Source organism: Erythrolamprus reginae, chromosome 2 (assembly GCF_031021105.1).
Source record: "Erythrolamprus reginae isolate rEryReg1 chromosome 2, rEryReg1.hap1, whole genome shotgun sequence".
In the NCBI taxonomy this organism is placed as follows: Eukaryota; Metazoa; Chordata; class Lepidosauria; order Squamata; family Dipsadidae; genus Erythrolamprus; species Erythrolamprus reginae.
In genome coordinates, this window is record NC_091951.1 from 18,160,520 (window position 1) to 18,304,698 (window position 144,179).

Consider the following 144,179-nt stretch of genomic DNA (forward strand, 5'->3'; position numbering starts at 1 on the left):
GGTTTTTCCAGCCCAATAATGTCATATGTCATCACCAAACTTTCATCGACCTTTAATAAATATTTTTTTAAAATAAACTTTAATAAATAAACAAGGTGAGTGATAATCTAAATGGTTGCTAGGGGAATGGGAAATTGTAATTTAGGGGTTTAAAGTGTTAAGGAAAGGCTTGTGATACTGTTCATAGCTAAAAATAGTGTATTTACTTCCGCATCTCTACTTTGCGGAAATTCAACTTTCACGGGCGGTCTCGGAACACATCCCCCGTGAAAATCGAGGGAACACTGTACTTCGTGTTCTATCATTTCCTTTATGCAGTTCCTAATCGTTCCAAAATTTTCTTGCCACTGGACATGCCAACCATTGCAGTTCAATAATAGATTATGGGAATGCTTGGGATTTAACTTGATTTCACCAAAATAGTAGAAAATCATTTCCTTATCTGATGACAAGGAACCAAGCTAAGTGATAGCTGGATAGTATGATAACTATGTCAAACTGGTGCAAAAGTTGTGATAAATCAATGGCTTACCATACTATCTGTAGAAGGCCTGAGGTTTATGAAAACTTGGGAGGATGATTTCATGAGTGAGCAGATGAAGCAACAAAGCATTCTTTTGAGATGTTCAGAGCCATCGTATGTTCACCATCTGGACGGAAGTGGAAGAAGGAGTTGCCACACTGGCACAGCTTGAATGGCCAACGTGACAAGTTTGTTGTTTGGGGGCAAGGCATGTGAACTTTCAAATGGAATGAGAAGCTCAGATTTGGGTTCCCCAGTGCAAGTGCCAGAAATAAATTGGAACTTTGAGGAATGACTTGACTTGGACTTTGATTTAAATTTGGATGTTACCTGGAACCTTGACAAACTAATTGGATGAAAAACTCATGAATTTAACCTTTCTCATAAAACTTGGTAGTTATGAACAGTGTTCCCTCTAAGCTGAGTTATGTGCTGTAGCGCGGGAGATTTAAAAGCTCAGCCCTGAAGATTGCAATTCTAGCACAAAGGACCGACCTCTCCACTAGAATTGGCAAACTGTTGCTGAGATTTTAAAATCCCGTGCTACAGCACACAGTAAAGGGGGAAAGGCGGGAAAGAAAGGGGTCAATTGCTGGTCCGCTTTGCTTCCAGCCCCTTTAACCCTTTCTCCTTCCGGCTAGGATAGGTAAGCTCCTTACCATGGGGGTTGGTGGTGGTTGGGGATCTGCCGGACTACCGCCAGCCCAATGTCCGTCTGCGGGGGTGTGCACAGCGGGGTGGATCCGCCAGCCCTGCCAGCCCGATGTCCATCCGCAGATCCGCCAGGATGGAGTGGGCAGATCCGCCGGACCGACGATGTCCGTCGCTGGGGAGAGGGCAGATCCACCGGCCCCACCAGCCTGATGTCCATCCGCGAGGATGGGGGTGGATATGCCAGATTGACGATGTCTGTCTGTGAAGGGGAGAGTGGATCCGCCAGCCCCGGCAGCCCAATGTCCATCCGCGGGGGTGGGGGGAAGATCCGGTGGACTGACAATATCCGTCAATGGGGGCGGGCGCCGACCAGGGGCTGCCAAAAGGCAAGCGGCCTAATGGCACGCCCTGCCACCGAGCTTTTGCCCTCTGTGTGTGGGGGCGCCGATGCCGAACGCAGTCCATCCGTGATTTATTTATTTATTTATTTATTTATTTCATTTATTTATTTATTTATTTATTACTTAGATTTGTATGCCGCCCCTCTCCGAAGACTCCCTGATGAAGGGTGCATGGCAGGCACAGGCAGTCCCAGGAGAGAAAGAGGGAGGGAGAGAAAGAAAGAAAGAGTGAGAGATAAAAAGGATAGATAGAAAGAGGGAGCGAGAGAAAGGAAAGAGAGAAAGGGAGGGAGGGAAAGAGAAAGAGAGAAAGAGAAAGAGGGAATGAAGGAGGAAGAGAAAGAAAGTGAGAGATAGAAAGGATAGAGAGAAAGAGGGAGGGAGAGAAAGGAAAGAAAGGGAGGGAGAGAAAGGAAAGAGCTGAAAGAGGAAGGAGGATAGAGAAAGGAGGGGGAGCGAATTATGGATGTCAGAACTTGCGCACGCGTGATAACGTGCGCCCACACATTTATTTATCTATCTATTTATCTATCTATTTATCTATTTATCTATTTATTTATCTATCTATCTATCTATCTATCTATTTATTTATTTAGACTTCTATGCCGCCCAGTCCTGAAGGGACTGCCACTCAGATACTATACTTTTCCGCCCACATCGGGAAAAAATTAGAGGGAACACTGGTTATGAATATTAGTCTTTGGTCATTTATTTTTCTATATTATCATTAACACTAAAGTTGGCAAAGTATGATTTTTGTCTAAGATTTGTACCAATTTTTAGACCTAGTTAACCCTTTTCTAAAAATATATAAACATCTAAAATGTCGTGTCCCCCCAAAATGATTTCCCAATAGAGGTGTATGAGTAAAGTCAAGTAGAAAAAGGTCTGACTTTTACTAACAACATCTATAATGTTTTCTATAAGAACTGCAGAAATGTTCTGAAAAAGAATGCCGAAGCTTGATTAGAATATTTCTTGAGTAAGGCATTTGATAAAGTAGATCACAACCCACTACTTGAAAAGATAGTCTCAAGTTCTCCTTCAAATCTATAAAAGTAACATTATACTATATTAATCACAAACCACGCATACAGAAATATCTTTAAAAACATAGCTATCATTTTGAAAAAAATATCAGTGTTTAATGTCAAAATATATCTACTGCCAGTTTCTTGATAAATTATTTTCTAAGCAACTAGATTGATGAAATATATTGCCCATTTGTAGCACAAGGTGTCAGGTTGAAGCCATCATTTTAAGTTGGAGACTTTGGCCTACCAGGAGTAAAATACTACTGTGAGAATTGGGGAGGGGCGGTTGCATGAGAGAGAAAATTACTAGCCATAACAAATTGTGGCATGAATACCAGCGACCGTTCAGGTCCCACAGAGTCAGCCTTCTCCAAGTCCCATCAATTAGACAATGTTACCTGGCTGGGCCGAAGGGAAGAGCCTTCTCTGTGGGGGCTCTGGCCCTCTGGAACCAGCTCTCCCCAGAGATTTGTACTGCCCCCACTCTCCTCGCCTTCCGCAAGAACTTGAAGACCCACTTGCACCGTTCCCCGAAAGCTGTGCATGTGTGTGCGCGGGCGCCCCAAAATACCCCCCACACGCACCCTTTTTCACGGCTGCGCACTCCCCATCCCCCTGCCAGCCCATGGGGGGCGGGGGCGGTGAGGCACCGGCAGCAAAAGGGAAGGGAACCGCGGCCGTCCCTGCCTCCCCACGGTGCCTCCGGCCCCCTCGGCCTTTCGGCGCTGCCCCCCGCCTGCTCGATCCGCCCCCTCTGCTCCTCCGCCACCTCCTGCCTTTCGGTGTGGCTCCTCCCGCACCCAGAATGCATGCCCTGCCCGTCTCACCTTTGCCGAGACCACTTTCGTCCCAGGCTCTCAGCAAGGGGGTTGCAGGAGAGGCGGGGCAGGCGTTCTCTCAGCGGAGGCCGGCGAAGGTGATATTCAATGTCAGGAGTGTGGGGGCGGTTGCGTGCACTCCCTATCCCTCTGCTAGCCTGCTTGGAATATTCAAAATAAGAAAAACCTTCGCCAGCGAAGGCTTTTCTTATTTTGAATGTTCCGGGCGGGCTGGCAAAGGGATGGGGAGCATGCGCAACCGCCCGCGTGCCCCCGACATTGAATATCACCTTCACCAGCCTCCGCTGAGAAGAACGGAGAGAGAACGAGAGTGAGTGAGAGCAACAGACAGCAAGATAGAGAGAAAGGGAGAAAGGGAGAGAGAGAGAGAGAGAGAGAAAGGGGGGAGAGAAATAGATAGCAAGAGAGAGAGAGAACAAGAGAGAGAAAGGGTGTCAGAAAGAGAGAAGTGACTCTTGATTTAAAGCATATGATAAAAGCACTTAAATAATAACAGAGAAAAAAAAACCAGCCCTCACCTGTTTTTATTAATAGTTATGTTTTTGGTTTTGCTGGTTGATTTAGTTTTAATAGTAATGGATTTTGGTTTTTTTAATTATTAATTTCTTTTAATAAAAAAGAAGGGATTTTTTCTTATTTATTTATTTATTTATTTGTTTATTTATTTATTCTATGCCGCCCAGTCCCAAAGGGACTGTCGCTCAAACACTATACTTTTTCGCCCACACCGAAAAAAAATTAGAGGGTACATTGCCCACTTGTGCCAATAGGCCTGGGGCCATTAGATATTAACCCCTGGTTGATGAATGGAGTGTTTGTTTGATTGTATGAATGAGAGTGGTTGGTTTTTAAGAAACAGGGATTTTAGACTAGTTAGTTTAATTTTAAAGTTGGATTAGGATATTTAATTGTTCCTTTATATGTTGTAAGCCACCCTGAGTCCTTGGAGAGGGGCGGCATATCAATCAATCAATCAATCAATCAATCAATCAATCAATCAAACAAACAAACAAACAAACAAATAAATAAATAAATAAATAAATAAATAAATATTCTCCCAGAGATTCAAGGTCATCTTTTGTTCAGCACCAGCCAGAAACAGAGGGGAGGATCATGGACATTGAGAGAACTGGAGTGATCCACCTGATGAACTTCTGGGTGGGACAACCTGGGTGGGGAACTGTAGGAAACGTTAGTGTTGGGATGACTACAGTTTGTATCCAACGTGGCTCTGTTAATAAATTGGAACTTGGAAGAAGGCCAAGGTTGGACTCTGATTTATTTCTTGGATGTTTATTGATTGATTGATTGGATTTATATGCCGCCTGTAATAACTCTCAAAAATAGGTTGAATCAGAAAGCAAGGTTTTATTTCTCTAACAGGACAAGGAAGTTCAATGCAGTCAAATAGCAATTGTGTATTGAGAGAGCTATATAATGACAGTTCCCAGTATTTATACAATTTAGCCCAAGCAACAGGGCAGCTTTTCAAGGATACATTTTTAGCGCCAAAAAGAAGACAGCCAATCAACATGTAATAAACAAATCTGAACTTTTGACTTTTACCCTGTAACTGGGTAGGTAACCGGGCAAATATGTAACACCGACGCTCTCGGGGCGGCTCACAACATATATAAAAAACAAATAGAGTGATCCCTCTATTATCGCGAGGGTTCCGTTCCAAGACCCCTCGCGATAATCGATTTTTCGCGATGCAGGATTGCGGAAGTAAAAACACCATCTGCGCATGCGCGCCCTTTTTTCTATGGCCGCGCATGCGTAGATGGTGGAGTTTGCGTTCCCCGCCGCCCACGCAAAGGGGAAACCCCGATTCGGCTCCTCGCTGCTGCTGCGCTACCGAGCAGATCAGCTGCTGGGCGGCCGAAGGAACCTTCCCTGGGTCTTCCCCGTCTTGCTGGCGGGCGGGCGAGCGGCGGGCATCAGCGAGGAGCCGGGGTTTCCCCTTTGCGTGGGCGGCTGGGAAGACCCAGGTTGGGGGTTCGGGGGGGTGCTGGGAAGCCCCCCAGGCCGGCTGCGACCTTTTAAAACAGCCACGCCGCTTCCCAGCTGAGTCCTGAAGCCAAACGCGGAAGTTCACCTTTGGCGTTTGGCTTCAGGACTCAGTTGGGAAGCAGCGCGGCTGTTTTACAAGGTCGCAGCCGGCCTGGGAAGCTTCCCAGCACCCCCCCGAACCTGGGTTGGGTGTTCGGGGGGGTGCTGGGAAGCCCCCCAGGCCGACTGCGCCCTTTTAAAACAGCCGCGCCGCTTCCCAGCTGAGTCCTGAAGCCAAACGCGGTAGTTCGCCTTTGCTGTTTGGCTTCAGGACTCAGCTGGGAAGCGGTGCGGCTGTTTTAAAAGGTCGCAGCCGGCCTGGGGGGCTTCCCAGCACCCCCCCGAACCTGGGTTGGGGGTTCGGGGGGGGTGCTGGGAAGCCCCCCAGGCCGGCTGCGACCTTTTAAAACAGCCGCGCCGCTTCCCAGCTGACTCCCGAAGCCAAACCCGGAAGTGGTTTTTTTATTATTAATATTTTTTTTAAAATCGCGATATAGCGTTTCGCGAAGATCGAGATCGCGAAACTCGAGGGATCGCTGTAGTGGTACATCTAATCCAATTAATGTAATTTAAAATCCTAAAAATCCTAAAATAATTTAAACTCATTGGGATGTTGACACAAGGAGGTTGAGAGGATTCCCCTCTTTCTCTTATGAATTCCTTTTTTAAAGGAACTTAGCTTTTTAGTTTCTTGTTAGGACTTTATACCTGCCATGGCTGCAGTTTTGGAGCACCCAATGTCCTGTAGGATTCCCCCCATCTCCTCCAAGATCTGGCGGAATATGCAGCCTTCAAGACATGGACCAGAGCCACAAAGACAAAGTAAAGAGACTCACTGTCCCTTTCCCCTTGGGTCTTCACTAGAATTTTTGGTATGCATCTTCTCCGCCCTTTGACAGAAAATCCAAGCTTTGAAAAAGAACAGTGAAAATGCTGAGGTTCATACTTTCTATCAAAAATACGATAGACTTCAAAATCACCATGATCTGTCTTCATACTTTGCAGAAAATTAAAGTTCCAAATACTGTGAATGTATTTGATCAGTCCATGATGATACATGAAACATTTTCCCAAAGTTGTGATGACCCAGACTTTCCCTCCAATGGATCCTTGTGAATCGTGAATCGCTACTTGGAAAGAATAAAATGTGTGGTACGCAATAATATATTCTACAAAGTGAACAAAGACATTGAGTTGTTTCCACTTAGAACTGGCTTCCCTGAGTGGTATTAATCGATGATAACTGAGTGTAAATAGTTGTGTTATAACAACACAAATTCCATTCCTAACAACCAAAGGGGTAAAATTAATCAGGAAATCCTCTCCTTCCTCTGTGGCTGGAGCAAGGAGACCAATCAAGGTCCATCTGAAATGCAGAAGCAGTTGGACAATTGCTAGGTACTGAAACCCTTCTTTGGGGAGCATCTGGTAGAAAAAAGGGAATTTGCTGTTATCACTCAGAGTTTTGGAAGAAACTCTAGGCCTCATCTGAAAAAGAAACGAAGATTTCTGGGTTATATTTATATTTGGGGTCAGATCAAGTACAAAACATGAGCTTTTAATAAATCTAACTTCTGACTTATTAAATCTATGTTGGTTTTAATAAACATATTAGAATAGGGATAGGGATCTATAACACATTCACTAACACTCCACTTACTTTACTAGATAAAGAGATACACAAACCTGTGCAACTTTGTAGGTGCCTACTAATGTCGACACCTGGATAGAGATCGCCCTGTCAGCTACATCAAGAATAGCCAAAAGGTTATCCTTCCTTCCACAGCTGTAGTTGGGAATATTGGCTTTCCCAGTAGACAGTATGTCCAGCAAGGCATCTGAAGTGCCAAAGGTAGTCAAAGAGTTGTCATGGATGTTGTAGCCAAGTGTGAGATTTCCCAGAAGCAGGCTATCCTTGTTGATCTTTTGAGTGATGAAAACAAAGGGTTTTATTCCTGGACTTCCATAATGTAGTCTAATATATTTTTAAAAATGTTACAGTTAATATCAGCATGAATCAGCATAAACAGGAAAAATTAGAACAGGAATTAAAACAAATAGAAAAAGAATTACAACTAAATCCAAAAAATTATAAAACTACGGAGAAAAAATATCAAATTAGATATGCAATTTATTTATTAGATTTGTATTTATTAATCTCTTACATCAGGAAGAAATGGAAGATAAAATTAGAACAGCCAAGCAAGTATATTTCGAAAAAGCTAATAAACCAGGCAGATGGCTGGCGCACAAATTAAGAAAACAAAAAGAAAGGAAAACTATAGACAGATTGGAAGATGAACAAGGTATCATAAAATATGACAAAGAAGAAAAGAAAAGGATAGCAGTGCAATGCTATAAGAAATTATACGCATATGAAGAAGTAAAAAAGGAAGAAATAGAAAAATATATTGAATCATCACATATGAAACTATTAACGGAAGAGCAACAACAAGAATTAAATAGACCAATTACTTTAGTTGAATTACAGGTAGCGATAAAACAACAGAAAAATAATAAAGCAACTGGTATAGATGGTATACCAGCTGTATTGTACAAACAAGAAATAAAAATATTAGAAAACAATATGTTGGAAATTTACAATCAGATAGCCCAAGAAGCAAAGATACCCCAAACATGGTCAGAAGCATTAATATCACTTATACCCAAAACAGAAACAGAAAAAGAAAACAATTCATAATTATAGACCCATATCTCTATTGAACACAGACTATAAAATATTTATTACAAGGATCAAAAAAATTTTGAATCTATTAATACATCGAGACCAAAATGGTTTTCTCCCCAAGAGACAAATTAGAGATAATTTGACAATAATAATAGACACGTTACAATACTATGAAGAGCATCCTGAGAAACAGATGACTCTGGTTTTCCTTGATGCTCAGAAGGCTTTCGATAATGTCAATTGGAAATTTATGATAACACAACTTGAAACGATGAAATTTGGTCAAAACTTTATAAAATTAATAAATACAATATATTCTAAGCAAAATGCCAGAATTATAATTAATGGTGAACAGACAGAAAAATTTGAAATTGAGAAAGGAGTTAGGCAGGGATGTCCTATTTCTCCACTTCTATTTATATTATAGAATATGAAAAATGCAATCTGTATATACTGTTATTTCTTTTGGTTATCAATATCTTTTTTTATTGTTATTATTTTCTTAGCCACTTTCATACACTCCTACTTGATTAATTTAATTTCATACAAATTTTATTTTAAAAATCACTGTATGTGTATCATATTTAATCTATTATATCAAAAAAGGGAAAAAGGTATTGCTATTGTTGTATTTTAATTTGAACTTTTATTTCTTCTTTTAAACCAATCATAAAAATAATTCCATGTTTTATAGTAATCGGAGTCTTCCCTGTTTTTTAATTTAAGAGTTAAAGCATCAGATTCTGCACAATCCAGAATTAGTTTAAGTATTAATGCATCTTCAGGATGATTGGGTTGCTTCCAGCATTGGGCTATTGCCCTTCTAGTTGCGGTCAATATATGTATTATTCAGTAATATTTATTTTTATCTATTTTTTGATCAATAATTCCAAGGAGGAACGCTTCAGGTCTTCTATTTACTTTAATTTGTAACATATCCGTTATCCATTTTTGTATTTTGATCCAGAGATTTTTAATTATTGGGCAGGTCCACCAAATATGATAATAAGTCCCCATTTTTTCCTTACATCTTCAACACTGTGGATTTATCCCATTATACATTTGTGATAGTCTTGCCGGAGGGAGGTGCCATCTATAGTACATTTTTTACAGGTTTTCTCTAAATGCTGTTGACTTTGTCAATTTATAATTTTTAGTCCAAATTATTTCCCATTTGTCTAAGTTTACACTGTAACCAAAAAAATCTTTTTTCTCCTCTATATCAGATTGTTTTTCTCCCATGTTTTTCTTCTGGGGCGGGGCTTGGTCGGAGCGGAGCTGGAGGGTGAGCCGCTGCTCTCCCAGCACGACTTTTTCTGTCTTTTTGTTTAAAATCAGATGCCCATCCTGGAGAGAAGGGTATCGTAAGGGATGGTTATGCTGTGCCCGGTGAGAGGACTGCAATCCCTCATCGGAACAAGCCTTTAGACTGCCAGGACCAGACAGAGAAGAAGCCAGCGTTTGCTGGCCCATAGACATGGCCACCTCATGGACAGCGAGGAAGAAAGAGAAAAGAGAATGGTGAACATCGGTATCTATGTTAAAAATTTCTTTCTCTTTGGAGACTTCTTGTATGCTTCTAATAACATTAAAATCTTGGAAGACAGAGAAGCTCGAATTTAAACAAGTGGCGATTAAGAGGCTTGAGCAACAATATAAATAAAGTCGGGCATTTGGTGATCGGAGATCGGAGGTCAGAGGCTGGTGAGATCGGAGCTTGGTGAGACAGCAAATGACGACATACCAGATGACTGCAGTTTTGGGAGGGAGCAAAAAAGAGAAGATTTATTAATTTAGAGGTGGATGTGTGAACTATACTTATAAGTGGAAGTGAAACTGTGACTTCTAGGATTCTAGCGTGTGGATCTTTAGAGCGGATATTACATTTTGATGATTTAAGCTTTATTCAAGGATACGGAGAAAGAGAAGACAGGAATAGTCGCCATAATAACTACGTCATTTAAATACATTTACTGTGTTCGCTCTTCGACAGACTTCTCATTTGAGCCCTTCAAAAGGCATAAGAAGAAAACGTATGGTACTGTACGAATAATATTATTATTGTTTCAGGTATTACTATATTAAACTTTGCTTTAAACCTTTGAACATTGAATAAACAACGTGGAATCTACTGGAATATACTGAACTGAGATAGAAACTTAATTTAAGAAACAACAACTGAAAATCAAAAACTAAAAAGTAATATAAATTGGCTGCGATTGGGACATAAAAATAGAAGATTTGATTGAAATATAAATATTTGGATTGGATTGAACTATAAACATATGGACTTGAATATTATTATTATTATTATTAATAACATCACTACCCAATGAATTGATGTCAACATATCTTTGATTTTTATTATGTATTTGCTCTTGGAAAAATTAATTGTATATAATATTGTTTAATAATATGAGATTAAGGAATTAATTAATGAATTGAAGGTTATTATTTAAGATATTCTATCTCTACACTTTCTTTTCCCATTCTCATGTATGTATATATGTATGTATGTATGTATGTATGTATGTATGTATGTATGTATGTATAAGAAAAACTAGAAAAGAAAAACTAGACAATTTCCTCACACATCTCAATAGCCTACACCCCAAAATACAATTTACTATGGAAACAGAAGCCAATGATCAACTTCCCTTCCTGGATGTCCTAATCTATAAAAAACCCAATGGCACCCTAGGACACACCATCTACAAAAAGAAAACCCACACCAACCATTATTTAAATGCACACTCCCACCACCACCCCGCACAGATCACCTCAGTAGCCAAAACTCTCATCACCAGAACCAAACGCCTAGCTGACCATGAGCACTTAAAAACAGAATTGAACAAACTCAAAGATGTATTAATTTCTAATGGATTCGAAAGAAAAGCAATTACAAACCTAATAAAAAAAGAGACATCCCCCAAAAATCAAGACCAAGAACAGGATAATGGCACCACCCTCCTCCCTTACATCAAAGGCACCACAGACAAAATTAGTAAAATTCTACACAAACATAATATCAAACCTTCATTTGTCACTAACCAAAAAATATCAAACATCCTAAGAAACCCAAAAGATAAAATCCAATTCGAAAACCAAGGAATCTATGAAATCCCTTGCAAAACATGTGCAGCCACATACATTGGACAAACTAATCGAAGAGTGAGTGCACGTGTTGCAGAACATAAGAATGCAGTCAAAAAAGAAGAAAAACTAAATTACTTTCCAAAACAGAAAATGTATGCAGAATAATAATTATGGAAGCCATAGAGATAGAAAGGCACCCCCTCAGCATGAACAGACGAGATGACACGTCCCGCCTGCCAGAGATTTGGAAACCAGCCTTAAACAAAAAAACATATCATCATCATCACCATGTCAATCCTTCAACTAAATGTGATTCCACCAACCAATCAAATCATTAAAACATAGTCACACAATCTATTTGGTACATTCAAACCAAATCTCCACCCCCAACATTATATATAAGGAACAAATGGCAGTTGCAAACATTCCATATTTACAGCAGCACGAAGCTTAAAACTTCAGCCTGATGATGGTGAATGTGATTTCACCGAAACGTCACATAGACACTCAAAACATTACACGGGGCAAAACCCGAACTCAGAACAATCTACACACACACACACACACACACACACACACACACACACACACACATATATATATATATATATATATATATATATATATATATATATATAGAGAGAGAGAGAGAGAGAGAGATAATTATTATATTAACCACAATTACATAATATAAATAATACAAATATTGAATATAAGATATATATAAATATATGATATAGATATTAAATATAGGTTATAATATATATTATATATAGAAAGTAATTACAAGTATTGATATTGGTTAAGCTTTTTTTTGTTCTGTCTTTTTCTTTTCTCTCTCCTTTTTCTCCTACATACATATATGTTTTTTGTGATGGGTAGATCTGCTATTAATTAACAAATTGTTTGAGTAAGATATATATATATTCATTCATTAATTGTTGAAATTTTATATAGATTTGAAATTTGTACTTTATTACTATAGTTGTATGTATAGATAGACTGGGTTTGGCAGATAGTAGCTAAGAAGTGATCGAATATTGAATAACAGAGTGATACATATAAGAAAAGATAAAGGTTAAAAATTTCTAATGGCAACTCAACAAACCATAACTAAATCAATGAAGAGAAGTAATTTAACCCTGTCATCACCTGTAGTACAGAAATCTTCCTCAGCCTCTGATATCACTACTACAGAGGACAAAGAACAGACCCTCTTTTTACAAAGCTTACAAAATTCTTTAGATAAAATACAAGAGTTTATGATTAAGCAGCAAGAAGCCTCAAGTAAAACTCAAGAAACAATTTTGAAAAATCATTTAGAGACACAAAAAAAATTCGAAGAAGTTTATGAGAATTTTGCTAAAATTAATACTATAATAGAGGGAGTCAAAAAAACAGTGGATAAGCAGGAAATTAAAATACAAAAGGTTGAAGAAACAACAGAGGCTAACAAATTAAGATTAAATAAAAATGAGGAAGAATTTAAAAGGGTAAATAAGGATCTGGAAGCAGCTATTGCCCAGCTGGAGTTTGAAAAAGCTTCTTTCTATTTAAGATTACAAAATGTCCCATAAGAGAAAGGAGAAAACTTATTTGCAATGGCCATTGAAATCTTTGCAGAGGAATTAAAAATAGATGAAAATGAATTAATTAGACATGTAGATGAGGTGTACCGGGTGCAGACTAACTATGCACGATGGCACCAGCTCCCCAGGGAGATTCATATCAGATTTACTAAAAAAACTTTAAGGGATGAAATATATAGAAACACTAGAGGAGTATTATCATATAAAGGGAAAGTGTTAAAGCAGATTCCAAAAAGAATCATGGAAAAAAGAAGGACTTCCATTATTTTATGACTAAATTAATAAAGAATGAAATACAGTTTAGGTGGTTTGTGCCCGAAGGGGTAATGGTCACTTGGAAAGGGAAAAAAATTACCGTTGAAACTTTAGATCAAGCAGATCAATTTATTACAGAACACTTAAAAAAAGAAGGGGAAAGTAGTATTGAATTAGATACAACAAGCCAGAAAGAGGGAGAAATAGAAGAAGAGAGAGTAGATAAACCAAAAAAAGGAAAAGAGGAAAGAACGGGAAATCACAGAGAATGAAGAAGCAGTAAAAGAACGAAATAACTAATATAGAATGGATAAAGAGATCAAATTATTTTCTGTGAATTCCCCCCCAAAAAGAGGACAAGTATTTGGAAAATTAATAAAGCAAAATGTAGATATTGTGTGTCTTCAAGAAGTCCACATTAAAAAAGGGATAAAAAGGTTTTGAAAACCCGAAATTGGGAAGATTATTTACATCTTTAGCAGAGGGGGAAAAAAGAGGGATTGCGGTCTATATAAAAAATTGGTTAAACCCCATAATAATTGATAGAGATGAAGAAGGAAGAATACTTATTATAGAAATTGAAATTAAACCAAAGAAAATAATATTAATTGTGATATATGCACCTAATAATGATCAAAAAACCTTTTATAAAAAATTGTACCAAAAAATAATAAAAATTGAGAAAAGAAATATTTGTATGGTTGGAGAATTTAATGTAATAGCAGATTTTGAAAAAGATTATAGGGGAACAGAAAAGAATAAAAAGAAAAAAGAATTACCAGATGAACTTAAGGATATCATAGAAGAATTTAAATTAAAGGATATATGGATAGAAATGCATAAAGATGAACATAAATATACTTATTATTCGAACCCACATAAATCATGGTCTAGATTGGATATGATATGGATGGACGTAGAGCTTCAAAAAGAGATAACAGCAGCTGATATTGAACCAAATTTTGGGGCAGATCATAATCCAATAAGCGTTACAATTAAAGGGAACCAGATCAGGAAAAATAGATGGCAACAATGTATAAATAAAGAACTAGATATATTTTTAGAAAAAAATTGGAATAGTGATACATCGACACAAAATATATGGGATATAACAAAATCCTTTGTTAGAGGGGTAACAATAGCATATATGAGCAAAAAAAATAAAAATAAACAAATGAAGGAAAACCAAAAGGAACTAGAAAAATTAGAAACTGAGTGGTTAAAAGATTCAGAAAATGTGGAAATAAAAGAAAAAAGGGAATTAATTAAACATAAGATAAATCTGATAGTACAGGAGGAGATTGCCCAAAAAATTAAATCTGTGAAACAGAATTATTTTGAACACGCGAATAAGCCAGGAAGGTGGCTAGCATATAAAATAAAAAAGCAAACTGAAAAGAAATATATTCAACAATTAGAAATTTACAACTTTCATTAGTAGGAAGAATTAATTCAATAAAAATGAGTGTCCTACTTCTATTTCAAACAATCCCTATAAATCCAGGCAAAGATTTCTTTAAAGAACTCGACAAAATAGTATTAAATTATATATGGTTAGATAAAAAACTAAGAATTAAATTAAAGGCACTACAAGATGTGAAAGAAAGAGGAGGCTGGGATTACCATATTTTAAATTATATTATTATGCAACATCATTAGCGTGGATCAAAGAATAGATTATGTTAGAGAATAAACATATACTGACCATAGAAGGTCATGATCTATTTATTTATTTATTTATTTATTTATTTATTTACTTATTTATTGGTTTTGTATGCCGCCCCTCTCCGTGGACTCGGGGCGGCTAACAACATTAATGAAAACAGCATGGAACAGCCCAATACTAAAACAACTAAAAAAAACTTATAATAAAACCAAACATACATACAAACATACAATGCATAAATTGTAAGGCCTAGGGGGAAAGAATATCTCAGTTCCCCCATGCCTGACGGCATAGATGGGTTTTAAGGAGCTTACAAAAGGTGAGGAGGGGGGGCAATTCTAATCTCTGGGGGGGAGTTGGTTCTAGAGGGCCACGGCCATCACAGAGAAGGCTCTTCTCCTGGGTCCCGCAAAATGAGATTGTTTAGTTGACGGGACCCGGAGAAGGCCCACTCTGTGGGACCTAACTGGTCGCAGCAGAAGGCGGTCCCAGAGATAATCTGGTCCGGTGCCATGAAGGGCTTTATAGGTCATAACCAACATTTTGAATTGTGACCAGAAATTGATCGGCAACCAATGCATAGAAACATAGAAACATAGAAGTCTGACGGCAGAAAAAGACCTCATGGTCCATCTAGTCTGCCCTTATACTATTTTCTGTATTTTATCTTAGGATGGATATATGTTTATCCCAGGCATGTTTAAATTCAGTTATTGTGGATTTATCTACCACGTCTGCTGGAAGTTTGTTCCAAGGATCTACTACTCTTTCAGTAAAATAATATTTTCTCATGTTGCTTTTGGTCTTTCCCCCAACTAACTTCAGATTGTGTCCCCTTGTTCTTGTGTTCACTTTCCTATTAAAAACACTTCCCTCCTGGACCTTATTTAACCCTTTAATATATTTAAATGTTTCGATCATGTCCCCCTTTTCCTTCTGTCCTCCAGACTATACAGATTGAGTTCATTAAGTTTTTCCTGATACGTTTTATGCTTAAGACCTTCCACCATTCTTGTAGCCCGTCTTTGGACCCGTTCAATTTTGTCAATATCTTTTTGTAGGTGAGGTCTCCAGAACTGAACACAGTATTCCAAATGTGGTCTCACCAGCATTCTATATAGTGGGATCATAATCTCCCTCTTCCTGCTTGTTATACCTCTAGCTATGCAGCCAAGCATCCTACTTGCTTTCCCTACCGCCTGACTGCACTGTTCACCCATTTTGAGACTGTCAGAAATCACTACCCCTAAATCCTTTTCTTTTGAAGTATTTGCCAACACAGAACTGCCAATACAATACTCAGATTGAGGATTCCTTTTCCCCAAGTGCATTATTTTACATTTGGAAACATTAAACTGCAGTTTCCATTGCTTTGACCATTTATCTAGTAAAGCTAAATCATTTACCATATTACAGACACCTCCAGGAATATCAACCCTATTGCACACTTTAGAGTCATCGGCAAATAGGCAAACCTTCCCTACCAAACCTTTCCCTATGTCACTCACAAAGAGTGAGGAGTGTTGGTGTAACATGGGCATATTTGGGGAAGCCCATGATTGTTCTCGCAGCTGCATTCTGCACGATCTGAAGTTTCTGACAACTTTTCAAAGATAGCCCCAGGTAGAGCGCATTACAGTAGTCAAGCCTCGAAGTGATGAGGGCATGAGTGACTGTGAGCAGTGACTCACGGTCCAGATAGGGCTGCAACTGGTGCACCAGGCGAACTTGGGCAAAGCCCCCCCCCTCGCCATAGCTGAAAGATGTTTCTCTAATGTGAGCTGTGGATCGAGGAGGACGCCCAAGTTGCGGACTCTCTCTGAGGGGGTCAATGACTCCCCCCCAGGGTGATGGATGGACAGATAGAATTGTCTTTGGGAGGCTAAATCCACAGCAACTCCGTCTTATCAGGGTTGAGTTTTAGTCTGTTGACACCCATCCAGACCCCAACAGCCTTCGGGCACTGGCACATCACTTCCACTGCTTCGTTGACTGGACATGGGGTGCAGATGTACAACTGGGTATCATCCACATACTGATGATACCTCACCCCATGCCCTTGGATGATCTTGCCCAGCCATTTCATGTAGATATTAAATAGCAGAGGGGAGAGGACTGACCCCTGAGGCACTCCACAAGTGAGAAGCCTAGAAGTCAACCACTGACCCCCCACTAACACCGACTGTGACCGACCGGAGAAGTAGGAGGAGAACCACTGAAGGACAGTGCCTCCCACTCCCAATCCCTCCAGTCGGTGCAGAAGGATACCATGGTCGATAGTATCGAAAGCCGCTGAGAGGTCAAAAAGCACCAGGACAAATGATAAACCCCTGTCCCGGGTGCACCAGAGATCATCCATCAACGTGACCAACGCAGTTCCCATGCTGTAGCCGGGCCTGAATCCTGACTACTGAGGGACTAGATAATCGGCTTCTTCCAAGGACCGCTGGAGCTGGAGCGCCACCACCTTCTCAACAACCTTCCCAAAAAGGGAAAGTTGGAGACTGGTCGGTAGTTGTTAAGAATGGCTGGGTCCAGGAAAGGCTTCTTGAGGAGGGGGCGCACAAGTGCCTCCTTGTAGGGAGCCGAAAAGGACCCCCTCCCAAAGATGCGTTGACAATCTCCTGGACCCAGCTCCGTGTCACCTCCCTGCTGGCCAAGACCAGCCAGGAGGGACATGGATCCAGTAAGCAGGTGGCGGAACTCACAGCTCCAATGGCCTTGTCAACTTCATCAGGTGTCACCAGATCAAACTCTTCCCAGACAGATGTACAAGTACGGGCCCCAGTCACCTCGACTGACTCATTGTCAGTCGACTCTGTTATCCAATTGGAGTCGAGGTTCGCCCGGATCCGAGTGATTTTATCAGCAAAAAACATGTTAAAATCCTCGGCACTGCTCTGAAAGGGCTCCCCAACTCCCCCCTGGTTAAGAAGGGAGCGGCTCACCCTAAGCAGAGCGGCCGGGCGGGATATCGCTGATGCAATCAAGGCGGCATGATACACAAATCTTGCCGCCTTGAGCGCCACTTTGTAAGTCTTAATATGAGCTCTTACAAGTGTTCGATTGGATTCGGAATTACTCTTCCTCCATCGCTTCTCCAGACGTCTCTTCTGGTGTTTCAACTCCCGGAGCTCCTCATTGAACCATGGAGCTCTACGGGGTTTAGTGCTGCGGAGATGTCGCAACGACGCAATCCAGTCAAGGGCCTCAACTACAGCCTTGTTCCAGGCCTCTGCAAGAGACTCTGCCAAAATGTGGACGAGTGCATCTGGAATAACCCCAAGCGCCTTATGAAAGCCCTCTGGATCCATCAGGCGTCTGGTGCGGAACAACCTAATCGGTTCCGCCTTCCTGCGGAGGTGGATTGGAGTCCGACCATGACAAAGGCAACACTTCTAAGCCCCTTAGTCTCAGACCATTACTCAGTTGCTCAGAGAGGAATACCATGTCAGGTGTGTGCCCCCCCTCATGAGTCGGACCCTGTACTATTTGGGTCAGGTCCATGGCTGTCATGGTGGCCATGAACTCCTGTGCCAGTCCAGAGGCTTCACCAAGTGACGGCAGGTTAAAGTCCCCCAAGACAATAAGTCTGGGGAACCCCACCACCAACCTGGCTACCTCCTCAAGTAGTACAGGCAGAGCTTGTGACACGCAGCTGGGAGGCAGGTACGTGAGAAACAAGCCCACCTGAACCCCTAAGTCCAACTTCACCAGGAGGGACTCGCAACCCGCAATCTCTGCAGCAACGAGTCTACGCAGGCAGAGGCTCTCCCTGGCTATAATAGCCACTCCTCCCCCCCCTTCCCTGGGGTCGAGGCTAATGCCATATCTGAAACCCGGCTGGGAAAATTTCAGAGAGAGGAACTCCTCCCTCCGGGCCCAGCCAGGTTTCAGTTACACATGCCAGGTCGGCCTCCTTATCCAAGATCAAATCCCGATGAGGAGAGCTTTATTTACCACTGACCTGGCATTAAGTAGTAGCAGCTTGAGCCCAGGGCCAGAATTACACTCGTCACCAGTGTTCTGCACTGAGCTCATGGAGCTGGAACAAGGGATCGTTATTAAGCAGCGATCCCTCTTTCCCCTGGAATGGCTAGCTCCGTGGCTCCTACCATATCTGCCTCTCCCCAGCAACACCGGAATATTCTGACCCTCTGCCACCCCAGAGATAGCTGCCTTCCCCCCTCCTGCCTCTCCAGCATCAGGTAGGCCAACTATATCATTTACATTTAAGAAGCCAAGGTGGCGCAGCAGGTAGAGTGCTGTACTGCAGGCCACTGAAGCTGACTGTAGATCTGAAGGTCAGCGGTTCAAATGTCATCACCGGCTCAAGGTTGACTCAGCCTTCCATCCTTCCGAGGTGGGTAAAATGAGGACCCGGATTGTGGGGGCAATATTGCTGGCTCTGTTAAAAAGTGCTATTGCTAACATGTTGTAAGCCACCCTGAGTCTAAGGAGAAGGGCGGCATAAAAATTGAATAAATAAATAAATAAATAAATAAATAAATAAATAAATACACCATTCCCATTCACCTCACCCAGATTATAACCCCACCCATCCCATCCATACCAATCATTCATTCCATACATACTACACCCACCCCAATTATCAAGCATTTTAAAAGACCCCCCCAGTAATTTAATTAAAATATAGATTAATTAATAATTAAGAACACTAATAATTAAAACACTAATAAAATAAATAAAAATAAAAAATATAGAATATACAAAATATAGGTAAAAGTGCAGTAGTTCAGTTCATTAAAATAGATCAAGTCAACAGCAAGTAGCAAAAGTGCCAGGCTCTCAGATGGTAGAGCCAAAGGTTGTTCAGAGTCTAGGATCATTCAATATCCCTCCCCATCCCAGAGAAAGGGGGGGTGTCAATGTCCAGGGTATACTGATTATTAATTACCCTTATTATTTACTATTATTATTATTATTATTAGGCTGGCATGCCTATCTCTGGTATGAAAGAGATAAAACACATAAATATTTTAAAAAGCATATCTTAAGAAATTCTCTTATCCAAACATGGAAGAAAATTAAAAAAACAACAATATACCAAGATACCAGAGTGGGTCTCGCCAATAGAACTAACATACCATCCAAGTTTAATCAGACCCCAAAATACAATTAGATACAAAGAACTACTGGATCAACAAACAAATATAAAAACAAAGGAAGAATTAGAACAAAATGGCAAAATTATAGATTGGTGTACATATTTACAATTAAAAGACGCATACCAAAAGGATAAAAGGGAATATGGTTTCCAAGTGGGAAGAGGCGATTTGGATATGACACTCCTAAAAGACAATGAAAAATTAATTGGCAAAATATATAAATATCTGATTCGGTATGAAACAGAAGTGGAAATTGTAAAAGAAAATATGATCAGTTGGTGGATAAATTTTGGTTACACAATTGAATTAGAAAAATGGGGAAAATTGGACTTCCGTGTGGCTGCAGCCGCATCGGGAGGCTGGTGGCAGAGCTCCGTCCCAGGCCTCCATTTTTTGCTTGGTGGTCGCAACCCAGCGGTATGATCGGACCCGTAGAGTCCGATCAAGAACAGGGGGTCTCACTGCACCGGAGGGGGTTTTCGCCGCCACCCCCAGGTACAGGATTGCCCTGCAGCGCCAGGCAAAAAGATCCGAGGCTGGATTCTCCGATCCTCGGCCATAGCGGTGTCTCCACAAAATCGGAAGAAAGGAAAAAAGCTGGAGAAGTCACAAAAAGTTGAGAATAAAAAGAATAGAGAGAGCGAACTACAAAGGTAAAGTGAATATTACTCCCACGAACGCAAATGTGAATTTATTTAATTAAATTAAGGCGAAGAAAAACAGAGAAAGTAAAAGTGAAATTCCTGCTAACGTGAGTGGAACTAAAAAGTTTGAACGGCCTCAGCTCACGAGACGGCAAAGGAAAAAAACCCCGGAAACGTAACATTCTGACTATGCAAATTTTATTCCTGGAAGGTTTCATAATATAATAGAACCGAGGGGATAACAACTACCTAAATTAAATATAAACTTGGAGCCTATTGCATCTTTTTTTTCCTCATTATTGTTTATTACTTACTTTGGGAGTGAAATGTGTTTAATGCCTTTGTAGTCGTGAAAGTAGTAAAACAACATGCAAGATGGAGGATTAGTATTTTAAAAGAGCTAAAGTGACGACGTTGGATTTGGATTGTTTCATTTTTTAACCTTTTCTATTTTAATACCTGTTGTTCTTCAGTTTGGATTATAATTTACTTTTTCCTCTTTTTTTCCTCTTTTTTTATATTTTGGACTGCTCTGTTTGACTGTTTGGACTTTGCATATTAAAATTCATCTGCCTTTTTTTTTTTACTTGGAACTTTACCTGAACTTAACCTGAACTGTTTGGACTTTATTTGGATTCAATGGACATTATAATTACCTTACTGGATTAAGATTTATTTATTTATTTTACTCTTTTTCTTTTTCCCCTTTTCTAGTTTGGATATAACAAAGACACTCTGACCTTTTTTAAAAAACATTGGATTTATAACACTTAATGAAATTTAAATATTGATTCACTTTTAACCTATTGGACTTGTTTACTTCAATCTTGAGAAGAATAAACTAAGAATTTTTTTTCTTTTTGGGGGGACATTACTGAGAATTGCTTAAGTATCTCTTTTTTCATTTTAATTCTTTCTTAAATTTTTTACTGTATTATATATAAATGAATTGTTAACTCCTTCCCCTTTCCTCCCCCCTGTTTGACCATCCCTGGTCCCTCTCACCTTAGTCTCCATATTTTATTGTTTAGGATTCTCTAGGATTTCTTCCTAAAGATAGATAACAATTGCTTTAAGGATAGATAATACTTATAGATTTAAAATAAGTGTATGAAATTAGCATTTTTCTGTGATTTTCTTTTTCTTTTTTTTCTTTTTACTTCCTTCTTCCCTTCTAATGAATTTTAAAATGTATGTAGAGAATTGATTCTTTTGCTATATATTTACTTATAGCTTTATACTGTTTATCTGCATTGTATTGAATTGTATTGATAGTATTGATATATTTGACTATACTAATTAATTAAACTTTTAGCCTTTTTTTCACCCTTTCTTTCCTTACCTTGATCTTCTCTCCCTTTCTTAACCTTTGTTTACTATTTCCCCATTTTAACAACTAATAGCATTTACTAACTATTTTGAGTCTTTTAAAAAAAATTATAATAATATTGTCTTTAAAATTTATTATACTTATATTTTCTCTCCCTCTCTTTCCTTTAATTTCTAACTTGATTTTTCCATCTTCCCCTATCCTGCTCTTTTTCTTTTTTTCTTTTTTTTTCTTTCTTTCTTTTTTTTCTTCTTCTTAAGTCTATTAAATTGATGCCATTTTGGAAACAGTTAAATCTTACAGGTTTTAGAAGAGCCAGAAAAGCGACTAATATGTCTACCACATTTACTATTATAAAAACTTCAAAAAAACAGTCTACAACTCCAACAGCCACACCACAAAGCTCTCCATTACCATCCCTCCTACCGCAGAGAACAATAACAAGCATGCTGAGTAAGGAAAAGGAAAAAGAAAAGGAGGTGGAGAAAACCTTGGTCCAGCCCACTTTGCAAACTATACCAGATACACTGGCTGCGCTGCAGATATCTATAAACGCCAACAGAGATGCCGCACGTGAAGAAGCTCAAAAACACTACGAAGGTATAAAAGCAGAAATGAAAGATCTGAAGGGTAGTGTACAAGCAATAGATGGGAAAATTGAAGTGATGCAGAAAACCTTAAAAGAAAATGAACAGTGGATGAAAAAGACAGAAGAAAAGATGGAAAAAATTGAAAAGAGACTGGACCAACTCAAGGACTACATTGCCATAGAGAACAGAAATTTCAATGAAGCTATTACCAACTTAGAATTGCAGAGAGCCTCACATGGGTTGAGGTTCCAAAATATACACGAAGATAAAGATGAAAACCTGGGATCAAAAATGGCAGAAATAATTGGTGAGATCATGCAGATGGACCCACAAGAAGTAATTAAGGAGACTGATGAAATTTACAGGGTCCAAACTAACTATGCCAGAAAAAACAACCTCCCAAGAGCAGTCCACATTAAATTTATCAGAAAAACCATAAGAGACGACATTTTAAATTGGTCAAGAGATGAAAGCTTAAAACACAAAGACAAAGGGGTCATAATATTAAAACAAGTACTGAGAAGATTACGAGAAAGTAGAAGAGAGTAATACTTTTTAACAAAAAATTTAATTAAAGAAAAAATAATCTTCCGTTGGCTGGTTCCAGAAGGTGTCTCCTTTTTTGGGCAAAGAGCCAGAATAACACTAGAGTCAGTTGAAGAAGCTAGAAATTTCTACGAACAATCTGGACTGTACACACAAGATCCATCCTACAAAGCGATTGGAGGAGGAGGAGAGGAGCGTGGGGTGACATCCTCGGGGGAGGAAGCAATTTAAGATACAAAAGCACAGCAACAACAACAACAATCGCAACCACAACAACAACTGATACTAAGTACTAAACTTCGAGAACCCAGAGAAATGAAAAAATACTATAAATAAAAATGAACTCACATGTTAAGATTTTTTCCGTAAATGTAAATGGATTGAATCACCCAAGAAAAAGAAAACAGATATTTTCCAAACTTAAAAAACAAAAAGAGCAAATTATGATTTCACAAGAAGTCCACATTAAAAACTCTAACCGAGAGCTATTATGTAATTCAAAATTAGGTAATTTGTTTACTAGTTTGGCAGAAAAAAAAAGGAGAGGGATGGCTGTTTATATTGATGAAATGATTGCGGTTAAACAACTTTATAGTGATAAAGAAGGTAGAATTTTAATTTTGAAAATAAACTTAGAAACAGAACCTCTCATCATTATATCAATTTATGCTCCAAATGAAAATCAAAAATTATTCTATAAAGAACTACGTGAGAAAATATTAGAGTTATCTATTGAAAATATGATGATAATTGGAGATTTTAATGCGATAGCTAATAGTCAAATGGATTATTCAGGTAGGAAGAAAGGAGGTGGAGAAAACCTTGGTCCAGCCCACTTTGCAAACTATACCAGATACACTGGCTGCGCTGCAGATATCTATAAACGCCAACAGAGATGCCTCACGTGAAGAAGCTCAAAAACACTACGAAGGTATAAAAGCAGAAATGAAAGATCTGAAGGGTAGTGTACAAGCAATAGATGGGAAAATTGAAGTGATGCAGAAAACCTTAAAAGAAAATGAACAGTGGATGAAAAAGACAGAAGAAAAGATGGAAAAAATTGAAAAGAGACTGGACCAACTCAAGGACTACATTGCCATAGAGAACAGAAATTTCAATGAAGCTATTACCAACTTAGAATTGCAGAGAGCCTCACATGGGTTGAGGTTCCAAAATATACACGAAGATAAAGATGAAAACGTGGGATCAAAAATGGCAGAAATAATTGGTGAGATCATGCAGATGGACCCACAAGAAGTAATTAAGGAGACTGATGAAATTTACAGGGTCCAAACTAACTATGCCAGAAAAAACAACCTCCCAAGAGAAGTCCACATTAAATTTATCAGAAAAACCATAAGAGACGACATTTTAAATTGGTCAAGAGATGAAAGCTTAAAACACAAAGACAAAGGGGTCATAATATTAAAACAAGTACTGAGAAGATTACGAGAAAGTAGAAGAGAGTAATACTTTTTAACAAAAAATTTAATTAAAGAAAAAATAATCTTCCGTTGGCTGGTTCCAGAAGGTGTCTCCTTTTTTGGGCAAAGAGCCAGAATAACACTAGAGTCAGTTGAAGAAGCTAGAAATTTCTACGAACAATCTGGACTGTACACACAAGATCCATCCTACAAAGCGATTGGAGGAGGAGGAGAGGAGCGTGGGGTGACATCCTCGGGGGAGGAAGCAATTTAAGATACAAAAGCACAGCAACAACAACAACAATCGCAACCACAACAACAACTGATACTAAGTACTAAACTTCGACAACCCAGAGAAATGAAAAAATACTATAAATAAAAATGAACTCACATGTTAAGATTTTTTCCGTAAATGTAAATGGATTGAATCACCCAAGAAAAAGAAAACAGATATTTTCCAAACTTAAAAAACAAAAAGAGCAAATTATGATTTCACAAGAAGTCCACATTAAAAACTCTAACCGAGAGCTATTATGTAATTCAAAATTAGGTAATTTGTTTACTAGTTTGGCAGAAAAAAAAAGGAGAGGGATGGCTGTTTATATTGATGAAACGATTGCGGTTAAACAACTTTATAGTGATAAAGAAGGTAGAATTTTAATTTTGAAAATAAACTTAGAAACAGGACCTCTCATCATTATATCAATTTATGCTCCAAATGAAAATCAAAAATTATTCTATAAAGAACTACGTGAGAAAATATTAGAGTTATCTATTGAAAATATGATGATAATTGGAGATTTTAATGCGATAGCTAATAGTCAAATGGATTATTCAGGTAGGAAGAAAGATAAGAAAAAGAAAACAATTTTACCTAAAACATTTTGGCAACTGACCTCAGAATTAACACTGCAGGATATATGGCGAGAACGCCACCCTGCAGAAAAACAATACACTTTTTATTCAAATCCACACAAAGTCTGGACAAGAATAGACATGGCATGGACTTCAACCCAGATTTCCGATTATGTTTCCAATATTGAAATTGAAACAAATAATTGGGCAAATCACAATCCACTGACAATTATTTGGAAGGGAAATAAAAAACCGAGATATTGTAGAATGAACAGAAATATTCTGCGAGATCCCCAATACAAAGACTGGATAGAAAAAGAACTAAAATTTTTTTTTGATTTACACCACAATGCAGACACTTCAATACAAAATTTATGGGATACAACTAAAGCATATATACTGGGTCTGACAATATCCAATACAGCAAGAAAGAATAAAGAGAAAAAATGTCAACTTCAAAAGTTAGAGGCAGAACTAAAAACATTAGAAACACCATCACAAAGTAGTCTGGATGAGACTAAGAATAAAAAGAAGAGGGATTTAATCAAACACCAAAAAAACTTAATTGAACAAGAACAGTTAGCAGAAAAAATCAAACAGGCCACACAAGAGTATCTCAAACACGCTAATAAACCAGGGCGTTGGTTAGCATTTAAATTAAGAAATCAAAAAGAGGCAAGAACAATAAGAAAATTAGCAGATAATAAAGGTATTCTTAGACATAAGATTGAGGAAAAGAAGGATATAGTATTAGAATTTTATAAAAACTTATGTCAAAAAGAAGATATAGATAAAGCCTTTGATTTTTTAAATTCAACATATCTACCTATTTTAACAGAAGACCAACAACAAAAGCTTAATAGCCCTTTTACTATGGTAGAACTACAGTATGCAATTAAAAGTCAAAAAAATAACAAAGCTATGGGACCTGATGCTATATATATTATCAAGCTGCAACCCTAACTTGGACTAAGGAATGGCTTACTTTAAAAAATAGAAGATTATTGAACTTAGAAGGACATGACTTAATGTTGGGATGACATGCCTTTATATGGTACGAAAAATACAAAACACATTCTTATTTTAAAACACATATAATAAGGAAGGCACTTATAGAAGTTTGGAGTGATATAAAGAAAGATCACTTTTTAGTATTGCCTGAATGGATATCCCCGATTGAAGTTATAAGCCTCCCAAGCCTGTTGCAAGAAGGCAAGATTTGGAAATACAAAGACTTAGTAGACAACCAATGGAATTTAAAAACAAAGCAGGACTTGCTAGATGTGGGTATTGTCATTGATTGGTGGCAATATACACAAATTACATCTAGGTTCTATAAAGATAAAAACACATACATTCTTAGAAAAGACAATAATATTTTAGGCAAATTATTAACAACTAACCAAAGAAAACTGATTGGAAAAACATATAAATATTTAATTAATTGTAAAAATATAGAATGGATATTAAAGGACAATATGATTAGTTGGTGTAGAAACTTAAATAAAGAGATACATTTAAATACTTGGGAAAAAGTATGGACATATAATTGGAAAATAACAAAGTCAACTTCTTTCAAAGAAAACCAGATTAAGATGTTTTATAGATGGCACTTACCACCAAGCAGAATCTCAAAAATGTTTCCAACCAATTCACCTAATTGTTGGAAGTGTAAAACAGAAATTGGTACTTATTATCACATATGGTGGACATGCCCAAAAGCAAAAGAATACTGGAACTTAATAGAAAAATGGATGAGAGAAATAACACAGCAGGAAATCAAGAAAACCCCAGAGTTTTTTTTATTGGGTATATCCAATAAATATAAAAAAGACTTATATTACTTAATGGTCCATATATTGGCAGCAGCTAGGATAGCCTTTGCGCAAAAATGGAAAGACACTGAGATTCCAAAAGAAACAGATATTCTTAAGAAAATTTTAGATTGTGCTGAGCTAGATATGATGATGAGAAGGTTAAACAATCAAGAAGAATCAGAATTTTATGATGTTTGGCAGAAGGTTTATATTTGGTGGGAAATAAAGAAAAAGAAATAAAAGTATTATTTTGAATATTTGAAGTTAGTAGACAAACCGTAAATAGCTAGCGACTATTTACAATATATATTATACATAACATAAATATTAAATTCCTTTTTTTCTCTCTCTCTCTCTATTCTCTTGAAAACTTTTATATAGATGTTTACAAATTTTTACTTATCTCTATATTCATTATATCAAGATTGACATTTATGCATACCATATAGATGATGTTGTATAACAAAATGACTTTAATTTTCTCTTTTTTTCCCTCTTATTACAATGATGACTTCTATTTTGAGCGGAGCGATTGTAGCTCCACTAAATGTTACATGTGGTGTTTGTTATGCGTGTCTTTCTTTTGAAAATCAATAAAATATTTTTAAAAATATTTTTAAAAATAAGAAAAATGGGGAAAATTATGGATTAATAATTGGCAGATGACAAAATTGACTGCATTCAAGGAAAACCAACTAAAAAAGTTTTACAGGTGGCATTTATCACTGGAAAGACTTTCAAAAATGTTTCCAAAAGTTTGGCCATTATGCTGGAAATGCAAAAAAGAAAAAGGCACATTCTATTATCAATGGTGGACCTGTTTACAGGCAAAAAAACTACTGGAATAAGATAACAGATTCACTAAAAGAAATAACAAAGGAAGAATTTGGGGAAAAAAACAGAATTATATTTATTAGGCATTTTCAATTAAAAAATGAAAAAAGAAGTAAGATACTTAGCCATTCACATTCTAACAGCAGCTAGGATAGTATATGCCCAGCATTGGAAAACAGATAAAACACCAGAAGAAAGTACAATAATCAAAAAAATACTAGACTGTGCAGAGATGGATAGAATGTCAAAAAAATTAGAGGGAAAAGAAGACTCAGATTGCTATAAGATATGGGGAAATTTTTACGATTGGTTAAAGAAAAGAACAGTGGAGAAATAATTAAAATTCAACCAAAGCAACTCGTCAAATAAAAGAATATTCAATGACAAGGGAAAATTCTCTGATCGAACATTCAAAAAAGAAGTGGGGAAACTTTTGTTTCCCAAATGTTGTATTTCTATGTTTTGTTTTTTTATTATTATATGTGATACTTACTGTATTGTTTCCCTTTTTTGTTGTTGTTGTTGGTGTTTTTTTTGTCTACTTGTTATTTGGTTTATTTATCTATGTTAAAAAACAAATAAAATAATAATAAAAAATAATATCAGCATGAATAGCAATAATTAATATATTTTACCATTTTCATTCTCTTTCTAAATACATCACTATTGAATCTGAAACAAATAACAAATGCTCCTCTAAATCCAGAGGTAAATGATAGTCATCAAACAACATTTAATACAACATTGTCTGCTGCAATGTCTTACCTGTCAATGACTTTTTCAGTTTCAACCTCAATAATAATTGAGCAAACAATCGATACAAACTCAAGGTAAACCGCTCCAAACTCAATTGCAGAAAATACGACTTTAGCAACAGAGTGGTCAACACCTGGAATGCTCTACCAGACTCCATTGTTACATCCTCAAACCCTCACAGGTTCAATCTTGCATTGTCTACTGTAGACCTGACCCCATTCCTAAGAGGTCTGTAAAGGGGGTGTGCATAATAGCACCCCCATGCCTACCATCCCTGTCCTACTGTCCCCATTTATTTGGATTCATTTCCTTCGTTCATGTTCATATTCATACCTGCTACCTTGTACATGTTTGACAAACCAATAAAACAAATAAATAAAATAATATTTGTGAATATTGAGAAAATGGGATGGAGAAAGTTCTTCAACAGGGTCAAGAATCACAAAAATCCATTATTTATAGCAGCACTAATTTTTATCAGTCCAGTACCCAATTTGCAAAATAATTCAACCCTTAAAGTAAAGCCATCATATTTTGAGATGGATATTTCATAACTGACCCAGAAATGCCATTCTAAAAACAAGTCATGCTCTAATTCTATAAGCATCAGGCATTTAATAACATTGAGCATTAATTTTTTTAAAAATGAAAATGTGCTGGTCAGGGGAAACTACAACAATCAGTAAACAAAAATCAGTATTCAAGTCATGAATTCAGGAAAGAGAAAAATGGACCTTTTTCAGGTGTTTCTATGCGGATCTCTGCATTTGTGTTTTGTCCAAAAAATAAAACAAAAGAGGGAACACAGGTAAATCAGAACCATTCAAGAAATTAGGTAGTTCCTGCAATTTAGGAATAAGTGGAATATGAGGATGAAGGTGTTAGAACTGCAGATGGAGGGAATACAACTACATTACAGTGAATGACTTACAGGGTAAACGTGTGAGGAGCCTTTTTGAAAGTGTAGGTTTCATGATCTTTTACTGATTTACTGAGGATTACACCAATGAGATGGTCTCCTGGCCTGTAGAAGCTCCATGGTCTGTTTCTACTCTGCTGGTCCAAATTCATTGTGCACTTCATTCTACGTTTCCCAGAGACTATCTGGGATATCGGCAGCATCAAAAGCAGAAGCAGGACGTCCATAATTCATAGGCAGAATGGACCCCCTTCCTATATCTGAAAAAGAGTTAGAAGAATGAAAAGCACACCATTCAAATGGAATCTCCAGTGTCTTTCCTTATCCAGTCGGAGACAAACTGAGCTTCATCTGGAAAGGAGAGGAGGTGCCTGCAAAAGCATAGCCCCTGCTGTCTTAAATCTCTTGCAAACCATTCAGGATGAATCGATGATGCAAGATCTGATGCAAGATCCCTTCCATGTTGCCTCTGGCTGATGTTTACATCAAAGGCATCCCTGAGGGAGAAACAGCAGCAGAGATCTCAAAGTCTGGGATCGTGATAATTATTATGAGTGATAATTTGTCCCCTGGAACTTCTGAGCGTCTTCCAGAATTGCCTGCACAAAGGGACAGGTAGAGAAAAGAATGTTTAATGTCACATAAAGATCGTTGGGGATCCTTTTCTACCATGGTTGTCATCCTTCTTGCCAGGACATGACCAGGAATTAATGCTGCATGAAGATACTTCAATATTCATAAATTTAATTTCTGCTGTCCTCCATTGTGATATTATCATTATCATTATTAGTAGTAGCAGTAGTAGTAGCAATGTTAGTTGTTGTACTAGTAGTAATAGTATTAGAATTATTATTGTTGTTTTTTATTAGTAGTAGTAGTATTATTTATTTATTTATTAAATTTGTATGCCGCCCATCTCCGTAGACTCGAGGCGGCTCACAGCAGTGATAGAAACAATTTATTTATTTATTTATTTATTTATTATTTATTTTTAATTTTTTTATTTAGATTTGTATGCCGCCCCTCTCCGCAGACTCGGGGCGGCTCACAACAAAGCAAAAAAAACAATTTACAACAAATCTAAATTTCTACTAAAAACATTTTGAAACCCCATTTTCTAAACACACATTCATAAATTGTATATGCCCAGGGGAGATGTCTCAGTTCCCCCATGCCTGACGACACAGGTGGGTCTTAAGGAGCTTACGAAAGGCAAGGAGAGTAGGGGCAGTTCTAATCTCCGGGGGGAGTTGGTTCCATAGGGTCGGGGCCGCCACAGAGAAGGCTCTTCCCCTGGGGTGTCACCAGATCAAACTTTTCCCAGACAGATGTACAAGTACAGGCCCCAGTCACCTCGACTGACTCATAGTCAGTCGACTCTGTTATCCAATTGGAGTCGAGGTCTGCCCGGATCCGAGTGATTTTATCAGCAAAAAAGTGTTAAAATCCTCGGCTCTGCTCTGTAAGGGCTCCCCAACTCCCCCCTGGTTAAGAAGGGAGCGGGTCACCCTAAACAGAGCGGCCGGGCGGGATACCACTGATGCAATCAAGGTGGCATGATACGCACATCTTGCCGCCTTGAGCGCCACTTTGTAAGTCTTAATATGAGCTCTTACAAGTGTTCGATCGGAATCGGACTTACTCTTCCTCCATCGCTTCTCCAGATGTCTCTTCTGGTGTTTCAACTCCCAGAGCTCCTCGTTGAACCATGGAGCTCTATGGGGTCTCGTGCCGTGGAGAGGTCGCAACGGCGCAATCCAGTTAAGGGCCTCCGCTGCAGCCTTGTTCCAGGCCTCAGCAAGAAACTCTACCAAACTGTGGACGAGTGCATCTGGAATAACCCCAAGCGCCCTCTGAAAGCCCTCTGGATCCACCAGGCGTCTGGGGCGGAACAACCTAATCGGTTTCGCCTTCCTGCTGAGGAGGATTGGAGTCCGACCATGACAAAGGCAACACTTCTACGTCCCTTAGTCTCAGACCATTACTCAGTTGCTCAGAGAGGAATACCATGTCGGGTGCGTGTCCCCCCTCGTGAGCCATGAACTCCTGTGCCAGTCCAGAGGCTTCGCCAAGTGATGGCAGGTTAAAGTCCCCCAAGACAATAAGTATGGGGAAACCCACCACCAACCTGGCTACCTACTCGAGTAGCACAGGCAGAGCTTGTGACACACATCTGGGAGGCAGGTACGTGAGTAACAAGCCCACCTGAACCCCTAAGTCCAACTTAACCAGGAGGGACTTGCAACCCGCAATCTCTGGAGCAATGAGTCCACATAGGCAAAGGCACTCCCTGGCTATAATAGCCACTCCTCCCTCCCTTCCCTGGGGTCGAGGTTGATGCCATATCTGAAACCCAGCTGGGCAAATTTCAGAGAGAGGAACTCCTCCCTCTGGGCCCAGCCAGGTTTCAGTAATACATGCCAGGTATTATCATTATCGTTATTATTAATTGTATCACAGGGGCCAGTTGTTTCGCCAGATTTGTCATTAGTTACTAGTCGAGTCCCACACAGAGATCTAAGACGTTGCAATATATTTTCAAAGAATATGTGCTGAACCGAGCAGTGCGGCTTTCTGTGTTTGATGGTGATTTTGTCAATTTTAAGGTGTTTTAAATGTAATTCCAGTGCTTTTGTGAGAGCACCCAGTGTTCCAATCACCACTGGAATTACCACTGCTGGTCTGTTGTTGTTATTGACAGCTGTAGAAGATCACCTGGAACTATGGAGCTTGGTGTTGGTCTAGGACTAAGTTATTGGCATTTTAGTGCCGCCTATCTTTTAACACCAAGGCAGCAATCTGTACCCTTGAACCCAGCCTAAAGTTAATAGTTAGTCATCTTTGGGATTTTCTTTTCCACGAGATTCCCATACATTAGTCCTAAATTTGGATTACTAGCTTTTGTTTGTTTGGACAGGGAGCCTCTTCTCACAGCCACCTCATCACCTCAAGGCTTGATTACTGCAACGGACTCTACATGGGTCTACCCTTGAAGAACGTTCAGAGACTTCAATTAGTCCAGAAATCAACTCCGTGAGCTGTTGTGGATTTACCCAGATACACCCACATAACTCCATCACTCTGAGAGCTGCACTGGCTTCTGAGTGGTCTCCGAACGCAATTTAAGGTCTTGGTTATTACCCATCCAGCCCTACATGGCTTAAGACCAGATTACTTATGGGACTCTCTTCTGCCTCACATCTCTTTTTTTTTTAAAATTTTATATAATTTTTTTATTAATTTTCATAAAATAAACAGACACACATACAAACACTAAACATAAAGTGGGGGTGTATTTCCCCCGCTTCTTTTGAAAGTGTACATTCAAGTACAGAAAAAGAATACATAATTGAATATATGTTAAATGTTAAAAGGTTTAGTAAATTTGAGTTAAGGTTTTACAAATCTTGAATACAATATGAATATTAGGTAAAATTAGTATAACATAGTCATCAAAAAAAATACCTTTAATGTAATCTTAATTACTATAGTAAAATGCCATATTCATCAAACAAAACATTTAAACTAATTTCAACTATTATACATATATAGACCAAAGTTCTTAATATGTTGCTTATACTTATACTTATACATAAACTACTATGTCATAATCATCAAAAAATGCATTTAAACTAGTATTAATATTGTTATCACCTAGGTAAAAACAAATACAAAAAGTTAACTAGAAATAAATGTGTACTGTATATCTTATTTTTTCTTATCTATCCATTTATAAACATTGTTCCATGTTTCATAAAATTTAGTATCTTCTTGATCATTTAATCTTCTTGTCATCATGTCCATTTCAGCGCAATCTAGTATTTTAGCTATAACTTCTTCTTCCTTGGGGATTTCCTCCCCTTTCCAATTTTGCGCATATATTATTCTAGCCGCAGTTAATATGTGTATGATTAAGTAAAGAATTTCTTTCTTGTAGGTCTGATTGGTAACTCCTAATAAGTAAAATTCCGGGGTATTATCTATATCTTGCTTTATTATTTCTTTTAATATTTTCTCAATCATCTTCCAATATATTTTAGCTTTACCACATGTCCACCATTGATGGTAATAGGTTCCTATATCCTTCTTACATTTCCAGCATAATGGGGATGTTTTGGGAAACATTTTTGCTATCCTATTTGGTGGGAGATGCCATCTGTAGAACATTTTGATTTGATTTTCTTTTAATGAAACTGATTTGGTCATTTTCCAGTTATTAATCCAAACTTTCTCCCATGTATCTATGTCTATTTCCTTGCCAATATTTCTACACCATCTTATCATAGTATCTTTTAAAGTCAACTCTATATTTTTATGAGCGGTGAGAAATTTATATATTTTCCCTATCATTTTTATTGGATTGGTAGTAATTAGATTGCTTAGGGGATTCTTACTTTTATTAAAAATATAAAGAGTTTTATCCTTCTGGTATCTAGATCGAATCTGAGCATAATGCCACCAGTCTATTATTATCCCTTCTTCTTGTAATTTAATCCTAGATTTTAGCTTCATCTGGTCATTTAGTAATTCTTTATATCTATAAGTTATTTTCTTGTCTTTTATGGACTTTGGATGTGTTATTGCTTCTAGGGGAGCTAGCCATTCTGGGATATTTAAAAAGTGATTTTTCTTTATGTCTTTCCAGACTTCTAGTAGATACTTCCTTTTTTTTCCCTTTTTTTCCCTTAAATTTATAATATTTTAATTAATTGGATTATGTATTGGATTGTCTTTTTCACTTGTTGTGAGCCGCCCCGAGTTTTCGGAGAGGGGCGGCATACCAATCCAAATAATAAAAAATAAATAAATAAAATAAATAAATGTATGCCTTTTAAAATATGAATGATTTTTTTCCTTATCGTACCATACAAATGTGTGCCATCCAAGCATAAGATCATGTCCTTCTAAGTTTAATATTCTTTTGTTCTCTAGAGTTATCCACTCTCTAAGCCATGTTAATGCGGCAGCCTGATAATATAATTTCCAATTTGGAAGGCCAAATCCTCCTCTTTCTTTGATATCTTCTAAGCAGTTCATTTTTATCCTTGCTTTTTTCCCTTGCCATATGAATTTTTTAACTAGGTTTGTTAAAGTTTTAAAAAAGATTCCCCCTGGATTTATTGGAATTACCTGGAAGAGAAATAAAACCTTGGGTAGAATATTCATCTTAATTGTTGCAATTCTTCCTAAAAATGATATTTTCAGATTATTCCACATTGCTAAATCTTTTTTAATTTCTGTTAGTAATTTTGTATAATTATCATTTTTTAATGTTATTGTTTTCGCTGTTAAATTTATTCCTAAGTATTTTGCTTTTTTTACAGTCTTTATTCCAGAGATGCTTTCTAATTTAGTTTCTTGTGTTTTGTTCATATTTTTAGTCAGAAAATGTGTTTTGCTTTTATTTATCTTTAAACCTGCTACCTTTCCATATTGTTCAATAGCTTGCAATAAAGTAGGAACTGTTGTTATCGGTTCTTCAATTATAAACGTTAAGTCATCTGCAAAGGCTTGGACTTTATAAGTTTCATCTCCTACAGTTAAACCTTTTATTTTAGAATCCGCTCTTATTTTAATTAATAGAGTTTCAAGAATCATGATAAATAACAATGGTGATATAGGGCAACCTTGACGAACTCCCTTATTTATATCAAGTGTTGGTAATTGGAGGATACCACATCGGGATCTCTTCGGCAGCGCTCTGCCTTGGGATCCTTTCTACCCCCTCCGAAGGTCGCATTTGCGATCGGATCGGGCCCGGATGGCCCGATCCCAGAACAGGGGGCTCCCCTCTGCCCGAGGAGCCGTCGCCAAGACTCCGGAGGCAGCGGTTCGCCCCGCAGCTTCGGAGACAGGAGAACCGTTCCTCTTCCCATAAGAGGATCGGCCAGCGCTTTCTCCCCTCACCCAGCGCGAAGGGAAAAAAAGCCTAAGAAGTGAAAGTACTAAATCAATTTGACTGAAAAAGGATACAGCAGAGAAAGGACCTAAGGTAAAAAACCCCTTTTTGTTTCGTGTTTAAAAGCAGAAGACTCGATCGTGAAAGTTCTAAGTGAAAGTTCTTTTTTTTCAATAAGGCGAAGGTGAAAGTTTTTTCCTGTTTGGATTCATCCGCAAATAACAGCCGGATTTAACTTTTTCACTTTCATTTTTTCCATCTTGAACTTGAACTTTGGAATTTAAAAAATAATTTTTTTACTTTATGGATTAACAAAATAACTCAAATTTGATATGACTATTTAGAAAATTTAAATTGCTAAAGGAAATTAGTAGTGATGACTAGAATTTGTTTTTGATAGATTGCTAAAAACATAGTGTTCCGGGCTTAAATTCTGAAAGCGGGGGAACACACTCTTGCTGCCTTTTTTTTCCATCTTGTTGGTTTTTTTCACAACAATGAAATAACCCAATAACCACAAAATAAATGGAAAATAGAAGGGACTGAAACCTTTCCTTTGGACTATTTACTCCTGGATTAACCTATTTGGATTACTTGCTGAGCCTCTTTGGATTATTTGCCGACTCCTTTTGGATTATTTGCTGAGAACTCTTTAACATCTGCCTTGCTGCACGAAATTTAACCTGTCTCCATCTTGGGATTTGTTTCTTTGCTCCTGCCTTGAACTTGGAAAATAAACTGACTTCATTTCAAATACAAGAAAACTACTAATTTGTCTTTCCCTTTGAACCTGAAAGCGAAATTAAACATAACTTTATCCTTTGAGACCTGGACTTACATCCTTATTCTCTAGCAAAACTACAGGACCTATAAGAAGAACATAAGTATATAATATTGATATTGTGTTTCTTGAATAATTATTCCTTTCTTCTTGATCTCTCCCTGACTCTTTTTTTTTCTTTTCTCTTCTTCTGTGCACTGCTAGTTCTAAAAGAAACCTGATTTGAAACATATGCATTGTTAACAAACCTTGGTCCCCTGCTCTATTTTAATTAGCTGAATTAAAATATTACCTCCTTTTTGTTTTTTTTATTTCCCCTAAAACAATTTCTCCCACTCCTTTTATTAATTTTATTAATTTTCTCCTCTTTATTCTCTCCCTCTTCTTTTTCCTTTTCATAAATTTTCTTTTTCATGCTCTCTTTTATTTTTTATGAATAGCTAATATTTTTCCTTTCTTTTATTTACTTTGTCCTCCTACTAGATTACTCATTTCTAACTCTTACTTTTTACTTATTTTTTTTTTAAAAAAAGTTTTACACCTGCTCTTTTTGACATTGCATATTTAGAGTTTTAAAAATCACAATAATTCTGTTGGTAATTGTTGGTAATTGAATTATATTTTAAGGGAAATTTAAGGGAAATTGTCAAAAATAGTCTGACAGATTTGGAATTTATAGGAATTCTTCTCCTTTTACTACATACAATTGGAAATTAACTTAAACCAATTTAAATTTAAATTTTAAAGAGTGGATTCAAATTAGACAATGTCAAATACTTCAACCTTTGTCAAAACGGTCAAAAAACAAACTACAGCAACAATTCCCTCTCCACAAGGGTCACCGCACCCTTCTCCGTCGCACCAGGTGTTAACCATGTCTACAAAGGACAAAGACAAAGAAAAAACAATGCAGTCTGATTTTGCAACACTACAAGAAACTTTGAATACTTTGAAGGACTTTATGTTTAAATCTCAAGAGGAAGCCACCCAACAAAGAGAGGCCATAAAAGAGGATGCAACACAGCAAAGAGAAGCTATAAAAGCAGACCTGGCGGAATTTAAAATGGAGATGGCCCAACTGAAAGTTGATATGGGTGAGATGAAAGACCAGATAAAGGAGATTCAACAAACATTACAAGAAAGTGATGACCGAGTCAAAAAAGTCGAAGAGAAATCTGACAAAAATGAAAAAAGAATGGACTACCTTGAAGGGAGAGCTGATGCAAGATACAGAAGATATGATGAATCAATCACTCAGTTGGAGATGCAACGAGCTTCGTATGGACTTCGATTTCAGAATATAAAAGAGGAAAAAGATGAAGATTTAAAAATGACTATGGCTGAAACTATTGGAGGAATACTCCAAGAGGATCCCACAGCGCTACTGAAAGAAATCGATGAAGTATACAGAATCTCAAACAGCTACATCCGTCGTCATAACCTCCCAAGAGAGATACACATTAAATTCACAAGAAAAGCTCTGCGAGATGACATACTTCACTGGTCAAGAAATGCCAAACTCCAACATCAAGGAGCTGAAATAAAAATACTAAAACAAGTTCCAAAAAGTGTCAGAGAAAGCAGAAGAGACTACCACTTTCTAACCCGAATTCTGATCAAAGAAAATATAACCTACCGCTGGCTTATCCCACAAGGCCTTTCTCTGACATGGCGCTCTACAAGATACAAATTGGAAAATGTAGAACAAGCTATGTACTTTTTTGAAAACAGTGGCATCAGCCGCCTGGACCATGCAAACCAGCAACAAGTGGTTGAACAACAGCTAGTTCAACAACAACCAGGGGAAAAACTAACAACTCAGCAAGAAGAAGATCTGGGGGCCACTGCTCAGGTAATAGAGCAGGACCAAGGTGCCAGAAGAGTTCAACCTCAGCGAGAAACCAAAAAACCTATTAAATGACAACAAGCAAAGATTTAAAAATCTTTTCTGTAAACGTCAATGGACTTAATGAACCAAGGAAAAGGAAACAAATCTTTTCTAAAATTAGAAATCAAAATGCTCAAATTACAATATTACAAGAAGTGCATATTAAAAAAAATAACCAAAAATTACTGCTGAATCCAAAAATTGGAAAAATGTATGCTGCATTAGCAGATAAAAAAAAAAGAGGTGTAGTGATGTATGTTGAGAACTCTATAAATTCCAAACAAATATTTAAGGATAATGAGGGTAGAATATTGATTGTACAAGTTGATATTGAACCTAGACCTTTAGCTGTTGTTTCTATTTATGCCCCTAATGAAGATCAAATGACATTTTATAAAAATTTGCATCAAACAATAATAGACCTAGCTATTGAAAATGTATTAATAATAGGTGATTTTAATGCTATCGCGAATAGACAATTAGACCACTCGGGGGGGGGGGAGGTAACAATAAAAGGAAAAGAAACAAAAAGACAAGAAGGAATTTGCTACCTAGTACTTTTCAAAAAATGAAAGGGGAATTATTGTTAAATGATATTTGGAGGGAAAGATACCCCCATAAGAGACAATATACTTTTTACTCTAACCCCCACAAAATATGGACAAGAATAGACATGGTATGGGCACCAAAAACGGTTGCAGAACAAATAAGAGATGTAGAGATAGATGCTAATACGTGGGCCGATCACAATCCAATAGTGGTTTCTATGAGAATGAATAACAAACAGAATAATTGGCGGATGAATAGAAATATATTGAATGATAAGAAATATAAGGATTGGATCGAAAAGGAATTAAAAATATTTTTTGAAATCAACAAAACTTCAGAAACTACACCACAGAACTTATGGGATACAGCTAAAGCTTATATAAGAGGATTAACAATATCTTATATTGCAAAATATAACAAGGAAAATAAATTAAAGTACACACAATTAATAAATGAATTGAAACAATTAGAATTCTTATCACAGCAACACATTAAGAACAGAGACTTAAAAACAGAAATAAATGTAATTAAACATAAAATTAGAATTATAGAACAAAACCAAATAACTGAAAAAATTAAAAGAGCAAAGCAACACTATTTTGAACATGCAAATAAACCAGGCAGATGGTTAGCATATAAACTTAGAAAACAGCGCCAATCAAAATTAATTAAAAAACTAGAAGACAAAATGGTATAATAAAATATGATACAGAAGGAAAGGCAGACATTGTGTATAATTTTTATAAAGATCTATATGCCAAAGATAATGTTAGTGAAGATGAAGTCTTTAACTATTTACAAGCTTCAAAATTACCACAAATAACAGAAGACCAACAGGCCACCATGGATGGACCAATAACAATGGAAGAACTCCTAACAACAATTAAAAAACAGAAAAGCAACAAGGCCACAGGCCCAGACGCCATACCGGCAGAATGGTACAAGATAGAAAATGAAACAATAAGAAGCCACATGTTAGAAACCTTCAATCTATGTAGACTTGAGGGTAAAATTCCCAAATCTTGGTCAGAATCACTGACAACTTTAATACACAAACAGGGCACAGACCCAGAAAAAATTAAAAACTATAGGCCCATATCATTATTAAATGTAGACTATAAGATATTTATCGCCATTTATGCAGACAGACTCAAAAGAGTTATAAATGGAATAATACACCAAGACCAAAATGGGTTTCTACCAGGGAGACAAATTAAAAACAATCTTAGAACAGTAATAAATACATTAGAGTATTATGAACAATATCCAGGTAAGACAGCATCTTTAACGTTTCTAGACGCTCAAAAGGCCTTTGATAACGTCAATTGGATATTCATAAAAATGCAATTAAATAAAATGAGATTTGGCCCAAAATTTGTTAACTTAATAGATACTATATATTCAAAACAAACAACTAACATAATATTGAACAACAATCTGCCTCACATCTCTCAGTGACCAATTAGATCCCACAGAGTTGGCCTCCTCCGGGTCCCGTCAGCCATGCAATGCTAATTGGTGGGACCACAGGGAACAGCCTTCTCTGTGGTAGCTCCAGTCCTCTGGATTCAACTCCCCCCCAGAGATTGGCATTGCTCTCACCCTTCTGGCCTTCCAAAATAACATTAAAAACATGGCTTTGCCGGCAGGCCTGGGACCACTGAAGAATAACAATATTCTCCAGCCAGTAGTAAATGATTGATGAATAGTGTCGGCCAGTCGGGAGACACAAAAGGAGCTGGGGAATCCCACGAAGAGTTTCCGGGGGCGGAGCTTTGACATCACGTGTACCGGCAGGTTGCTAAGGACGCCAAGGTGATCACTGCTGCACCATGAAGCAACTTCTGGAGGGAGGGTCTCTCCCAGAGGCCCAGCACATGGTCCTGAAGAGGCGTCTCTCCTGTGTGGGGTCTGGAGGGGGGGCTCTTTCGCTTTGGGCTCTTGGTGGGGCGGGAGAAGGTTTCATCTCTCCAGGAGCCACTGCTTGAACAGGGACTTGTGAATTTAAGCAGGGCAGCAAATGCAGGGGAACAGGGGCCTTCAAAGAGGGGTTTCCAGCCTTTCAGCCACTCTCTGCCCCCCCACCACTTTGCACCCCCATCCATCCTTCCATCCTGCACTGCTCCGTCAGAACTGGGGAAGCTTCTGGGATGAGAAGGGAAACGTTTTCATGGGGAAAACAACCAAGAACATCCAGTTTCCCATTGGAAAACATCTTAGGGACAACCATAACCCTGGAAGATGGAGGCTCTCCATAGAGATCCCTGCCTCCACTTTCCCCTTTTGATATCTCACCAGACCCAGCCTGGACTCAAAAGAACTTAAGGGGGCATTTAGTCCACCCTTCCAGGCAAGAAGTCCCTCCCCCAGACTCTGCTTCAGGGAATCTATTTAGGGGGACAAAAAAAAAGGCCTTTAAAGAAATTGAGGGGGGATGGAGATTGGTGAGGTTTTAGGGTATCCAGGGAAGGAGGGAGTCAAATGAGGCCAGGATTATGGGTGTAGGTATCCTTATTGTGACCCCCTCCACAGATCCCCACTCCAAAGTATAGAGAAGCATGGATATGACTTTCCTTGCAGCCCAGAGAGTTCATGGGGGTCTCTTACCTTCTATCATATTTCCTACTATTTTTGGGAGGCGAGGCAAAGAGACCCCACTGGGATTCAACGTTCCCTCCAAGAGCATCAGAGGGACTGCTGAACCAATTGAGCATCTGCCTGCCTTTTTCCACTCGGGGAAGGTGGAGGAGGTCCCTCAGGAAGCCCCACCCCTTGCCCTCATTGCCCTCCCCACACAGACCCCAGGTTGGATCCCACTGGAACAGTTCCCCATCTGTCCTCTAGGGGGAAACTTGTGGTAGCCTCTTTGGACAAGTTTCCTGCCCCTCCTCTGAGAAGCATGGATCCCTCCTATAGTAGCTACTGGGAAGCATGGGCCCTGGCTTCCCTGATGACCTTCCTCCTCCTTTGCGAAGCCCATTTCCTGATCCAGGGGAGGTCCAAATGCCACTTCCTCAACTCACATCGACTGCTCAGTCTGGCACAATCTGGCTGCCATCTTGTCTGTTTTGAGCACCCAAACCATCACCTGAAAAAGGCCATCTTGATTATTTTAAACAATACTTTTATTAAGGATTATATGCACAGAAAGAAAGTTAGTACAAATATTTTTGTGTGAAAATATGAAAGACAATGAACAAAGGAGGAAAAAAATCCTTCCCAAAATATAATAGGAAAAAGAAAACTCTCCCTCTTCATCCTCACCCAGAAAACTCAAAAACAAAACTTTTATCGATAAACCATCAGATTCATTCCATCCTTCGCCCCATTTTTTCCTAGGTTTTTCGTTCTTTCATCAACACAGTATAGTTAAAATTAAGAAAAATATTAGGTTTCCTGACTTACGACTGAAGGAACTTTAGACCAGGAATCCATTCCAAGTTCTGGTCATAAGTCAAGGACTTCTTGTACTCTACAAAATATTATATCTACTCCCCAGACACTTATAACCCTTTTGTGTAATCACTGCAATAAATTTATAATGTGGTTTTGGGAGCAAAATATTATCACTCCCAACATTTACACCCTTTTGCCCCATTGTGTACATTGTCTATTTTCTGAGGTTCTTTTGTTACAGTAGGAAAAACATTTTACTCACACCAAATAATTGTAGGATTTCCCTTCTGTCACTGTGTGAAGCTCCTGGTAAACATTAAGATATAGCTGCCATAGCATATTAGGATAGGATTACACTATATCTGGACTTCTAAAGTAAATGCCTTATACTCTCCAATTCCATAAGCCAGGACAGTTCTGTACGTAGGTCACATAAGTGAGTCTGCATTTCTGGTGAAATCTGCTTAAGGAAGTGACTGGCCACAAAATGATTCAGAACTCTCCTCAGATAACAAGAATGTGTCAACAGGAAAAGAACTGTGTGATCAAAAGACGCAATTTACATTGCCTGGGGTAAACTGTGATAAAAGACCTTGCTTTGTGGTAAACAGGAGATAGCTGTGTTAAACAACAAAAGGTCCCAGGAAATTGGCCATGAGAGACATTTGCTTAGTAGAAACTAGTTACGTGCCATATGGAGATGGGAAAGACTCTGAACTTGTGTCATCTTTTAGAGTTACATTATTGGATGTTTGTATATCATTTGACATGTATGTGTAATCATTCCCATTTGCATATTCCCCCAATAAAAGGAGGTGCACAGCTGAATACTGTGTCATTTCACCCAGAGAGAGATGTGTCCAAGTCTTCTTTCTAAGATTTGCGTTCGTGAGTGATCCCCCCATGGCTGGGTTGCTCTAAGTCCCTCTGAAGACATCGTTCCCCTCAGGGACTTTGCAGCACCCTCAAGTTGTGGAGAATGTGGGCAATTTCATCCTGTTACCTCGATGTGACGAAGCCTTCGTCACGTGCCTGAGACCCCCATTGCTTACCTGCGCACTTGTCATCCATCGGTAGGAGCGAGCGATTTTTTCTAAGTATGGGGGCAAATTTGTCCAAGGAGCAGGTCGCTCATGTAAAGGAACTTGGACAAATTCTCAGAGATTTTAAAACTCAATTAACAAAAAACTTTCTTTTCCCTACTAAACGCGAGTTACGCCAACTCTTAACTTATATTTGGAAACATTGTCCCTCTTATCCTCCTCATGGCTCGATAAAGCCTGCCATTTGGATTAAGATAGGTGCTTATCTTCAACAGGAGCCTCGTGCTCCTGCATCAATTCTTTTAACTTGGAAGGCTGTTCTTGCTGACCTTCGTTTTCACAATTCTGATTCTCTCTCTCCCTCTGACTTTTCTACCACCCGTTCCGCCGAATCTTTGGCACCACCCCCGTCTTATCCCCTCTCCCTCACTGATCCCTACCCTCCTCAACTTATGCCCCCCCTGACCCCATGCCTATGCCCTCTCAGGATTTTCCTGCTCCCATACCTACACCCTCTCAGAATATTTCCACTCCCGCTTCTGCTTATTTTACCTCCCCTCTTTGCTCAGATCTTTCTTCCAGCAGCGCGGTTGCACAGGGGCTTGCCTCCACCCTCACTGACCCATCTCTTTCTCCAGAGGATCTTGAGACCATTTCCCAATTTCCTGTTGATTTTGGGGGAAATGCCCCGAATAATAGGGCTATCTCCTATACGGTTTTGTGGAACTTGAAAGAATCTATCACTGAATATGGCCTTAGCTCTTATTATTATCAGACTGTTTTTAAAAATCTTACCTCAACCTATAACCTTCTTCCCACTGATTGGAAGATGATTGCAGAGGCATGTCTGACATCTACTCAATTTGTGATCTGGAAATCTCTCTATTAATTGATTTGAAAGATGCTTTCTTTTCTATTCCGTTGCAACCCCAAGATCGTTTACTGTTTGCTTTCACTCTCCCTGTTTTCAATAATAGCTGTCCTACTTCTCCCTATCAGTGGAAAGTTTTGCCTCAAGGAATGTTAAACAGCCCTACTATGTGTCAATATGTGGTGCATTTACTGTTGGAGCCCTTCCGCCGCTCCCATGAAAACGTTCTTTTGTATCACTACATGGATGGTATTTTGCTTGCTGCTGATATGCCTCACCCATCGTTTCAACAGATTCTGCTCCTTCTCATTGAACATTTAATCACTAATGGTATGACCATAGCTACCGAGAAAGTCCAACAAGCGGAACCCTTTTACTATCTAGATCATAAACTTTCTTAGTCTCGTTCTTCCCCTGTTAGTCCCTCCTTGTCTTTACCCTCCCCTACCACCCTAGTACAGCTCCAACAGTATTTGGGATCGCTGAATTGGGCTCGCCCTTACATGGGATTCACAACCTCTCAGCTGACCCCCCTTTTTTCTGCCCTGGCGGGGGCTTCCTCCCCCTCACATCTTATTCACCTCACCCCTGAGCAATTGGACACGCTGGCTGAGGTCAATCGTGCACTGCGTATTAAGTGGGTGGATAGGTGCCAGGAGAACACCCCCCTCTCTCTTCTTTTGCGTAACACTCCTTCTATTCCTACTGCTTGTATTATACAAGTACTGCCCTCTTCAGTCTTGATCAATGAATGGATTCATCTTCTGCATACACCCCCCCCGGAAAACTATTTCCTCTCGCTTTTCATTATACTCTCTTTTAATTGTTCGCGGCCACTGCCGCTGCTTAACGCTCATAGGTTTTGAGCCGGTTTCACTTTTTGTCCCCCTTCCCCTTCCCATGTGGGAATCTTTATTTTCTCAAAGTAGGGACCTCCAGATGGCCCTTGTGGACTGGCCTGGTCAGGTCTTATATCATCTACCTGTGGACACTCGCATTCAATTGATTCAGTTGGTCCCCGTCCTCTTTAACACTTGTATGCAAGACCAACCTATCCCGCAGGCATTAACTGTTTTCACTGACGGGACAAAAACCAGGGGAGCCTGTGTTTTTCAAAGGAACGGGCAATGGGTTATACATCACACCCCGGCCCAATCCTCTGCTCAATGTGCAGAATTAGCCGCTTCCATTTTGGCCTTTCAGAAACTAACTGATACACCTTTTAATTTAATTGTAGACTTCTTGTATGTTTCCCAGATTATTCTTAATATTTTTGACACCTATTTGTCCCTGGCTTTCGAGAGCTCCTTAATGGTCTTGTTTTTGACTCTCCAGCAGCTTGTTATGGCTAGGACTGCTCCCTTTTTTGTCGCTCACATACGCAGCCATCAGCCCTTTCCTGGAATGTTACCTGAGGGCAACGACGCTGCCGATAAGGCTGCAAGATCACCCGCTGTTTCTTCCTTGTCTTCCCCAACCCCATGGGAGATCCACTCCTACTTTCATCAAAATGCCAAGGCTCTCGCTAAGCAATTTGGCATCTCAAAATCTGAAGCCTCGGCCAATGTTCAACAATTCCCCATATGTAGTCAGCATGCCAACTCCATCCCTATGGGGGTCAACCCACGTAGTCTTGAGGCTTCACAAATTTGGAAGATGGATGTTACGCAATTCCATCCTTTTGCGCCCTGGAAATATTTACATGTTTCCGTTGACACTTATTCAGGTTTTATTATGGCCTCCCCGCAAAGGGGTGAAGCCACCAAACATGTCATCAACCATTATATTCGTACCTTTGCAAATTTGGGACACCCTAAAGAACTTAAAAATGACAATGGCCCCGCTTACACTAGTTCAGCCTACCCTGCTGTTCTGTTCGGGTCGTATGTGACCTGAAGCCAAGTTTGAGTCCCTGTAAAAAATTTTCCCTGCATATCTGAAACTTGAAATTTCATGTAGTTTCATCATTTCAGGGGTTCTCTCTATGAGATTTTTTTTGGGGGGGTGGGGGGCTTAGTTTTTGCTGGGCAAAAAAAGTAACAAATCTTATGTTCCCGGGTCACCCTTACCCGGACCGAAAACTCTTCATTTGCAGTGCTTATGTTTGGTCTTTTTGAAAGCTTTTTTCACTTGGAAAGTAGTCTGAACATTTCTGCACACAATGATATGAAAATTGAAAAGAAAAAAGTAAATCTTATTGGTTTATTTTGCGGATATAATGCACGCCCCCCCCCCGTTTTTGTGAAAAAATTTTCAATTTATGGATAGTTTTGCTTGCAAAATGCATTCTATTTTACTAAAGTTGGTGTGGGATTGGTAGCTTGAACATTTCTGAATATAAGAAAAATATAAAGGAACTGAAAAAAATGATTCTTATTGGTTTTTTAACATCAGAAATAAGGCCTCCCCCCCCCCTGGCTGCTTGCAACCATTTTCACTTTTTATTTTTTTATGCTCCAAATCCGAAATATTCTTTAAAATCTTAGGCATTCATTTACTCAATTTAACAATGCTGATCATCAAAAAATATTTTTGGGGTGGTGGCAAAAAAAAATCATAACTTTGAATCTGTTTCTGTTCGTATGTGACCGGACCAAAAATATTTTTTTAGGTACTTGAATTTGATCTTTTTGAAAACTTTTTCAACTGGAAAACTAGTTTGAACATTTATGAACATAATGATATGAAAATTGAACTGGAAAAATTGAGACTTATATTTTTATTTTGATCAAAAAGCCCCTCCCCCCATCCTTTTTTAATTTCGTGTCAATTTCTATTTTTTAAGGCTACAAATCCCTAAGGAATTTTCCCCCAAAAGGTTTGATATACTAAATTGAACATTTCTGAATATAAGAAAAATATAAATGAACTGAAAAAAATGGTTCTTATTGGTTTATTTTTGCCACAAAAGGGCCACCCACCCTCGGCCTTGCTGTGTGCCATTATTGTCACTGTTTATACATATTTGTCTAGAAATATTTGGAATATCCTTTTGAAAATCAACCACATTGTAGCCAGAGAACTAATTTTATGAAACAAATCCATTTTACTAAAAAAAAGTATGTAAGTTTGAAATTAACAGCATAATTTTTATATAAATTGAAATAATTGAGGCATACTTTATGTGCAAAATAAACCAATATGCATCAATTTTTCCAGTTCAATTTTCATATCATTATGTTCAGAAATGTTCAAGCTACCAATCCCACACCAACTTTAGTAAAATAGAATGTATTTTGCTAGCAAAACTATCCATAAAGTGAAGACTATTTTAAAAAAACGGGGGGGGCGTGCATTTCATCAACAAAATAAACCAATATGCATCAATTTTTCCAGTTCAATTTTCATATCATTATGTTCAGAAATGTTCAAGCTACCAATCCCATACCAACTTTAGTAAAATAGAATGCATTTTGCAAGCAAAACTATCCATAAATTGAAAAAAAATTCACAAAAACAGGGGGGGCGTGCATTATATCCGCAAAATAAACCAATAAGATTTACTTTTTTCATTTCAATTTTCATATCATTGTGTGCAGAAATGTTCAGACTACTTTCCAAGTGAAAAAAGCTTTCAAAAAGACCAAACATAAGCACTGCAAATGAAGAGTTTTCGGTCCGGGTCAGGGTGACCCGGGAACATAAGATTTGTTACTTTTCTTAAACAGAACAGCAGGGTTAAGCAATTTTGTAACATTTGGCGTATCACGCACAAGTTTGGTATTGCCAGGGTCAAGCAGTAATGGAAAGGGTGAACTTGACCGTTAAACGGGCGCTAGAAAAATTGAAAATGGAGAAAATCCCTCTGGGCCTCCCGTCCTTGCAAAACTAATTGAACAGAGTACTTTTTACTCTTAATTTCCTGAACTTAACTGGGTCCTCCACTCCCTCTACTGCCGCCCAGCGACACTTTGCTGCACATGATTCTTTGCCTCCCCGACCCCCCGTTTATTGCAGGATACTTTCGGATCTGACCTGGAGAGGCCCCGCAGATCTCAACACCTGGAGCCGAGGTTACGCCGTAGTACAACTATAGGATCGTGTTTTGTGGGATTCTGGACAGCACGTACGCCCGTTTTTGCCAAAAACTAAAGAAAAGAAGGAATCCATCCCTGACCTCTCTGAGTGCTGTATCTTTAATTGACGATGTCCGCATCAGCTACAGAGCCTGTCTCCATGCCCGCCCAGGAATCCGGACTGCATCAACCTCCAACATATGATGAAGTTTTTCCTGACCCTCCAGAATGCCCCCCTTCTCGAGGATGCCCTGTTTTGCACATTCGCAAATGCCCCTCCCATGTCACTCTTTGGGAGGGCTTAAATGGACCCATGTCATATATGTCATTTTTCTTGCATGCTTTTATTTTTGTGTTGTGTTTTTGTGTTTAATTTTTCTTATTGCCCTAGTTACCTGTTCCCATACTCCTGCTTACACCCGCCCCAGACGTTCTGTGGACCTGCAACACCCGCCCCAGATGTTCTGTGGACCTGCAACAACGGATGGAGTATAATATTTGGCAAATCTCTCCAACTTGTCTACATTTTGTTTGTTGCAAACTGTTGATATGCATATGATTCTTGTGCATTGTCTGATTCCTGTATGTACCCCCATTTCTGTGTTCCTTAATGACTCCTCTTTGTCAATGTTTTTAACTGCCCAGGAACTGCAATATACCTGGTTTTATGAGTGGGGTCCCACGTCATATCGTCTCTTTCCTAGAGCAATGTCATTATATACCCCTCACGTTGCCATAGGAGCAAATGTGACGTGTGCCCATATTGTTAATTGTTCCACCCATCGGTCCCACCCATGCTGCTTGAAAATGCCATCTGCCACGTGGGAGCGCAATTGCTCATCCATACAAAATGTGTCATTTGCCTATGGTCATGTGTTGTTGCCCCCAGGATGGTTTTTTACATGTGGCGATAGGACCTTCAATTATATTCCAGCAAACTTATCTGAAACTGTTTGTATCCTTACCCGCCTAATCCCTGTTTTCTCCTCAAAGGAGGAAGTATTTTTGTCTCAACATTACCGACAATGCAGAGACACTACTCCCTTGGATGACACTTGTGATAGTAACCTCGCCTTACTGAACAAAGCTGATTATACCTCCTTAGCTGTTTCACTTGTAGGGATGCCTGCATTAGCACTGTATAATCAGCGTTTGATAGGAAAGCTTGCCTGTGCCTTGGCAAAAGATATTAATAGAACCTCCATTGCCTTGGCTGCTTTAAATGAAGAACAATCTGACCTAAGACATGCTATACTTGATAATAGAGCTGCCATAGACTTTTTACTGTTACTCCACCATCAGGATTGTCAGGCAGTTAAGAACATGTGTTGTTTCAATCTCACTGATAACTCTGCCACCACAGAAGAACAGATAAAGCAGATGAAGCAATTTGTGGGTAACATAGGTGCAGATATACTACCCAATTGGTGGAATGCTCTATGGTCATGGCTTCCAGATGGCTCTTGGTCAAGGTTAATTCTTATGTATATGATTGGTATTATTTCAGCCGCTATATTAATATGTTGTTTTATCCAATGTATTCCTTCCTTGTTGTCTATGTGTCGCTCTGCCTTTGTTCACAATGTATTGTATGAGTCTGCTCAACCTCTCATGCCCCCCCTGGAACCGTATTATGATGATCCACCAAACACGAAGGAACCTTTCCACTTCCCCAGCAATGAAGAAATAGAAACAGAGCACTGATTTGGGTGCTTGCGTTCAAACAAAAATAAAACAGAGGAGATGTAACCGCCATAGCATGTTAGGATAGGATTACACTATATCTGGACTTCTAACAACAAATGCCTTATACACTCCAATTCCGCTAGCCAGGACATGACTGCACGTAGGTCACATAAAGTGAGTCTGCATTTCTGGTGAAATCTGCTTAAGGAAGTGACTGGCCATAAAACAGTTCAAGCAACTCTCCTCGGATAACAAGAATGTGTCAACAGGAAAAGAACTGTGTGATCAAAAGATGCAATTTACATTGCCTGGGGTAAACAGGACAAAGGATGTGATAAAAGATTTTGCTTTGTGGTAAACAGGAGGTAGCTGTGTTAAACAACAAAAGGTCCCAGGAAATTGGCCATGAGAGACATTTGCTTAGTAGAAACTAGTTACGTGCCATATGGAGATGGGAAGGACTCGGAAGTTGTGTCATGTCTTAGAGTTACGTTATTGATGTTTGTATATCACTTGACATGTAAGACATTCCCATTTGCATATTCCCCCAATAAAAGGAGGTGCACAGCTCAATACTGTGTCATTTCACCCAGAGAGAGATGTGTCCAAGTCTTCTTTCTAGGATTCGCATTCGTGACTAACCCCCCATGGCTGGGGTTGCTCTAAGTCCCTCTGAAAACATCATTCCCCTCATTGACTTTGCAGCACCCTCGCAGAGACAGGTTACAAGCGGTGTACCAAAAGGGTCTGTTCTGGGTCCTATTCTTTTTAATATGTTTGTGAGTGACATAGGGGAAGATTTGGTAGGGAAGGTTTGCCTATTTGCCGATGACTCTAAAATGTGCAATAGGGTTGATATTACTAGGCATCAGTAATATGGCAAATAATTTAGCTTTACTGGATAAGTGGTCAAAGCAATGGAAACTGCAGTTTAATGTTTCCAAATGTAAAATAATGCACTTGGGAAAAGGAATCCTCAATATGAGTATTGTATTGGCAGTTCTGTGCTAGCAAAAACTTCAGAAGAAAAGGATTTAGGGGTAATGATTTCTGACAGTCTCAAAATGGCTGAACAATGCAGTCAGGCGGTAGGGAAAGCAAGTAGAATGCTCAGCTTCATAGCTAGGGGTATAACCAGCAGGAAGAGGGAGGTTGTCATACCATTGTATAGAGCGCTGGTGAGACCACATTTGGAATACTATGTTCTGTTCTGGAGACCTCATCTACAAAAAGATATTGATAAAATTGAACAGGTCCAAAGACGGGCTACAAGAATGGTGGAAGGTCTTAAGCATAAAACTTATCAGGAAAGACTTAATGAACTGAAAGCCTTCCGCCCTCCCCCGGTGGGTCGCCCTCTAGGGAGGCACAGCAGGCCATGACTGCCACATCAGAATGAAATGACAGAGAGAAAGTTTTCTCGGAGGACGACCTTTAATGCATCAAGACCTCTCCTTTTTATAGTATATCACAGTTCTGACATGTGGTACAGAATAACCAATTCGCGAACATCACATACATTAAACCAGCACCATATAAAGCAAACTTCTGTTATGGCTTCTCTATTGATAATTAACCGAAGCTACAATCTTTGCCCTTTTCCTTGCATGTGTTTTTACCGGTGATTATCAAAGGAATGTGCAAGGCATATATTTCTTTATCATGATTCTGCAGGATGCTTGCTCAGCCTGGACTTTGGTGCCTGCCTTTCCATAGAGGAAGAATAAAGGTCTTATTCAGCACATAATTCAGGCCTAGAATATCACTTTCCAGTAATATTTTATTTCCAAATTCCAGTGCCTATAAAACTATGATTACAACATCTCCTCTGTTTTTATTTTTTTAAAGAAGCATAATTATTGAGAGGAAAGGATCCAAAAATATTTTGGCTTCTGCCAAAATGGCAGGTTGTCTGAATTAATTTTGCAGTACCTATGATAATGAAATTTATTTATTTATTTATTTATTTATTACTTAGATTTGTATGCCGCCCCTCTCCGAAGACTCGGGGCGGCTCACAACATGTAGAAACAAATCATAGGTAATCAAACAAGTTTAAAATGTTTAAATATTTAAAAAACCCATATGCTAACAGACACACACACAGACATACCATGCATAAATTAAACGTGCCCAGGGGGAGATGTTTCAGTTCCCCCATGCCTGACGGCAAAGGTGGGTTTTAAGGAGTTTACGGAAGGCAGGAAGAGCAGGGGCAGTCCTAATCTCCGGGGGGAGTTTGTTCCAGAGGGCCGGTGCCGCCACAGAGAAGGCTCTTCCCCTGGGGCCCGCCAACCGACATTGTTTAGTTGACGGGACCCGGAGAAGGCCCACTCTGTGGGACCTAATCGGTCACTGGGATTCGTGCGGCAGGAGGCGGTCTCGGAGATATTCTGGTCCGATGCCATGAAGGGCTTTAAAGGTCATAACCAACACTTTGAATTGTGACCGGAAATTGATCGGCAGCCAATGCAGACTGCGGAGTGATGGTGAAACATGGGCATTCATTTGATGAACATGGGCATTCATTTGATGAACAAATGAAGAATTTAAAAAGCAGAGTCATCTTCTTCCCCTGGCAATTGTGGTGGTACTTTCATTTCTTGTGGATCATCATAATATGGCTCAGGGGGAAATTGAAGGGGTTGTCTTATGCTTTGTACCACATTAATTTTTATACTATCTCTATACATAGTCATCAATGAAGGAATGCATTGAATACAACAACACAAACAAATAAGACAGATAACAATCAAAACAATAGCTATTATCAATTTTCACCATGGTAATATTAAACATGGCAAGTGTCCAATTATTTAATAAATGTAAATCTCTATAATTCATTGCCGCTCCTAGTGAAGGAATAAGGGCTCTGGCAATTTGCATCCATATGTTGCCACCTTCTGTAAGGAGTGGCTGTTCTCTTTTGTTACGCAATCAGCCATGAGGAATAGTGGTATGAACAGAAATTGCTGGTACCATCATGCCAAAAGTACAAGTACTGGTATGATTGACTATAAACTCTCTATAGGCATAGTTACCACAAAGTAGCCAAAGTGAATCCAGTAAAGCAACAGAGGCTTGTGTTTGCTTAGAAAAATTAAAATATGTAACATAACGCTACAAGAAATATCATTTCAATGAGGTATTAAACTAACTAGGAAATGAGTAAACGTCATCAACCCTTGAGGATAAATTTTTACATTGCACTGTATGGTAAAATGTAAACTCACATAACGACCAAATGTCCACCTCAGTCTGATTTGGTGAAGTGGTATTTTGGTGAAAGCATACCCAAGCTAAGTGTTGTATAGAAATATAGACTTTACCGGTTGCTCTACATGACCTATCTAATGCTTTCATTGGGTTGGTCGTCATTAAACAGGAAACCCACTAAGGGAATTCCTATAGGCCCTTGAACAGGCATATGAGAACAAATCCAGAGGGAATAACATGATGACAAACCTAGTGGTAACAGGCAGTAGTGATTACCGCATTAAACTAAGCACATTTGCTGGCTGGATGTTCATTACAAAAGGCAAAAGACAATACATAGTATCATTAGTACAAACAATACAAAATGATAATAAAATTTTTCCATGTCATTGGAGCCATGAGTTCATCCCATATTGAAAGATGATATCCTGGCATCTGTTTGTGCAAAATTTGACATCCTTTTGGTGGAAGGTATCCTGGTGGGTCCTCAGAACAGCAATCATCATAGGTAGGAGGGTGCTCTTGCCTAGTTTCCGGGTCAGGCATAGAGACAGCCTCTGTAGAATCAGTCATCATCATGGACATCTGAAACAGGATCAGGGGCTTCCCCTTTTTTATTAATTTTTTGGGAAATACAGTCTTACATGTCTTCCAGGGACCCAAAGCACACGATCGTCCAATTTTATGGCAGCGTAACCTCGCCCCCAAGTAATGACGTCAGCTGGACCACGCCAAGTCAGATCAGGCAGTTCTCAATAGTAGACTGGTGGTCGAACTAGGGAGGACAAGGGAGCTGAAAAATTACGTTCAACTGCAGACAATTGAATCGTTCCGGAAAGATTCAAAAATTTAAAAGTGAACAAAGAAATGTTAATAATGTCTTGCACCGCCGGGAGGCTGGGGGGACCTTTACCCCTTAATCCAGATTGGTTTGTCAATTTTGAGTTCTTTTGGGCGTCCCAACAATGCAAAAGTCCAAATGCAATGATTAATAACCTGCTTAGTGGCATCACCCTTTTGGGGTGTGGCCATAATAAACCCTGAAAAATTATCAACATGAATATATTTCCAGGGGGCAAATGAAGGATATTGCATTACATCCATTTGCCAAATTTGTGCAGCCTTAAGGCCCTGGGGATTAACCCCCATAGGGATAGAAAACCCCTTGTTTACTACACTCAGGGCATTGTTGTATAATGGCTGTTGCTTCATTTAATGAAATACCAAATTGTTTAATGAGCGCTTTTTTATTTTGATAAAAAAATGCATCATTCTCCCATGGAGTGGGAGCCACAAGGAGATCATTTCCTTCCTGTAATATACCAGCAAATGGCTGGTGGCTGCAAATGTGGCCAACAAAGAAAGAATGTTGTCATTGATGAACTAATAGCAATGTTAACAAAGAAGACTCCACAGAAGGAGAAAGATAGGCTTCAAAAATATTTTGAACTATCTGAGTAACGTACAAACTAATATCAAATTAAAGAACTGATCTTTAAATTGAGTAAAAGCTAATAAATGCAGCAAGCTCAGCAGGCTCAGCACGCTAGGCTGAGGTTTGGGGGGTGGTAGTCAAAACCTTTCATTTCCCCAAGTACAAGCACCCAAAAATTTTTTTTACTGAGTGCATCTGGCAGAGGTTGAGGGGAACAGGGAAATTGCCATTTTACAGGAACCATTTTTATCAAAAATAATCCAGGGTCTGAGGGTAGGTGATACAATACTTGACTTGGCCAATCTGCCAAGGCAAATTGGAGATCTTCTGAGAATTAAAAAAAATTATTTCCATATACTCAAAGGACAAAAAGTTAACAAGTTTCCATGCTAATCAAAAATCTACAACGCTTGCATCCCTTAGTAATCAAAGTGGCAAAAAGCAATGGTTTTTTGAGAAATGGTTTTTGAACCAATTCAACAAGAGCAGCCGATTTTTGTTAAAGGCCACTGATCCACCCACACAGGGCTATCATTTAAAAGAGTGAAAGAAAGAGGAGTAACAGACATGACAAAGAGTAGAAAGATTAGTGTGAAATCAAACGTGTATCAAATTGTGACATCAAATCTCTTCCCCACAAATTTAAATTGAGTGGCAAAATAACAGCTTTGATATGAGCCATTACTTTTAAATCTGGGGAGGTTACTAAAAGCCACTCCCTACTGAATCAGGAATAGCAGTAGCAACAAATAGAGAGAAAGTCTTTAACGATCAATAGAGTATCCACAATACACTCCAGAGCAGTGGAAGACAGATCAAAAGAGTAAATCAAGAAATGTGAGGCCATTGAAATCACAAAAAGAGAAAGGAAAGAGTTTTCGGCCTTTCTAGTGGGGCTGGCTGATTGCTCCATGATTAGTTTCCCCGCATTGTTTCTGCAGTTGCTGGGGAGGGGATTAACAGGACACTGATTAACCCTCCCAAAGCCTTTTTTACAACAAGGGAAAAATGTTCTAAGTTTAATATTAATTAGTCTTGTAGCTACCCCTCCAATCACCTGGGGCAAAGGTACATGTTCCAGTAATACTATGAATGGCTTTGAATGCCCTAGAGAATAACAGCTCTCTAAGAATTTTAACAGGCAAAGCTCTATTCAGGTCTCTAAGAATTTTAACAGGCAAAGGCTATTGTTAAACTGTCCTTGATTAGTTATAACACAAAAAGAGGATTCATCCCCTAAAATATGTCCTATTCTTCTAGCTTGCTCTAACCCTTAGACCATAGCACCTTTATTTCCAATTCTGGTGCTTTTGGAGCAGAAAAAATTACAGGATACATTTTGGAAGTCTCTGCACTTTTTGTGCTGATTCATACGGCAGGGGAGGATCCATGCCCCCCTTTCTTTTACATTATCATGAATTTAAAGACATTCTATAACAATCTTCTATGTGGAGAGTATTTTCAGGGGTGATCGTGGCACCTCATGAAAATAAGCTTCCAATTTTATCCAAATGAAACAATTTAACATGCTTTTTTCCAGATAGGTGAAACAATTTTGATAAATATACTTTAGTAAATGAACTAACTCCTTTCTTGAAGGCAAAAACAAATTTTCCCATTATTTTTCAAAATTAAATAAGGATGACCTGGTTATTTCCCTGAATTCCTTAAAATGCTCTATCTGCACAACTTTAAAAATCCAGATCCTATACTCACTTAAGAGGGTGCCAGCCCTCGGTGCACAGACGTTTTCATCTCCCTTTTTTTCTTTCTTCTCTGTCGATGAGTCAGGACGAACCAGGAAACATGATCTTTACCTAGATCACTCGGGGACACCAAATGAAGGCATGCAGCCCTCCTTCAGTGGGTCGCCTTCTAGGGAGGCACAGCAGGCCATGACTGCCACATCAGAATGAAATGACAGAGAGAAAGTTTTCTCGGAGGACGACCTTTAATGCATCAAGACCTCTCCTTTTTATAGTATATCACATTTCTGACATGTGGTACAGAATAACCAATTTGCGAACATCACATACATTAAACCAGCACCATATAAAGCAAACTTCTCTTATGGCTTCTCTATTGATAATTAACCGAAGCTACAATCTTTGCCCTTTTCCTTGAATGTGTTTTTACCGGTGATTATCAAAGGAATGTGCAAGGCATATATTTCTTTATCATGATTCTGCAGGATGCTTGCTTAGCCTGGACTTTGGTGCCTGCCTTTCCATAGAGGAAGAATAAAGGTCTTATTCAGCACATAATTCAGGCCTAGAATATCACTTTCCAGTAATATTTTATTTCCAAATTCCAGTGCCTATAAACCTGATTACAACAATGAACTCAATCTGTATAGTCTGGAGGACAGAAGGGAAAGGAAGGACATGATCGAAACATTTAAATATGTTAGAGGGTTAAATAAGGTTCAGAAGGGAAGTGTTTTTAATAGGAAAGTGAACACAAGAACAAGGAGACACAATCTGAGGTTAGTTGGGGGAAAGATTAGAAGTAACGTGAGAAAATATTATTCTACTGAAAGAGTAAGAGATGCTTGGAACAAACGTCCAGCAGACGTAGTTGGCAAATCCACAGTAACTGAATTTAAACATTCCTGGGATAAATACATATCCATCCTAAGATAAAATACAGGAAATAGTATAAGGGCAGACTAGATGGACCTTGAGGTCTTTTTCTGCCATCAATCTTCTATGTTTCTATGTGTGTGAATTTGTCTTATCAAGTTAGCCTCACGCCTGGATTTTGGCAGTGGAAAAGACATTGCTTTGGTTTGTGTTTGTGCAGTTTAACAAATGTCTTGTAAATAGACTCTTGCTCTTTTTTAAAGATTTGTGTTTGAGTTTTAATTTGGGGCTAATTACCAATTGGCTGCAGTACAAGACAGAACACAATTGGGAGCTAATTTAGGTGAAACCTTTGCCAAACTTGTCGGAAAGAAATGCCAACAGTAAAACATTTTATATAAATTTTCTTTGTATGCAGTGGAGATTGTTAATTTAAGGTTCCAGTTCCATACTCTCTCCATTTGTCAATATTGATCATATGGCCTGTATTCTGGGCCCATGTTATCATAACTTCCTTCACTCTTTCGTCTTCCATTTTATAATTTAAAATACAGTTATACAATTTTGATATTATTTTCTCATCAGGGCCTAATAAAATTCTGTCTAGCTCTTGATCATTTAAACTGAAAATTACATTGAGCCAAATCTGATTTATATTTATTTTGTATCTGGAAATATGGCCACCAATTGATATTTATGCCAATTAAAGCCAAATTTTCCCTAATGTTTAATTTGTTTTGCTCATAAAGCAATTGTTTATATGTACTTTTTTTTTTAAATCTAAGTTTAATACATTGGGTTAGTTAGTGGCTTCCATCGGAGATATTCATTTTGGAATTTGAGTATAAAATTTCTTCCTAATATCCACCCAATCTTCTATCAGGATTCCTATTACGTGTTGTTTTTTTAAAGTAATTATTAATTTTGTTTTCTTCATTCCAAACGTATTTATGCCATCCCGTTTGTAGTTAATGTTCTTCAATATTTAATATTCTTTCATTTGTCAATTTACTCAGTCTTTTACCCATGTTACTATTGCCGCTTGATGATATATTCTCCAAATAGGTATACCCATTCCTCCTTGCTTTTTTTTTATCCTGAAGAAATTTATATTTTATTCTAATTTTTTTTTTAATCCTTCCATACAAAATTCTGAAATTATCTATCTCACATTTCAGCCTTTCTTCTGGTCGTAAAATGCTCCTTTGCATTCAGATCTGTCCTCAGGATCATAATGTAGCACTTGGGGATGAAAATGCAGCCCAGCAATCCAGCACTGGAGGTCAAGATGGAGAAGACCTGAACTGCCACCATATATTTCCCTTTGGTGCTCAGGTAGGTGGGCACAAAACTCACCCAGACACTGCAGAAGACCAGCATGCTGAAGGTGATCAGCTTGGCTTCATTGAAGGCCCCAGGCAGATTCCTGGCCAGAAAAGCCAATGTGAAGCAGATGGCAGCCAGGAAACCCATGAAACTGAGGGTGATGTAGAACATGATAACAGAGCCTTCATTGCACTGCAGGATGATCTCTCCAGGCTGAGAGTGGAAGTCAGAGTCAGAGAATGGAGGAGAAACTCCCAGCCAGATGGAGCAGATGACAATTTGGGCAGCAGAACAAGAAAGGATGATGGAGATGGGCAGACTCTTCCCCAACCATTTCTTCACTTGGTTTCCTGGTTTTGTAGCCAGGAAAGCCAGAACCACTGTGATTGTTTTGGCCAAGAGAGAAGAAATTGCAACGGAGAACACGATGCTAAACAATGTTTGACGGAGGAGGCAGGTGGCTTTTCTTGGTTGACCAATGAAAAGGAAAGGAGACAAGAAGCAAAGCAGGAGGGAGACCAGGAGGATGTAGGAGAGGTCCCGGTGGTTGGCTTTGACAATGGGAGTTTCTCGGTATTGAATGAATATGATTAAAATAAGGCCTGTGGCAAGGAACATGAACAGGGCAAAAGAGACCAGGATGATTCCCAGATGTTCTTCATATGAAAGGAAGGTTATCCTTTTGGGGACACATTGGACGTGGTCCTCATTTGGATATTTATCATCTGGACACTTGGTGCATTGTTCTGTATCTGAATAAATCAAAAAGCAACATTTCTTTAATATTCTATCATTTTATATTTCATGAAATACTTTCTTGGGATAACAACTGTTACCAGCAGCATTTTCCAAGAAATGTTGCATAAGATCAACATTGAACAGTGAGAGAAAGTAAGAAGAATATCATTTTCTTAAAAATTAGATATTTTTATGGTCTCTGATATTGGAGGAATTCCTAACCTGAGTGCCTTCTTGAAGAAGCTACATAGAAATCTATCTCATTAGAGGTAAAAAATGAATCGATTAATCATTGTAGGCTCATTTCCCGAGTCCTGGCACATGGCACTTCTTAATATACAACAGCAGCAACAACAACAATAGCAACAACAACAGCAGAGTTGGAAGGGACATTGGAGGTCTTCTAATCGAAACCCCTGCTTAGGCAGGAAACCCTACACTACTTCAGACAAATGGTTATGCAACATTTTCTTAAAAACCTGCAGTGTTGGAGCATTCACAACTTCAGGAGGCAAGTTATTCCACTGATTAATTGTTCTAATTGTCAAGAAATTTCTGCTTGGTTCTAAGTTACTTCTCTCCTTGTTTGGTTTTCTCATCCTCAGGTGCTTTGGACAATAATTTGACACCCCCCCCCCTATTTTATGGCAACCCCTGAGATATTGGAACACTGGTATCATGTCACCCCTAATCCTTATTTTCTTTAATCTAGACATACCCAGTTCCTGCAACTGTTCTTCATATGTTTTAGCATCGTGGCAACCAAAGCTGAATGCAGTATTCCAAGTATGGCCTTACTGAGGCCTTATAAAGTGGTACTAACACTTCACATGATCTTGATTCTATCCTTCTGTTAATGCAGCCTAGAACTGTGTTGGCTTTTTTGGCAGCTGCTGCACACTGCTGGCTCATATTTAAATGGTGGCCCACTAGGACTTCAAGGTCCCTCTCACAGTTACTACTGTTGAACAAGGTAACTCATATATTGTATCCATACTGAACTCCAGATGTCTTTTGAAATTTAGTTGGCAGATAGAGGAAGCTAGTTCTGCAAATAATCTGGAATGATAACTAGGAGCAGCAGTTAATATGGATGTGATGAGGTGTACCCAATGGTGGGATTTAGCCAGTTCGAACCACTTCAGGAGAACCAGTTGTTAACTTTCTGACCAGTTTGGTGAACTGGTTGCTGGAAGAAATCATTAGGGCAGAGAACCGATTGTTAAATTATTTCAATCCCACCACTGATCCATACCACCTCATTGTGATAATGCCTTCTCTGTCATTTTCAAGCAAAGGTGTATATATAGGACATTGTAAAAATCCTCCCAGGAAATGATTCCTCAAGTTTTAATTAACATATCTAGACTGGCAATTGTAGACGGACACTTCCAAACTGAAGGGCACAAGAGACATTTTTTCTGGCAGTAGAGAATTGCCCAATCTGCCAAACCCAGTTACAGTGATACCTCGTCATACAAACTTTTCGAGATACAAACCCGGGGTTTAAGATTTTTTTGCCTCTTCTTACAAATTATTTTCACCTTACAAACCCACCACCGCCGCTGGGATGCCCCGCCTCTGGATGTCTGTTGCCAGTGAAGCACCCGTTTTTGCACTGCTGGGATTCCCCTGAGGCTCCCCTCCATGGGAAACCCCACCTCTGGACTTCCATGTTTTTGTGATGCTGCAGGAGAATCCCAGCAGCGCAAAAACAGGGGCTTTGCTGGAAACGGAAGTCCAGAGGTGGGGTTTCCCAGAGAGGGGAGCCTCAGTGAAATTTCAGCATCGCAAAAATACATAGGTCCGGAGGTGGGGTTTCGAGGACTTCCGTGTTTTTCCAATGCTACAATTTTGCTGAGGCTCCCCTTGCTGGGAAACCCCACCTCCGGACTTCTGTTGCCAGCAAAACGCTTGTTTTTGCAATGCTGGGATTCCGCTGCTGGGATTCCCCTGCAGCATCACAAAAACACAGAAGTCTGGAGGTGGGGAATCCCAGCAGCGCAAAAACGGGCGCTTCGGCTGGCAAAAGGGGAGAATTTTGGGCTTGCATGCATTAATCGTTTTTCCATTGATTCCTATGGGGGAAACATTGTTTTGTGTTACAAACTTTTCACCTTAAGAACCTCATCCCGGAACCAATTAAGTTTGTAAGACAAGGTATCAATGTATTTCTTGCCATGTGCTCCCTTCCAAGTATTTCTGCTATTCCTCCATCTAGATTTTTTTTTAAAAAAAAGATGCAGTTTGAAAATAAACAACCCACCCCCACCCCCGAACAATTGAGTTTCGATCTGTCTCTTAACATGCACTTTCATGACAATGTTTTGGATGAAACCACTTCTACAAAGTCCATCCTTATCTTTGGGGTCCCCCACCTTCCTGAGTAGAGATGGTGCCCTCCGGACAAGGAACACAGTCATAACAACATTCAAGCTCTCCTTCTCGCTTTTGCTTGACAAATCCAGGATGACAATTTTCCACACCTTGGGACCGAGGAAGAGGCTGAGCAGAGAAACAAGGAATGCCAAAAGGAAAAATGTTATAAGTGATCATCAATGGGAAATAGATGAACATTAGCAGGATAGTCCCTGAGCTTCATTTGGGTAATTGTGAAATCACAGACTCTCATTCCAAGCAGATTGGAAGAGAAATAATTGCTGGGAGGTTGGTCATTTAGTTCGTCTTTGGCATCTAACATTGAAACAAATGATTTTTCTACTTAAGAAAGTCTGGAGGGATGGAATTGAAACAATTTAAGCCTTACGTGACAACAACTTCAATTCCTCCTCATAACTTTGTTATACAATTTCTCCATTCTTCATATATCTATGATTTTAAATTATGGTGATCTTCAATTAGAATAGAATAGAATAACATAATTGAAAGAGACCTTGGAGGTCTTCTAGTCCAATCCCCTGCTTTGGCTGGAAACCCTACACTACTACACAGGGCCGCCGATAGGCCAGTATTACTGGTAGTGGCGTCACGGGCCTGGCCAAATTGAAAAATGTGGGGGGGGGGGCGGCGGTTGAAGAAGACCGGTAACATCTGCGGTGTGCTGGTGAGTTGGAGTGCTAAGGAAGCTAATTGGATTCAGTTGCAAAATTGTTACAATCAAGACCAGGCAAGAGAACAGATCAGCAAAAATGCCTACTTTTCTCTATTCTGCCTGAAGAGCTTCATAGCTGTTAAAGATGAAGTTTGGATCAGAGCTAATTTGGTATACATTTTGATTATGATGTTAGGTTTTTTTCAAAATTGTTCCCTTCTAAGTTTGAGGAAAAGATTTGTTGCTTTGGAGTTGACATGTTTTTTGGAGCCGTCTCACCATTTTAGATTTAAGAAGCAAACACCATCCTGGATTCGAGAAGCAAGCATTGTGGGGAGTGGGAAGATTTGAATATGCAAAGGAGAAGCTGGGTTGAGCTACTAAGGACTTTTCAAAAAACAAACAACTACATCATATTTTGAGACTTGTGCCGAGAAGATCTGAAGCGGGAGTTTGTTAGTTTACATTTTACATTCTAAATTATGTTAAATGCATACACAGTAATATCTCACCGTATGTTTAATAGATATGATAACATCCTAGGAAAAGAAGAAGAAAGAAGAAAAGAGAAAGAAAAGGTGTTGTTCTTAGAGCCACGGGCATGCTATTTGTTAAGAGACATTATACATTACACATTTAAAAGCTTAAATATATTAAGTTATGGAACTTAATAGCAGGTACATGTATGAGAAAAAATCTTGGATTTTTTGCACATTTGCTTCATAATATGGATTTGATGATACGTGAGGGTATGTTCTTTTTTATAAAGCAATTTTAAAATTTTGCAAACTTTGGAAAATGCTATAAGGAGATAGGTGGAGAGGTTAATGAAAGGAGAGGGAAGGATTTTTTGCTCTTCCCTCCTCTTTCTCTTCTTTTTTCTTGCACCGTGCTTTTCTTTTTCTTGTTTTTTCTTTTCATCCTGTTGTGTCTTTATATTCATAGTTACCTTATCTACTTAGTGCAATTTTCTATTTTCTGTTTATATCTCTTTGTGTTCTTTCTTATTTTTAATTTTTTATATAAAGGAATTAGTAATTAGGTTTGTAATTGGATTAATTGGGCAATATTTGGTTATCCTATTTGTTTTGTTTTTTCCCCCTTTGATTATGCTACCGCAAGATGTTTTCAATTTTTTTAGGGGTATTTTTTAATAGGCGCTAATTATCTGTAAAGGGTTGACTTTTTTTTACAACTATGGTGGAGTTTACGTATAGTTTTAAACATTATTGTGTATAATTTATCTTCTGGTTACCTGTTATTTATTGGTATTATTGTGAAAACAAATATTTTTCTAGTGTGATGCAGGAGTATTTTGTCTTTATCCTTTGTTTAAGTTTAAGTTTAAGTTTAATCAGATTTGTATGCCGCCCCTCTCCGCAGACTCGGGGCGGCTCACAGCAATAGCAATACAATGTAAGACAAATCCAATATTTAAATTAATTTAAAAAACACCACAAGTTAAAACCAATCATACACACTAGCGTACCATGCATAAATTTTATAAGCCTAAGGGGAAGGAACATGTCAATTCCCCCATGCCTGACGACAGAGGTGGGTTTTAAGGAGCTTACGAAAGGCTAGGAGGGTGGGGGCAACTCTGATATCTGGGGGGAGTTGGTTCCAAAGGGTCGGGGCCGCCACAGAGAAGGCTCTTCCCCTGGGTCCCGCCAAATGACATTGTTTAGTTGACGGGACCCGGAGAAGACCCACTCTTTGGGACCTAACTGGTCGCTGGGATTCGTGCGGCAGAAGGCGGTCCCGGAGATATTCTGGTCCAGTGCCATGAAGGGCTTTATAGGTCATAACCAACACTTTGAATTGTGACCGGAAACTGATCGGCAACCAATGCAGACTGCGGAGTGTTGGTGTGACATGGGCAAATTTAGGAAAGCCCACGATAGCTCTCGCAGCTGCATTCTGCACGATCATCTTTGTGCCATCTTATTGCTGCTTTTAATATTGTTGATGGCAAAATTAATAATAGTTTATTAATTTGGTGTATTTACACTGTTCTGGTTATTTATTTGTATGTATGTAATATGTTGATGTCACTTGAACAAATTTTCTGCATTATTAACATATTATTAATCTGTCAAACGAGTGTACCTTGTAGTGGCAGGCATAGATCCCTGTAAGCTGAGTTATGTGCCATAGCGTGCGTTTTTTTTACCCTGCCCAGGAGCCAATCGCCTACCTTTTGCAAAAGCCTACCTTTGGCGATTGGCTCCTGGGCAGGGTTCAAAAACTGAAAGACGCAGCTAAGTGCGCCATGGCTAAATGCGTGTGGGGGGAGCTTCTCTGGCGATGGCAGCAGCGGCACCAGGAGTAGCCGCCTCACAGCTGACCACATTGCCGCTGCTACCGCCGGCAACCCTCCCTCCCTCTGGGCCCCAAAGCTCACGCCCTGCCGCGGCCAGGGAAGCTCCGGCCGGGCAGAGCGTAAAACATGAAGAAAAGGTCAGCTGTGAGGCAAAACCCCCCCACCTCGCCTTTCCGCGGGACCTTTTCTCCCTGTTTTATGGTGCACTCCGCCCGGCTGGAGCTTCCTTGGTGGCAGCAGGTGTGAGCTTTGGGGCCGGAGGGAGAGAGGGTTGCCGGCGGTAGCAGCGGCAAGGTGGTCAGCTCTGAGGTAGCTACTCCTGGTGCCGCTGCTGCTGCCACCAGGGAAGCTCCCCCCACATGGCAGGGTGTGAGCTTTGGGAGAGAAAACGGCTCCAGCAGCAGGTAAAAATTGGCCGGGCTACCGGGAGGTGGAGCGTGGCCGGGCACCAGGTACCTGGGATGCCTGGGAGGGCGAGGTTGTTGATGGCTGCTGCCTCTTAGCTGCAGAGCTGGGTGGAGGCGAAGACAATGGCGCCCTCCACTCTCTCTCCGGCTCAAGCTCTCTTTTTCTCTCTGTTGCCGGCATGGTGAAAGAAAGAGAGAGAGAGAAAAAGGTGGGGAGAGAGAATGAGAGAGAAAGAAAGCAAGAGAGAAAGAGAGGGAAAGAAAGCAAGAGAGAGAGAGAAAGAGGGAGGAAGGAGGGAGGGAGAGGGAAAGACATAGAGGGAGGGTATGAGGGAGAGAGAAAGAGCAAGAAAGGAAGGAAGGAAGAGAGAAAGGAAGAGGGAGGGAGAGAGAGAGGGAAAGAAAGATAAAGGAAGGGAGACAGAGAGAAAGGGGGAGGGAGAGATGGAAAGGAGGGAGAGGGGGGTAGTAGGATAGGGAGAGGGAAAAGGAAGGGCTTGGAGAAAGGCAGGGGGAGAGAAAGATAGAAAGGAAAGAGGGAGAAAGGAAAGAGGGAGGGAGAGATAGAAAGGAAAGAGGGAGGGAGAGATAGAAAGAAAGGAAAGAGGGAGGGAGAGATAGAAAGGAGGGAGAGGGGTAGTAGGATAGGGAGAGGGAAAAGGAAGGGCTTGGAGAAAGGCAGAGGGAGAGAAAGATAAAAAGGAAAGAGGGGGAGAGAAAGAAAGGAAAGAGGGAGGGAGGCATAGAAAGGATAGAATTATGGATGCAAGAACTCGCTCATGTGTGATAGCGCACACCCACACTTTATTTATTTATTTATTTATTTATTTATTTTTTATACTTATATGCTGCCCAGTCCCAAAGGGACTGCCGCTCAGACACTATACTTTTCCGCCCACCCCGAAAAAAAATTAGAGGGAACACTGTTGGCAGGGTTTAAATTTTTTTTGTGAAAGGTAAATTTAATACATAATTGGTATGTCACAAAATAAAGTAGTTTTAAAATGGCGGGGGGGGGAGACACTTAGGCTGTATGGGCCCCCAAAATTCCTGCTACTACAGACAGATGGTTATCCAACATCTTCTTGAAAACTTCCAGCGTTCGGGCATTCACAACTCCTGGAGGCAACGTGTTCCATGGGTTAATTCTTCTAACTTCTAACTATATTTTAGCCTCCAATCCCCTAATCATCTTTCTCGCTCTTCTCTGCACTCTTTCTAGACTACACCTTAAAGAATAATCATTCAACCTCAATACTGGACATGGCTGAATCTGTTTAAAAGAGTTTCTTTATCATGGTATCTGAAGGACTGTAGAATAGTAGTGAAATTCCCACAAGCAATGTAACAAAATGTTAAGTCTTCTCTTTTGTACATTCAACTCTCAATGAAGGTTATCTACCATGGTGATTAGTGTTAACCCACTTGAAATGGGTCTTTAAGGAGGGAAAAGAGAAAACACCATAATATTTACCCACCTTGTTGTACAACTTAAGCCACGAAAGACCTTTTTGTTCAATAATAAGTCTCTGTCTCTTAATACTTCCCAGTTTAATTTTCATACCCCTCTCTTTGTAAAAAGCTGTCACGCACTCAACGTCCATATCTGCAGTTAATTCTCCATTTTTGTCCAAGTACAGTTTCTTCTGGGAAAGATTATAGAACTCCTTCTCCAGAAAGGGATGGAACTAGAATGAAAACATCCAGGAATTTTAAAAACAAAAACTTTGATAGTTATCCCACCTGGTATTTTCATTTATGATTTTTTTTCTTTTACAGTTTTGTTTAATTATTTATTTATTTATTTATTTATTTATTTATTATTTGGATTTGTATGCCACCCCTCTCCGAAGACTCGGGGCGGCTCACAGCAATAATAATACAATGTGCAAACATGCTTAATTAGGACTAGTTAATAAGTGTTCATAAGTTCACTTGTGTCATTAAATTCATAAGTGAAGGGAAAAAGTTCAGCAAAATTTGCCAATCGTATATTAACAAAATACGTATCGAGAAAGTACAATAGTAATGAATTAGAGGGAACATTCTACTGCAGGTATCAAATAAATTGAACAACAACAAAAAATAGATTATTCATAAAACCCTTGAAAACAACAGGTTGATTACCAGAAAGCCTGGATTTGTTCAGACGGAAGTTCCCAAGCTAGTCTGCTCTCAGGTAAACCAGACAAGAAATATGACCATTTGAACTAATGCTTCTTTATTGGAGCAGTATCAGTGATGGGTCAATTCGGTGATCAAGTGCTTCGTGCCTATTGTGCTTCTGAGCAACATTCAAAATACAGCAATTTGAAGCTCAGCTGCTTGCCTTCTAAGGCAGCCCCAGTAAGTAGAACAGCGGAGGTGCAGAAATCAGCTCTGCTACATGAATCGGCTGAGCCAGAAAGAAGGAAATATAGGACAGGATAGGATGGGGGCAAGTGAGAGGGCCAGCCAATCATCGGAACTACCAGTTTGCCCAAACCAGTCCGAACCGACAGTAGCCCATCACTGAGTGCTATTAAGAGAATCTTGCAAGTCTAAAAGTACATATTTTCCACCAATTCAGTCGTCGGAGAGGGGAGGCATAGAAATCCAATAAATAAATAAATAATTTTTTAGCTGAAAAGTTTAGGGAGGATCCTTTCTGAGTTTTATTTAAAAATAATTTTTATTCAATTTTTAAAACAATAAAAATACAAAAACAAAGGTAAAACACATAAACATATTTACATTTTACATTTCTGTGTCTTTGGTATGCGATCTATATACATTCATGTCAATCTATTTCATTTATTAATTTGCAATTATATTGATATTCGCGATTTTATGAGATTACTTGTTACTGGGTTTTTCCCCCTGAGCCAATTGTAGAATTTTCCCCACACAGTAAAGAATTCTTTTTCCTGACAGTTCCATAATTCTAAGGTAAGTCTACTCACTGCTACACAATCCAACATTTTGTGATCACTGTGTTCTCTGTCGGAGGATTTTCATCCTTCCATGTCTGTGTGAAGGATAATCTAGCACCTGTTAAGATGTGTATAATAAGATAGTAATTTGCTTTTGTGTGTTGCCCTCTCACGATCCCTAAGAAATATGTTTCTAGATCAGTGGTTCTCAACCTGGGAGTCGGGAACCCTTTAGGGGTCAAATGACCATTTCACGGGGGTCGCCTGAGGCCCTGGGAAAAGACAAATTTCTTCTGGTATTAGGAACTAATGCTTATATTCTGGCATCTTGGAACATATTTTTACAATCCAACCAATCAGCCGTTTACAGTGGGAGCATCTCTCTGACCTTCCTGCCAATCAGCTCAAAGCTCTGTTGGGAGAATTGGTGCTAGACATATGCTTGGGGGTCACTACAACATGAGGAACTGTATTAAGAGGTCGCAGCCTTAGAAAGGTTGAGAACCACTGTTCTAGATTTAATTCTACAGTGTTCCCTTGATTTTTGAGGGTTCGAACTTTGCAAATAGTCTATACCATGGTTTTTCCAGCCCAATAATGTCATATGTCATCACCAAACTTTCATCGACCTTTAATAAATATTTTTTTAAAATAAACTTTAATAAATAAACAAGGTGAGTAATAATCTAAATGGTTGCTAGGGGAATGGGAAATTGTAATTTAGGGGTTTAAAGTGTTAAGGAAAGGCTTGTGATACTGTTCATAGCTAAAAATAGTGTATTTACTTCCGCATCTCTACTTTGCGGAAATTCAACTTTCACGGGCGGTCTCGGAACGCATCCCCCGTGAAAATCTAGGGAACACTGTACTTCGTATTCTATCATTTCCTTTATGCAGTTCCTAATCGTTCCAAAATTTTCTTGCCACTGGACATGCCCACCATTGCAGTTCAATAATAGATTATGGGAATGCTTGGGATTTAACTTGATTTCACCAAAATAGTAGAAAATCATTTCCTTATCTGATGACAAGGAACCAAGCTAAGTGATAGCTGGATAGTATGATAACTATGTCAAACTGGTGCAAAAGTTGTGATAAATCAATGGCTTACCATACTATCTGTAGAAGGCCTGAGGTTTATGAAAACTTGGGAGGATGATTTCATGAGTGAGCAGATGAAGCAACAAAGCATTCTTTTGAGAAGTTCAGAGCCATCATATGTTCACCATCTGGACGGAAGTGGAAGAAGGAGTTGCCACACTGGCACAACTTGAATGGCCAATGTGACAAGTTTGTTGTTTGGGGGCAAGGCATGTGAACTTTCAAATGGAATGAGAAGCTCAGATTTGGTTTCCCCAGTGCAAGTGCCAGAAATAAATTGGAACTTTGAGGAATGACTTGACTTGGACTTTGATTTAAATTTGGATGTTACCTGGAACCTTGACAAACTAACTGGATTAAAAACTCATGAATTTAACCTTTCTCATAAAACTTGGTAGTTATGAACAGTGTTCCCTCTAAGCTGAGTTATGTGCTGTAGCGCGGGAGATTTAAAAGCTCAGCCCTGAAGATTGCAATTCTAGCACAAAGGACCGACCTCTCCACTAGAATTGGCAAACTGTTGCTGAGATTTTAAAATCCCGTGCTACAGCACACAGTAAAGGGGGAAAGGCGGGAAAGAAAGGAGCCAATTGCTGGTCCGCTTTGCTTCCAGCCCCTTTAACCCTTTCTCCTTCCGGCTAGGATGGGTAAGCTCCTTACTGTGGGGGTTGGTGGGGGTTGGGGATCTGCCGGACTACCGCCAGCCCAATGTCCGTCCGCGGGGGTGTGCGCAGTGGGGTGGATCCGCCAGCCCTGCCAGCCCGATGTCCATCCGCAGATCCACCAGGATGGAGTGGGCAGATCTGCCGGACCGACGATGTCCATCACTGGGGAGAGGGCAGATCCACCAGCCCCACCAGCCTGATGTCCATCCGCGAGGGTGGGGTGTGGATCTGCCAGCTTGACGATGTCTGTCTGTGAAGGGGAGAGTGGATCCACCAGCCCCGGCAGCCCGATGTCCGTCCGCGGGGTGGGGGACGATCCGGTGGACTGACAATATCCGTCAATGGGGGCGGGCGCCGACCAGGGGCTGCCAAAAGGCAAGCGGCCTAATGGCACGCCCTGCCACAGGGCTTTTGCCCTCTGTGTGTGGGGGCGCCGATGTCGAACGCGGTCCATCCATGGTGAAGGGCGCAGGGCAGGCACAGGCAGTCCCAGGAGAGAAAGAGGGAGGGAGAGAAAGAAAGAAAGAGTGAGAGATAAAAAGGATAGATAGAAAGAGGGAGGGAGAGAAAGGAAAGAGAGAAAGGGAGGGAGGGAAAGAGAAAGAGAGAAAGAGAAAGAGGGAATGAAGGAGGAAGAGAAAGAAAGTGAGAGATAGAAAGGATAGAGAGAAAGAGGGAGGGAGAGAAAGGAAAGAAAGGGAGGGAGAGAAAGGAAAGAGCTGAAAGAGAAAGGAGGATAGAGAAAGGAGGGGGAGCAAATTATGGATGTCAGAACTTGCGCATGCGTGATAACGTGCGCCCACACATTTATTTATCTATTTATCTATCTATTTATCTATTTATTTATCTATCTATCTATGTATTTATTTAGACTTCTATGCCGCCCAGTCCTGAAGGGACTGCCACTCAGATACTATACTTTTCCGCCCACACCGGGAAAAAATTAGAGGGAACACTGGTTATGAATATTAGACTTTGGTCATTTATTTTTCTATATTATCATTAACACTAAAGTTGGCAAAGTATGATTTTTGTCTAAGATTTGTACCAATTTTTAGACCTAGTTAATTTGACCCTTTTCTAAAAATATATAAACATCTAAAATGTCGTGTCCCCCCAAAATGATTTCCCAATAGTGTATGAGTAAAGTCAAGTAGAAAAAGGTCTGACTTTTACTAACAACATCTATAATGTTTTCTATAAGAACTGCAGAAATGCTCTGAAAAAGAATGCCGAAGCTTGATTAGAATATTTCTTGAGTAAGGCATTTGATAAAGTAGATCACAACCCACTACTTGAAAAGATAGTCTCAAGTTCTCCTTCAAATCTATAAAAGTAACATTCTACTATATTAATCACAAACCACGCATACAGAAATATCTTTAAAAACATAGCTATCATTTTGAAAAAAATATCAGTGTTTAATATCAAAATATATCTACTGCCAGTTTCTTGATAAATTATTTTCTAAGCAACTAGATTGATGAAATATATTGCCCATTTGTAGCACAAGGTGTCAGGTTGAAGCCATCATTTTAAGTTGGAGACTTTGGCCTACCAGGAGTAAAATACTACTGTGAGAATTGGGGAGGGGCGGTTGCATGAGAGAGAAAATTATTAGCCATAACAAATTGTGGCATGAATCCCAGCGACCGTTCAGGTCCCACAGAGTCAGCCTTCTCCAAGTCCCATCAATTAGACAATGTTACCTGGCTGGGCCTAGGGGAAGAGCCTTCTCTGTGGGGGCTCTGGCCCTCTGGAACCAGCTCTCCCCAGAGATTTGTACTGCCCCCACTCTCCTCACCTTCCACAAGAACTTGAAGACCCACTTGCACCGTTACCCAAAAGCTGCATGTGTGTGTGCGTGGGCGCCCCAAAATACCCCACACACGCACCCTTTTTCACGGCTGCGCGCTCCCCATCCCCCTGCCAGCTCACGGGGGCGGGGAGGCACCGGCAGCAGAAGGGAAGGGAGCCGCGGCCGTCCCTGCCTCCCCACGGTGCCTCCGGCCCCCTCGGCCTTTCGGCGCTGCCCCCTGCCTGCTCGATCCACCCCCTCTGCTCCTCTGCCACCTCCTGCCTTTCGGCGTGGCTCCTCCCGCACCCAGAACGCACGCCCTGCCCGTCTCACCTTTGCCAAGAGCACTTTCGTCCCAGGCTCTCAGCAAGGGGGTTGCAGGAGAGGCGGGGCAGGCGTTCTCTAAGCGGAGGCCCGGCGAAGGTGATATTCAATGTCAGGAGTGTGGGGGCGGTTGCGCGCACTCCCTATCCCTCTGCTAGCCCGCTTGGAATATTCAAAATAAGAAAAACCTTCGCCAGCGAAGGCTTTTCTTATTTTGAATGTTCCGGGCGGGCTGGCTGGCAGGGGGATGGGGAGCATGCGCAACCGCCCGCGTGCCCCCGACATTAAATATCACCTTCACCAGCCTCCGCTGAGCAGAACGGAGAGAGAACGAGAGTGAGTGAGAGCAACAGACAGCAAGATAGAGAGAAAGTGAGAAAGAGAGAGAGAGGGAGAAATGGGAGAGAGAAATAGATAGCAAGAGAGAGAGAGAACAAGAGAGAGAAAGGGTGTGAGAAAGAGAGAAGTGACTCTTGATTTAAAGCATATGATAAAAGCACTTAAATAATAACAGAGAAAAAAAACCCAGCCCGCACCTGTTTTTATTAATAGTTATGTTTTTGGTTTTGCTGGTTGATTTAGTTTTAATAGTAATGGATTTTGGTTTTTTTTAATTATTAATTTCTTTTAATAAAAAATAAGGGATTTTTTTCTTATGTATTTATTTATTTATTTATTTATTCTATGCCACCCAGTCCCAAAGGGACTGTCGCTCAAACACTATACTTTTTCGCCCACACCGAAAAAAAATTAGAGGGTACATTGCCCACTTGTGCCAATAGGCCTGGGGCCATTAGATATTAACCCCTGGTTGATGAATGGAGTGTTTGTTTGATTGTATGAATGAGAGTGGTTGGTTTTTAAGAAACAGGGATTTTAGACTAGTTAGTTTAATTTTAAAGTTGGATTAGGATATTTAATTGTTCCTTTATATGTTGTAAGCCACCCTGAGTCCTTGGAGAGGGGCGGCATATCAATCAATCAATCAAACAAACAAACAAACAAACAAACAAACAAAAATATTCTCGCAGAGATTCAAGGTCATCTTTTGTTCAGCACCAGCCAGAAGCACAGGGGAGGATCATGGACATTGAGAGAACTGGAGTGATCCACCTGATGAACTTCTGGGTGGGACAACTGGGTGGGGAACTGTAGGAAACGTTAGTGTTGGGGTGACTACAGTTTGTATCCAACGTGGCTCTGTTAATAAATTGGAACTTGGAAGAAGGCCAAGGTTGGACTCTGATTTATTTCTTGGATGTTTACTGCTTGATTGATTGATTGATTGATTGATTGATTGATTGGATTTATATGCCGCCTGTAATAACTCTCAAAAATAGGTTGAATCAGAAAGCAAGGTTTTATTTCTCTAACAGGACAAGGAAGTTCAATGCAGTCAAATAGCAATTGTGTATTGAGAGAGCTATATAATGACAGTTCCCAGTATTTATACAATTTAGCCCCAGCAACAGGGCAGCTTTTCAAGGATACATTTTTAGCGCCAAAAAGAAGACAGCCAATCAACATGTAATAAACAAATCTGAACTTTTGACTTTTACCCTGTAACTGGGTAGGTAACCGGGCAGATATGTAACACCGCCGCTCTCGGGGCGGCTCACAACATATATAAAAAACAAATAGTGGTACATCTAATCCAATTAATGTAATTAAAAACCCTAAAAATCCTAAAATAATTTAAACCAATTTATAATCACTCATTGGGATGTTGACACAAGGAGGTTGAGAGGATTCCCCTCTTTCTCTTATGAATTCCTTTTTTAAAGGAACTTAGCTTTTTAGTTTCTTGTTAGGACTTTATACCTGCCATGGCTGCAGTTTTGGAGCACCCAATGTCCTGTAGGATTCCCCCCGTCTCCTCCAAGATCTGGCGGAATATGCAGCCTTCAAGACATTGACCAGAGCCACAAAAACAAAGTTAAGAGACTCACTGTCCCTTTCCCCTTGGGTCTTCACTAGAATTTTTGGGATGCATCTTCTCCGCCCTTTGACAGAAAATCCAAGCTTTGAAAAAGAACAGTGAAAATGCTGAGGTTCATACTTTCTATCATAAATACGATAGACTTCAAAATCACCATGATCTGTCTTCATACTTTGCAGAAAATTAAAGTTCCAAATACTGTGAATGTATTTGATCCGTCCATGATGATACATGAAACATTTTCCCAAAGTTGTGATGACCCAGACTTTCCCTCCAATGGATCCTTGTGAATCATGAATCGCGTCTTGGAAAGAATGAAATGTGTGGTACACAATAATATATTCTACAAAGTGAACAAAGACATTGAGTTGTTTCCACTTAGAACTGGCTTCAATGAGTGGTATTAATGGATGATAACTGAGTGTAAATAGTTGTGTTATAACAACACAAATTCCATTCCTAACAACCAAAGGGGTAAAATTAATCAGGAAATCCTCTCCTTCCTCTGTGGCTGGAGCAAGGAGACCAATCAAGGTCCATCTGAAATGCAGAAGCAGTTGGACAATTGCTAGGTACTGAAACCCTTCTTTGGGGAGCATCTGGTAGAAAAAAGGGAATTTGCTTTTATCACTCAGAGTTTTGGAAGCAACTCTAGGCCTCATCTGAAAAAGAAACAAAGATTTCTGGGTTATATTTATATTTGGGGTCGGATCAAGTACAAAACATGAGCTTTAAATAAATCTAACTTCTGACTTATTAAATCTATGTTGGTTTTAATAAACATATTAGAATAGGGATAGGGATCTATAACACATTCACTAACACCCCACTTACTTTACTAGATAAAGAGATACACAAACCTGTGCAACTTTGTAGGTGCCTACTAATGTCGACACCTGGATAGAGATCCCCCTGTCAGCTACATCAAGAATAGCCAAAAGGTTATCCTTCCTTCCACAGCTGTAGTTGGGAATATTGGCTTTCCCAGTAGACAGTATGTCCAGCAAGGCATCTGAAGTGCCAAAGGTAGTCAAAGAGTTGTCATGGATGTTGTAGCCAAGTGTGAGATTTCCCGGAAGCAGGCTATCCTTGTTGATCTTTTGAGTGATGAAAACAAAGGGTTTTATTCCTGGAGTTCCATAATGTAGTCTAATATATTTTAAAAAATGTTACAGTTAATATCAGCATGAATCAGCATAAACAGGAAAAATTAGAACAGGAATTAAAACAAATAGAAAAAGAATTACAACTAAATCCAAAAAATTAAAAAACTAAGGAGAAAAAATATTAAATTAGATATGCAATTTATTTATTAGATTTGTATTTATTAATCTCTTACATCAGGAAGAAATGGAAGATAAAATTAGAACAGCCAAGCAAGTATATTTCGAACAAGCTAATAAACCAGGCAGATGTGCTGGCTCACAAATTAAGAAAACAAAAAGAAAGGAAAACTATACACAGATTGGAAGATGAACAAGGTATCATAAAATATGACAAAGAAGAAAAGAAAAGGATAGCAGTGCAATGCTATAAGAAATTATATGCATATGAAGAAGTAAAAAAGGAAGAAATAGAAAAATATATTGAATCATCACATATGAAAATATTAACGGAAGAGCAACAACAAGAATTAAATAGACCAATTACTTTAGTTGAATTACAGGTAGCGATAAAACAACAGAAAAATAATAAAGCAACTGGTATAGATGGTATACCAGCTGTATTGTACAAACAAGAAATAAAAATATTAGAAAACAATATGCTGGAAATTTACAATCAGATAGCCCAAGAAGCAAAGATACCCCAAACATGGTCAGAAGCATTAATATCACTTATACCCAAAACAGAAACAGAAAAAGAAAAAAATTCATTATTATAGACCCATATCTCTATTGAACACAGACTATAAAATATTTATTACAAGGATCAAAATAAATTTGAATCTATTAATACATCGAGACCAAAATGGTTTTCTCCCCAAGAGACAAATTAGAGATAATTTGACAATAATAATAGACACCTTAGAACAGAGGTCCCCAACCTTTTTTGCACCAGGGACCGGCTTTAAGCTAGACCAGTTTTCCATGGCCCGGTGGGGGGGGGGGGAGCTAGCTGTCAGCGGCGCCGTAAAAGGGGCGATCAAGAGAGGAATGGGTGAATGAATGGACGGAGGGTGGGAAGGAAGGAAGGAAAGAGGGAAGGGACAGCAACAAAAGAAGGGTGCAAAGGAAGCAAGGAAAGGTGTGAAAGGGGAGAGTAAGAGAGGAAGGAGTGAAAGAAGGGAATGAGGGAGGAAAGAAGGGAGGAAGGAAAAGGAAAGCAAGAAATGGAGGGAGGAAAGGAAGGAAAGAAAGAAAGAAAGGGGGAAGGGACAGGAACAGAGGAAGGAAGCAAGGAAACTTATGAAAGGGGAGAGTAAGGGAAGAAGGTAGGAAGGAGAAAGAAAAGAAGAAATAGAGGAAGGGAAGGTAAAAGAGAGAAAGAAAAAGAGCAAGAAAGAAAGCAAGAAAGAGAAAGAAAGAAAGGCAACTTCAAAGAAAGGCTCACTGAGCATCTCTCACTCTCTCTCTCTTTCTATCCCTCTTTCTTTCTTTCTCTTCCTTTCTCTCTCTCCTCTTCCTTTATCTCCTCTCTCTCCCCCTCTCTCTTTCTCTCCCCCTCTCTCACCCTTTCCCTCTCTCCCTCTCTTGCTATCTCTCCCCCCTCTCCCTCTCTCTTTCTCCCTCTCCCTCTCTTTCTCTCTCTCTCCCTCCCCCTCTTTCTCTCTCTTCTTCTCACTTTCTCTCTCTTGTTTTCTTTCTGTCTCTTTTGCTTTCTTTCTCTCTCACTCTTTCTTGTTTTCTTTCTCACGCTCTTTCTCTCTCTTGTTCTCTCTCTTGCTATCTCTTTCTCTCCCCCCCTTTCTCACTCTCTCTTTCTCACTTTCTCTCTATCTTGCTGTCTGTTGCTCTCACTCACTCTCGTTCTCTCTCCGTTCTTCTCAGCGATGACGCGCGCACGCCCTGCCCGCCTCACCTTTGCGAGAGCACTTTCGCCCCGGGCTCTCAGCAAGGGGGTTTGCAGGAGAGGCGGGGCCGGCGAAGGTGATATTGAATGTCGGGGGAGAACGGGCGGTTGCGCGAGCTCCCTATCCCCCTGCTAGCCCACTCGGAATATTCAAAATAAGAAAAGCCTTCGCCGGCAAAGGTTTTTCTTATTTTGAATATTCCGAGTGGGCTAGCAGGGAGATAGGGAGCGCGTGCAAACGCCCGTTCTCCCCCGACATTCAATATCACCTTCGCCGGCCTCCGCTGAGGAAAGCCTTTGCCGGCATTTCCTCCCGGCGTCAAGGAGGCACAGCGGCGGGCGGAGAGAGGGGGGGCAGCGGCGTCCCTCCTGGTCTTGGCGGGCCGCCCAACCCTCCCCACCTCCTGCAAACGCGGCGGGGCGGCGGGGGGACAGCGAGGAGCCGGTTCCGGCGGGCGCGGGGCTTGGCTGGCTGGCGGGGGGAGCGCCGCTGGTGGTGCGGAAAGGCCGAGGGGGCCCTGGCGCCGCGGACCGGCTGAAAAGCCCCAACGGCCCGGTCCCGGTCCGCGGACCGGCGGTTGGGGACCTCTGCCTTAGAATACTATGAAGAGCATCCTGAGAAACAGATGACTCTGGTTTTCCTTGATGCTCAGAAGGCTTTCGATAATGTCAATTGGAAATTTATGATAACACAACTTGAAACGATGTAATTTGGTCAAAACTTTATAAAATTAATAAATACAATATATTCTAAACAAAATGCCAGAATTATAATTAATGGTAAACAGACAGAAAAATTTGAAATTGAGAAAGGAGTTAGGCAGGGATGTCCTATTTCTCCACTTCTATTTATATTATAGAATATGAAAAATGCAATCGGTATATACTGTTATTTCTTTTGGTTATCAATATCTTTTTTTATTGTTATTATTTTCTTAGCCACTTTCATACACTCCTACTTGATTAATTTAATTTCATACAAATTTTATTTTAAAAATCACTGTATGTGTATCATATTTAATCTATTATATCAAAAAAGGGAAAAAAGGTATTGCTATTGTTGTATTTTAATTTGAACTTTTATTTCTTCTTTTAAACCAATCATAAAAATAATTCCATGTTTTATAGTAATCGGAGTCTTCCCTGTTTTTTAATTTAAGAGTTAAAGCATCAGATTCTGCACAATCCAGAATTTTTTTAAGTATTAATGCATCTTCAGGATGATTGGGTTGCTTCCAGCATTGGGCTATTGCCCTTCTAGTTGCGGTCAATATATGTATTATTAAGTAATATTTATTTTTATCTATTTTTTGATCAATAATTCCAAGGAGGAATGCTTCAGGCCTTCTATTTACTTTAATTTGTAACATATCCGTTATCCATTTTTGTATTTTGATCCAGAGATTTTTAATTATTGGGCAGGTCCACCAAATATGATAATAAGTCCCCATTTTTTCCTTGCATCTTCAGCACTGTGGATTTATCCCATTATACATTTGTGATAGTCTTGCCGGAGGGAGGTGCCATCTATAGTACATTTTTTACAGGTTTTCTCTAAATGCTGTTGACTTTGTCAATTTATAATTTTTAGTCCAAATTATTTCCCATTTGTCTAAGTTTACACTCTAACCAAAAAAATCTTTTTTCTCCTCAATATCAGATTGTTTTCCTCCCATGTTTTTCTTCCGGGGCGGGGCTTGGTCGGAGCGGAGCTGGAGGGTGAGCCGCTGCTCTCCCAGCACGACTTTTTCTGTCTTTTTGTTTAAAATCAGATGCCCATCCCGGAGAGAAGGGTATCGTAAGGGGTGGTTATGCTGTGCCCGGTGAGAGGACTGCAATCCCTCATCGGAACAAGCCTTTAGACCGCCAGGACCAGACAGAGAAGAAGCCAGCGTTTGCTGGCCCATAGACACGGCCACCTCGTAGACAGCGAGGAAGAAAGAGAAAAAAGAATGGTGAACATCGGTATCTATGTTAAAAATTTCTTTTTCTTTGGAGACTTCTTGTATGCTTCTAATAACATTAAAATCTTGGAAGACAGAGAAGCTCGAATTTAAACAAGTGGTGATTAAGAGGCTAGAGCAACAATATAAATAAAGTCGGGCATTTGGTGATCGGAGATCGGAGGTCAGAGGCTGGTGAGATCGGAGCTTGATGAGACAGCAAATGACGACATACCAGACGACTGCAGTTTTGGGAGGGAGCAAAAAAGAGAAGATTTATTAATTTAGAGGTGGATGTGTGAACATTAACTATACTTATAAGTGGAAGTGAAACTGCGACTTCTAGGATTCTAGCGTGTGGATCTTTAGAGCGGATATTACATTTTGATGATTTAAGCTTTATTCAAGGATACGGAGAAAGAGAAGACAGGAATAGTCGCCATAATAACTACGTCATTTAAATACATTTACTGTGTTTGCTCTTCGACAGACTTCTCATTTGAGCCCTTCAAAAGGCATAAGAAGAAAACGTATGGTACTGTACGAATAATATTATTATTGTTTCAGGTATTACTATATTAAACTTCCCTTTAAACCTTTGAACATTGAATAAACAACGTGGAATCTACTGGAATATACTGCACTGAGATAGAAACTTAATTTAAGAAACAACAACTGAAAATCAAAAACTAAAAACTAATATAAATTGGCTGCGATTGGGACATAAAAATAGAAGATTTGATTGAAATATAAATATTTGGATTGGATTGAACTATAAACATATGGACTTGAATATTATTATTATTATTATTAATAACATCACTACCCAATGAATTGATGTCAACATATCTTTGATTTTTATTATGTATTTGCTCTTGGAAAAATTAATTGTATATAATATTGTTTAATAATATGAGATTAAGGAATTAATTAATGAATTGAAGGTTATTATTTAAGATATTCTATCTCTACACTTTCTTTTCCCATTCTCATGTATATATATATATATAAGAAAAACTAGAAAAGAAAAACTAGACAATTTCCTCACACATCTCAATAGCCTACACCCCAAAATACAATTTACTATGGAAACAGAAGCCAATGATCAACTTCCCTTTCTGGATGTCCTAATCTATAAAAAACCCAATGGCACCCTAGGACACACCATCTACCAAAAGAAAACCCACACCAACCATTATTTAAATGCACACTCCCACCACCACCCCGCACAGATCACCTCAGTAGCCAAAACTCTCATCACCAGAACCAAACGCCTAGCTGACCATGAGCACTTAAAAACAGAATTGAACAAACTCAAAGATGTATTAATTTCTAATGGATTCGAAAGAAAAGCAATTACAAACCTAATAAAAAAAGAGACATCCCCCAAAAATCAAGGCCAAGAACAGGATAATGGCACCACCCTCCTCCTTTACATCAAAGGCACCACAGACAAAATTAGTAAAATTCTACACAAACATAATATCAAAACTTGATTTGTCACTAACCAAAAAATATCAAACATCCTAAGAAACCCAAAAGATAAAATCCAACTCGAAAACCAAGGAATCTATGAAATCCCTTGCAAAACATGTGCAGCCACATACATTGGACAAACTAATCGAAGAGTGAGTGCACGTGTTGCAGAACATAAGAATGCAGTCAAAAAAGAAGAAAAACTAAATTACTTTCCAAAACAGAAAATGTATGCAGAATAATAATTATGGAAGCCATAGAGATAGAAAGGCACCCCCTCAGCATGAACAGACGAGATGACACGTCCCGCCTGCCAGAGATTTGGAAACCAGCCTTAAACAAAAAAACCTATCATAATCATCACCATGTCAATCCTTCAACTAAATGTGATTCCACCAACCAATCAAATCATTAAAACATAGTCACACAATCTATTTGCTACATTCAAACCAAATCTCCACCCCCAACATTATATATAAGGAACAAATGGCAGTTGCAAACATTCCATATTTACAGCAGCACGAAGCTTAAAACTTCAGCCTGATGATGGTGAATGTGATTTCACTGAAACGTCGCATAGACACTCAAAACATTACACGGGGCAAAACCCGAACTCAGAACAATCTACACACACACACACACACACACACACACACACACACACATATATATATATATATATATATATATATATATATATAGAGAGAGAGAGAGAGAGAGAGAGAGAGAGATAATTATTATATTAACCACAATTACATAATATAAATAATACAAATATTGAATATAAGATATATATAAATATATGATATAGATATTAAATATAGGTTATAATATATATTATATATAGAAAGTAATTACAAGTATTGATATTGGTTAAGCTTTTTTTTGTTCTGTCTTTTTCTTTTCTCTCTCCTTTTTCTCCTACATACATATATGTTTTTTGTGATGGGTAGATCTGCTATTAATTAACAAATTGTTTGAGTAAGATATATATATATTCATTCATTAATTGTTGAAATTTTATATAGATTTGAAATTTGTACTTTATTACTATAGTTGTATGTATAGATAGACTGGGTTTGGCAGATAGCAGCTAAGAAGTGATCGAATATTGAATAACAGAGTGATACATATAAGAAAAGATAAAGGTTAAAAATTTCTAATGGCAACTCAACAAACCATAACTAAATCAATGAAGAGAAGTAATTTAAACCTGTTATCACCTGTAGTACAGAAATCTTCCTCAGCCTCTGATATCACTACTACAGAGGACAAAGAACAGACCCTCTATTTACAAAGCTTACAAAATTCTTTAGATAAAATACAAGAGTTTATGATTAAGCAGCAAGAAGCCTCAAGTAAAACTCAAGAAACAATTTTGAAAAATCATTTAGAGACACAAAAAAAATTCGAAGAAGTTTATGAGAATTTTGCTAAAATTAATACTATAATAGAGGGAGTCAAAAAAACAGTGGATAAGCAGGAAATTAAAATACAAAACGTTGAAGAAACAACAGAGGCTAACAAATTAAGATTAAATAAAAATGAGGAAGAATTTAAAAGGGTAAATAAGGATCTGGAAGCAGCTATTGCCCAGTTGGAGTTTGAAAAAGCTTCTTTCTATTTAAGATTACAAAATGTCCCAGAAGAGAAAGGAGAAAACTTATTTGCAATGGCCATTGAAATCTTTGCAGAGGAATTAAAAATAGATGAAAATGAATTAATTAGACATGTAGATGAGGTGTACCGGGTGCAGACTAACTATGCACGATGGCACCAGCTCACCAGGGAGATTCATATCTGATTTACTAAGAAAAATTTTAAGGGATGAAATATATAGAAACACTACAGGAGTATTATCATATAAAGGGAAAGTGTTAAACCAGATTCCAAAAAGAATCATGGAAAAAAGAAGGGACTTCCATTATTTTATGACTAAATTAATAAAGAATGAAATACAGTTTAGGTGGTTTGTGCCCGAAGGGGTAATGGTCACTTGGAAAGGGAAAAAAATTACCGTTGAAACTTTAGATCAAGCAGATCAATTTATTACAGAACACTTTTAAAAAGAAGGGCAAAGTAGTATTGAATTAGATACAACAAGCCAGAAAGAGGGAGAAATAGAAGAAGAGAGAGTAGATAAACCAAAAAAAGGAAAAGAGGAAAGAACGGGAAATCACAGAGAATGAAGAAGCAGTAAAAGAACGAAATAACTAATATAGAATGGATAAAGAAATCAAATTATTTTCTGTGAATTCCCCCCCAAAAATAGGACAAGTATTTGGAAAATTAATAAAGCAAAATGTAGATATTGTGTGTCTTCAAGAAGTCCACATTAAAAAAAGGATAAAAAGTTTTGAAAACCCGAAATTGGGAAGATTATTTACATCTTTAGCAGAGGGAAAAAAATGAGGGATTGCGGTCTATATAAAAAATTGGTTAAACCCCATAATAATTGATAGAGATGAAGAAGGAAGAATACTTATTATAGAAATTGAAATTAAACCAAAGAAAATAATATTAATTGTGATATATGCACCTAATAATGATCAAAAAACCTTTTATAAAAAATTGTACCAAAAAATAATAAAAATTGAGAAAAGAAATATTTGTATGGTTGGAGAATTTAATGTAATAGCAGATTTCGAAAAAGATTATAGGGGAACAGAAAAGAATAAAAAGAAAAAAGAATTACCAGATGAACTTAAGGATATCATAGAAGAATTTAAATTAAAGGATATATGGATAGAAATGCATAAAGATGAACATAAATATACTTATTATTCGAACCCACATAAATCATGGTCTAGATTGGATATGATATGGATGGACGTAGAGCTTCAAAAAGAGATAACAGCAGTTAATATTGAACCAAATTTTTGGGCAGATCATAATCCAATAAGCGTTACAATTAAAGGGAACCAGATCAGGAAAAATAGATGGAAAATGGATTCCAAAACTATAGAAGAAAACCAATATAAACAATGTATAAATAAAGAACTAGATATATTTTTAGAAAAAAATTGGAATAGTGATGCATCGACACAAAATATATGGGATATAACAAAATCCTTTGTTAGAGGGGTAACAATAGCATATATGAGCAAAAAAAATAAAAATAAACAAATGAGGGAAAACCAAAAGGAACTAGAAAAATTAGAAACTGAGTGGTTAAAAGATTCAGAAAATGTGGAAATAAAAGAAAAAAGGGAATTAATTAAACATAAGATAAATCTGATAGTACAGGAGGAGATTGCCCAAAAAATTAAATCTGTGAAACAGAATTATTTTGAACACGCGAATAAGCCAGGAAGGTGGCTAGCATATAAAATAAAAAAGCAAACTGAAAAGAAATATATTCAACAATTAGAAATTTACAACTTTCATTAGTAGGAAGAATTAATTCAATAAAAATGAGTGTCCTACTTCTATTTCAAACAATCCCTATAAATCCAGGCAAAGATTTCTTTAAAGAACTCGACAAAATAGTATTAAATTATATATGGTTAGATAAAAAACTAAGAATTAAATTAAAGGCACTACAAGATGTGAAAGAAAGAGGAGGCTGGGATTACCATATTTTAAATTATATTATTATGCAACATCATTAGCGTGGATCAAAGAATAGATTATGTTAGAGAATAAACATATACTGACCATAGAAGGTCATGATCTATTTATTTATTTATTTATTTACTTATTTATTGGTTTTGTATGCCGCCCCTCTCCGTGGACTCGGAGCGGCTAACAACATTAATGAAAACAGCATGGAACAGCCCAATACTAAAACAACTAAAAAAACCTTATAATAAAACCAAACATACATACAAACATACAATGCATAAATTGTAAGGCCTAGGGGGAAAGAATATCTCAGTTCCGCCATGCTTGACGGCATAGATGGGTTTTAAGGAGCTTACAAAAGGTGAGGAGGGGGGGCAATTCTAATCTCTGGGGGGAATTGGTTCTAGAGGGCCACGGCCGTCACAGAGAAGGCTCTTCTCCTGGGTCCCGCAAAATGAGATTGTTTAGTTGACGGGACCCGGAGAAGGCCCACTCTGTGGGACCTAACTGGTCGCAGCAGAAGGCGGTCCCTAAACAGAGCGGCCGGGCGGGATACCGGTGATGCAATCAAGGCGGCATGATACACACATCTTGCCGCCTTGAGCGCCACTTTGTAAGTCTTAATATGAGCTCTTACAAGTGTTTGATCGGATTTGGACTTACTCCTCCTCCATCGCTTCTCCAAACGTCTCTTCTGGTGTTTCAACTCCCGGAGCTCCTCATTGAACCATGGAGCTCTACGGGGTTTAGTGCTGCAGAGATGTCGCAACGGCGCAATCCAGTCAAGGGCCTCAACTACAGCCTTGTTCCAGGCCTCAGCAAGAGACTCTGCCAAAATGTGGACGAGTGCATCTGGAATAACCCCAAGTGCCTTATGAAAGCCCTCTGGATCCATCAGGCGTCTGGTGCGGAACAACCTAATCGGTTCCGCCTTCCTGCGGAGGTGGATTGTAGTCCGACCATGACAAAGGCAACACTTCTAAGCCCCTTAGTCTGAGACCATTACTCAGTTGCTCAGAGAGGAATACCATGTCAGGTGTGTGCCCCCCCTCATGAGTCAGACCCTGTACTATTTGGGTCAGGTCCATGGCTGTCATGGTGGCCATGAACTCCTGTGCCAGTCCAGAGGCTTTCCCGAGTGACGGCAGGTTAAAGTCCCTCAAGACAATAAGTCTGGGGAACCCCACCACCAAACTGGCTACCTCCTCAAGTAGTACAGGCAGAGCTTGTGACATGCAGCTGGGAGGCAGGTACGTGAGAAACAAGCCCACCTGAACCCCTAAGTCCAACTTCACCAGGAGGGACTCGCAACCCGCAATCTCTGCAGCAATGAGTCTACGCAGGCAGAGGCTCTCCCTGGCTATAATAGCCACTCCTCCCCCCCGTTCCCTGGGGTCAAGGCTAATGCCATATCTGAAACCCGGTTGGGCAAATTTCAGAGAGAGGAACTCCTCCCTCCGGGCCCAGCCAGGTTTCAGTTACACATGCCAGGTCGGCCTCCTTATCCAAGATCAAATCCCGATGAGGAGAGCTTTATTTACCACTGACCTGGCATTGAATAGTAGCAGCTTGAGCCCAGGGCCAGAATTACACTCGTCACCAGTATTCTGCACTGAGCTCATGGAGCTGGAACAAGGGATCGTTATTAAGCAGAGATCCCTCTTTCCCCTGGAATGGCTAGCTCCATGGCTCCTCCCATATCTGCCTCTCCCCAGCAACACCGGAATATTCTGACCCTCTGCCACCCCAGAGATAGCTGCCCTCCCCCCTCCTGCCTCTCCAGCATCAGGTAGGCCAACTATATCATTTACATTTAAGAAGCCAGGGTGACGCAGCAGGTAGAGTGTTGTACTGCAGGCCACTGAAGCTGACTGTAGATCTGAAGGTCAGCGGTTCAAATGTCATCACCGGCTCAAGGTTGACTCAGCCTTCCATCCTTCCGAGGTGGGTAAAATGAGGACCCGGATTGTGGGGGCAATATTGCTGGCTCTGTTAAAAAGTGCTATTGCTAACATGTTGTAAGCCGCCCTGAGTCTAAGGAGAAGGGCGGCATAAAAATTGAATAAATAAATAAATAAATAAATAAATAAATAAATAAATAAATAAATATATCATTCCCATTCACCTCACCCAGATTATAACCCCACCCATCCCATCCATACCAATCATTAATTCCATACATACTACACCCACCCCAAATATCAAGCATTTTAAAAGACCCCCCAGTAATTTAATTAAAATATAGATTAATTAATAATTAAGAACACTAATAATTAAAAAACTAATAAAATAAATAAAAATAAAAAATATAGAATATACAAAATATAGGTAAAAGTGCAGTAGTTCAGTTCATTAAAATAGATCAAGTCAACAGCAAGTAGCAAAAGTGCCAGACTCTCAGATGGTAGAGCCAAAGGCTGTTCAGAGTCTAGGATCATTCAATATCCCTCCCCATCCCAGAGAAAGGGGGTGTGTCCATGTCCAGGGTATACTGATTATTAATTACCCTTATTATTTACTATTATTATTATTATTAGGCTGGCATGCCTATCTCTGGTATGAAAGAGATAAAACACATAAATATTTTAAAAAGCATATCTTAAGAAATTCTCTTATCCAAACATGGAAGAAAATTAAAAAAACAACAATATACCAAGATACCAGAGTGGGTCTCGCCAATAGAACTAACATACCATCCAAGTTTAATCAGACCCCAAAATACAATTAGATACAAAGAACTACTGGCTCAACAAACAAATATAAAAACAAAGGAAGAATTAGAACAAAATGGCAAAATTATAGATTGGTGGACATATTTACAATTAAAAGACGCATACCAAAAGGATAAAAGGGAATATGGTTTCCAAGTGGGAAGAGGCGATTTGGATAGGACACTCCTAAAAGACAATGAAAAATTAATTGGCAAAATATATAAATATCTGATTCGGTATGAAACAGAAGTGGAAATTGTAAAAGAAAATATGATAAGTTGGTGGATAAATTTTGGTTACACAATTGAATTAGAAAAATGGGGAAAATTGAACTTCCGGGTGGCTGCAGCAGCATCGGAAGGCTGGTGGCAGAGCTCCGTCCCAGACCTCCATTTTTTGCTTGGTGGTCGCAACCCAGCGGTATGATCGGACCCGGAGAGTCCGATCAAGAACAGGGGGTCTCACTGCACCGGAGGGGGTTTTCGCCGCCACCCCCAGGTACAGGATTGCCCTGCAGCGCCAGGCGAAAAGATCCGAGGCTGGATTCTCCGATCCTCGGCCATAGCAGTGTCTCCACAAAATCAGAAGAAAGGAAAAAAGCTGGAGAAGTCACAAAAAGTTGAGAATAAAAAGAATAGAGAGAGCGAACTACAAAGGTAAAGTGATTATTACTCCCACGAACGCAAATGTGAATTTATTTAATTAAATTAAGGCGAAGAAAAACAGAGAAAGTAAAAGTGAAATTCCTGCTAACGTGAGTGGAACTAAAAAGTTTGAACGGCCTCAGCTCACGAGACGGCAAAGGAAAAAACCCCCGAAAACGTAACATTCTGACTATGCAAATTTTATTCCTGGAAGGTTTCATAATATAATAGAACCGAGGGGATAAGAACTACCTAAATTAAATATAAACTTGGAGCCTATTGCATCTTTTTTTTCCTCATTATTGTTTATTACTTACTTTGGGAGTGAAATGTGTTTAATGCCTTTGTAGTCGTGAAAGTAGTAAAACAACATGCAAGATGGAGGATTAGTATTTTAAAAGAGCTAAAGTGACGACGTTGGATTTGGATTGTTTCGTTTTTTAACCTTTTCTATTTTAATACCTGTTGTTCTTCAGTTTGAATTATAATTTACTTTTTCCTCTTTTTTCCCTCTTTTTTTATATTTTGGACTGCTCTGTTTGACTGTTTGGACTTTGCGTATTAAAATTCATCTGCCTTTTTTTTTTTACTTGGAACTTTACCTGAACTTAACCTGAACTGTTTGGACTTTATTTGGATTCAATGGACATTATAATTACCTTACTGGATTAAGATTTACTTATTTTTTTTACTCTTTTTCTTTTTCCCCTTTTCTAGTTTGGATATAACAAAGACACTCTGACCTTTTTTTAAAAACATTGGATTTATAACACTTAATGAAATTTAAATATTGATTCACTTTTAACCTATTGGACTTGTTTACTTCAATCTTGAGAAGAATAAACTAAGAATTTTTTTTCTTTTTTGGGGGACATTACTGAGAATTGCTTAAGTATCTCTTTTTTCATTTTAATTCTTTCTTAAAAATTTTACTGAATTATATATAAATGAATTGTTAACTCCTTCCCCTTTCCTCCCCCCTGTTTGACCATCCCTGGTCCCTCTCACCTTAGTCTCCATATTTTATTGTTTAGGATTCTCTAGGATTTCTTCCTAAAGATAGATAACAATTGCTTTAAGGATAGATAATACTTATAGATTTAAAATAAGTGTATGAAATTAGCATTTTTCTGTGATTTTCTTTTTCTTTTTTTCTTTTTACTTCCTTCTTCCATTCCAATGAATTTTAAAATGTATGTAAAGAATTGATTCTTTCACTATATATTTACTTAGAGCTTTATACTGTTTATCTGCATTGTATTGAATTGTATTGATAGTATTGATATATTTGACTATACTAATTAATTAAACTTTTAGCCTTTTCTTCACCCTTTCTTTCCTTACCTTGATCTTCTCTCCCTTTCTTAACCTTTGTTTACTATTTCCCCATTTTAACAACTAATAGCATTTACTAACTATTTTGAGTCTTTTTAAAAAAAAAATAATATTGTCTTTAAAATTTATTATACTTATATTTTCTCTCCCTCTCTTTCCTTTAATTTCTAACTTGATTTTTCCATCTTCCCCTATCCTACTCTTTTTCTTTTTTTCTTTTTTTCTTTCTTTCTTTCATTTTTTTTCTTCTTCTTAAGTCTATTAAATTGATGCCATTTTGGAAACAGTTAAATCTTACAGGTTTTAGAAGAGCCAGAAAAGCGACTAAGATGTCTACCACATTTACTATTATAAAAACTTCAAAAAAACAGTCTACAACTCCAACAGCCACACCACAAAGCTCTCCATTACCATCCCCCCTACCGCAGAGAACAGTAACAAGCATGCTGAGTAAGGAAAAGGAAAATGAAAAGGAGGTGGAGAAAACCTTGGTCCAGCCCACTTTGCAAACTATACCAGATACACTGGCTGCGCTGCAGATATCTATAAACGCCAACAGAGATGCCGCACGTGAAGAAGCTCAAAAACACTACGAACGTATAAAAGCAGAAATGAAAGATCTGAAGGGTAGTGTACAAGCAATAGATGGGAAAATTGAAGTGATGCAGAAAACCTTAAAAGAAAATGAACAGTGGATGAAAAAGACAGAAGAAAAGATGGAAAAAACTGAAAAGAGACTGGACCAACTCGAGGACTACATTGCCATAGAGAACAGAAATTTCAATGAAGCTATTACCAACTTAGAATTGCAGAGAGCCTCACATGGGTTGAGGTTCCAAAATATAGACGAAGATAAAGATGAAAACCTGGGATCAAAAATGGCAGAAATAGTTGGTGAGATCATGCAGATGGACCCACAAGAAGTAATTAAGGAGACTGATGAAATTTACAGGGTCCAAACTAACTATGCCAGAAAAAACAACCTCCCAAGAGAAGTCCACATTAAATTTATCAGAAAAACCATAAGAGACGACATTTTAAATTGGTCAAGAGTCGAAAGCTTAAAACACAAAGACAAAGGGGTCATAATATTAAAACAAGTACTGAGAAGATTACGAGAAAGTAGAAGAGAGTAATACTTTTTAACAAAAAATTTAATTAAAGAAAAAATAATCTTCCGTTGGCTGGTTCCAGAAGGTGTCTCCTTTTTTTGGCAAAGAGCCAGAATAACACTAGAGTCAGTTGAAGAAGCTAGAAATTTCTACGAACAATCTGGACTGTACGCACAAGATCCATCCTACAAAGCGATTGGAGGAGGAGGAGAGGAGCGTGGGGTGACATCCCTGGGGGAGGAAGCAATTTAAGATACAAAAGCACAGCAACAACAACAACAATCGCAACAACAACAACTGATACTAAGTAGTAAACTTCGACAACCCAGAGAAATGAAAAAATACTATAAATAAAAATGAACTCACATGTTAAGATTTTTTCCATAAATGTAAATGGATTGAATCACCCAAGAAAAAGAAAACAGATATTTTCCAAACTTAAAAAACAAAAAGAGCAAATTATGATTTTACAAGTCCACATTAAAAAGTCTAACCGAGAGCTATTATGTAATTCAAAATTAGGTAATTTGTTTACTAGTTTGGCAGGAAAAAAAAGGAGAGGGATAGCTGTTTATATTGATGAAACGATTGCGGTTAAACAACTTTATAGTGATAAAGAAGGTAGAATTTTAATTTTGAAAATAAACTTAGAAACAGGACCTCTCGTCATATCAATTTATGCTCCAAATGAAAATCAAAAAGTATTCTATAAAGAACTACATGAGAAAATATTAGAGTTATCTATTGAAAATATGATGATAATTGGAGATTTTAATGTGATAGCTAATAGTCAAATGGATTATTCAGGTAGAAAGAAAGATAAGAAAAAGAAAATAATTTTACCTAAAACATTTTGGCAACTGACCTCAGAATTAACACTGCAGGATATATGGCGAGAACGCCACCCTGCAGAAAAACAATACACTTTTTATTCAAATCCATACAAAGTCTGGACAAGAATAGACATGACATGGACTTCAACCCAGATTTCCGATTATGGTTCCAATATTGAAATTGAAACAAATAATTGGGCAGATCACAATCCATTGACAATTATTTGGAAGGGAAATAAAAAACCGAGATATTGGAGAATGAACAGAAATATTCTGCGAGATCCCCAATACAAAAACTGGATAGAAAAAGAACTAAAAATTTTTTTTGATTTAAACCACAATGCAGACACTTCAATACAAAATTTATGGGATACAACTAAAGCATATATAATGGGTCTGACAATATCCAATACAGCAAGAAAGAATAAAGAGAAAAAATGTCAACTTCAAAAGTTAGAGGCAGAACTAAAAACATTAGAAACACCATCACAAAGTAGTCTGGACGAGACTAAGAATAAAAAGAAGAGGGATTTAATCAAACACAAAAAAAACTTAATTGAACAAGAACAGTTAGCAGAAAAAATCAAACGGGCCACACAAGAGTATTTCGAACACGCTAATAAACCAGGGCGTTGGTTAGCATTTAAATTAAGAAATCAAAAAGAGGCAAGAACAATAAGAAAATTAGCAGATAATAAAGGTATTCTTAGACATAAGATTGAGGAAAAGAAGGATATAGTATTAGAATTTTATAAAAACTTATGTCAAAAAGAAGATATAGATGAGGATAAAGCCTTTGATTTTTTAAATTCAACATATCTACCTATTTTAACAGAAGACCAACAACAAAAGCGTAATAGCCCTTTTACTATGGTAGAACTACAGTATGCAATTAAAAGTCAAAAAAATGACAAAGCTACGGGACCTGATGCTATAAATATTATCAAGCTGCAACCCTAACTTGGACTAAGGAATGGCATACTTTAAAAAATAGAAGATTATTGAACTTAGAAGGACATGACTTAATGTTGGGATGACGTGCCTTTATATGGTACGAAAAATACAAAACACATTCTTATTTTAAAAAACATATAATAAGGAAGGCACTTATAGAAGTTTGGAGTGATATAAAGAAAGATCACTTTTTAGTATTGCCTGAATGGATATCCCCGATTGAAGCTATAAGCCTCCCAAGCCTGTTGCAAGAAGGCAAGATTTGGAAATACAAAGACTTAGTAGACAACCAATGGAATTTAAAAACAAAGCAGGACTTGCTAGATGCGGGTATTGTCATTGATTGGTGGCAATATACACAAATTACGTCTAGGTTCTATAAAGATAAAAACACATACATTCTTAGAAAAGACAATAATATTTTAGGCAAATTATTAACAACTAACCAAAGAAAACTGATTGGAAAAACATATAAATATTTAATTAATTGTAAAAATATAGAATGGATATTAAAGGACAATATGATTAGTTGGTGTAGAAACTTAAATAAAGAGATACATTTAAATACTTGGGAAAAAGTATGGACATATAATTGGAAAACAACAAAGTCAACTTCTTTCAAAGAAAACCAGATTAAGATGTTTTATAGATGGCACTTACCACCAAGCAGAATCTCAAAAATGTTTCCAACCAATTCGCCTAATTGTTGGAAGTGTAAAACAGAAATTGGTACTTATTATCACACATGGTGGACATGCCCAAAAGCAAAGGAATACTGGAACTTAATAGAAAAATGGATGAGAGAAATAACACAGCAGGAAATCAAGAAAACCCCAGAGTTTTTTTTATTGGGTATATCCAATAAATATAAAAAAGACTTATATTACTTAATGGTCCATATATTGGCAGCAGCTAGGATAGCCTTTGCGCAAAAATGGAAAGACACTGAGATTCCAAAAGAAACAGATATTCTTAAGAAAATTTTAGATTGTGCTGAGCTAGATATGATGATGAGAAGGTTAAACAAGCACGAAGAATCAAAATTTTATGATGTTTGGCAGAAGGTTTATATTTGGTGGGAAATAAAGAAAAAGAAATAAAAGTATTATTTTGAATATTTTAAGTTAGTAGACAAACCGTAAATAGCTAGTGACTATTTACAATATGTATATTATACATAACATAAATATTAAATTCCTTTTTTTCTCTCTCTCGCTATTCTCTTGAAAACTTCTATATAGATGTTTACAAATTTTTACTTATCTCTATATTCATTATATCAAGATTGACATTTATGCATACCATATAGATGATGTTGTATAACAAAATGACTTTAATATTCTCTTTTTCTCTCTCTTATTACAATGATGACTTCTATTTTGAGCGGAGCAATTGTACCTCCACTAAATGTTACATGTGGTGTTTGTTATGCGTGTCTTTCTTTTGAAAATCAATAAAATATTTTTAAAAATATTTTTAAAAATAAGAAAAATGGGGAAAATTATGGATTAATAATTGGCAGATGACAAAATCGACTGCATTCAAGGAAAACCAACTAAAAAAGTTTTACAGGTGGCATTTATCACTGGAAAGACTTTCAAAAATGTTTCCAAAAGTTTGGCCATTATGCTGGAAATGCAAAAAAGAAAAAGGCACATTGTATTATCAATGGTGGACCTGTTTACAGGCAAAAAAACTACTGGAATAAGATAACAGCTTCACTAAAAGAAATAACAAAGGAAGAATTTGGGGGAAAAAAACCAGAATTATATTTATTAGGCATTTTCAATTAAAAAATGAAAAAAGAAGTAAGATACTTAGCTATTCACATTCTAACAGCAGCTAGGATAGTATATGCCCAGCATTGGAAAACAGATAAAACACCAGAAGAAAGTACAATAATCAAAAAAATACTAGACCGTGCAGAGATGGATAGAATGTCAAAAAAATTAGAGGGAAAAGAAGACTCAGATTGCTATAAGATATGGGGAAATTTTTACGATTGGTTAAAGAAAAGAACAGTGGAGAAATAATTAAAATTCAACCAAAGCAACTCGTCAAATAAAAGAATATTCAATGACAAGGGAAAATTCTCTGATCGAACATTCAAAAAAGAAGTGGGGAAACTTTTGTTTCCCAAATGTTGTATTTCTGTTTTGTTTTTTTATTATTATATGTGATACTTACTGTATTGTTTCCCTTTTTTGTTGTTGTTGTTGGGTTTTTTTGTCTACTTGTTATTTGGTTTATTTATCTATGTTAAAAAACAAATAAAAATAATAATAAAAAATAATATCAGCATGAATAGCAATAATTAATATATTTTACCATTTTCATTCTCTTTCTAAATACATCACTATTGAATCTGAAACAAATAACAAATGCTCCTCTAAATCCAGAGGTAAATGATAGTCATCAAACAACATTTAATACAACATTGTCTGCTGCAATGTCTTACCTGTCAATGACTTTTTCAGTTTCAACCTCAATAATAATTGAGCAAACAATCGATACAAACTCAAGGTAAACCGCTCCAAACTCAATTGCAGAAAATACGACTTTAGCAACAGAGTGGTCAACACCTGGAATGCTCTACCAGACTCCATTGTTACATCCTCAAACACTCACCGGTTCAATCTTGCATTGTCTACTGTAGACCTGACCCCATTCCTAAGAGCTCTGTACAGGGGGTGTGCATAAGCGCACCCCCATGCCTACCATCCCTGTCCTACTGTCCCCATTTATTTGGATTCATTTCCTTCGTTCATGTTCATATTCATACCTGCTACCTTGTACATGTTTGACAAACCAATAAAACAAATAAATAAAATAATATTTGTGAATATTGAGAAAATGGGATGGAGATAGTTCTTCAACAGGGTCAAGAATCACAAAAATCCATTATTTATAGCAGCACTAATTTTTATCAGTCCAGTACCCAATTTGCAAAATAATTCAACCCTTAAAGTAAAGCCATCATATTTTGAGATGGATATTTCATAACTGACCCAGAAATGCCATTCTAAAAACAAGTCATTCTCTAATTCTATAAGCATCAGGCATTTAATAACATTGAGCATTTATTTTTTTTTAAATGAAAATGTGCTGGTCAGGGGAAACTACAACAATCAGTAAAGAAAAATCAGTATTCAAGTCATGAATTCAGGAAAGAGAAAAATGGACCTTTTTCAGGTGTTTCTATGCGGATCTCTGCATTTGTGTTTTGTCCAAAAAATAAAACAAAAGGGGGAACACAGGTAAATCAGAACCATTCAAGAAATTAGGTAGTTCCTGCAATTTAGGAATAAGTGGAATATGAGGATGAAGGTGTTAGAACTGCAGATGGAGGGAATACAACTACATTACAGTGAATGACTTACAGGGTAAACATGTGAGGAGCCTTTTTGAAAGTGTAGATTTCATGATCTTTTACTGATTTACTGAGGATTACACCAATGAGATGGTCTCCTGGCCTGTAGAAGCTCCATGGTCTGTTTCTACTCTGTTGGTCCAAATTCATTGTGCACTTCATTCTACGTTTCCCAGAGACTATCTGGGATATCGGCAGCATCAAAAGCAGAAGCAGGACGTCCATAATTCATAGGCAGAATGAACCCCCTTCCTATATCTGAAAAAGAGTTAAAAGAATGAAAAGCACACCATTCAAATGGAATCTCCAGTGTCTTTCCTTATCCAGTCGGAGACAAACTGAGCTTCATCTGGAAAGGAGAGGAGGTGCCTGCAAAAGCATAGCCCCTGTCTCTCTTAAATCTCTTGCAAACCATTCAGGATGAATCGATGATGCAAGATCTGATGCAAGATCCCTTCCATGTTGCCTCTGGCTGATGTTTACATCAAAGGCATCCCTGAGGGAGAAACAGCAGCAGAGATCTCAAAGTCTGGGATCGTGATAATTATTATGAGTGATAATTTGTCCCCCGGAACTTCTGAGCGTCTTCCAGAATTGCCTGCACAAAGGGACAGGTAGAGAAAAGAATGTTTAATGTAACATAAAGATCGTTGGGGATCCTTTTCTACCATGGTTGTCATGTTTCTTGCCAGGACATGACCAGGAATTAATGCTGCATGAAGATACTTCAATATTCATAAATTTAATTTCTGCTCTCCTCCGTTGTGATATTATCATTATCATTATTAGTAGTAGCAGTAGTAGTAGCAATGTTAGTTGTTGTACTAGTAGTAATAGTATTAGAAATATTATTGTTGTTTTTTATTATTATTAGTAGTAGTAGTATTTATTTATTTATTAAATTTGTATGCCGCCCGTCTCCGTAGTCTCGAGGCGGCTCACAGCAGTGATAGAAACAATTTATTTATTTATTTATTTATTATTTATTTATTTATTTATTTATTTAGATTTGTATGCCGCCCCTCTCCACAGACTCGAGGCGGCTCACCACAAAGCAAAAAAACAATTTACAAGAAATCTAAATTCTAAAAACATTTTAAAACCCCATTTTCTAAACACACATTCATAAATTGTATATGCCCGGGGGAGATGTCTCAGTTCCCCCATGCCTGACGACACAGGTGGGTCTTAAGGAGCTTACGAAAGGCAAGGAGAGTAGGGGCAGTTCTAATCTCCAGGGGGAGTTGGTTGCAGAGGGTCGGGGCCACCACAAAGAAGGCTCTTCCCCTGGGGCCCGCCAACTGATATTTTTTAGTTGACGGGACCCGAAGAAGACCCACTCTGTGGGACCTAATCGGTCGCTGGGATTCGTGCGGCAGCAGGCGGTCTCGGAGATATTCTGGTCCAGTGCCATGAAGGGCTTTAAAGGTCATAACCAACACTTTGAATTGTGACCAGAAGTTGATCGGCAACCAATGCAGACTGAGGAGTGTTGGTGAAACATGGGCCTACCTAGGTAGGCCCATGACTGCTCTCGCAGCTGCATTCTGCACAATCTGAAGTTTCCGAACACTTTTCAAAGGTAGCCCCATGTAGAGAGCATTACAGTAGTCGAACCTCGAGGTGATGAGGGCATGACTGACTGTGAGCAGTGAGTCCCGGTCCAGATAGGGTCACAACTGGTGCACCAGGCGAACCTGGGCAAACGCCCCCCTCGCTACAGCTGAAAGATGGTTCTCTAATGTGAGCTGTGGATCGAGGAGGACGCCCAAGTTGTGGACCCTCTCCAAGGGGGTCAATAATTCCCCCCCAGGGTAATGGAAGGACAGATGGAATTGTCCTGGGGAGGCAAAACCCACAGCCACTCCATCTTATCCGGGTTGAGTTTGAGTCTGTTGACACCCATCCAGGCCCCAACAGCCTCCAGACACCAGCACATCACTTCCACTGCATCGTTGAATGGACATGGGGTGGAGATGTAAAGCTGGGTATCATCAGCGTACTGATGATACCTCACCCCATGCCCTTGGATGATCTCATCCAGCGGTTTCATGTAGATATTAAATAGCAGGGGGGAAGGACCGACCCCTGAGGCACCCCGCAAGGGAGAGACCTCGGAGTCGACCTCTGACCGCCCACTAACACCGACTGCGACCGACCGGAGAGGTAGCAGGAGAACCACTGGAGAACAGTGCCTCCCACCCTCAACCCCTCCAGCCGGTGCAGAAGGATACCATGGTCGATGGTATCGAAAGCCGGTGAGAGGTCAAGAAGCACCAGGACAGAGGATAAACCCCTGTCCCAGGCCCGCCAGAGATCATCCATCAACCCGACCAAAGCAGTTTCCGTGCTGTAACCGGGCCTGAAACCCGACTGCTGGGGACCTAGATAATCGGCTTCTTCCAAGGATCGCTGGAGCTGGAGTGCCACCATCTACTCAACAACCTTCCCCATAAAGGGAAGGTTGGAGACTGGCCGGTAGTTATTAAGTACGGCTGGGTCCAGGGAAGGCTTCTTGAGGAGGGGGCGCACGAGCGCCTCTTTATAGGATGATGGGAAGGATCCCCTCCCTAAGGAAGTGTTGATAATCTCCTGGACCCAGCTCCGTGTCACCTCTCTGCTGGCCGAAACCAGCCAGGAGGGACACGGATCCAGTAAACAGGTGGCGGAACTCACAGCTCCAATGGCCTTGTCCACTTCATCAGGTGTCACCAGATCAAACTCTTCCCAGACAGATGGACAAGTACGTGCCCCAGTCACCTGAACTGACTCGTTGTCTGCCGACTCTGTTTTCCAATTGGACTCGAGGTCCGCCCGGATCTGAGCGATTTTATCAGCGAAAAACATGTTAAAATCCTCGGCACTACTCTGTAAGGGCTCCCCAACTCCCCTCTGATTAAGAAGGGAGCGGGTCACCCTAAACAGAGCGTCCGGGCAGGATTCCGCTGATGCAATCAAGGTGGCATGATACACGCATCTTGCCGCCTTGAGCGCCACTTTGTAAGTCTTAATAAAAGCTCTTACAAGTGTTCGATCAGATTCAGACTTACTCTTCCTCCATCGCTTCTCTAGATGTCTCTTCTGGCGTTTCAACTCCCGGAGCTCCTCGTTGAACCATGGAGCTCTATGGGGTCTAGCACCATGGAGAGGTCGCAAAGGCGCAATCCGATCAAGAGCCTCCGCTGCAGCCTTGTTCCAGGCTTCCGCAAGAGACTCCGCCGAACTGTGGACGAGTGCATCTGGAATAACCCCAAGCGCCGTCTGAAAGCCCTCTGGGTCCATCAGGCGTCTGGGGCGGAACATCTTAATTGGTTCCGCCTCCCTGCGGGGAAGGATTGGAGCAAGGAAGTCAAGCCGTAGTAGAAAATGGTCTGACCATGACAAAGGCAACACTTCTAAGCCCCTTAGTCTCAGACCATTGCTCAATTGCTCAGAGAGGAATACCATGTCGGGTGCGTGTCCTCCCTCGTGAGTTGGACCCTGTATTACTTGAGTCAGGTCCATGGCTGTCATGGTGGCCATGAACTCCTGTGCCAGTCCAGAGGCTTCGCCGAGTGATGGCAGATTGAAGTCCTCCAAGACAATAAGTCTGGGGAACTCCACCGCCAACCAGGCTACCTCCTCGAGCAGCACAGGCAGGGCTTTTGACATGCAGCTGGGAGGCAGGTACGTGAGAAACAAGCCCACCTGAACCCCTAAGTCCAACTTCATCAAGAGAGACTCACAACCCGCAATCTCTGGAGCAATGAGTCCACATAGGCAAAGGCACTCCCTGGCTATAATAGCCACTCCTCCCTCCCTTCCCTGGGGTCGAGGTTGATGCCATATCTGAAACCCAGCTGGGCAAATTTCAGAGAGAGGAACTACTCCCTCTGGGCCTAGCCAGGTTTCAGTAATACATGCCAGGTATTATCATTATCGTTATTATTAATTGTATCACAGGGGCCAGTTGTTTCGCCAGATTTGTCATTAGTTACTAGTCGAGTCCCACACAGAGATCTAGGACGTTGCAATATATTTTCAAAGAATATGTGCTGAAGCGAGCAGTGCGGCTTTCTGTGTTTGATGGTGATTTTGTCAATTTTAAGGTGTTTTAAATGTAATTCCAGTGCTTTTGGGAGAGCACCCAGTGTTCCAATCACCACTGGAGTTACCACTGCTGGTCTGTTGTTGTTATTGACAGCTGTAGAAGGTCACCTGGAACTATGGAGCTTGGTGTTGGTCTAGGACTAAGTTATTGGCACTTTAGTGCCGCCTGTCTTTTAACACCAAGGCAGCAATCTGTACCCTTGAACCCAGCCTAAAGTTAATAGTTAGTCCTCTTTGGGATTTTCTTTTCCACGAGATTCCCATACATTAGTCCTAAATTTGGATTACTAGCTTTTGTTTGTTTGGACAGGGAGCCTCTTCTCACAGCCACCTCATCACCTCAAGGCTTGATTACTGCAATGGACTCTACATGGGTCTACCCTTGAAGAACGTTCAGAGACTTCAATTAGTCCAGAAATCAACTGCGTGAGCTGTTGTGGATTTACCCAGATACACCCACATAACTCCATCACTCTGAGAGCTGCACTGGCTTCTGAGTGGTCTCCGAATGCAATTTAAGGTCTTGGTTATTACCCATCCAGCCCTACATGGCTTAAGACCAGATTACTTATGGGACTCTCTTCTGCCTCACATCTCTCAGTGACCAATTAGATCCCACAGAGTTGGCCTCCTCTGGGTCCCGTCAGCCAAGCAATGCTAATTGGCGGGACCACAGGGAACAGCCTTCTCTGTGGTAGCTCCAGTCCTCTGGATTCAACTCCCCCCCAGAGATTGGCATTGCTCTCACCCTTCTGGCCTTCCAAAATAACATTAAAAACATGGCTTTCCCGGCAGGCCTGGGACCATTGAAGAATAACAATATGCTCCAGCCAGTAGTAAATGATTGATGAATAGTGTTGGGCGAACTGAACCCGCACAATTTGGGTCCGTACTGAATTTTGTGGTGTTCGGCAACTTCTGGAGGGAGGTTCTCTCCCAGAGGCCCAGCACATGGTCCTGAAGAGGCGTCTCTCCTGTGTGTTTCTGGAGGGGGGGCTTCTTCACTTTGGGCTCTTGGTGGGGCGGGAGAAGGTTTCATCTCTCCAGGAGCCTCTGCTTGAACAGGGACTTGTGAATTTAAGCAGGGCAGCAAATGCAGGGGAACATGGGCCTTCAAAGAGGGGTTTCCAGCCTTTCAGCCACTCTCTGCCCCCCCACCACTTTGCACCCCCATCCATCCTTCCATCCTGCACTGCTCCGTCAGAACTGGGGAAGCTTCTGGGATGAGAAGGGAAACGTTTTCATGGGGAAAACAACCAAGAACATCCAGTTTCCCATTGGAAAACATCTTAGGGACAACCATAACCCTGGAAGATGGATTCTCTCCATAGAGATCCCTGCCTCCACTTTCCCCTTTTGATATCTCACCAGACCCAGCCTGGACTCAAAAGAACTTAAGGGGGCATTTAGTCCACCCTTCCAGGCAAGAAGTCCCTCCCCCAGACTCTGCTTCAGGGAATCTATTTAAGGGGACAAAAAAAAGGCCTTTAAAGAAATTGAGGGGGGATGGAGATTGGTGAGGTTTTAGGGTATCCAGGGAAGGAGGGAGTCAAATGAGGCCGGGATTATGGGTGTAGGTATCCTTATTGTGACCCCCTCCACAGATCCCCACTCCAAAGTATAGAGAAGCATGGATATGACTTTCCTTGCAGCCCAGAGAGTTCATGGGGGTCTCTTACCTTCTATCCTATTTCCTACTATTTTTGGGAGGCGAGGCAAAGAGACCCCACTGGGATTCAACGTTCCCTCCAAGAGCATCAGAGGGACTGCTGAACCAATTGAGCATCTGCCTGCCTTTTTCCACTCGGGGAAGGTGGAGGAGGTCCCTCAGGAAGCCCCACCCCTTGCCCTCATTGCCCTCCCCCCACAGACCCCAGGTTGGATCCCGCTGGAACAGTTCCCCATCTGTCCTCTAGGGGGAAACTTGTGGTAGCCTCTTTGGACAAGTTTCCTGCCCCTCCTCTGAGAAGCATGGATCCCTCCTCTAGTAGCTGCTGGGAAGCATGGGCCCTGGCTTCCCTGATGACCTTCCTCCTCCTTTGCGAACCCCATTTCCTGATCCAGGGGAGGTCCAAATGCCACTTCCTCAACTCACATCGACTGCTCAGTCTGGCACAATCTGGCTGCCATCTTGTCTGTTTTGAGCACCCAGACCATCACCTGAAAAAGGCCATCTTGATTATTTTAAACAATACTTTTATTAAGGATTATATGCCCACAAAGAAAGTTAGTACAAATATTTTTGTGTGAAAATATGAAAGACAATGAAAAAAGGAGGAAAAAAATCCTTCCGAAAATATAATAGGAAAAAGAAAACTCTCCCTCATCCTCACCTAGAAAACTCAAAAACAAAACTTTTATCGATAAAACATCAGATTCATTCCATCCTTCGCCCCATTTTTTCCTAGGTTTTTCGTTCTTTCATCAACACAGTATAGTTAACATTAAGAAAAATATTAGGTTTCCTGACTTACGACTGAAGGACCTTTTGACCAGGAATCCATTCCAAGTTCTGGTCATAAGTCAAGGACTTCTTGTACTCTACAAAATATTATATCTACTCCCCAGACACTTATAACCCTTTTGTGTAATCACTGCAATAAATTTATAATGTGGTTTTGGGAGCAAAATATTATCACTCCCAACATTTAAACCCTTTTGCCCCATTGTGTACATTGTCTATTTTCTGAGGTTCTTTTGTTTCAGTAGGAAAAACATTTTACTCACACCAAATAATTGTAGGATTTCCCTTCTGTCACTGTGTGAAGCTCCTGGTAAACATTAAGATGTAGCTGCCATAGCATATTAGGATAGGATTACACTATATCTGGACTTCTAAAGTAAATGCCTTATACTCTACAATTCCATAAGCCAGGACAGTTCTGTACGTAGGTCACATAAGTGAGTCTGCATTTCTGGTGAAATCTGCTTAAGGAAGTGACTGGCCATAAAACGATTCATAACTCTCCTCAGATAACAAGAATGTGTCAACTGGAAAAGAACTGTGTGATCAAAAGACGCAATTTACATTGCCTGGGGTAAACTGTGATAAAAGACCTTGCTTTGTGGTAAACAGGAGATAGCTGTGTTAAACAACAAAAGGTCCCAGGAAATTGGCCATGAGAGACATTTGCTTAGTAGAAACTAGTTACGTGCCATATGGAGATGGGAAGGACTCTGAAGTTGTGTCATCTTTTAGAGTTACATTATTGGATGTTTGTATATCACTTGACATGTATGTGTAATCATTCCCATTTGCATATTCCCCCAATAAAAGGAGGTGCACAGCTGAATACTGTGTCATTTCACCCAGAGAGAGATGTGTCCAAGTCTTCTTAATAGGATTCGCGTTCGTGAGTGACCCCCCCCCCATGGCTGGGTTGCTCTAAGTCCCTCTGAAGACATCGTTCCCGTCAGGGACTTTGTAGCACCCTCAAGTTGTGGAGAATGCGGGCAATTTCATCCTGTTACCTCGACGTGACGAAGCCTTCGTCACGTGCCTGAGACCCCCATTGCTTACCTGCGCACTCGTCATCCATCGGTAAGAGCGAGCGATTTTTTCTAAGTATGGGGGCAGATTTGTCCAAGGAGCAGGTTGCTCATGTAAAGGAACTTGGACAAATTCTCAGAGCTTTTAAAACTCAATTAACCAAAAACTTTCTTTTCCCTTCTAAACGCGAGTTATGCCAACTCTTAACTTATATTTGGAAACATTGTCCCTCTTATCCTCCTCATGGCTCGATAAAGCCTGCCATTTGGATTAAGATAGGTGCTTATCTTCAACAGGAGCCTCGTGCTCCTGCATCAATTCTTTTAACTTGGAAGGCTGTTCTTGCTGACCTTCGTTTTCACAATTCTGATTCTCTCTCTCCCTCTGACTTTTCTACCACCCGTTCCGCCGAACCTTTGGCATCACCCCCGTCTTATCCCCTCTCCCTCACTGATCCCTACCCTCCTCAACTTATGCCCCCCCTGACCCCATGCCTATGCCCTCTCAGGATTTTCCTCCTCCCGTACCTACACTCTCTCAGAATATTTCCACTCCCGCTTCTGCTTACTTTACCTCCCCTCTTTGCTGAGATTTTTCTTCCGGCAGCGCGGTTGCACAGGGGCTTGCCTCCACTCTCACTGACCCATCTCTTTCTCCAGAGGATCTTGAGACCATTTCCCAATTTCCTGTTGATTTTGTGGAAAATGCCCCGAATAATAGGGCTATCTCCTATAAGGTTTTGTGGAACTTGAAAGAATCTATCACTGAATATGGCCTTAGCACTTCTTATTATCAGACTGTTTTTAAAAATCTTACCTCAACCTATAACCTTCTTCCCACTGATTGGAAGATGATTGCAGAGGCATGTCTGACATCTACTCAATTTGTGATCTGGAAATCTCTCTATTAATTTATTTGAAAGATGCTTTCTTTTCTATTCCGTTGCAACCCCAAGATCGTTTTCTGTTTGCTTTCACTCTCCCTGTTTTCAATAATAGCTGTCCTATTTCTCCCTATCAGTGGAAAGTTTTGCCTCAAGGAATGTTAAACAGCCCTACTATGTGTCAATATGTGGTGCATTTACTGTTGGAGCCCTTCTGCCGCTCCCATGAAAACGTTCTTTTGTATCACTACATGGATGGTATTTTGCTTGCCGCTGATATGCCTCACCCATCGTTTCAACAGATTCTGCTCCTTCTCATTGAACATTTAATCGCTAATGGTATGACCATAGCTACCGAGAAAGTCCAACAAGCGGAACCCTTTTACTATCTAGATCATAAACTTTCTTAGTCTCGTTCTTCCCCTGTTTGTCCCTCCTTGTCTTTACCCTCCCCTACCATCCTAGTACAGCTCCAGCAGTATTTGGGATCGCTGAATTGGGCTCGCCCTTACATGGGATTCACAACCTCTCAGCTGACCCCCCTTTTTTCTGCCCTGGCGGGGGCTTCCTCCCCCTCACATCTTATTCACCTCATCCCTGAGCAATTGGACACGCTGGCTGAGGTCAATCGTGCGCTGCATATTAAGTGGGTGGATAGGTGCCAGGAGAACACCCCCCTCTCTCTTCTTTTCCTTAACACTCCTTCTATTCCTACTGCTTGTATTATACAAGTACTGCCCTCTTCAGTCTTGATCAATGAATGGATTCATCTTCTGCATACCCCCCCCCCCGGAAAACTATTTCCTCTCGCTTTTCATTATACTCTCTTTTAATTGTTCGCGGCCACTGCTGCTGCTTAACGCTCATAGGTTTTGAGCCGGTTTCACTTTATGTCCCCCTTCCCCTTCCCATGTGGGAATCTTTATTTTCTCACAGTACAGACCTCCAGATGGCCCTTGTGGACTGGCCTGGTCAGGTCTTATATCATCTACCTGTGGACACTTGCATTCAATTGATTCAGTTGGTCCCCGTCCTCTTTAACACTTGTATGCAAGACCAACCTATTCCGCAGGCATTAACTGTTTTCGCTGACGGGACAAAAACCAGGGAGCCTGTGTTTTTCAAAGGAACGGGCAATGGGTTATACATCACACCCCGGCCCAATCCTCTGCTCAATACGCAGAATTGGCTGGTTCCATTTTTGCCTTTCAGAAACTAACTGATACACCTTTTAATTTAATTGTAGACTTCTTGTATGTTTCCCAGATTATTCTTAATATTTTTGACACCTATTTGTCCCAGGCTTTCGAGAGCTCCTTAATGGCCTTGTTTTTGACTCTCCAGCAGCTTGTTATGGCTAGGACTGCTCCCTTTTTTGTCGCTCACATACGCAGCCATCAGCCCTTTCCTGGAATGTTACCTGAGGGCAACGACACTGCCGATCAGGCTGCAAGATCACCCGCTGTTTCTTCCTTGTCTTCCCCAACCCCATGGGAGATCCACTCCTACTTTCATCAAAATGCCAAGGCTCTCGCTAAGCAATTTGCCATCTCAAAATCTGAAGCCTCGGCCATTGTTCAACAATTCCCCATATGTAGTCAGCATGCCAACTCCATCCCTATGGGGGTCTACCCGCGTAGTCTTGAGGCTTCACAAATTTGGCAGATGGATGTTACGCAATTCCAACCTTTTGCGCCCTGGAAATATTTATATGTTTCCGTTGACACTTATTCAGGTTTTATTATGGCCTTCCCGCAAAGGGGTTAAGCCACCAAACATGTCATCAACCATTATATTTGTACCTTTGCAAATTTGGGACACCCTAAAGAATTTAAAACTGACAATGGCCCCGCTTACACTAGTTCAGCCTTTGAGCAATTTTGTAACATTTGGCGTATCACGTACAAGTTTGGTATTGCCAGGGTCAAGTGGTAGTGGAAAGGGTGAACTTGACCATTAAAAGGGCGCTAGAAAAATTGAAAATGGAGAAAATCCCTCTGGGCCTCCCGTCCTTGCAAAACCAATTGAACAGAGTACTTTTTACTCTTAATTTCCTGAACTTAACTGGGTCCTCCACTCCCTCTACTGCCGCCCAGCGACACTTTGCTGCACATGATTCTTTGCCTCCCCGATCCCCCGTTTATTGCAGGATACTTTCGGATCTGACCTGGAGAGGCCCCGCAGATCTCAACACCTGGAGCCAAGGTTACGCCGTAGTACAACTATAGGATCATGTTTCGTGGGTTTCTGGACGGCACGTACGCCCGTTTTTGCCAAAAACTAAAGAAAAGAAGGAATCCATCCCTGACCTCTCTGAGTGCTGTATCTTTAATTGACGGTGTCCGCATCAGCTACAGAGCCTGTCTCCATGCCCGCCCAGGAATCCGGACTGCATCAACCTCCAACATATGATGAAGTTTTTCCTGACCCTCCGGAATGCCCCCCTCCTCGAGGATGCCCTGTTTTGCACATTCGCAAATGCCCCTCCCATGTCACTCTTTCGGAGGGCTTAAATGGACCCATGTCATATATGTCATTTTTCTTGCATGCTTTTATTTTTGTGTTGTGTTTTTGTGTTTAATTTTTCTTATTGCCCTAGTTACCTGTTCCCATACTCCTGCTTACACCCGCCCCAGACGTTCTGTGGACCTGCAAAAACGGATGGAGTATAATATTTGGCTACGTCTCGCAAATCTCTCCAACTTGTCTACATTTTGTTTGTTGCAAACTGTTGATATGCATATGATTCTTGGGCATTGTTTGATTCCTGTATGTACCCCCCTTTCTGTGTTCCTTAATGACTCCTCTTTGTCAATGTCTTAACTGCCCAGGAACTGCAATATACCTGGTTTTATGAGTGGGGTCCCACGTCATATCGTCTCTTTCCTGGAGCAATGTCATTATATACCCCTCACGTTGCCATAGGAGCAAATGTGATGTGTGCCCATATTGTTAATTGTTCCACCCATCAGTCCCACCCATGCTGCTTGAAAATGTCATCTGCCACGTGGGAGTGCAATTGCTCATCCATACAAAATGTGTCATTTGCCTATGGTCATGTGTTGTTGCCCCCAGGATGGTTTTTTACATGTGGCGATAGGACCTTCAATTATGTTCCAGCAAACTTATCTGAAACCGTTTGTATCCTTACCCGCCTAATCCCTGTTTTCCCCTCAAAGGAGGAAGTATTTTTGTCTCAACATTACCGGCAACTCAGAGACACTACTCCCTTGGATGACACTTGTGATAGTAACCTCGCCTTACTGAACAAAGCTGATTATACCTCCTTAGCTGTTTCACTTGTAGGGATGCCCGCATTAGCACTGTATAATCAACGTTTGATAGGAAAGCTTGCCTGTGCCTTGGCAAAAGATATTAATAGAACCTCCATTGCCTTGGCTGCTTTAAATGAAGAACAATCTGACCTAAGACATGCTATACTTGATAACAGAGCTGCCATAGACTTTTTACTGTTACTCCACCATCAGGATTGTCAGGCAGTTAAGAACATGTGTTGTTTCAATCTCACTGATAACTCTGCCACCGCAGAAGAACAGATAAAGCAGATGAAGCAATTGGTGGGTAACATAGGTGCAGATATACTACCCAATTGGTGGAATGCTCTATGGTCATGGCTTCCAGATGGCTCTTGGTCAAGGTTAATTCTTATGTATATGATTGGTATTATTTCAGCCGCTATATTAATATGTTGTTTTATCCAATGTATTCCTTCCTTGTTGTCTATGTGTTGCTCTGCCTTTGTTCACAATGTATTGTATGAGTCTGCTCAACCTCTCATGCCCCCCCTGGAACCGTATTATGATGATCCACCAAGCACGAAGGAACCTTTCCACTTCCCCAGCAATGAAGAAATAGAAACAGAGCACTGATTTGTCTGGACTTCTAACAACAAATGCCTTATACACTCCAATTCCGCTAGCCAGGACACGACTACATGTAGGTCACATAAAGTGAGGCTGCATTTCTGGTGAAATCTGCTTAAGGAAGTGACTGGCCATAAAACGGTTCAAGAAACTCTCCTCGGATAACAAAAATGTGTCAACAGGAAAAGAACTGTGTGATCAAAAGATGCAATTTACATTGCCTGGGATAAACAGGATGAAGGTTGTGATAAAAGACCTTGCTTTGTGGTAAACAGGAGATAACTGTGTTAAACAACAAAAGGTCCTAGGAAATTGGTCATGACAGACATTTGCTCAGTAGAAACTAGTTACGTGCCATATGGAGATGGGAAGGACTCGGAAGTTGTGTCATGTCTTAGAGTTACGTTATTGATGTTTGTATATCACTTGACATGTAAGACATTCCCATTTGCATATTCCCCCAATAAAAGGAGGTGCACAGCTCAATACTGTGTCATTTCACCCAGAGAGACATGTATCCAAGTCTTCTTTCTAGGATTCACATTCGTGACTAACCCCCCATGGCTGGGGTTGCTCTAAGTCCCTCTGAAGACATCGTTCCCCTCAGGGACTTTGCAGCACCCTCACAGAGACAGGTTACAAGCGGTGTACCAAAAGGGTCTGTTCTGTGTCCTATTCTTTTTAATATGTTTGTGAGTGACATAGGGGAAGATTTGGTAGGGAAGGTTTGCCTATTTGCCGATGACTCTAAAATGTGCAATAGGGTTGATATTACTAGGCATCAGTAATATGGCAAATGATTTAGCTTTACTGGATAAGTGGTCAAAGCAATGGAAACTGCAGTTTAATGTTTCCAAATGTAAAATAATGCACTTGGGAAAAGGAATCCTCAATATGAGTATTGTATTGGCAGTTCTGTGCTAGCAAAAACTTCAGAAGAAAAGGATTTAGGGGTAATGATTTCTGACAGTCTCAAAATGGGTGAACAATGCAGTCAGGCGGTAGGGAAAGCAAGTAGAATGCTCAGCTTCATAGCTAGGGGTATAACCAGCAGGAAGAGGGAGGTTGTGATACCATTGTATAGAGCGCTGGTGAGACCACATTTGGAATACTATGTTCTGTTCTGGAGACCTCATCTACAAAAAGATATTGATAAAATTGAACAGGTCCAAAGACGGGCTACAAGAATGGTGGAAGGTATTAAGCATAAAACTTATCAGGAAAGACTTAATGAACTGAAAGCCTTCCGCCCTCCCCCGGTGGTTCGCCCTCTAGGGAGGCACAGCAGGCCATGACTGCCACATCAGAATGAAATGACAGAGAGAAAGTTTTCTCGGAGGACGACCTTTAATGCATCAAGACCTCTCCTTTTTATAGTATATCACAGTTCCGACATGTGGTACAGAATAACCAATTCGCGAACATCACATACATTAAACCAGCACCATATAAAGCAAACTTCTCTTATGGCTTCTCTATTGATAATTAACCGAAGCTACAATCTTTGCCCTTTTCCTTGAATGTGTTTTTACCGGTGATTATCAGAGGAATGTGCAAGGCATATATTTCTTTATCATGATTCTGCAGGATGCTTGCTCAGCCTGGACTTTGGTGCCTGCCTTTCCATAGAGGAAGAATAAAGGTCTTATTCAGCACATAATTCAGGTCTAGAATATCACTTTCCAGTAATATTTTATTTCCAAATTCCAGTGCCTATAAACCTATGATTACAACAATGAACTCAATCTGTATAGTCTGGAGGACAGAAGGGGAAGGAGGGACATGATTGAAACATTTAAATATTTTAGAGGGTTAAATAAGATTCAGGAGGGAAGTGTTTTTAATAGGAAAGTGAACACAAGAACAAGGAGACACAATCTGAGGTTAGTTGGGGGAAAGATTAGAAGTAACGTGAGAAAATATTATTCTACTGAAAGAGTAATAGATGCTTGGAACAAACTTCCAGCAGACGTAGTTGGCAAATCCACAGTAACTGAATTTAAACATCCCTGGGATAAATACATATCCATCCTAAGATAAAATACAGGAAATAGTATAAGGGCAGACTAGATGGACCTTGAGGTCTTTTTCTGCCATCAATCGTCTATGTTTCTATGTGTGTGAATTTGTCTTATCAAGTTAGCCTCACGCCTGGATTTTGGCAGTGGAAAAGACATTGCTTTGGTTTGTGTTTGTGCAGTTTAACAAATGTCTTGTAAATAGACTCTAGCTCTTTTTTAAAGATTTCTGTTTGAGTTATAATTTGGGGCTAATTACCAGTTGGCTGCAGTACAAGACAGAACACAATTGGGAGCTAATTTAGGTGAAACTTTTGCCAACCTTGTCGGAAAGAAATGCCAACAGTAAAACATTTTATATAAATTTTCTTTGTATGCAGTGGAGATTGTTAATTTAAGGTTCCAGTTCCATACTCTCTCCATTTGTCAATATTGATCGTATGGCCTGTATTCTGGGCCCATGTTATCATAACTTCCTTCACTCTTTCGTCTTCCATTTTATAATTTAAAATACAGTTATACAATTTTGATATTATTTTCTCATCAGGGCCTAATAAAATTCTGTCTAGCTCTTGATCATTTAAACTGAAAATTAAATTGAGCCAAATCTGATTTATATTTATTTTGTATCTGGAAATATGGCCACCAATTGATATTTATGCCAATTAAAGCCAAATTTTCCCTAATGTTTAATTTGTTTTGCTCATCAAGCAATTGTTTATATGTATTTTTTTTTTTAAATCTAAGTTTAATACATTGGGTTTGTTAGTGGCTTCCATCGGAGATATTCATTTTGGAATTTGAGTATAAAATTTCTTCCTAATATCCATCCAATCTTCTATCAGGATTCCTATTACGTGTTGTTTTTTAAAGTAATTATTAATTTTGTTTTCTTCATTCCAAAGGTATTTATGCCATCCCATTTGTAGTTAATGTTCTTCAATATTTAATATTCTTTTATTTGTCAATTTACTCAGTCTTTTACCTATGTTACTATTGCTACTTGATGATATATTCTCCAAATAGGTATACCATTCCTCCTTGTCTTTTTTTATCCTGAAGTAATTTATATTTTATTCTAGGTTTTTTTTTAATCCTTCCATACAAAATTCTGAAATTATCTATCTCACATTTCAGCCTTTCTTCTGGTCGTAAGATGCTCCTTTGTATTCAGTTCTGGCCTCAGGATGATAATGTAGCACTTGGGGATGAAGATGCAGCCCAGCAATCCAGCACTAGAGGCCAAGATGGAGAAGACCTGAACTGCCACCATATATTTCCCTTTGGTGCTCAGGTAGGTGGGCACAAAACTCACCCAGACACTGCAGAAGACCAGCATGCTGAAGGTGATCAGCTTGGCTTCATTGAAGGCACCAGGCAGATTCCTGGCCAGAAAAGCCACTGTGAAGCAGATGGCAGCCAGGAAACCCATGTAACTGAGGGTGATGTAGAACATGACAACAGAACCTTCATTGCACTGCAGGATGATCTTTCCAGGCTGAGAGTGGAAGTCAGAGTCAGAGAATGGAGGAGAAACTCCCAGCCAGATGGAGCAGATGACAATTTGGGCAGCAGAAGAAGAAAGGATGATGGAGATGGGCAGACTCTTTCCCAACCATCTCTTCACTTGGTTTCCTGGTTTTGTAGCCAGAAAAGCCAGAACCACTGTGATTGTTTTGGCCAAGAGAGAAGAAATTGCAACGGAGAAGACGGTGCTAAACACTGTTTGTCAGAGAAGGCACATGGCATTTCTTGGTTGACCAATGAAAAGAAAAGGAGACAAGAAGCAAAGCAGGAGGGAGACCAGGAGAATGTAGGAGAGGTCCCGGTTGTTGGCTTTGACAATGGGAGTTTCTCGGTATTTAATGAATATGATTAAAATAAGGCCTGTGGCTAGGAACATGAACAGGGCAAAAGAGACCAGGATGGTTCCCAGATGTTCTTCATGAGAAAGGAAGGTTATACTTTTGGGGACACATTGGACTTTCTCCTCATTTGGATATTTATCATCTGGACACTTGGTGCATTGTTCTGTATCTGAATAAATCAAAAAGCAATATTTCTTTAATATTCTATCATTTTATATTTCATGAAATACTTTCTTGGAACAACAACTGTTGCCAGCAGCATTTTCCAAGAAGTGTTGCATAAAATCACCAGTGAAAGAAGGTAAAAAGAATATCATTTTCTTAAAAATTAGATATTTTTCTCGTCTATGATATTGGAAGAATTCCTAACCTGAGTGCCTTCTTGAAGAAGCTACATAGAAATCTATCTTATTAGAGGTAAAAAATGAATTGATTAATCTTTGTAGGCATATTTCCCGACTCCTGCCACATGGCACTTCTTAATATACAACAGCAACAACAACAGCAGAGTTGGAAGGGACATTGGAGGTCTTCTAATCGAAACCCCTGCTTAGGCAGGAAACCCTACACTATTTCGGACAAATGGTTATGCAACACCTTCTTAAAAACCTCCAGTGTTGGAGCATTCACAACTTCTGGAGGCAAGTTATTCCACTGATTAATTGTTCTAATTGTCAAGAAATTTCTGCTTGGTTCTAAGTTACTTCTCTCCTTGTTTGGTTTTCCCATTCTCAAGTGCTTTGGACAATACTTTGACCCCCTCTACTTTATGGCAACCCCTGAGATATTGGAACACTGCTATCATGTCACCCCTAATCCTTATTTTCTTTAATCTAGACATACCCAGTTCCTGCAACTGTTCTTCATATGTTTTAGCCTCCAGTCCCCTAATCATCTTTGTAACTCTTCTCTACACTCTTTCTAGAGTCTCAACATTCTTTTTGCATCGTGGCAACCAAAGCTGAATGCAGTATTCCAAGTGTGGCCTTACTGAGGCCTTATAAAGTGGTACTAACACTTCACATGATCTTGATTCTATCCTTCTGTTAATGCAGCCTAGAACTGGGTTGGCTTTTTTGGCAGCTGCTGCACACTACTGGCTCATATTTAAATGGTGGCCCACTAGTACTCCAAGGTCCCTCTCACAGTTACTACTGTTGAACAAGGTAACTCATATATTGTATCCATACTGAACTCCAGATGTCTTTTGAAATTTAGTTGGCAGATAGAGGAAGCTAGTTCTGCAAATAATCTGGAATGATTACTAGGAGCAGCAGTTAATATGGATGTAATGAGCTGTACCCAATGGTGGGATTTAGCCAGTTCGAACCACTTCAGGAGAACCAGTTGTTAACTTTCTGACCAGTTTGGTGAACTGGTTGCTGGAAGAAATCATTAGGGCAGAGAACCGATTGTTAAATTATTTCAATCCCACCACTGATCCATACCACCTCATTGTGATAATGCCTTCTCTGTCATTTTCAAGCAAAGGTGTATATATAAGACATTGTAAAAATCCTCCGAGGAAATGATTCCTCAAGTTTTAATTAACATATCTAGAGTGGCAATTGTAGACGTACACTTCCAAACTGAAGGGCACAAGAGACATTTTTTCTGGCAGTAGAGAATTGCCCAATCTGCCAAACCCAGTTACAGTGATACCTCATCATACAAACTTTTCGAGATACAAACCCGGGGTTTAAGATTTTTTTGCCTCTTCTTACAAATTATTTTCACCTTACAAACCCACCACCGCCGCTGGGATGCCCCGCCTCTGGACGTCTGTTGCCAGTGAAGCACCCGTTTTTGCACTGCTGGGATTCCCCTGAGGCTCCCCTCCATGGGAAACCCCACCTCTGGACTTCCATGTTTTTGCGATGCTGCAGGAGAATCCCAGCAGCACAAAAACAGGGGCTTTGCTGGCAATGGAAGTCCGGAGGTGGGGTTTCCCAGCGAGGGGAGCCTCAGTGAAATTTCAGCATCGCAAAAATACACAGGTCCGGAGGTGGGGTTTCGAGGACTTCCGTGTTTTTCCAATGCTACAATTTTGCTGAGGCTCCCCTTGCTGGGAAACCCCACCTCCGGACTTCCGTTTCCAGCAAAACGCTTGTTTTTGCGATGCTGGGATTCCGCTGCTGAGATTCCCCTGCAGCATCGCAAAAACACAGAAGTCTGGAGGTGGGGTTTCACAGCAAGGGGAGCCTCAGGGGAATCCCAGCAGCGCAAAAACGGGTGCTTCGGCTGGCAAAAGGGGTGAATTTTGGGCTTGCATGCATTAATCGTTTTTCCATTGATTCCTATGGGGGAAACATAGTTTTCTGTTACAAACTTTTCACCTTAAGAACCTCATCCCGGAACCAATTAAGTTTGTAAGACAAGGTATCACTGTATTTCTTGCCATGCGCTCCCTCCAAGTATTTCTGCTATTCCTCCATCTAGATTTTTTTTCAAAAAAAAGATGCAGTTTGAAAATAAACAACCCCCCCCCCCGAACAATTGAGCTTCAATCTGTCTTTTAACATGCACTTTCATGACAATGTTTTGGATGAAACCACTTCTACAAAGTCCATCCTTATCTTTGGGTCCCCCACCTTCCTGAGTAGAGATGGTGCCCTCCGGACAAGGAACACAGTCATAACAACAATCAAGCTCTCCTTCTCGCTTTTGCTTGACAAATCCAGGATGACAATTTTCCACACATTGGGACCGAGGAAGAGGCTGAGCAGAGAAACAAGGAATGCCAAAGGGAAAAATGTTAGAAGTGATCATCAATGGGAAATAGATGAACGTTAGCAGGATAGTCCCTGAGCTTCATTTGGGTAATTGTGAAATCACGGACTCTCATTCCATGCAGATTGGAAGAGAAATAATTGCTGGCAGGTTGGTCATTTAGTTCCTCTTTGGCATCTAACATTGAAACAAATGATTTTTCTACTTAACAAAGTCTGGAGGGATGGAATTGAAACAATTTAAGCCTTACGTGACAACAACTTCAATTCCTCCTCATAACTTTGTTATACAATTTCTCCATTCTTCATATATCTATGATTTTAAATTATGGTGATCTTCAATTAGAATAGAATAGAATAACATAATTGAAAGAGACCTTGGAGGTCTTCTAGTCCAATCCCCTGCTTTGGCTGGAAACCCTACACTACTACACAGGGCCGCCGATAGGCCAGTTTTACTGGTAGTGGCGTCACGGGCCCGGCCAAATTGAAAAATGTGGGGGGGGGGCGGCGATTGAAGAAGACCGGTAACATCTGCGGTGTGCTGGTGAGTTGGAGTGCTAAGGAAGCTAATTGGATTCAGTTGCAAAATTGTTACAATCAAGACCAGGCAAGAGAACAGATCAGCAAAAATGCCTAATTTTCTCTATTCTGCCTGAAGAGCTTCATAGCTGTTAAAGATGACGTTTGGATCAGAGCTAATTTGGTATACATTTTGATTATGGTGTTAGGTTTTTTTCAAAATTGTTCCCTTCTAAGTTTGAGGAAAAGATGTGTTGCTTTGGAGTTGACATGTTTTTTGGAGCCGTCTCACCATTTTAGATTTAAGAAGCAAACTCCATCCTGGATTCGAGAAGCAAGCATTGTGGGAAGTGGGAAGATTTGAATATGCAAAGGAGAAGCTGGGTTGAGCTACTAAGGACTTTTCAAAAAACAAACAACTACATCATATTTTGAGACTTGTGCAGAGAAGATCTGAAGCGGGAGTTTGTTAGTTTACATTTTACATTCTAAATTATGTTAAATGCATACACAGTAATATCTCACCGTATGTTTAATAGATATGATAACATCCTAAGAAAAAAAGAAGAAAGAAGAAAAGAGAAAGAAAAGGTGTTGTTCTTATAGCCACGGGCATGCTATTTGTTAAGAGACATTATACATTACACATTTAAAAGCTTAAATATATTAAGTTATGGAACTTAATAGCAGGTACATGTATGAGAAAAAATCTTGGATTTTTTGCACATTTGCTTCATAATATGGATTTGATGATACATGAGGGTATGTTCTTTTTTATAAAGCAATTTAAAATTTTGCAAACTTTGGAAAATGCTATAAGGAGATAGGTGGAGAGGTTAATGAGAAGAAGAGGGAAGGGTTTTTTTGCTCTTCCCTCCTCTTTCTCTTCTTTTTTCTTGCACTGTGCTTTTCTTTTTCTTGTTTTTTCTTTTCATCCTGTTGTGTCTTTATATTCATAGTTACCTTATCTACTTAGTGTAATTTTCTATTTTCTGTTTATATCTCTTTGTGTTCTTATTTTTTTATAGATTTAATTCTATTTCTTAACTTTCCTATTTTTAATTTTTTATATAAAGGAATTAGTAATTAGGTTTGTAATTGGATTAATTGGGCAATATTTGGTGATCCTATTTGTTTTGTTTTTTCCCCCTTTGATTATGCTACCGCAAGATGTTTTCAATTTTTTTTAGGGGTATTTTTTAATAGGCGCTAATTATCTGTAAAGGGTTGACCTTTTTTTACAACTATGGTGGAGTTTACGTATAGTTTTAAACATTATTGTGTATAATTTATCTTCTGGTTACCTGTTATTTATTGGTATTATTGTGAAAACAAATATTTTTCTAGTGTGATGCAGGAGTATTTTGTCTTTATCCTTTGTGCCATCTTATTGCTGCTTTTAATATTGTTGATGGCAAAATTAATAATATTTTATTAATTTGGTGTATTTACACTGCTCTGGTTATTTATTTGTATGTATGTAATATGTTGATGTCACTTGAATATATTTTCTGCATTATTAACATATTATTAATCTGTCAAACAAGTGTACCTTGTTGTAGTGGCAGGCATAGATCCCTGTAAGCTGAGTTATGTGCCATAGCGCGCATTTTTTTTACCCTGCCCAGGAGCCAATCGCTTACCTTTTGCAAAAGCCTACCTTTGGCGATTGGCTCCTGGGCAGGGTTCAAAAACTGAAAGATGCAGCTAAGTGCGCCATGGCTAAGTGCGTGTGGGGGGAGCTTCTCTGGCGACGGCAGCAGCGGCACCAGGAGTAGCCGCCTCACAGCTGACCACCTTGCCGCTGCTACCGCCGGCAACCCTCCCTCCGGGCCCCAAAGCTCACACCCTGCCGCCGCCAGGGAAGCTCCAGCCGGGCGGAGTGTAAAACATGAAGAAAAGGTCAGCTGTGAGGCAAACCCCACCCCACCCTGCCTTTCCGTGGGACCTTTTCTTCCTGTTTTGAAAGAAAGAGAGAGAGAGAGAAAGAGGGGGGAAGGAGGGAGAGGGAAAGACATAGAGGGAGGGTATGAGGGAGAGAGAAAGAGCAAGAAAGGAAGGAAGGAAGAGAGAAAGGAAGAGGGAGGGAGAGAGAGAGGGAAAGAAAGATGAAGGAAGGGAGACAGAGAGAAAGGGGGAGGGAGAGATAGAAAGGAGGGAGAGCGGGTAGTAGGATAGGGAGAGGGAAAAGGAAGGGCTTGGAGAAAGGCAGGGGGAGAGAAAGATAGAAATGAAAGAGGGAGAAAGGAAAGAGGGAGGGAGAGATAGAAAGGAAAGAGGGAGGGAGAGATAGAAAGGAGAGAGGGGGTAGTAGGATAGGGAGAGGGAAAAGGAAGGGCTTGGAGAAAGGCAGGGGGAGAGAAAGATAAAAAGGAAAGAGGGGGAGAGGCATAGAAAGGATAGAATTATGGATGCAAGAACTCGCTCATGTGTGATAGCGCACGCCCACACTTTATTTATTTATTTATTTGTACTTATATGCTGCCCAGTCCCAAAGGGACTGCCACTCAGACACTATACTTTTCCGCCCACACCAAAAAAAAATTAGAGGGAACACTGGTGGCAGGGTTTAATATTTTTTTGTGAAAGGTAAATTTAATACATAATTGGTATGTCGCAAAATAAAGTAGTTTTAAAATGGTGGGGGGGGGGCAGACACTTAGGCTGTATGGGCCCCCAAAATTCCTGATGGCGGCCCTGCTACTACAGACAGATGGTTATCCAACATCTTCTTGAAAACTTCCAGCGTTGGGGCATTCACAACTCCTGGAGGCAACGTGTTCCATGGGTTAATTCTTCTAACTTCTAACTACGTTTTAGCCTCCAATCCCCTAATCATCTTTGTCGCTCTTCTCTGCACTCTTTCTAGACTACACCTTAAAGCAGAGGTCCCCAACCGCCGGTCCGCGGACCGGGACCGGGCCGTTGGGGGTTTTCAGCCGGTCCGCGGCGGCGCTGACAGCCGCTGACAGCCGCTGCCTTCCCTTCCCCTGGTTTCCGATGAGAAGTCCCCAAAGAGAGCATCCTTCTCCACCCTCCCTCCCCTCCGCCCTCTCCCTCCCCATCTCTTCCTGCAGCGTGGGGAAAAAAAAGAGAAGAGGAGCCCCGTTCGACGCAAGTAAAGGTCAAGTCCTACAACGCGCGATCACTGATTAGGGGAAGCAATGCTTGAGGGTCTCGCCAGGGAAAGAGCGGCGGGTGCTTTCGAGACCGAAACCGAGACCGGGAAGAAAGGGGAGGGGAACAGAAACAAGAGATTCGTGTAATCCCACGAATCTCTTGTTTCTGTTCCCCTCCCCTTTCTTCCCGGTCTCGGTTTCGGTCTCGAAAGAACCCGCCACTCTTTCCCTGGCGAGACCCTCAAGCATTGCTTCCCCTAATCACCAGGGGTCAGCGTACAGTAATGACCGTGGATCGCGCGTTACATAACCCTTGAATCTGATTTCCCGGACTCCGTTCTGCTTAATCATCTCCGCTGCCGGCTGTTTGAGCAGCAGGAGTGGGAAAGAAGCCGCGGTTGCAGAACGTTTGGCCTCATGTTCGCAGCGAGCTGAAAAGTTAACCGGAGAGCCGCGAGCTTCCTGAGCGTCGGCGGAACCGGTCGCGGCACGTCCCCTCTTGCGGAACCGACTTCGGTTCTTGAAATGGGGTGGGAGGCTCTCTCTCCCCCCGGCTGTTCCGCGCCGCGACACTGGATCCTGGCGACTGGGGTAAGGAAATGCGCGTGAACCTCCAGCCGCTGAGTGTGAGTAAATGTTGCATGGCTAAGACGATTCAGATGTGCCGTGTCAGCTTCGGCAAAATAAATATGCACTAAGCTCCACCCCTCCATAACCCCACCCCCATATGACCAAAGCCCCCCCCCCCCACCGGGCCGTGGAAAACTGGTCTAGCTTAAAGCCGGTCCCTGGTGCAAAAAAGGTTGGGGACCTCTGCCTTAAAGAATAATCATTCAACCTCAATACTGGACATGGCTGAATCTGTTTAAAAGAGTTTCTTTATCATGGCATCTGAAGGACTGTAGAATAGTGGTGAAATTCCCACAAGCAATGTAACAAAATGTCAAGTCTTCTCTTTTGTACATTCAACTCTCAATGAAGGTCATCCACCATGGTGATTAGTGTTAACCCACTTGAAATGGGTCCTAATCTTTAAGGAGGGAAAAGAGAAAACACCATAATATTTACCCACCTTGTTGTACAACTTAAGCCATGAAAGACCTTTTTGTTCAATAATAAGTCTCTGTCTCTTAATACTTCCCAGTTTAATTTTCATACCCCTCTCTGTGTGAAAAGCTGTCACGCACTCAACGTCCATATCTGCAGTTAATTCTCCATTTTTGTCCAAGTACAGTTTCTTCTGGGAAAGATTATAGAACTCATTCTCCAGAAAGGGATGGAACTAGAATGAAAACATCCAGGAATTTTAAAAGCAAAAACTTTGTTAGTTATCCCACCTGGTGTTTTCATTTATGATTTTTTTTCTTTTACAGTTTTGTTTAATGTGCAAACATGCTTAATTAGGACTAGTTAATAAGTGTTCATAAGTTCACTTGTGTCATTAAATTCATAAGTGAAGGAAAAAAGTTCAGCAAAATTTGCCAATCATATATTAACAAAATACGTATTGAGAAAGTACAATAGTAATGAATTAGAGGGAACATTCTACTGCAGGTATCAAATAAATTGAACAACAACAAAAAATAGATTATTCATAAAACCCTTGAAAACAACAGGTTGATTACCAGAAAGCCTGGATTTGTTCAGATGGAAGTTCCCAAGCTAGTCTGCTCTCAGGTAAACCAGACAAGAAATATGACCATTTGAACTAATGCTTCTTTATTGGAGCAGTATCAGTGATGGGTCAATTCGGTGATCAAGTGCTTCGTGCCTATTGTGCTTCTGAGCAGCATTCAAAATACAGCAATTTGAAGCACAGCTGCTTGCCTTCTAAGGCAGCCCCAGTAAGTAGAACAGCGGAGGTGCAGAAATCAGCTCTGCTACGTGAATCGGCTGAGCCAGAAGGAAGGAAATATAGGACAGGATAGGATGGGGGCAGGTGAGAGGGCCAGCCGATCATCGGAACTACCAGTTTGCCCAAACCAGTCCGAACCGACAGTAGCCCATCACTGAGTGCTATTAAGAGAATCTTGCAAGTCTAAAAGTACATATTTTCCAACAATTCAGTCGTCGGAGAGGGGAGGCATAGAAATCCAATAAATAAATAAATAATTTTTTAGCTGAAAAGTTTAGGGAGGATCCTTTCTGAGTTTTATTTAAAAATAATTTTTATTCAATTTTTAAAACAATAAAAATACAAAAACAAAGGTAAAACACATAAACATATTTACATTTTACATTTCTGTGTCTTTGGTATGCGATCTATATACATTCATGTCAATCTATTTCTTTTATTAATTTGCAATTATATTGATATTCGCGATTTTATGAGATTACTTGTTACTGGGTTTTTCCCCCTGAGCCAATTGTAGAATTTTCCCCACACAGTAAAGAATTCTTTCTCCTGACAGTTCCATAATTCTAAGGTAAGTCTACTCACTGCTACACAATCCAACATTTTGTGATCACTGTGTTCTCTGTCGGAGGATTTTCATCCTTGCATGTCTGTGTGAAGGATAATCTAGCACCTGTTAAGATGTGTATAATAAGATAGTAATTTGCTTTTGTGTGTTGCCCTCTCACGATCCCTAAGAAATATGTTTCTAGATCAGTGGTTCTCAACCTGGGAGTCAGGACCCCTTTAGAGGTCGAATGACCATTTCACGGGGGTCGCCTGGGGCCCTGGGAAAAGACAAATTTCTTCTGGTATTAGGAACTAATGCTTATATTCTGGCAGTCTTCAGAGAGGGGCGGCATACAAATCTAATAAATTATTATTATTATTATTATTATTATTATTATTACCTTGGAACATATTTTTACAATCCGACCAATCAGGCGTTTACAGTGGGGGCATCTCTCTGACCTTCCTGCCAATCAGCTCAAAGCTCTGTTGGGAGAATTGGTGCTAGACTTATGCTTGGGGGTCACTACAACATGAGGAACTGTATTAAGAGGTCGCGGCCTTAGAAAGGTTGAGAACCACTGTTCTAGATTTAATTCTACAGTGTTCCCTTGATTTTTGCGGGTTCGAAATTTGCGAATAGTCTATACCATGGTTTTTCCAGCCCAATAACGTCATATGTCATCACCAAACTTTCATCGACCTTTAAGAAATATTTTTTTAAAATAAACTTTAACAAATAAACAAGGTGAGTAATAATCTAAATGGTTGCTAGGGGAATGGGAAATTGTAATTTAGGGGTTTAAAGTGTTAAGGAAAGGCTTGTGATACTGTTCATAGCTAAAAATAGTATATTTACTTCCGCATCTCTACTTTGCGGAAATTCAACTTTCACGGGCGGTCTCGGAACGCATCCCCCGTGAAAATCGAGGGAACATTGTACTTCGTATTCTATCATTTTCTTTATGCAGTTCCTAATCGTTCCAAAATTTTCTTGCCACTGGACATGCCCACCATTGCAGTTCAATAATAGATTATGGGAATGCTTGGGATTTAACTTGATTTCACCAAAATAGTAGAAAATCATTTCCTTATCTGATGACAAGGAACCAAGCTAAGTGATAGCTGGATAGTATGATAACTATGTCAAGCTGGTGCAAAAGTTGTGATAAATCAATGGCTTACCATACTATCTGTAGAAGGCCTGAGGTTTATGAAAACTTGGGAGGATGATTTCATGAGTGAGCAGATGAAGCAACAAAGCATTCTTTTGAGAAGTTCAGAGCCATCATATGTTCACCATCTGGACGGAAGTGGAAGAAGGAGTTGCCACACTGGCACAACTTGAATGGCCAACGTGACAAGTTTGTTGTTTGGGGGCAAGGCATGTGAACTTTCAAATGGAATGAGAAGCTCAGATTTGGGTTCCCCAGTGCAAGTGCCAGAAATAAATTGGAACTTTGAGGAATGACTTGACTTGGACTTTGATTTAAATTTGGATGTTACCTGGAACCTTGACAAACTAACTGGATTAAAAACTCATGAATTTAACCTTTCTCATAAAACTTGGTAGTTATGAACAGTGTTCCCTCTAAGCTGAGTTATGTGCTGTAGCGCGGAAGATTTAAAAGCTCAGCCCTGAAGATTGCAATTCTAGCACAAAGGACCGACCTCTACACTAGAATTGGAGAGGACCGACCTCTACACTAGAATTGGAAACTGTTGCTGAGATTTTAAAATCCCGTGCTACAGCACACAGTAAAGGGGGAAAGGCGGGAAAGAAAGGGGCCAATTGCTGGTCCGCTTTGCTTCCAGCCCCTTTAACCCTTTCTCCTTCCGGCTAGGATGGGTAAGCTCCTTACCATGGGGGTGGTGGTGGTGGTGGATCTGCCGGACTACCGCCAGCCCAATGTCCGTCCCGCGGGGGGGTGCGCAGTGGGGTGGATCTGCCAGTCCTGCCAGCCCGATGTCCATACGCAGATCCGCCAGGATGGAGTGGGCAGATCCGCCGGACCGACGATGTCCGTCGCTGGGGAGAGGGCAGATCCACCGGCCCCACCAGCCTGATGTCCATTCGCAGGGGTGGGGGTGGATCTGCCAGCTTGACGATGTCTGTCTGTGAAGGGGAGAGTGAACCGCCAGCCCCGCAGCCCGATGTCCGTCCGCGGGGGTGGGGGAAGATCCGGTGGACTGACATATCCGTCAATGGGGGCGGGCACCGACCAGGGGCTTCCAAAAAGGCAAGCGCCTAATGGCACACTCCTGCCACCAAGCTTTTGCCCTCTGTGTGTGGGGGCGCCGATGCCGAACGCAGTCCATCCGTGATGAAGGGTGCAGGGCAGGCACAGGCAGGCACAGGAGAGAAAAGAGGAAGGTGAGGAGAGGATAAGAAAGAAAGAGTGAGATAAAAGGATAGATAGAAAGAGGGAGAGAAGGAAAGGAGAGAGAAAGGATAGAGAGAAGAGGGAAAGAGGAAGAGAGAAGATGGAGAAGGGAGGATAGAAGGATAGAGACAACGAAGGAGGAGAGAAGGAAGAAAGGGAGAGGAGAGAAAGGAAAGAGCTGAAAGTGAAGGAGGTAGAGAACGGAGGGGAGGAGCGAATTATGGATGTCAGAACTTGCTCACGTGTGATAACGTGCGCCCACACATTTATTTTATTCTATTTATCTATCTATTTATCTATCTATCTATCTATCTATCTATTTATTTATTTAGACTTCTATGCCGCCCAGTCCCGAAGAGGACTGCCACTCAGATACTATACTTTTCCACCCACACCGGAAAAAAATTAGAGGGAACACTGGTTATGAATAATAATTAGTCTTTGGTCATTTATTTTTCTATATATCATTAACACTAAAGTTGGCAAAGCATGATTTTTTGTCTAAGATTTGTACCAATTTTAGACCTAGTTAATTTGACCCTTTTCTAAAAATATATAAACATCTAAAATGTCGTGTGTCCCCAAAATGATTTCCCGATAGAGGTGTATGAGTAAAGTCAAGTAGAAAAAGGTCTGACTTTTACTAACAACGTCAATAATGTTTTTCTATAAGAACTGCAGAAATGCTCTGAGAAAAGAATGCCGAAGCTTGATTAGAATATTTCTTGAGTAAGGCATTTGATAAAGTAGATCAGAACCCACTACTTGAAAAGATAGTCTCAAGTTCCCCTTCAAATCTATAAAAGTAACGTTCTACTATATTAATCACAAACCACATATACAGAAATATCTTTAAAAACATAACTATCATTTTGAAAAAAATATCAGTGTTTAATATCAAAATATATCTACTGCCAGTTTCTTGATAAATTATTTTCTAAACAACTAGATTGATGAAATATATTGCTCATTTGTAGCACAAGGTGTAAGGTTGGAGCCATCATTTTGAGTTGGAGACTTTGGCCTACCAGGAGTAAAACACTACTGTGAGAATTGGGGAGGGGCGGTTGCATGAGAGAGAAAATTACTAGCCATAACAAATTGTGGCATGAATCCCAGCGACCGTTCAGGTCCCACAGAGTCAGCCTTCTCCAAGTCCCATCAATTAGACAATGTTACCTGGCTGGGCCTAGGGGAAGAGCCTTCTCTGTGGGGGCTCTGGCCCTCTGGAACCAGCTCTCCCCAGAGATTTGTACTGCCCCCACTCTCCTCGCCTTCCGCAAGAACTTGAAGACCCATTTGCACCATTCCCCAAAAGCTGTGCGTGTGTGTGCGCACCCCCACACGCACCCTTTTTCACGGCTGCGCGCTCCCCATCCCCGTGCCAGCCCACGGGGGGGCGGGGGGCACTGGCAGCAGAAGGGAAGGGAGCCGCGGCCGTCCCTGCCTCCCCACGGTGCCTCCGGCCCCCTCGGCCTTTCAGCGCTGCCCCCTGCCTGCTCGATCCGCCCCCTCTGCTCCTCCACCACCTCCTGCCTTTCGGCGTGGCTCCTCCCGCACCCAGAACGCACGCCCTGCCCATCTCACCTTTGCCGAGAGCACATTCGTCCCAGGCTCTCAGCAAGGGGGTTGCAGGAGAGGCGGGGCAGGTGTTCTCTCAGCGGAGGCCGGCAAAAGTGATATTCAATGTCAGGAGTGCGGGGGGCGGCTGCGCGCACTCCCTATCCCTCTGCTAGCCCACTTGGAATATTCAAAATAAGAAAAACCTTCGCCGGCGAAGGTTTTCTTATTTTGAATGTTCCGGGCGGGCTGGCTGGCAGGGGGATGGGGAGCATGCGCAACCGTCCGCATGCCCCCGACATTGAATATCACCTTCACCAGCCTCCACTGAGAAGAACGGAGAGAGAATGAGAGTGAGTGAGAGCAACAGACAGCAAGATAGAGAGAAAGTGAGAAAGAGACAGAGAGAGAGAAAGGGGGGAGAGAAATAGATAGCAAGAGAGAGAGAGAACAAGAGAGAGAAAGGGTGTGAGAAAGAGAGAAGTGACTCTTGATTTAAAGCATATGATAAAAGCACTTAAATAATAACAGAGAAAAAAAACCCAGCCCTCACCTGTTTTTATTAATAGTTATGTTTCTGGTTTTGCTGGTTGATTTAGTTTAATAGTAATGGATTTTGGGTTTTTTTAATTATTAATTTCTTTTAATAAAAAAGAAGGGATTTTTTTCTTATTTATTTATTTATTTATTTATTCTATGCCGCCCAGTCCCAAAGGGACTGTCGCTCAAACACTATACTTTTTCGCCCACACCGAAAAAAAATTAGAGGGTACATTGCCCACTTGTGCCAATAGGCCTGGGGCCATTAGATATTAACCCCTGGTTGATGAATGGAGTGTTGGTTTGATTGTATGAATGAGAGTGGTTGGTTTTTAAGAAACAGGGATTTTAGACTAGTTAGTTTAATTTTAAAGTTGGATTAAGATATTTAATTGTTCCTTTATATGTTGTAAGCCACCCTGAGTCCTTGGAGAGGGGCGGCATATCTATCAATCAATCAAGCAAGCAAGCAAGCAAACAAACAAACAAACAAACAAACAAACAAATAAATAAATATTCTCCCAGAGATTCAAGGTCATCTTTTGTTCAGCACCAGCCAGAAGCACAGGGGAGGATCATGGACATTGAGAGAACTGGAGTGATCCACCTGATGAACTTCTGGGTGGGACAACCTGGGTGGGGAACTGTAGGAAACATTAGTGTTGGGATGACTACAGTTTGTATCCAACGTGGCTCTGTTAATAAATTGGAACTTGGAAGAAGGCCAAGGTTGGACTCTGATTTATTTCTTGGATGTTTATTGATTGATTGATTGATTGATTGATTGATTGATTGATTGATTGATTGATTGGATTTATATGCCGCCTGTAATAACTCTCAAAAATAGGTTGAATCAGAAAGCAAGGTTTTATTTCTCTAAGTCAAATAGCAATTGTGTATTGAGAGAGCTATATAATGACAGTTCCCAGTATTTATACAATTTAGCCCCAGCAACAGGGCAGCTTTTCAAGGATACATTTTTAGCGCCAAAAAGAAGACAGCCAATCAACATGTAATAAACACATCTGAACTTTTGACTTTTACCCTGTAACTGGGTAGGTAACCGGGCAGATATGTAACACCACCGCTCTCGGGGCGGCTCACAACATATATAAAAAACAAATAGTGGTACATCTAATCCAATTAATGTCATTAAAAACCCTAAAAATCCTAAAATAATTTAAACCAATTTATAATCACTCATTGGGATGTTGACACAAGGAGGTTGAGAGGATTCCCCTCTTTCTCTTATGAATTCCTTTTTTAAAAGGAACTTAGCTTTTTAGTTTCTTGTTAGGACTTTATACCTGCCATGGCTGCAGTTTTGGAGCACCCAATGTCCTGTAGGATTCCCCCCGTCTCCTCCAAGATCTGGCGGAATATGCAGCCTTCAAGACATGGACCAGAGCCACAAAGACAAAGTAAAGAGACTCACTGTCCCTTTCCCCTTGGGTCTTCACTAGAATTTTTGGGATGCATCTTCTCCGCCCTTTGACAGAAAATCCAAGCTTTGAAAAAGAACAGTGAAAATGCTGAGGTTCATACTTTCTATCAAATTTACGAAAGACTTCAAAATCACCATGATCTGTCTTCATACTTTGCAGAAAATTAAAGTTCCAAATACTGTGAATGTATTTGATCCGTCCATGATGATACATGAAACATTTTCCCAAAGTTGTGATGACCCAGACTTTCCCTCCAATGGATCCTTGTGAATCGTGAATCGCTGCTTGGAAAGAATAAAATGTGTGGTACGTAATAATATATTCTACAAAGTGAACAAAGACATTGAGTTGTTTCCACTTAGAACTGGCTTCAATGAGTGGTATTAATGGATGATAACTGAGTGTAAATAGTTGTGTTATAACAACACAAATTCCATTCCTAACAACCAAAGGGGTAAAATTAATCAGGAAATCCTCTCCATCCTCTGTGGCTGGAGCAAGGAGACCAATCAAGGTCCATCTGAAATGCAGAAGCAGTTGGACAATTGCTAGGTACTGAAACCCTTCTTTGGGGAGCATCTGGTAGAAAAAAGGGAATTTGCTTTTATCACTCAGAGTTTTGGAAGCAACTCTAGGCCTCATCTGAAAAAGAAACGAAGATTTCTCGGTTATATTTATATTTGGGGTCAGATCAAGTACAAAACATGAGCTTTTAATAAATCTAACTTCTGACTTATTAAATCTATGTTGGTTTTAATAAACATATTAGAATAGGGATAGGGATCTATAACACATTCACTAACACTCCACTTACTTTACTAGATAAAGAGATACACAAACCTGTGCAACTTTGTAGGTGCCTACTAATGTCGACACCTGGATAGAGATCGCCCTGTCAGCTACATCAAGAATAGCCAAAAGGTTATCCTTCCTTCCACAGCTGTAGTTCGGAATATTGGCTTTCCCAGTAGACAGTATGTCCAGCAAGGCATCTGAAGTGCCAAAGGTAGTCAAAGAGTTGTCATGGATGTTGTAGCCAAGTGTGAGATTTCCCAGAAGCAGGCTATCCTTGTTGATCTTTTGAGTGATGAAAACAAAGGGTTTTATTCCTGGAGATCCATAATGTAGTCTAATATATTTTTAAAAATGTTACAGTTAATATCAGCATGAATCAGCATAAACAGGAAAAATTAGAACATGAATTAAAACAAATAGAAAAAGAATTACAACTAAATCCAAAAAATTAAAAAACTAAGGAGAAAAAATATCAAATTAGATATGCAATTTATTTATTAGATTTGTATTTATTCATCTCTTACATCAGGAAGAATTGGAAGATAAAATTAGAACAGCCAAGCAAGTATATTTCGAACAAGCTAATAAACCAGGCAGATGGCTGGCTCACAAATTAAGAAAACAAAAAGAAAGGAAAACTACAGACAGATTGGAAGATGAACAAGGTATCATAAAATATGACAAAGAAGAAAAGAAAAGGATAGCAGTGCAATGCTATAAGAAATTATATGCATATGAAGAAGTAAAAAAGGAAGAAATAGAAAAATATATTGAATCATCACATATGAAAATATTAATGGAAGAGCAACAACAAGAATTAAATAGACCAATTACTTTAGTTGAATTACAGGTAGCGATAAAACAACAGAAAAACAATAAAGCAACTGGTATAGATGGTATACCAGCTGTATTGTACAAACAAGAAATAAAAATATTAGAAAACAATATGCTGGAAATTTACAATCAGATAGCCCAAGAAGCAAATATACCCCAAACATGGTCAGAAGCATTAATATCACTTATACCCAAAACAGAAACAGAAAAAGAAAAAAATTCATAATTATAGACCCATATCTCTATTGAACACAGACTATAAAATATTTATTACAAGGATAAAAAAAAATTTGAATCTATTAATACATCGAGACCAAAATGGTTTTCTCCCCAAGAGACAAATTAGAGATAATTTGACAATAATAATAGACACGTTAGAATACTATGAAGAGCATCCTGAGAAACAGATGACTCTGGTTTTCCTTGATGCTCAGAAGGCTTTCGATAATGTCAATTGGAAATTTATGATAACACAACTTGAAACGATGAAATTTGGTCAAAACTTTATAAAATTAATAAATACAATATATTCTAAACAAAAGGCCAGAATTATAATTAATGGTGAACAGACAGAAAAATTTGAAATTGAGAAAGGAGTTAGGCAGGGATGTCCTATTTCTCCACTTCTATTTATATTATAGAATATGAAAAATGCAATCGGTATATACTGTTATTTCTTTTGGTTATCAATATCTTTTTTTATTGTTATTATTTTCTTAGCCACTTTCATACACTCCTACTTGATTAATTTAATTTCATACAAATTTTATTTTAAAAATCACTGTATGTGTATCATATTTAATCTATTATATCAAAAAAGGGGAAAAAGGTATTGCTATTGTTGTATTTTAATTTGAACTTTTATTTCTTCTTTTAAACCAATCATAAAAATAATTCCATCTTTTATAGTAATCGGAGTCTTCCCTGTTTTTTTATTTAAGAGTTAAATCATCAGATTCTGCACAATCCAGAATTTTTTTAAGTATTAATGCATCTTCAGGATGATTGGGTTGCTTCCAGCATTGGGCTATTGCCCTTCTAGTTGCGGTCAATATATGTATTATTAAGTAATATTTATTTTTATCTATTTTTTGATCAATAATTCCAAGGAGGAACGCTTCAGGTCTTCTATTTACTTTAATTTGTACCATATCCGTTATCCATTTTTGTATTTTGATCCAGAGATTTTTAATTATTGGGCAGGTCCACCAAATATGATAGTAAGTCCCCATTTTTTCCTTGCATCTTCAACACTGTGGATTTATCCCATTATACATTTGTGATAGTCTTGCCGGAGGGAGGTGCCATCTATAGTACATTTTTTACAGGTTTTCTCTAAATGCTGTTGACTTTGTCAATTTATAATTTTTAGTCCAAATTATTTCCCATTTGTCTAAGTTTACACTGTAACCAAAAAAAATCTTTTTTCTCCTCTATATCAGATTGTTTTTCTCCCATGTTTTTCTTCTGGGGCGGCGCTTGGTCGGAGCGGAGCTGGAGGGTGAGCCGCTGCTCTCCCAGCACGACTTTTTCTGTCTTTTTGTTTAAAATCAGATGCCCATCCTGGAGAGAAGGGTATCGTAAGGGATGGTTATGCTGTGCCCGGTGAGAGGACTGCAATCCCTCATCGGAACAAGCCTTTAGACCGCCAGGACCAGACAGAGAAGAAGCCAGTGTTTGCTGGCCCATAGACATGGCCACCTCTTGGACAGCAAGGAAGAAAGAGAAAAGAGAATGGTGAACATCGGTATCTATGTTAAAAATTTCTTTTTCTTTGGAGACTTCTTGTATGCTTCTAATAACATTAAAATCTTGGAAGACAGAGAAGCTCGAATTTAAACAAGCGGCGATTAAGAGGCTTGAGCAACAATATAAATAAAGTCGGGCATTTGGTGATCGGAGATCGGAGGTCAGAGGCTGGTGAGATCGGAGCTTGGTGAGACAGCAAATAACGACATACCAGACGACTGCAGTTTTGGGAGGGAGCAAAAAAGAGAAGATTTATTAATTTAGAGGTGGATGTGTGAACATTAACTATACAGTGATCCCCCGATTATTGCGAGGGTTCCGTTCCAGGACCCCTCTCAACGAGTGGGTTTTCGCGAAGTAGCGCTGCGGAAGTAAAAACACCATCTGCGCATACGCGCCCTTTTTTCATGGCCGCACATGCGCAGATGGTGGGGTTTGCGTGTGGGTGGCGGGGAAGACCCCAGGAAGGTTCCTTCTGCCGCCGAGCAGCTGATCTGCTCGGTAGCGCAGCAGCAGCAAGGAGCGGAAGATGGGGTTTCCCAAAGGCGAACTTCACCCGGGGGTGGAAAGCAGACGTCGGCCTCTTCCTGATTTCCCCCACCTCAACTTCGCCAGAAGAAGCCGGGCGACGGGGATAAACCGGGGGGAGACACCCCCCCCAGGCGAGAGAGAGATCGCGATCTCTCGGGGTGAGCCCTTGCAAAAAAGAAGGAGAAGGCGCAAACGGGGAGGGAGGGAGGGAATGGAGGGGGGGTCCTTCTAGCCTGCCCCCTCCCCCGCCGGCTTCCTCGCTGCCGCCTCTCCCTTCAGCTCATGATTAAAAAGAAGCTTGGGAAGGGGGCTGGCGGGGCGGGGTGGGGAGCGCAGAGAAAGGCGAGGCGAGCTCCGGACGGGCTCCCTTAACACGCCCAGCCTGACTGAAAGTTCCCTGGATTGTTGTTGTTTTTCATTTTCTCTCTCTCCACCACGCTTTTTTTCGCCTTCCTAGCAGCCTCCCTTCCTCCCATGTCCACCCCCCAAAGTAGCACAAAATCCAAAGGAGCCGAGCCGGGGCAAAGGGAGAGAAGGAGAAATCCGCGGCAGCGTGTGCACCCCGGTGCCAGCCGCTGAATCGGGGCGCTCCTCCCCTCCCCCGCTTTTGGTTCCTTCGTTGGTTGGGGTTGCAAGTCCGGGGAAATTTTCGTTCCCATGAAGAGGGGGGAGGATGCGGCGTCCCCCGACCCTCCCTGGCCAAAGCGGCATTTTAAGGAACCGCTTTGCGGAGGCAAGAAACTCGGGAAAGGGAGAAAAAGAACGGGCGGCGCATTCTTGTCCAAGGAATCCCGGGCCGGGCCGGCGAGCTTTTCGGCTTTCTTCCCCAGGGGAAAAGGGGGGGGTGTCCAGCCTCTAGCCAGCCCCCTTCCCAAGCTTCTTTTTATTCATGAGCTGAAGGGAGAGGCGGCAGCGAGGAAGCCGGTGGGGGAGGGGGCAGGCTAGAGGGTTGCCCTGCCCCCCCCCACTCACTTCTTTGCCGCTCCGCCTCGAGAAAGGGACCAAAAAACCCCACACCAAAACTCCGGCGCTTCCTTCGCTTCTTCTTCTCCGCCGCCACCGAACCCGGCAATCTGGACTGGACCATAGCCTGCAGATTGCCGGCATCATGCTCGGTACGGTCCCGGGCAGGGAGGCCATGGTCCAGTCCAGATTGCCGGGTTCGGTGGCGGCGGAGAAGAAGAAGCGAAGGAAGTGCCGGAGTTTTGGTGTGGGGTTTTTTGGTCCCTTTCTCGAGGCGGAGCGGCAAAGAAGTGAGTGGGGGGGGGCAGGGCAACCCTCTAGCCTGCCCCTCCCCCACCGGCTTCCTCGCTGCCGCCTCTCCCTTCAGCTCATGAATAAAAAGAAGCTTGGGAAGGGGGCAGGCTAGAGGGTTGCCCTGCCCCCCCCCACTCACTTCTTTGCCGCTCTGCCTCGAGAAAGGGACCAAAAAACCCCACACCAAAACTCCGGCGCTTCCTTCGCTTCTTCTTCTCCGCCGCCACTGACAGGCTTTGAGTTTTTGGCTGTGGGGGGAGAAGTAGGACTTTCCTAACTCCCTCGCCCCGCAGCCAAAACTCAAAGCCTGTCTCCTGCTGCCCGGTTTAGCCAGGACACGAGCGGCGAAATGACTTGGAGGAATGTGAAGCTGAAACCGGCCGGTTTGGACTTCCCATTCCTCCAAGTCACTTCGCCGCTCGTGTCCTGGCTAAACCGGGCAGCAGGAGACAGGCTTTGAGTTTTGGCTGCGGGGCGAGGGAGTTAGGAAAGTCCTACTTCTCCCCCCGCAGCCAAAACTCAAAGCCTGTCTCCTGCTGCCCGGTTTAGCCAGGACACGAGCGGCGAAATGACTTGGAGGAATGTGAAGCTGAAACCGGCCGGTTTGGACTTCCCATTCCTCCAAGTCACTTCGCCGCTCGTGTCCTGGCTAAACCGGGCAGCAGGAGACAGGCTTTGAGTTTTGGCTGCGGGTTGAGGGAGTTAGGAAAGTCCTACTTCTCCCCCCACAGCCAAAAACTCAAAGCCTGTCTCCTGCTGCCCGGTTTAGCCAGGACACGAGCGGCGAAATGACTTGGAGGAATGTGAAGCTGAAACCGGCCGGTTTCAGCTTCACATTCCTCCAAGTCATTTCGCCGCTCGTGTCCTGGCTAAACCGGGCAGCAGGAGACAGGCGGTGGGCTGGGAGCCGCAGGCGAAAGGAGCTTGGGCATTGTTCTCCGGACCCCGCCCGCAGCCTGGAGAGGGAAAGGGCCGCCGCGGGGCTGAGTGGGCGGGGTCCGGAGAACAATGCCTGGCGCCGCGCTCCGATGCCCGAGCTCCTTTCGCCTGCGGCTCCCAGCCCACCGCCTCACTGGTTGGCTTCTCCTCCTGCTCAGCCTCGCCTCGGCCTTTGTGCGCGGCTTGTCCCGACAGCCCCCCACCCCAGCACTTTGAATCCAGCAGCTTCTGCTGGATACGGGCGGTGGGTGGGACGAGCGGCGTGGAAGCCAGGGGCTGTGGCAGCTCGCCCCCCCCCATCGCCCGTATCCAGCAGAAGCGGCGGGATTCAAAGTGCTGGGGAGGGGGGTGTCCCGACAGCCCCCCACGCCAGCACTTTGAATCCAGCAGCTTCTGCTGGATACGGGCGGTGGGTGGGACGAGCGGCGCGGAAGCCAGGGGCTGTGGCAGCTCGCCCCACCCATCGCCCGTATCCAGCAGAAGCGGCGGGATTCAAAGGGATTCAAGGCTAACTTCTGCAATTGGCTTGAGGACTCAGCTGGGAAGCGGCACGGGTGTTTTAAAAGGTCTCCGCCAGCATGGGGGGCTTCCTACCACCACCCCCGAGCCCCCAACCCGGGTTTGGGGGGGTGCTAAGAAGCCCCCCATGCCGGCGGAGACCTTTTAAAACACCCGTGCCGCTTCCCAACTGAGTCCCGAAGCCAAACGAATCCGGGTGGCCGGGCGAGCAGCGAGCAAATGGCGGGTGGCCGGGCGAACGGCGGGCGAACGGCGGGCGAGCGGGTGCTGGGGGGGCTTCTCGCCCTCCCGCCAGCAAGAGGGGGAAGACCCAGGGAAGCCGCCCAGCAGCTGATCTGCCCGGCGGGGAACACCATCTACGCATGCGTGGCCATAGGAAAAGGGCGCGCATGCACAGATGGTGTTTTTACTTCCGGGTTGAAAAATCGCGATGTAGCCCGTTCGCAATGGTCAGGGACACAATAACCGGGGGATCACTGTACTTATAAGTGGAAGTGAAACTGCGACTTCTAGGATTCTAGCGTGTGGATCTTTAGAGCGGATATTACATTTTGATGATTTAAGCTTTATTCAAGGATACGGAGAAAGAGAAGACAGGAATAGTCGCCATAATAACTACGTCATTTAAATACATTTACTGTGTTTGCTCTTCGACAGACTTCTCATTTGAGCCCTTCAAAAGGCATAAGAAGAAAACGTATGGTACTGTACGAATAATATTATTATTGTTTCAGGTATTACTATATTAAACTTCCCTTTAAACCTTTGAACATTGAATAAACAATGTGGAATCTACTGGAATATACTGAACTGAGATAGAAACTTAATTTAAGAAACAACTGAAAATCAAAAACTAAAAACTAATATAAATTGGCTGCGATTGGGACATAAAAATAGAAGATTTGATTGAAATATAAATATTTGGATTGGATTGAACTATAAACATATGGATTTGAATATTATTATTATTATTATTATTATTATTATTATTAATAACATCACTACCCAATGAATTGATGTCAACATATCTTTGATTTTTATTATGTATTTGCTCTTGGAAAAATTAATTGTATATAATATTGTTTAATAATATGAGATTAAGGAATTAATTAATGAAATGAATTGAAGGTTATTATTTAAGATATTCTATCTCTACACTTTCTTTTCCCATTCTCATGTATATATATATGTATATGTATATATATATATATATATATATATATATATATATGTGTGTGTGTGTGTGTGTGTGTGTGTGTGTGTGTGTGTGTGTGTGTGTGTGTTAAATGTTTTTTAGCTGGAATTTTAAAATTAAGGGAGACTAGTATAGATCCATTTCGGCCTTATTAGGCCTCATCAGCTAGCCACACCCTTTCTTTACTGGGATTCGATCTGGGAAGCTTCTGCATTGTAAAGCAGAGAGCTTTACAATGTAGTTTTTTGTAGTTTTTCTTATATATATATAAGAAAAACTACAAAAGAAAAACTAGACAATTTCCTCACACATCTCAATAGCCTACACCCCAAAATACAATTTACTATGGAAACAGAAGCCAATGATCAACTTCCCTTTCTGGATGTCCTAATCTATAAAAAACCCAATGGCACCCTAGGGCACACCATCTACCAAAAGAAAACCCACACCAACCATTATTTAAATGCACACTCCCACCACCACCCCGCACAGATCACCTCAGTAGCCAAAACTCTCATCACCAGAACCAAACGCCTAGCTGACCATGAGCACTTAAAAACAGAATTGAACAAACTCAAAGATGTATTAATTTCTAATGGATTCGAAAGAAAAGCAATTACAAACCTAATCAAAAAAGAGACATCCCCCAAAAATCAAGACCAAGAACAGGATAATGGCACCACCCTCCTCCCTTACATCAAAGGCACCACAGACAAAATTAGTAAAATTCTACACAAACATAATATCAAAACTTCATTTGTCACTAACCAAAAAATATCAAACATCCTAAGAAACCCAAAAGATAAAATCCAACTCGAAAACCAAGGAATCTATGAAATCCCTTGCAAAACATGTGCAGCCACATACATTGGACAAACTAATCGAAGAGTGAGCACACGTGTTGCAGAACATAAGAATGCAGTCAAAAAAGAAGAAAAACTAAATTACTTTCCAAAACAGAAAATGTATGCAGAATAATAATTATGGAAGCCATAGAGATAGAAAGGCACCCCCTCAGCATGAACAGACAAGATGACACGTCCCGCCTGCCAGAGATTTGGAAACCAGCCTTAAACAAAAAAACATATCATAATCATCACCATGTCAATCCTTCAACTAAATGTGATTCCACCAACCAATCAAATCATTAAAACATAGTCACACAATCTATTTGCTACATTCAAACCAAATCTCCACCCCCAACATTATATATAAGGAACAAATGGCAGTTGCAAACATTCCATATTTACAGCAGCACGAAGCTTAAAACTTCAGCCTGATGATGGTGAATGTGATTTCACCGAAACGTCGCATAGACACTCAAAACATTACACGGGGCAAAACCCGAACTCAGAACAATCTACACACACACACACACACACACACACACACACACACACACACACACATATATATATATATATATATATATATATATATATATATATATATATAGAGAGAGAGAGAGAGAGAGAGAGAGAGAGATAATTATTATATTAACCACAATTACATAATATAAATAATACAAATATTGAATATAAGATATATATAAATATATGATATAGATATTAAATATAGGTTATAATATATATTTTATATAGAAAGTAATTACAAGTATTGATATTGGTTAAACTTTTTTTTTGTTCTGTCTTTTTCTTTTCTCTCTCCTTTTTCTCCTACATACATATATGTTTTTTGTGATGGGTAGATCTGCTATTAATTAACAAATTGTTTGAGTAAGATATATATATATATTCATTCATTAATTGTTGAAATTTTATATAGATTTGAAATTTGTACTTTATTACTATAGTTGTATGTATAGATAGACTGGGTTTGGCAGATAGTAGCTAAGAAGTGATCGAATATTGAATAACAGAGTGATACATATAAGAAAAGATAAAGGTTAAAAATTTCTAATGGCAACTCAACAAACCATAACTAAATCAATGAAGAGAAGTAATTTAACCCTGTTATCACCTGTAGTACAGAAATCTTCCTCAGCCTCTGATATCACTACTACAGAGGACAAAGAACAGACCCTCTCTTTACAAAGCTTACAAAATTCTTTAGATAAAATACAAGAGTTTATGATTAAGCAGCAAGAAGCCTCAAGTAAAACTCAAGAAACAATTTTGAAAAATCATTTAGAGACACACAAAAAATTCGAAGAAGTTTGTGAGAATTTTGCTAAAATTAATACTATAATAGAGGGAGTCAAAAAAACAGTGGATAAGCAGGAAATTAAAATACAAAAGGTTGAAGAAACAACAGAGGCTAACAAATTAAGATTAAATAAAAATGAGGAAGAATTTAAAAGGGTAAATAAGGATCTGGAAGCAGCTACTGCCCAGCTGGAGTTTGAAAAAGCTTCTTTCTATTTAAGATTACAAAATGTCCCAGAAGAGAAAGGAGAAAACTTATTTGCAATGGCCATTGAAATCTTTGCAGAGGAATTAAAAATAGATGAAAATGAATTAATTAGACATGTAGATGAGGTGTACCGGGTGCAGACTAACTATGCACGATGTCACCAGCTCCCCAGGGAGATTCATATCAGATTTACTAAAAAAAACTTTAAGGGATGAAATATATAGAAACACTAGAGGAGTATTATCATATAAAGGGAAAGTGTTAAAGCAGATTCCAAAAAGAATCATGGGAAAAAGAAGGGACTTCCATTATTTTATGAATAAATTAATAAAGAATGAAATACAGTTTAGGTGGTTTGTGCCCGAAGGGGTAATGGTCACTTGGAAAGGGAAAAAAATTACCGTTGAAACTTTAGATCAAGCAGATCAATTTATTACAGAACACTTAAAAAAAGAAGGGGAAAGTAGTATTGAATTAGATACAACAAGCCAGAAAGAGGGAGAAATAGAAGAAGAGAGAGTAGATAAACCAAAAAAAGGAAAAGAGGAAAGAACGGGAAATCACAGAGAATGAAGAAGCAGTAAAAGAACGAAATAACTAATATAGAATGGATAAAGAGATCAAATTATTTCCTGTGAATTCCCCCCAAAAAAGAGGACAAGTATTTGGAAAATTAATAAAGCAAAATGTAGATATTGTGTGTCTTCAAAAAGTCCACATTAAAAAAAGGATAAAAAGGTTTTGAAAACCCGAAATTGGGAAGATTATTTACATCTTTAGCAGAGGGGGGGGAAAGAGGGATTGCGGTCTATATAAAAAATTGGTTAAACCCCATAATAATTAATAGAGATGAAGAAGGAAGAATACTTATTATAGAAATTGAAATTAAACCAAAGAAAATAATATTAATTGAAAAGAAATATATTCAACAATTAGAAATTTACAACTTTCATTAGTAGGAAGAATTAATTCAATAAAAATGAGTGTCCTACTTCTATTTCAAACAATCCCTATAAATCCAGGCAAAGATTTCTTTAAAGAACTCGACAAAATAGCATTAAATTATATATGGTTAGATAAAAAACTAAGAATTAAATTAAATGCACTACAAGATGTGAAAGAAAGAGGAGGCTGGGATTACCATATTTTAAATTATATTATTATGCAACATCATTAGCGTGGATCAAAGAATAGATTATTTATTTATTTATTTATTTATTTATTTATTTATTTATTTATTTATTTAGATTTGTATGTTAGAGAATAAACATATACTGACCATAGAAGGTCATGATCTATTTATTTATTTATTTATTTATTTACTTATTTATTGGGTTTGTATGCCGCCCCTCTCCGTGGACTCGGGGCGCCTAACAACATTAATGAAAACAGCATGGAACAGCCCAATACTAAAACAACTAAAAAAACCTTATAATAAAACCAAACATACATACAAACATACAATGCATAAATTGTAAGGCCTAAGGGGAAAGAATATCTCAGTTCCCCCATGCTTGACGGCAAAAATGGGTTTTACGGAGCTTACAAAAGGTGAGGAGGGGGGGCAATTCTAATCTCTGGGGGAGTTGGTTCTAGAGGGCCACGGCCGTCACAGAGAAGGCTCTTCTCCTGGGTCCCGCAAAATGAGATTGTTTAGTTGACGGGACCCGGAGAAGGCCCACTCTGTGGGACCTAACTGGTCGCAGCAGAAGGCGGTCCCAGAGATAATCTGGTCCGGTGCCATGAAGGGCTTTATAGGTCATAACCAACATTTTGAATTGTGACCGGAAATTGATCGGCAACCAATGCAGACTGAGGAGTGTTGGTGTAACATGGGCATATTTGGGGAAGCCCATGATTGTTCTCGCAGCTGCATTCTGCACGATCTGAAGTTTCTGACAACTTTTCAAAGGTAGCCCCAGGTAGAGCGCATTACAGTAGTCAAGCCTCGAGGTGATGAGGGCATGAGTGACTGTGAGCAGTGACTCACGGTCCAGATAGGGCTGCAACTAGTGCACCAGGCGAACTTGGGCAAAGCCCCCCCCTCGCCATAGCTGAAAGATGTTTCTCTAATGTGAGCTGTGGATCGAGGAGGACGCCCAAGTTGCGGACTCTCTCTGAGGGGGTCAATGACTCCCCCCCAGGGTGATGGATGGACAGATAGAATTGTCTTTGGGAGGCTAAATCCACAGCAACTCCGTCTTATCAGGGTTGAGTTTTAGTCTGTTGACACCCATCCAGACCCCAACAGCCTTCGGGCACTGGCACATCACTTCCACTGCTTTGTTGACTGGACATGGGGTGCAGATGTACAACTGGGTATCATCCGCATACTGATGATACCTCACCCCATGCCCTTGGATGATCTTGCCCAGCGGTTTCATGTAGATATTAAATAGCAGAGGGGAGAGGACTGACCCCTGATGCACTCCACAAGGGAGAAGCCTAGAAGTCAACCACTGAACCCCCACTAACACCGACTGTGACCGACCGGAGAAGTAGGAGGAGAACCACTGAAGGACAGTGCCTCCCACTCCCAATCCCTCCAGTCGGTGCAGAAGGATACCATGGTCGATAGTATCGAAAGCCGCTGAGAGGTCAAAAAGCACCAGGACAAATGATAAACCCCTGTCCCGGGTGCACCAGAGATCATCCATCAACGTGACCAAAGCAGTTTCCATGCTGTAGCCGGGCCTGAATCCTGACTACTGAGGGACTAGATAATCGGCTTCTTCCAAGGACCGCTGGAGCTGGAGCGCCACCACCTTCTCAACAACCTTCCCAAAAAGGGAAAGTTGAAGACTGGTCAGTAGTTGTTAAGAATGGCTGGGTCCAGGGAAGGCTTCTTGAGGAGGGGGCGCACAAGTGCCTCCTTGTAGGGAGTCGGAAAAAACCCCCTCCCAAAGATGTGTTGACAATCTCCTGGACCCAGCTCCGTGTCACCTCCCTGCTGGCCGAGACCAGCCAGGAGGGACACGGATCCAGTAAGCAGGTGGCGGAACTCACAGCTCCAATGGCCTTGTCCACTTCATCAGGTGTCACCAGATCAAACTCTTCCCAGACAGATGTACAAGTACGGGCCCCAGTCACCTCGACTGACTCATTGTCAGTCGACTCTGTTATCCAATTGGAGTCGAGGTTCGCCCGGATCCGAGTTATTTCATCAGCAAAAAACATGTTAAAATCCTCGGCACTGCTCTGAAAGGGTTCCCCAACTCCCCCCTGGTTAAGAAGGGAGCGGGTCACCCTAAGCAGAGCGGCCGGGCGGGATATCGCTGATGCAATCAAGGCGGCATGATACACACATCTTGCCGCCTTGAGCGCCACTTTGTAAGTCTTAATATGAGCTCTTACAAGTGTTCGATTGGATTCGGAATTACTCTTCCTACATCGCTTCTCCAGACGTCTCTTCTGGTGTTTCAACTCCTGGAGCTCCTCATTGAACCATGGAGCTCTACGGGGTTTAGTGCTGCGGAGATGTCGCAACGGCGCAATCCAGTCAAGGGCCTCAACTACAGCCTTGTTCCAGGCTTCAGCAAGAGACTCTGCCAAAATGTGGACGAGTGCATCTGGAATAACCCCAAGCGCCTTATGAAAGCCCTCTGGATCCATCAGGCGTCTGGTGCGGAACAACCTAATCGGTTCCGCCTTCCTGCGGAGGTGGATTGGAGTCCGACCATGACAAAGGCAACACTTCTAAGCCCCTTAGTCTCAGACCATTACTCAGTTGCTCAGAGAGGAATACCATGTCAGGTGTGTGCCCCCCCTCATGAGTCGGACCCTGTACTATTTGGGTCAGGTCCATGGCTGTCATGGTGGCCATGAACTCCTGTGCCAGTCCAGAGGCTTCGCCGAGTGACGGCAGGTTAAAGTCCCCCAAGACAATAAGTCTGGGGAACCCCACCACCAACCTGGCTACCTCCTCAAGTAGTACAGGCAGAGCTTGTGACACGCAGCTGGGAGGCAGGTACGTGAGAAACAAGCCCATCTGAACCCCTAAGTCCAACTTCACCAGGAGGGACTCGCAACCCGCAATCTCTGCAGCAATGAATCTATGCAGGCAGAGGCTCTCCCTGGCTATAATAGCCACTCCTCCCCCCCCTTCCCTGGGGTCGAGGCTAATGCCATATCTGAAACCCGGCTGGGCAAATTTCAGAGAGAGGAACTCCTCCCTCCGGGCCCAGCCAGGTTTCAGTTACACATGCCAGGTCGGCCTCCTTATCCAAGATCAAATCCCGATGAGGAGAGCTTTATTTACTACTGACCTGGCATTGAATAGTAGCAGCTTGAGCCCAGGGCCAGAATTACACTCATCACCAGTATTCTGCACTGAGCTCATGGAGCCGGAACAAGGGATCGTTATTAAGCAGCGATCCCTCTTTCCCCTGGAATGGCTAGCTCCATGGCTCCTCCCATATCTGCCTCTCCCCAGCAACACCGGAATATTCTGACCCTCTGCCACCCCAGAGATAGCTGCCCTCCCCCCTCCTGCCTCTCCAGCGTCAGGTAGGCCAACTATATCATTTACATTTAAGAAGCCAGGGTGGCACAGCAGGTAGAGTGCTGTACTGCAGGCCACTGAAGCTGACTGTAGATCTGAAGGTCAGCGGTTCAAATGTCATCACCGGCTCAAGGTTGACTCAGCCTTCCATCCTTCCGAGGTGGGTAAAATGAGGACCCGGATTGTGGGGGCAATATTGCTGGCTCTGTTAAAAAGTGCTATTGCTAACATGTTGTAAGCCGCCCTGAGTCTAAGGAGAAGGGCGGCATAAAAATTGAATAAATAAATAAATAAATAAATACATCATTCCCATTCACCTCACCCAGATTATAACCCCACCCATCCCATCCATACCAATCATTCATTCCATACATACTACACCCACCCCAATTATCAAGCATTTTAAAAGACCCCCCCAGTAATTTAATTAAAATATAGATTAATTAATAATTAAGAACACTAATAATTAAAACACTAATAAAATAAATAAATAAAAGTATAGAATATACAAAATATAGGTAAAAGTGCAGTAGTTCAGTTCATTAAAATAGATCAAGTCAACAGCAAGTAGCAAAAGTGCCAGGCTCTCAGATGGTAGAGCCAAAGGTTGTTCAGAGTCTAGGATCATTCAATATCCCTCCCCATCCCAGAGAAAGGGGGGGTGTCCATGTCCAGGGTATACTGATTATTAATTACCCTTATTATTTACTATTATTATTATTATTAGGCTGGCATGCCTATCTCTGGTATGAAAGAGATAAAACACATAAATATTTTTAAAAGCATATCTTAAGAAATTCTCTTATCCAAACATGGAAGAAAATTAAAAAAACAACAATATACCAAGATACCAGAGTGGGTCTCGCCAATAGAACTAACATACCATCCAAGTTTAATCAGACCCCAAAATACAATTAGATACAAAGAACTACTGGATCAACAAACAAATATAAAAACAAAGGAAGAATTAAAACAAAATGGCAAAATTATAGATTGGTGGACATATTTACAATTAAAAGACGCATACCAAAAGGATAAAAGGGAATATGGTTTCCAAGTGGGAAGAGGCTATTTGGATAGGACACTCCTAAAAGACAATGAAAAATTAATTGGCAAAATATATAAATATCTGATTCGGTATGAAACAGAAGTGGAAATTGTAAAAGAAAATATGATAAGTTGGTGGATAAATTTTGGTTACACAATTGAATTAGAAAAATGGGGAAAATTGGACTTCCGGGGGCTGCAGCCGCATCGGGAGGCTGGTGGCAGAGCTCTGTCCCAGACCTCCATTTTTTGCTTGGTGGTCGCAACCCAGTGGTATGATCGGACCCGGAGAGTCCAATCAAGAACAGGGGGTCTCACTGCACCGGAGGGAGTTTTCGCCGCCACCCCCCAGGTACAGGATTGCCCTGCAGCGCCAGGCGAAAAGATCCGAGGCTGGATTCTCCGATCCTCGGCCATAGCAGCGTCTCCACAAAATCGGAAGAAAGGAAAAAAGCTGGAGAAGTCACAAAAAGTTGAGAATAAAAAGAATAGAGAGAGCGAACTACAAAGGTAAAGTGAATATTACTCCCACGAACGCAAATGTGAATTTATTTAATTAAATTAAGGCAAAGAAAAACAGAGAAAGTAAAAGTGAAATTCCTGCTAATGTGAGTGGAACTAAAAAGTTTGAACGGCCTCAGGTCATGAGACGGCAAAGGAAAAAAACCCCGAAAACGTAACATTCTGACTATGCAAATTTTATTCCTGGAAGGTTTCATAATATAATAGAACCGAGGGGATAAGAACTACCTAAATTAAATATAAACTTGGAGCCTATTGCATCTTTTTTTTTCTCATTATTGTTTATTACTTACTTTGGGAGTGAAATGTGTTTAATGCCTTTGTAGTCGTGAAAGTAGTAAAACAACATGCAAGATGGAGGATTAGTATTTTAAAAGAGCTAAAGTGACGACGTTGGATTTGGATTGTTTCGTTTTTTAACCTTTTCTATTTTAATACCTGTTGTTCTTCAGTTTGGATTATAATCTTTTTTTCCTCTTTTTTTATATTTTGGACTGCTCTGTTTGACTGTTTGGACTTTGCATATTAAAATTCATCTGCCTTTTCTTTTTTACTTGGAACTTTACCTGAACTTAACCTGAACTGTTTGGACTTTGTTTGGATTCAATGGACATTATAATTACCTTACTGGATTAAGATTTATTTATTTATTTTACTCTTTTTCTTTCCCCCCTTTTCTAGTTTGGATATAACAAAGACACTCTGACCTTTTTTTAAAAACATTGGATATATAACACTTAATGAAATTTAAATATTGATTCACTTTTAACCTATTGGACTTGTTTACTTCAATCTTGAGAAGAATAAACTAAGATTTTTTTCTTTTTGGGGGGACATTACTGAGAATTGCTTAAGTATCTCTTTTTTTCATTTTAATTCTTTCTTAATTTTTTTACTATATTATATATAAATGAATTGTTAACTCCTTCCCCTTTCCTCCCCCTTGTTTGACCGTCCCTGGTCCCTCTCACCTTAGTCTCCATATTTTATTGTTTAGGATTGTCTAGGATTTCTTCCTAAAGATATATAACAATTGCTTTAAAGATAGATAATACGTTATAGATTTAAAATAAGTGTATGAAATTAGCATTTTTCTGTGATTTTCTTTTTCTTTTTTTTCTTTTTACTTCCTTCTTCCCTTCTAATGAATTTTAAAATGTATGTAGAGAATTGATTCTTTTGCTATATATTTACTTATAGCTTTATACTGTTTATCTGCATTGTATTGAATTGTATTGGTAGTATTGATATATTTGACTATACTAATTAATTAAACTTTTAGCCTTTTTTCCCCCTTTCTTTCCTTACCTTGATCTTCTTTCCCTTTCTTAACCTTTGTTTACTATTTCCCCATTTTAACAACTAATAGCATTTACTAACTATTTTGAGACTTTTTAAAAATAATAATAATAATATTGTCTTTAAAATTTATTATACTTATATTTTCTCTCCCTCTCTTTCCTTTAATTTCTAACTTGATTTTTCCATCTTCCCCTATCCTACTCTTTTTATTTTTATTTTTTTTCTTTCTTTCTTTTTTTTTTCTTCTTCTTAAGTCTATTAAATTGATGCCATTTTGGAAGCAGTTAAATCTTACAGGTTTTAGAAAAGCCAGAAAAGCGACTATGTCTACCACATCTACTATTTTAAAAACTTCAAAAAAACAGTCTACAAGTCCAACAGCCACACCACAAAGCTGGAGAAAACCCCAGTCCAGCCCACTTTGCAAACTATACCAGATACACTGGCTGCGCTGCAGATATCTATAAATGCCAACAGAGATGCCGCATGTGAAGAAGCTCAAAAACACTATGAAGGCATAAAAGCAGAAATGAAAGATCTGAAGGGTAGTGTACAAGCAATAGATGGGAAAATTGAAGTCATGCAGAAAACCTTAAAAGAAAATGAACAGTGGATGAAAAAGACAGAAGAAAAGATGGAAAAAACAGAAAAGAGACTGGACCAACTCGAGGACTACACTGCCATAGAGAACAGAAATTTCAACGAAGCTATTACCAACTTAGAATTGCAAAGAGCCTCACATGGGTTGAGGTTCCAAAATATACACGAAGATAAAGATGAAAACCTGGGATCAAAAATGGCAGAAATAGTTGGTGAGATCATGCAAATAGACCCACAAGAAGTAATTAAGGAGATTGATGAAATTTACAGGGTCCAAACTAACTATGCCAGAAAAAACAACCTCCCAAGAGAAGTCCACATTAAATTTTGCAGAAAAACCATAAGAGACAACATTTTAAACTGGTCAAGAGACGAAAGTTTAAAACACAAAGACAAAGAGGTCATAATATTAAAACAAGTACCGAGAAGAGTACGAGAAAGTGGAAAAGAGTATTACTTTTTAACAAAAATTTTAATTAAAGAAAAAATAATCTTCCATTGGCTAATTCCAGAAGGTGTCTCCTTTTTTGGCAAAGAGCC

General features: G+C 40.2%; 2 protein-coding genes across 2 annotated transcripts in view; both read right to left on the reverse strand.

Moving 5' to 3' along the window:
- LOC139159216 (vomeronasal type-2 receptor 26-like) overlaps window positions 1-1,484 on the reverse strand; it is a 12,713-nt gene extending 11,229 nt beyond the window's left edge. The window contains exons 1-2 of the mRNA XM_070736564.1: window positions 1,183-1,484; window positions 533-551 (exon numbers count right to left, since the gene is read on the reverse strand). Coding sequence (XP_070592665.1) covers window positions 533-551; window positions 1,183-1,484 — 321 coding nt within the window. The remainder of the gene's footprint in view (window positions 1-532; window positions 552-1,182) is intronic.
- Window positions 1,485-61,426: 59,942 nt separating this feature from the next.
- On the reverse strand, window positions 61,427-102,168 carry LOC139159217 (vomeronasal type-2 receptor 26-like). Its single transcript, XM_070736565.1, has 6 exons — window positions 102,150-102,168; window positions 94,551-94,570; window positions 74,450-74,686; window positions 73,472-74,251; window positions 66,329-66,538; window positions 61,427-61,573 (listed from the first exon to the last, which is right to left on the reverse strand). The coding sequence occupies exons 1-6, from the start codon at window positions 102,166-102,168 to the stop codon at window positions 61,427-61,429; spliced, it is 1,413 nt and encodes a 470-aa protein (XP_070592666.1).
- Window positions 102,169-144,179: the final 42,011 nt, after the last annotated feature.

Bases quoted from the DNA above. Each gene is read 5' to 3' on its own strand.
- LOC139159217 (XM_070736565.1), bottom strand. The intron at 74,687-94,550 runs GTAAGTCATTCA...ATCACTCAAAAG, and splicing joins GCTCCTCACATGTTTACCCT to ATCAACAAGGATAGCCTGCT. The intron at 74,252-74,449 runs GTTTGTGTATCT...TTTCTTTTTCAG, and splicing joins GCACCTACAAAGTTGCACAG to ATGAGGCCTAGAGTTGCTTC.